The sequence below is a fragment of the Lytechinus variegatus genome, chromosome 16 (assembly GCF_018143015.1).
Source record: "Lytechinus variegatus isolate NC3 chromosome 16, Lvar_3.0, whole genome shotgun sequence".
Taxonomy (NCBI): Eukaryota; Metazoa; Echinodermata; class Echinoidea; order Temnopleuroida; family Toxopneustidae; genus Lytechinus; species Lytechinus variegatus.
Genome location: NC_054755.1, coordinates 12,765,403 through 12,904,084, shown reverse-complemented (window position 1 = coordinate 12,904,084; position 138,682 = coordinate 12,765,403). Strand labels below are relative to the sequence as shown.

At 36.4% G+C, this 138,682-nt stretch overlaps 6 protein-coding genes across 6 annotated transcripts; 3 read left to right on the top strand and 3 right to left on the bottom strand.

Moving 5' to 3' along the window:
• Window positions 1-4,522: 4,522 nt before the first annotated feature.
• LOC121429487 (parkin coregulated gene protein homolog) lies at window positions 4,523-9,296 on the bottom strand. The gene is made up of 3 exons (XM_041626532.1): window positions 8,829-9,296; window positions 7,770-7,967; window positions 4,523-7,334 (listed from the first exon to the last, which is right to left on the bottom strand). The coding sequence occupies exons 1-3, from the start codon at window positions 9,072-9,074 to the stop codon at window positions 7,047-7,049; spliced, it is 732 nt and encodes a 243-aa protein (XP_041482466.1). The 5' UTR covers window positions 9,075-9,296; the 3' UTR covers window positions 4,523-7,046.
• A 6,231-nt stretch (window positions 9,297-15,527) lies between these two features.
• LOC121430234 (guanidinobutyrase-like) lies at window positions 15,528-23,876 on the bottom strand. The gene is made up of 7 exons (XM_041627510.1): window positions 23,371-23,876; window positions 20,732-20,854; window positions 19,686-19,870; window positions 18,352-18,558; window positions 17,383-17,527; window positions 16,772-16,866; window positions 15,528-15,653 (listed from the first exon to the last, which is right to left on the bottom strand). The coding sequence occupies exons 1-7, from the start codon at window positions 23,585-23,587 to the stop codon at window positions 15,528-15,530; spliced, it is 1,098 nt and encodes a 365-aa protein (XP_041483444.1). The 5' UTR covers window positions 23,588-23,876.
• A 2,032-nt stretch (window positions 23,877-25,908) lies between these two features.
• LOC121429754 (chromodomain-helicase-DNA-binding protein 1-like) lies at window positions 25,909-50,435 on the bottom strand. Its single transcript, XM_041626958.1, has 23 exons — window positions 50,287-50,435; window positions 46,936-47,048; window positions 46,246-46,358; window positions 45,138-45,252; window positions 43,635-43,748; window positions 42,586-42,742; window positions 41,608-41,696; window positions 40,860-40,929; window positions 40,248-40,358; window positions 38,515-38,685; window positions 37,504-37,732; window positions 36,278-36,434; window positions 35,599-35,782; window positions 35,119-35,202; window positions 34,053-34,213; window positions 32,837-32,916; window positions 32,113-32,300; window positions 31,723-31,821; window positions 30,953-31,138; window positions 29,705-29,813; window positions 28,958-29,212; window positions 28,332-28,404; window positions 25,909-27,443 (listed from the first exon to the last, which is right to left on the bottom strand). The coding sequence occupies exons 1-23, from the start codon at window positions 50,381-50,383 to the stop codon at window positions 27,330-27,332; spliced, it is 3,069 nt and encodes a 1,022-aa protein (XP_041482892.1). The 5' UTR covers window positions 50,384-50,435; the 3' UTR covers window positions 25,909-27,329.
• Window positions 50,436-56,733: 6,298 nt separating this feature from the next.
• Window positions 56,734-83,948, top strand: LOC121429654 (DNA-directed RNA polymerase II subunit RPB1-like). Its single transcript, XM_041626801.1, has 27 exons — window positions 56,734-57,014; window positions 59,018-59,171; window positions 60,000-60,115; window positions 60,711-60,890; window positions 62,551-62,832; window positions 63,611-63,772; window positions 64,225-64,445; window positions 65,141-65,273; window positions 65,939-66,063; window positions 66,631-66,841; window positions 67,445-67,654; window positions 68,253-68,390; window positions 68,974-69,174; window positions 69,729-69,857; window positions 70,588-70,810; window positions 71,183-71,393; window positions 72,030-72,174; window positions 72,852-72,957; window positions 73,582-73,787; window positions 74,592-74,816; window positions 75,322-75,669; window positions 76,149-76,253; window positions 76,842-77,024; window positions 77,464-77,667; window positions 78,278-78,455; window positions 79,393-79,512; window positions 80,206-83,948. The coding sequence occupies exons 1-27, from the start codon at window positions 56,928-56,930 to the stop codon at window positions 81,366-81,368; spliced, it is 5,766 nt and encodes a 1,921-aa protein (XP_041482735.1). The 5' UTR covers window positions 56,734-56,927; the 3' UTR covers window positions 81,369-83,948.
• A 2,099-nt stretch (window positions 83,949-86,047) lies between these two features.
• On the top strand, window positions 86,048-117,057 carry LOC121429659 (transmembrane and coiled-coil domain-containing protein 3-like). Its single transcript, XM_041626805.1, has 16 exons — window positions 86,048-86,093; window positions 90,539-91,229; window positions 92,776-92,988; window positions 94,184-94,252; window positions 98,118-98,309; window positions 98,700-98,828; window positions 99,204-99,296; window positions 100,049-100,241; window positions 101,351-101,542; window positions 102,350-102,486; window positions 103,131-103,281; window positions 104,247-104,326; window positions 105,356-105,505; window positions 106,416-106,528; window positions 110,766-110,798; window positions 114,729-117,057. Exons 2-16 carry the CDS (start codon window positions 90,804-90,806, stop codon window positions 114,778-114,780), a joined length of 2,223 nt encoding a protein of 740 aa, XP_041482739.1. The 5' UTR covers window positions 86,048-86,093; window positions 90,539-90,803; the 3' UTR covers window positions 114,781-117,057.
• An 11,025-nt stretch (window positions 117,058-128,082) lies between these two features.
• On the top strand, window positions 128,083-131,791 carry LOC121429965. The gene has a single exon (XM_041627235.1). The coding sequence runs from the start codon at window positions 128,443-128,445 to the stop codon at window positions 129,313-129,315; it is 873 nt and encodes a 290-aa protein (XP_041483169.1). The 5' UTR covers window positions 128,083-128,442; the 3' UTR covers window positions 129,316-131,791.
• The last annotated feature ends 6,891 nt before the right edge of the window (window positions 131,792-138,682 follow it).

The window sequence follows — 138,682 nt, the reverse complement described above, 5'->3', positions numbered from 1 at the left end:
AAAAAAAAGAAATAGTGAGTGAGTGAGTGACATCATCGACTCTCTCATTTGAATGTAACTGGCTCGTTCATATAACTATTTTGTTGAAAATAAGCGAAACTTTGAAATGTCATAACTTTTTTATTTTACATCCGATTTTGATGAATATTTCAGCATTGTGCTTGTCTGATTTTTCTCTATTGATTCGAATCAACATTTTTCTGAGGTGGACTTGACCTTTAAATTAGAGGACTTGATATCAGTTTCTATTATAGAGTTTGCCTATAGTGTGAACCTCGTCGGAACTTTACACGACTAGTAATTAATGCACACCATGTCCTGTCAGTGTAAATTTAAATGAATTTGGATGCTTTTCGGTTATAGATTTCAACAAACAACATTATTACTAACTAATGTATTTTACTACTCCTATTACAGTGCTGCCAAGTAGTACGGATTTTCAGTATTTAGTACTGAAAAATGAGAAGAATACTGATGGTTTCACGCAAAATACTGATTTCTCAAGTTTCAGTTATATGTGTTGTCCTATGGTATTTCTTTGAAAATACTGATTTCCTAGCAAAAATACTGATTTTCAGCTTTAAAAATACTGAAATGTTCTTGTTCAGGTTGACAGCTCTGCTATTACTACTGCTATACTACCAATACTACTACTGCTACTATACTCCTTGTCCTACGTTATGTTACTACTACAAGTACGTTACTATAATATACTATTACTATGCCGCTACTTTTACTTTTGCAGTATTAGGGTTAGGATTATACTGTTGCTGTGTTTTTTTATATACCGTTTGTGTATATGTAAAACATATACTGTACAATATAAAATTATATCAGCACTGATGTGTTTGTAGTGCAGATCGTATTGCTACATAATTATTCATTAAGATAATTATCTCATTCAACTTTTAGTTTTAATAATGTACGCACTCCAATACGTGTAAAAATGTCAAGGCCCATTTTACAATCGTAGTTAGTAAACTCGGGAGTAAACTAGCTATACCACTATTCTATTTTAATCAATTACTATTTGTTTTTCATAACAAACACTTCAATAATTTGGTGGATTTTCTCTTAACCTGTCCTTTAATCGTTTTATTGAAATACTATTTACATTCATAAAAAGAATCGAATTGTATTGAATTCTGTAATATTAATTTTATTAGCTTATTTTTCTTTTGCTTTCCGTATATATAAAAAAGAACTTTTACAATACTAACCGGCATGAGCTCCCTCTGCAGTCGTGTCTGCTTCAAACTTTTATTTTCAGTATGAATTTTATAATTATAGGCCTATACGTCATGTAGACCTTTGTGTATCCTCCAATTTGCAGTGGAATGTCAAGAACATTGCTTATTTATTTCTGTTTATTTCCGTTATCGTGATAAGGGAATATTTTTAAAAAGTGTAAATGGATATCTATTTTCTATCATAGAACATGCAGCATGTACAGAACATAATTATGCAGGATTTTGTGTATATGAATAGGAGTTGAGATTCATAGGAGTTGAGATTCTGTTTAATTCCCCATTGAAGTACGTGTTTTTTTAATCATAAGATTGAGAATAAAATGCTAAGTATAAGGCATACTGAAATATAGAAGATAATTTTATTTTATATATGAAGGTAAATAAAGTAAATATTGTATTTCATTAGAATTGCATATGTTTTTTTGTTAAGACATGTTTACTTTAATCAGTATTTCGTATACCAGGGCGTAAAAAATATCCTCACTTGTTATGTAAGGTCCCGTTTACACGAATTGATGATTTTTTTTGTAAATGAACTTGAATTGGTGTTGCGGAGTCCTTCAAATGTGGCCGTAATTCCGGTATGAACAAAATTGTTCTTGACATGTTAACAGTTGCGTAAATACGGAGGGGCACGCCCCCCCCCCCCCCCCTCCCATCGGCTGGCCAAAAAAAGGGGAGGAGAAAAAGAGGGAGAAAGGAAGAGAAACGAAGTGGGAAAGAAGAAAATATTGTACATTAATTACATAGGAATTTTTTCATAACTTTGTGAAACATTTAGGGCCTATGTGTTCATCGTTCCTGGTGCTCGCATTGTCTGTTTAATCCTGTTATACTAAAACACCTTGTTTTAAGTCAAAATACACCAAACATATTTTCTCGCACTTCGAGTTATTATTGTTTTATGTGACATATGCATCTATTTCATGACTACTTAAAGTGATTGCCCCTTTTTAAGGTCTGAATATAAAACATTTCCAGTCCGTGTTTACGTTCGCATTATTGAATTGGTGAGATATGTCCGCTCTTCATGAATTCCTAAGATCAGTCCTTAAAATATGCTTTTTCTGATATATGCCTAAATATCAAAAAATTCAGCGCGCTTCGCGCTCGCATCGTTTGTTAGTGAAATACGTATACGGTCTTCATGGTCTTAGTTAATTCCTTCAAAATAAGCATTCGAATGCCCCTCTTCAGGTCTGAATTTCCTAAACTTTAGGTGCGTATGTTAATCGTAATAAAAATGAAGACAAAAGTGTTTCATAGGTTTAGATGGGAAATAGAAGAGGAAAGCAAGGAAAGTGGGTTTTTGTGGGAGTAGAAAACCTACATGTGACATCATAATTCTTTCTCAGTTGAATGAGTGGGATTATATAAAGTTACATGACTTTGGTTTCCCATTTGTGTACTCTTCTTTCTTGCCTTAACCCCCCCCCCCTCTCTCTCTCTCCCCCTTCCTCCTTTTCCCCTTTTTATCTTGAGCATCATCAGGGGGCGGCCATCGCTCCACCCCTGCCCCTTATGAGGCATCATGCAAGAGCATCGCAAACAACCCCCCCCCCCAATAAAAAAATAAATAAAATAAAAAAGGAAAGAATGTGTCGGTGCTGTGAAATTATAAATAGAAGAGAGGAAAGGGCGGAATAAATATGGAGGAATCGATCAAGAGATTAAGTTAATGGACAGCTGACTGACTGATTGATTGATCGATTTTATTATTGGTGCAGTCACCAAAACATACAACGGATTTTACACATATCAGTGTACGTGGGCTTGAACAGGATAACTCGAAAGTCTATTTCCAGTAAGGAGGTATAATAGATTTAGAATAGGCCATGGAGGATTCTATTGTTAAACTGGGGTGCTCCGACAATACTCAGCACCCCCTCCCCGTAACAATAAGTGATCCTCAATCATGTCAAGGGATATAGGTCCTTGAAGGGGGTGAGCGATAAATGAGAGGAGACAAACAAGATGAGATAATAGAATAAATAAAGGGAGGGATACTATATCAGATGGAGAAGGTTAAGACTTAACTAAAGACATAAATTGTAATTATTGCTGAGCCCTAAACCATTATGGCAAACGTAAAATAGTTATACCTTATTTGTGTGTATGTTAGAATATAACCCTGTTGCAAATTTGTGGAGAAAGAAAAAAGAATTCTTTGCAATTTATGTTTAAAATGGCAATAGCTATTCACGTAACGACGTTGTTCAATTTATATTTTGGAAAATTTGTACAATCAATTTGTTTTGAGTTCAAGAATTTTTATTTTAAAGACGATTTAAATCCAATGTTCATTTAATATGTTCAAAGAGCTTCAGCCCGTCAGAGAAATTTTGTTTCACCTTTATTTCATTTTAGATTAATTAGTTGATGATTACTCTATGTGTATCTACTTGTGTCTCGAAAGAAATTGTTAAATGATAAAGGAATATGAAGAATAAAGACTCTCTGAACGAGAAAAAGAAGAAAATACAAAGTAGACAAATAAAATTGTAATGATAATATAGGTATGCTATTAAAATAAGATCATGATTAAAAAATGATAATAATGGCAAACGTACAATAGTTATCTTTTTTTCGTGAAACGGACCGCGAATGGAGCAGGCCAACGGCATGAGAGAGAAATAGATAGATTTTCTCGTGTAGGCTATAGCCAATCGGTCTAACACCACATAGGATGTCAAAGCGCAAATTTATGAGTACACGAAGTGGACATTAGGCCATCTTTGTATTTGAACAACAGTTAGACCAAGTGATGGTTGACCAAAATGGTTATTAGATCAGGGAAGTTGGAAGTTAGCAATTCCCTATAGACTTAACTTATAGTAACTAACTTAGTTTAGAAACGGAGTTGGGTGACCTGAGAATTATTAGACCATCTGCCAGTAGACCTAAAGTGCACTGCAAAAACTCCGATGTTGATTTAACACCAGCCCGGAATCATTATGTCCACAACAGAGAAGTTTCGTTAAACAACACCAGTTTCGTTTTGGTCTAACACCAGAAAGGCGTTTATACAAAAACAATTAGTATTAAAACAACATCAGTTTGATTCCAAACTGGTGTTGTTTCAATACTTCTCTGGTGTGGACATATATTGATTCCGGGCTGGTGTTAAATCAACACCGGAGTTTTTGCAGTGTACAAATCTACTGGTTGGAAACATTATGAGCTACATTACATAGGCCTACATGCATCTGTCTATCAACATATTGTAATACACACTTGGTTAAATAAATCAAATTGCACATTGGTTATATAATTTTTGACAAACATTTATTTCATACATCATAATATCATCCAACACAGATGTCACAAAAACAACATTGCATATAATTATTGTTCATTTTTCGTTGGTACATGTATTTACAACATTCTTTATTACTACAATAAAATCCAATACATCTTTCAAAATACCTGCTCCATTGAGGTAAAAGTATGCTTAAAGTTGAAAGAAAAATTTTAACTATTAATTTTTCAATAAAGAAAAGAAATTGTTACATGTGTGTTTTGAGGACATCGAAAATGCTACTAATATATTATTTTCATTCATATCTATCCATCTGATTGGCAAATCAGTCAACTCAAAATAAAACTATAATTGGGTTTTCTACTGGACGTCCCAATTTACCTAAAATGAGGTTCCTTGATAAGAAATGAAAGGTCTTGCATCATTGGGGTACCTGTTTGGCGTTCCATAAGGCTGTTCGTAACTTACGGGCAACTTTACGGTTTCTTTTCCTCCAAATGAACACCAATAAAAATCTGGTACATAACATTTACATGTACCAAAAGGAAGGGTCACCATTCGTTTGTAAAGTTGCTTGTAACTTATGAAGAGCTTTTTGAATCACCTAACTGCTGGCAAGACAAGGAAAGCATGCTGGCCTACTACACTAGACTGGCCAGTAAACCCTACTTTGTCTGTATGCAGCAAAATGATACACTTCTTTTCAGCCAAGGTGAAATTTCAGCATCATTTGGCACAAACACAAGTTGAATACCTTCTTGCTATCTTAACATAAGAAAGGGATATCTATGATCGACTATTACTCGACAAATATGTAACTATTCCATTTAAGGCCATGAATGTTTTTGTTGATTTTCTGACTAAAAATTTTCATATATAATTTAAGTCAAGAAAATCTTGATAAAAAAGAAACAAGTTAGATATGGATTTGTGTAAAATATAAAGCACTTTGTTCACTTGACAATGTTCTTAGAGTGGACGGAGTATGGCACATAAAAGATGGAGTACTATAATCATCTTGCATAGCCTTACATGTACTAAACAGACTATACATCTTTGATATTACATTTATATAGATATATATAATTATATTGACAAAATCAATTTATTTGCTCATTTGAATTGAACATAAGGCAAAAATTGTTCGATGTTTGTTTGTTTATATGGAAGAAATTTTGCTACCCATAATAGAAATACTGCGAGTAAACATGAAAATGATGTATACAATACATGCAAATTTTACTGCTTCCTACATTATGTACTACCTGATATGACAAAAATAAGGCAATTCTAAAACTGAGAAAGCATTTGACTTACCCTGTCTGGCTGCAAGACATTATTATTTGTGTACATGCAATATGAAATCAAAATGCTGGCAGACAAATTCCAATATCCTCAAGTCAAAATACTTTCACCAACCACAGCCAAAGTTTGAATGCATATACAATGCTTATGACACCAATTGCAAATGAGATTCAAATATTGTTCAAGATCTCTCAAAGTATTTTTGTCGATATCAGTTTGGATCAAAAACAAAAATTAAAATTGATTACTATACTAAGCCATATAAACACCTTGCATTTTAGCATTCTAAATTGTCACAAAAAATATACTCAAACAATGAAGAAAAATCTTGAAGGTAATGCAAGATGAAAAACATAGGCCTATAATCAAAGTATCATAATCCTTACAATACATTCAGGTACACGTATATCATACAATTTGTACAAATAAAGACAGAGGGCAATTTGCATAATACCTTCTCTTTTGGGTGACTTTGCAATACATTAAGGAGAAATGTCGACAACATGTATTGTGGAAATCACAATTTAGGACTGTCTATCATTAAATTGTAGTTGGGGAGTAAATTGACAAGTTAATTAAAAGGAAAATAGAAACTGAGAGGTATCTTACATGTATCATAATAATGTAAAAGATCAGATTCAAATGACGTACTACATGTATTGTACATTTAAAAGCATTTGTCCCATATTTGAACAACCTAAAGTATCTAGTTTCATAAAAGACTGAGATCTCTAACAGTTGCGCAATTCTACAATGTAATAAATCTTGGTGAATTGTCAGATATTCAGAGTTTTAGTCTGTAAGATAGTAAATTGGTTGGACGGAAGCCTGATGTATCTGCATTTATATATTCAAATAATTTACCATAACCCACTTTTGAAACAAAATATAAAGACATGTTTCTTTTTTATAAACCATGTTACGAACTACCCTTGTACCAGAAGACTTTGAGCAAAGTTTTAATTCTAATAAATATACCTCAAGATTTGTGCTTATGCTTATAAAAATATAGACCTCTTGAAAAAGACAGGGGAACAATATGTTGGAACATATCGATCTGAGAACATGAAGTGAAAATAAGATAGATGGAGGCATAGGCGATGTAATGTACACTGGGCGATGAACAAAATATAAATATCTAATCAATATACAATTTTACAGAGTTCCTCTTCAAGACATCCAAGTCCATAAGAGCATCACAGTTCTTTTGATTATGAGTTTATATCAGGGTATTAGTTGAGTACAGATGACTCATAGGTCGGAACCATATACTTGATATTGATAAATGCATCCGAGCCACCCTCCATCTCAAAATATTCGAGAACTTCTTGGATGAGATCGCCAATGTTTTCTCTTCTCTGCTGTCCGTAATCGATGCTGTCTCCGGAGTTGAGGTTACAGTTCTTGAAGATATTGAGGACGGGGAGGATTTGACGGTAGTACGGAACCAGGGCTTCCCCGACCGTCTGATCACCGCACCTGACGAGATGCTGTAGAACCTTTAATGTTGTGCAGAGGATCTGTTGAGACAAACGAGAGGCAAAATCATGAATTGAAATAACGATTGGTCTTGGAAGGGATTGTCATCATTGCTATTTCCTACAATACATGTTTCAAAAAGATTTTAAATGTACCTTCTAGAATTTGGATCATATTCATTTGCATCTAGTCATAAAAAATATCTCAACAATATCATAAGTGACACAAAATACATTACTTAAAACAAATTTTAAAACATGTTTTAATACATGTATGTACAAAAATTGTTAGTGTGCCAACCCTAGTTGTAATAAAGAACCAGAGTGTAGGCAAATGAGCCATTTTCATTCTGAAATTTCTCTTCCTATGACTTCAAAATTATGATTATAAAGAGCTCTAGTCCACTGCAATCCATTTGGTCAATACAAATCATCACAGCAACCCACATTTCCTGTAAACAAGTCGAGAGTACCCACCATTTTGTTTTTCAGATTCAAAGCATTCTTGATGGGGATGATAAGCTGGGGAACAACTGGAAGAATCTTGCTGCCGCCATGCTCCAACATGTCATGAACTCCTTGCCTTGCGAAGAACTCGTACGGATGTGCTGTTTCACAGAGACCATCAAAGAACATTGGCAGGTAGTGATGATAGTCAAGTTTTTCAATTTCCACCTGTGATGCATAAAGGGAAAGAATAAAACAAGATGTTATAACACATTAAGACATACCAGATCTAATGGAAAATTGGAGAGTATTAATGTGGATCCAAAATTAAATCAAGACTAGACTGTAGGGTCTAATTTGTTAGGAATCTATAGGGTGTATGGATCATTTGTTTGTTGATTACAGTTGAAGATTATTGGAGTGAAGGGGGGAGGTGCATGACCAACATCAGAAAGCATTAATTCTGGGAAGTACTACATGTATACGCAGATGGCGACATAATGTGAGCAATGTCTATCAGAGCATCAATCAATTTAGACCAAAAGCTTCAGTCTCTGTATTTTGGTTGTTCCGCTGAACTGGTGAATGGGGATAGGCCTAGATTATAGTAAAATGTCAGAAATTGTGGAATAAATCCCCAGACACGACAGTTATTCCTGTCTACAATCAAGTGACAAATGATCAAATCAGTTTTCTATAAAAAGTACAAAAGTAGACTCTGTAACAAATGGTGAAACAAAGCATTTAAAAATGTCAAGATTCAATTCATCGAAATTTTATTCCTAACCCCACCCAATGATCCTGGATTCTAAACCGGGATTCTAAATGTAACTCAACGTTTTAGATTAATGAACGTTAGGGTCCTAGATTAATGACGTTCGTTAGAACATTAACATTAACTGATCAAGACATTCACATTGATCAAGAGTGTTGCATTTTCCAGTCCACAAAGAAGAAAACTTAATAAGCCTTAGTAAAGTTAGGCCCTATATTTTAGAGTCTGACTTAACTTGTCTTGTCTTGTCGACTTTACTTTTTTAAGTTTTATGAATGGATTCTAACTTCCTAGGCCTAAAGCGGACAACTCACCTTCCACGCAATTTTATTTCCCTTTGTGTCGTGCTCTAACGCTATAGGCAAGTCTCCTCTTTCGTAGAATTTCCTGAAACTTGTTCCTTTATCTGCAAGTGGTCTTTCGAGAAATGCTCCAGCTGCTGGAGGTGCTTTCACAACGGCATTTTTCATTCTTGATTTTGTAGAGAATCCTTCTGCCGATGACTTCTTTTCGCTTTCTTTCTTTGGCTTTGCCTTGATCATCTTTGAACTTGATTGCATTATTACGTTAATATAAAATCAAATTGTCAGAAAATTAAAAAATTCAGGAAGAAGTAATGATGTTTTGATGATTCGTTCACGATCTAATTTTCGCTCCACCCGTCCTGAACCAGAGAAACACTGTGCGTATATAAACTCTACGTGGCGTGGGTATGGCACGATTCTTGAACTCGCAATGCAAAATAATAATAACACCGGTATCTAACGACGTTTTACACCGAGCTCACCCGCGCACACAAACAATAGGTGGATGGTGTTTGTTGACCAACGGGTGCGTGTTGCATAGCGACACAACCTCGTTCATATGCTGTAAGTTATTCATGCAAATTATTTATGCAAATAGAAATTTACTGTTTTACCTTTCAGGTTTAATGGTTTTTAAATAATTTGAAGCTACTCAAATAATTTTTTTAATCAAAATTGCAATTCATAGCTCAAAATATTATAATATTAACAACTTTTTGACTAATACTAACTTATTTTATCCACCCGTATGACGTAGATCTATCCGTGTTTTACAGCGCTAGCTACCACCATCATCAAAGCTGGATATTCATCTCTGCACGTACCGTATGTGGATGGATAATAATACAGATCAGTGATTTTACATCGCGATATCTTTGGTATTTTGTTTCTATATAGTTCAGCCATTGATATGGTGATATCATACTAGGTGTCGATCCCGGGGGGTGGGGATTTATCACAAAATATAATTTCATTATCATTATCATGATGATGATGATTGTTTATCTATTTTTGGTATGCACATACAATGACCAGCATCAAAGCTTGATGGGTCAATTTACAATGTCAATACCCCGGGGTCAATACGAAGTATAACAAACAAACTAGCAAGTATGCAGTAAAAATAATGTTTGGCTTAAAGGGATAGTCCGGGCTGAAAACATTTATATCTTAGTGAATTCACTGAGCAAAATCCCGAAAATCTCATCAAAATCGGTTAACAATCAATAAAGTTATTGAAGTTTAAAGTTTAGCAATATTTTGTGAAAACAGTCGTCATGAATATTCATTAGGTGGGCTGATGATGTCACATCCCCGACTTTCCGTTTTATTGTATTTTTTCATTATTTCTGTTGATAGCTCTATGATTATTCCATAGGGCCTACTAGTGTGAATAATATGTCTCCCTTAATTAAGAATAAGTTGCAGCAATATGCACTAAATCAGTTGTCAATCCAATTTTTCAAGTTCTTGGAGGAAAAAAACTTTGAATAAACCTAATTTTATGTAATAAAATACAAAAGAACAAGTGCGAATGTGACATCATCAGCCCACCTAATGAATATACGACTGATTTTACAAAATATTGCTAAACTTTAAAATTGAATAACTTTTTGTTATTTGTTATTGCGAGTATGATGGAAATTTTCGGCATATAGTTGCTCATCATAAATTCTACTTTATGTATTAAAGGAGAATGAAACCATTGGAACAAGATAGCTTGTGTGAAAACAGAAAAATAAAAAAAACAAATCAACGAAGGTTTGAGAAAAATCGGACAAATAATGAGAAAGTTATGAGCATTTGAATATTGCGATCACTAATGCTATGGAGATAGCAAATTGGCAATGCGACAAAGATGTGTGATGTCACTTGTGAACAACTCTCCCCATTACTTTAGTATATATTTCACTTAAATTGCCTCTTTTATCACATCTACCCATTACTCATGTGTTCTTTCTACATGAGGGCATGTAATACATATTTTTTAAGAATATATCATGGATAAAGAGTTTGCATCATCATAAGAAAAAGCAAAAAGAGACATTTTGAGGGTATTTTACAGTCCACCAAAGGGAAAGTTGTTCATCAGTGACATCACACATCCTTGTCGCATTGCCAATGTGAGGATCTCCATAGCATTAGTGATTGCAATATTCAAATGCTCATAACTTTCTCACTATTTATCTGATTTTTCTCAAACTTTCTTTATTCTTATCCTTTATTTTTTCTGTTTCTACACAAGCCTATTTCTTCCAAAGGTTTCATTCCCCTTTAAGCTATAAATACTTTCAACCCGGACCATCCCTTGAATGACTGAATGGCATCAATAATGGAAATCAATTTGCTTGGAGATCTATGTATATCATGAATGCAAAAAGATGGATAAGACAAAGAAAAGTGAGGGAGCAGAAGTAGAAATGTATTGCAGAATGAGAAACTTGACAAGGGGAATGTGAGATCACAGAGACTAGAAGAGACAAAACCAAGTACATTATACAAATATATTTTATAATGAATTTAAACACATCATAAGTGAACATTCTATACATTCTGTTGTAAAAAAAATACTGGTGTTATATACAAGTTGAGGTCAGTTTTCCCTAAAGTTATTTTATTTATATCATATTCCTCATCAATTGTTCCTTACTTAAACTACGGTGTGCTTACCTGGGGCAACTCACTTAAAATGCAATTGCAAAAATTATTCATTGTTCAGAAGAGAGCTTTAAGTATAATTTATGTAACGTCAGTTATCGTGCCCATACAAATGTTTTATTTCATGAGAATCACTTATTGAAAGTGGAAGATATTTACTTTAAACTATAGGACCTCTTATGTATGATTTTGATTCAGGAAGTCTCCATTCAGCCCTGGCACTGATATTTAAGAAAAATAGTCAAGTACACAATTGCAATACTAGACAATCTTCCACTCTCCATATATCTCGTGCAAGAACAAAGTTCACTTTGGGCACTCTAGTTTGCACTGGACCCAGGTTTTGGAATGCACTTGACCCTGACATTATGCTGTCAGTTCTACAGTGTTTAAACGAAAATTGAAATCTTATTTACTGAGTAACTATGGAAGTGATTCGTAAAGCCTATTTTTGTGTGTGTTATTTATTAGTTAATGCTAATTTATCAATACGTTTCATCCCCCCTTTCCCGGGCCTGTCCCCTTTTTTTGTCCCTTAAATGTGTCCCTCTTCTCTCCCTGCATCTCTCTTTAGTTATCATATTATATTATATTGCCATTTCTGTGTTGTTTATCTATAATGTTCTTTTAATTCGTAATGAGGAACCTTAATTTACAAGCATTGCTTCACTTAGGTCTCCTCGTCTTCCTTAAAATTATTTATTTTCTGTCTTAAGCTGTATAATGTATTTAAAAAACAATGTTTTGCATACTCTGTTTTCATGTATACCTGTATGTTTTATGATGGACTCTGCTTATTTCATACATGTACACACTTGTATGTTTGAAACGTATTCAAACTCAAAGTTGGAAGACAAATAAAATGAACTTATGAACTTATTCTCATATCTAGCTACATTTCATGGCAAATATGGAAGTATACAAAGAAGATGATGATGATGATGTTGATGGTGATCAGTGATAATGATGGTGATGATGATGGTGATGATGATGAGTATGATGAGGGGGTGATGATGATGATAATGCCCGGGTGATAATGATGATGATGGTGATGATGATGAGTATGATGATGACAGTGATGATAATGATGACGATGATGACGATGATGATGGTAATGATGGTGATGATAATGATGATGATAAAGGTGATGATGATGATGATGATGAGTATGATGAGGAGGATGATGATGTTAACTTTATCGATGATGATGATGATGATGAAAGGATGATGATGATGATGATGATGAAGATGATGAGGATGATGATGAGGATGATAAGTATGATGAGGACGATGACCATGATGATAATAGGCCTAATAATCATCATCATCACCAACATAATTTTGATTATAATTACAATAAATTTAGATTTATTTATTTCCGTTCAACAAAATTTTCAAAATAAAATCAAAGTAACAATACATATTCAATGCAGATCAATGACATATTCGCATCAAATATTAAACACCTCCACGAAAAGTAATTCAAGAGTGACTGCACTAATTAATGCACAAAATGTACTGTTTTCTCAGATAACGATCAATTTTCATTTTAATTCAATTCAATTCGATTAAAAACAGGTTTTTATTGATGATCAAGCATGTTTATTGTCGAGCACATGAAAAAAAAACACAGCCGCAGCTGGAACTTGCATGTTTTATGCATTATGCATTCACAAAAAAGCTAATATGGATCATGAAAAACAATGAATGAATATAACGTGATAAGAATGGCACATTAAAAACAGCCGATTTCAAGAAGAGGTTATAGCACTTTGTGCATAATTTTAAAATGATGAGACAATTAAGTGACTGTATGGGGTGCCATTGTCCAAATGTCTTTCTTATTTAGTGGAACACTCAACTAAAAGAACAATAAGACCATGCATGGTTAGATTACGTCAAATGTTGATGGCTGAACTATATAATAGGGCCCTTGTGTCATGAGTGACTGCTCGAAGTGTGCACAAAATGACTTATCCATGTGGAAAGATTTGGGCATTAGAGTGTATAAATGAGTTCATCCATAATCGATTTTGAAGTACAATAGCTAGACCATGGTTCATCAATAACAATGGCCAATCCCGGGGCCAATCTGCCCCCAAAACAAAGTGATTCGAATAAGAACATCGAACAAACGTAACACTCAAAACCTCATTAAAAAATCATCGTATTTCACATGATGAAATTTTAATAATAAGATAATGCGCAAACATATCCACCCTATTAGGGGTGCTCAAGGCGCTTACAATATAAACTTAACTCACTACTGGTACAACTTACAATTTGGCCATTAGATAAGTTTTTAAACTGATGATGATGATGATGATGATGGTGATGGTTATGATAATGATGATGATAAAGGTGATGATGATGAGTATGATGAGGATGATGTTGATGATGATGATGATGAAAGGATGATGATCATGATGATCATGATTTTGACGAAAGTAAGACTCACAAAATGTATGCTTAAGTTCATATAACAGACGCACATCAATTTGAGTGGTGTTTGCAAAATGAAGAAGTCATTGATGTCACATACTAGTTCTTTGTATTTTATTCATTATGAAATATAAGTTTTTTTAATTATTTCTTCAGGTATATGAGGTTATATTGGAGCTCTTGATTGATTATGTAATAGCTATAACACTATCGATTTAAAATTTCAATTATTTTATGAAAGTAAAAAAAAAGTTTTACTTAACAGGGAGTAAAGATGAAATTATTGATACTTTGTAGAATGAACCCCCCCCCAAAAAAAAAAAATGTGTTTTACATCATTGGCTCCGTCATTTCATCAGCCCGTAACGTGCGTATGTTTTGTGAAATTAAGCGAAACTCTAAAATGTGATATTTTTCGTATTTATCATTATCATGGAGTCTTATACTCTCGTTCAATTTTGTTCTTTTTGTTCAAATTAAGTTGTACTCAGATGTAACGTTTGTTTATTTTTGTCTCCTTTTTTAATTTAAAAGCAAGGCATCGATCAGCCAGTCTGAGGGTCTTATTTAGCCATACAGGCCAATAGCATATTTTCTAAGTTGACTACACTCTAAAAAAATATTGGGTAAAAGTGCTCCAAGAGGGTAATTATGTGTCCAACCAACATTGGGCTTTTCTTTTGGACATTTTTATGTATCCAGTTTGATGAAAATTTTGCCCATTCTAAAGTAATTGCTGCTTATTTTTTTTTACTTTAGTGGACAATATGCTTCCCGCATTGGGTAAAATATGGACCCAAATTGGTTGGACACATAATTACCCTCGTGCTGGTTGAAATTTTGCCCAATATATTTTTTACAGTGTACATACACTGTATCCTTTTTGGATAAATTCTAACCATTCATTTTTTTGTTGTTACAACTCCACTTTAGCTTCATTCAAGAGCTTATATAGCATATGGATTCAGAAAGATTGTGATCGAAAATTTCCTCCTTCGCTATCGTACACAGTTCAGCTCAATATTTCTGTTTCTGTTGTGGTAACTCCCGTAGGAACTCAGCAGGACAGCATTTCTTGCTGGTAAACGCCAAGCTGGTATATAACCAATTACCTTGGAAATATTTTACGTCTAGGTTAATCAGCCATAGTGGCTGACATAATAGACGACAGATATCACTCTTGGGCCTTTTTTTATCAAAGTGGAGACAATGGCAGAGTTGGGATTCGAACTCACAACCTTCCGATTATGAATCCAATGCTCAAACCACTGGACCACACGACCCGTATGAAATTGAACTCTTGAATGTGCCGAAAATTTTGAGAAATATCCCATCTAGTAGGTCACTTCTGGTTGGCTTTGCTGAAAATATGCACCTATGCGAAAGGGGGTTCGCTTAGATTGTGACCGTTCTATATGCTTGTCCCGTATTTGGAACCTTTAAATGTTCCCTAAAATGTTCCAACACTAACAGCCACATTGAACATTAAGGTTCTACTATATCTTTAGACCGTAGATATTAATAGGACCCCTTTTTTCTCGAGGGCTCCAAATTCGCACCTTTTTTTTCTCAAAGAGTGGATGTTTCCAAATAACATTGATGTGCTTATTATATTAACTCTTCGATGTCATCGTGGTCATAGTATTTAACACCGGGAAGTACACATAGCATTTCAAAGAGAAGATTGGCTCCAATCAGGGCGGTCGTCCCGGCTGCATCGTAAGCAGGCGATACCTGTCCAAAAAATAAAATATCAAAATATACAAAAATATGAGTGATAGTCCTAAAATAGTTTCAGCGGAATGTTTCAGGAAACATATTGTCAATGCTTTTAAACTGACTATTTTGTTCTGAACCAATCGGATGCGATGATTTAGCTTATAACAAATACTAAGTAAAGATTACATCATGAGGTGTCACGTGCGTAAAACATTCCCCATAGACTTGTGTGTTAAAATGGCACTTTTGAAAAATTCATAAAAAATAAATGTGAAATTAGAAAGTGGAATGTTTACTACCATTGAATAGGAAATATATCTGACATTCCATATCTGACCAGGAAAGGGTACCGTGACCAGCTCATTTTAAAAACAAATCGCCATTTATGAAGATAACTATGAATGGATCAAATTCATCAAGTGAAACAGTAAAATAGCCCTAATTAGTCCGCCAGTCAAAAAATAGTTCCAAGTCACTTATTTATCTTTCCACTTTGGGCGAAGGAAGTTCAGTAGATACTATTTCTAGAATCAGTGTTAGATTTTGAATCATATTCATACATTTATTTTTTGTCACTCAGCAATATCAAATTGAAAATAATTCGAATGGGTTGGGTCGAACGAATATCTTTAGCCCTCCTGATGTAATTAGGCTCGTGGCACCATGAAATGATGTCCAGATGAAATGGTGATGGTGTCTATATCAATCTGCGGGGGGGGGGGAAAAAATATGCTTATTTTTCACAAGTATTGCCGCAAAAATAAGCAACATAAGTATAAAGATATGAATATAATTGCCTATGTATAATCTAAAAAAAATACAAAATTTCTGCATAAATATTTGCTTATGTTAATGGTGGGTATGTATCATCATTAGAGGTGATGCCAGGATACTTTGATAGGGGCGAAATAAGTTATAAGAGTATTCTATACTGTAAGTTACATACCCCAAATGCATCTCTTTTTTTATACACTTCATTTTTCTTTTCTCCTACTTTTTTTTCACTTTTTCATTACCTGAAAAATCATACGAGGTGGTTCCCCCAATAATAGCTCTACCCCTAATCGACACCTGAGCTCATTTCCCCGTGCCCTCCTTTAAGAACGTTGTTGAGAAAAAAAAATTGAAATTACCTCTACCAGGTCTGCTCCAACCAAATTTATGCCCTTGCACCCTCTTACGATCTCCAATGCCTGGATCGTTGTCAGACCAGCTATTTCTGGAGTACCTGTATAAATGAAGATGGTGAGTTAATTCTATATATAAAGAATACTCTTAAAGCTTGAATAAAATCATTTTTTATTCACTGAATGACGACTGTATCCTGCACTTCGCCAGTGGCGTAATGGAGGCTTGGGGTGCATGCCCACCCCCAGGGTAAAATTACGGGCAAGAGAAAAAAAAGAGAAAAGAAAAGAGGGAGATGGGAAAGGGTTTCTATCTTCTGAATATTATATCAGAATCTATCGCAAAATCAGATTTCGTAATAAAAATGTCGTAAAATTTTGCCCGATAAGCCTTATCTGGCCCCCTCAAAGTTTTAGGGTCATTACGCCACTGCACTGCACCCCTTACAATGACCGGGAACCATGCAGGTGGCAGTCCCTGGATTGTAAACTGACTCTTGGTCTACACCAACTTGGTCTCATTTGGTCTAGGGGAAACCATACCTTATCCCCTATACTTTACCTCTAAAATTAACAACATCATCTTTTCAATATTCACAGGATTGGTATATACTTGCCAGTTCCTGGTGCTAGTCCTGGATCTATGGAATCAATATCGAATGAGAGATAGACTGGACCAGCTCCCATCATAGACCGTACTTTCTCCATTAATGGATCCATGGATTTGTGCCAGCACCGATGCGCGGGAACAACTTTCCACCCCTGCAGAATACAAGAAGAATTATATTCTATTCATACTGATATATGTTTGATACTGTGTTTCAAGTATGCATTATTGGCTTCATCTGTTTCATCATTTTCATATGCTTTATCATGTTCATATGCTTTATCATTTTCATATACTTTATCATTTTCATATGCTACATCATTTTCGTATGTTTCATGATTTTCACATGCTTTATCATTTTCATATATACTTCATCATTTTCAAATACATGTTCGTATGCTTCATAATTTTTATATTCTTTATCATTTTCACAGGCTTCTTCATTTTCAAATGCTTCATCATTTTCATATGCTTCATGATTTTCATATGCTTCATGATTTTCATATGCTTCGTCATTTTCATATGCATTACCATTTTTATATATATTTCATTATTTTCATATGCTTAATCATTTCATACATTTTCTAATTTTCATATACTTTATCATTATTATAATCGTTTTCATATGCTTATCTATCCTTTTTTATTGTTGAAAACTCCTAAAGCGTAGCAGCAACTCCCATCTTTAACTTCTTTGGGTCTGACGAGGCCGGACGAGGCCGGAGTTTGAATTCCCGACCTCCCGGTTGTGAGACGGACGCTCTATCAACTGAGCCAACAACCTGGTTCAAAACGAGAATCTTGTCAATATCTATCACAAAAGTACTTTATATTTCAATTCTTAAAAGGTCAAAAATTTATTTTGCTCGCTTTGCTCGCTCGAAACTTTAAGAAACTTTGCCAAAACGCCCTGTACTGCCCCCCCCACTCGGGCTCATATACGCCACTGAATTTGATAAGATAAAATCTGTTCCATTACCATCTCTTCTTGAAACTGATAGAGCTTGTTTGGGGGGCTATAGTTTGACCCCCTTAATCCAATCTGAATGACCCTCTTCGGATCTAAGCACCCCTCTTCTGCTGCCCGACGGAAGGGAGTACCATGAGCAATCTTCTCCCCAAACATCAAGTCAGCGACGTCATCGTGGGCATCGATGTGAACTAGGCCTACTGGACCATACTTATCCTGAAAATGATTTAAAGATCATAATAAAAATATGATTTTCCTGAATTCGCATTCAGCACACACCAATCAATACTTTTTTTCATCATAAAATATGGAAAATATAAGTATAAATCAAGCCCAATATACGTGTAAATCGCATACATTCGTTATTCCGAAGGTTCGTATTTCCGAAGCCGTTCGTAATTACGAAGGTTCGTTAGTCCGAAAACGAAATGAGGTTCGTAATTCCGACGGTTCGTTAGTCCGAAAACGAAATGAGGTTAGTCCGAAAATAAATTATTAACGAACCTTATTTCGTTTTCAGACTAACGGACCTTCGGAACAACGAACCTTATTTCGTTTTCGGATTAACGGACCTTCGGAACAACGAACCTTATTTCGTTTTCGGATTAACGAACCTTCGGAACATCGAACCTCATTTTGTTTTCGGAATAACGAACCTTTGAAATAACGCCACAAAAGTTCGGATTAACGAACCCTTTTACGTTTTCGGATTAACGAACATCGAAGTATATTACGTGTTTCGGAATTACATACCTTCGGAATAAAGAACCTTCGGAATTACGAAGTGTAACCCGTGTAAAATATACTTTGGGTATAGTGAGTAACAACAGAACAGGAAAAGGAATGAAACGCATAAAAGAAGTTTTATTTGGAATAATAAACGAAAAGAGCCTCATTAAAACTTGACCCATAACATAAACGACGAATGAAAATACGTGTCAAAATAATACACAAGGATAGGGAAATAAAAATGAAAACAAACAAAATAAGATAGGCTTATAAACAAAATAAACGACGTAAATGAAACGAAAATTGATTAAGGACGTATAATTAAGGCAATGTGGTACAAATCGAGGTGAAATAAATGAGTGGCAAGCTCCGATGTCATTAAAGTGGGGGGGGGGGTTCAAACATAAAATTATCAGAAGGGAAAAAAGTTGCAATGTGCAAATGAACGAAAAATACCAATTTAAAGATGTCGGGTGCAATTTCACAGAGTTCATATAATAAATGTTGCTTCTTCATGGAATCCACTTCACTTAACATTGTTATACATGCATTGTCTCGTTTCTCTCTCTTGTAATTTGTGTCCCTCCCCCTTCGATTATTGAAGATAATTATACCTTAATTGCTTGAAGGATGGGATATGTCAGGGTGTGGTCCCCTCCAAGAGTCAACGGAATGCATCCGTTGGCAATGATGGTGGCATACTGCTCTCGTATCATCTCACAAGATTTCTTGAGGTCGTACAGGTTAAGAGTGACGTCCCCGATGTCGGCGACCTGGAGAGACTCAAACGGGGCTGCGCCTGGATGTTGCAGTGTATGTTTGAAGAAAAAAAAACATAAGGTCGGAATGCTATCTCGGGTGGATAATGATAATAATAGGCATTTATATAGCGCCATCTATCTAGAAATATTCTATTCCGAGGCGCGTTGTTATTATTATTATTACCCCGGCTTTAGCTCGAGCTGCCTTTCAGCGCTCATGCATTCAAGGAATTAATCCTACCGGGTACCCATTCACCTCACCTGGGTCGAGTGCAGCACAATGTGGATGAATTTCTTGCTGAAGGAAATTACGCCATGGCTGGGATTCGAACCCACGACCCTCTGTTTCAAAGTCAGAAGACTTATCCACTGGGCCACAACGCTCCTCCTTGGATCCTCCCCAAGGAGTGAAGGGTGTGCATAATGTGTAGTTTAGCAGGTGCACTTAATGTACGACTGTATCCCTTTACTGGTGGCGGCGTAAAAAGTGGGAAAGCAAAGGAGGGGGGGTAAGAGAAAGAATTAAAATGATGGGGAATGCAGAATAAAAAGGGGCAGGCGCATAGGGGCACAGGGGACACACACCCCTTTTTTAGAAGAAAAAATAAAGTTTGTAATGTAAAAAATGCCCTCTTTTTTGCTAATCATTTTTTTTTTGGTATGAAATATCCTTAATTTGTGGTTGAAAACTTTTTGGCTTATCAAAATTTTCCTCCGAAAAAAATTGCCCCGACCCTTTGGAAAATACTGGATCCCCCCTGAAAAGGGGTAAGGAGAATAAAAGGGATGAGAGAAGGAAAACAATAAGAAGGAGGAAGAGTCGTGATCAAGGGAGAGCGAAAGGGTAGCAAATTGTAGAAGTATATTAGTACATCACAATAAAAATTCTGATCGCCTACCTGTGTAGTTGCAAGGACCAAGAACAAATGACTCGTAGCGGATCTGTCGAGGACCAAGTCTGGTTCCAGACCTGTACGATGTCCCGATATCCAACGGAACTCCAACATAACAGGCATCTAAACCTACATGTCAAGATTCAAATCAAGTCATATCTTTCAAACAATTCCAAGAATCATTTATTAAAGAACAATTTTGTCTTTAATTCTAATCAATAATCATTTATAGAGGCGGTGTTGCCGATCGCGGGGGAAGGACCCCTTTGATTTTCAAGTTGGATTCCTTCCTTCAAACTTTTTACTTTTCGTCCAAGATGGGGGGGTATGAAAACCCCCTCTTTTAATTCATTATACAAATTTAGCACAGGGGGCACCATGGGTAAGGGGTGAGGCAAAAGGGCGACCGCGCCTCCGATAATTTTTCAAGTTGCGAAATTAAGAGAAACTAAGACTAAAAAGAAGGGAGAAAATTAAAGTAAGAGTATAATTATAAAAGAGGAAAGATCTAAGCCGTGTATTAATATCTATATTATAATAATAACAACAACAACAATAATAATAATATAGGTATATTTACCCAGGGTAGCCACTTCAGTTTTAAAAACTGTTCTACCAGCGGGCCCTGCTATTATTATCACCCCAGCTTTAGCTGAGCTGCGTAGGCGCTCAAGCATTCAAGGAATTTCTTCCTATCGGGTGCCATTCACCTCACCTGGGTTGAGGGAAGCACAATGTGGATGAGTTTCTTGCTGAAGGAAATTACGATATTCAAGTGAAAAATAGTATGATGTCAATCGATCTCGTAATAGGTCGTCTTTCAAATTGTATAAAAACTTTGCTTACATAAAATAACTTGTGCAAACATCTGCAAAGACTTTGGAATCGGCGTCATTCCATATTCACCTTCCAATATTGTAGGCAGATCAATGAGCTGCGTCATTGCTCCGATCTGTCGATGCCCCCCCCCCTAAAAAATCTCGTTCCAGATTGTCTTGCAAAAATGTAGTAATTTCTGTAGTTATCAATTTTTTAATGACTTAATTAATTTCCCCCATGCAAATTTCCCACACAGTAGATATAGTATATTATATATATATATATATATATTCTTTTTAATCATCCCCATTTTTGTTCGCCTCACTGTGCCACTGGTAGGCCTACAACATGCTGTAAATTGTCGAGAGTGTATTATGTCTATAGAGGCAGACAGTATGGTATATACGATATACTGACCTGGCTGACAACAATAATATGCCTCTAAGCAGTGGCGTAACTACGGGGGGCATGGGAGGCACGTGCCCCCCCCCCCATCGGCTGACCAAAAAAAAACGGGAAAAGGAAAAAAAGAGGGAGAAAGGAAGAGAAACGTTGTGGGAAAGAAGACATTATTGTTCATTATAATGTTACATTATATCATAACTTAATGAAACATAATTTGCTCAGGGCTATGTCTCCATTGCTCCTGGTGCTCGCATTGTCTGTTTAACGAGATATATAATCCTGTTATACCAAAACCTCCCGTTTTCAAGTCATATACACCAAACTGCCAAATATATTTCCTCGCACTTCGAGTTATTATTGTTTTATGTACAATAGTATGCTTCTTTTTCATTACTGCTTAAAGTGATTGCCCTATTTTAAGGTCTTAATATAAAACATTTCCTGTCCGTGATTACGTTCGCAGTAGTGGATTGGTGAAATATGTCTGCTCTCCAAGAATTCCTAGAATCAGTCCTTAAAATTTCCCTTTTCTGATCTGAATATCAAAAATTTTCAGCTCGCGCTTCGCGCTCGCATCATTTGGTTAGTGAACTACGTATGGTCTTCATGAATTTTTACAAACAAGCCTTAAATTGCCCCTCTTCAGGTCTGAATTTCCTAAATTTTCAGCTGGCGCTTCGCGCTCGCAAGATTTGATTAGTGAGATGGGCATGTTAATCACGATTACAAGTGCTTTATGTGCATGTTTAGATATAATTCTAACAAAATCAGCAAGTGCTTATTGGCAATCGCATTGAATGACTATGGTGAGATGTGTATACTCTTATTGGATTCCTAAAGTAATTATGCTGCATATATTGTAGAGCTCTTACAGACTTCTGACAAAGTAAGTATTAAGCGCTATATAAGCAAGTATAATTAAAATATAGTCCTTAAAATCTTCCTGTTTGGGGGTCAATATTTACAAAAATTTCAGCTCGCGCTTCGTGCTCGCATTATTTAGCGAGACAGGTACGTATCATGGTTACAAAAGATTGATTATAATGCCCCTTTTTAGGTCTGAATATCAAAAATTTTAAGCTCGAGCTTCGCGCTCGCATTATTTGGCGAGTGAGATAAATATCCGTTTAATGGCACTGTCCTTAAAATGTCTCTATTAGGTCAGTATACCTGGCAACTGGGCGCGCTTCGCACGCTCACTATAAAGTGACTCAAAATTTTTGCTGGTGCCCCCCCCCCCCATGCCGTGACCCACGGTACGCCACTGCCTGTAAGAACTATGCAGCGGATCACTGCACTAATAACGTGCATCGATTATGTTAATACTTGTAGTTGCAGATAGATAAGAGTTAAATATTGATTGAACTGTTTCCGTACGTGTGTGTATTATCATGGATCCTACGATCCATGGTATTATTCACCTGTAGTATCTGTTTGATATGGTAATCTCATCATGGTGCTAATCCCTCCAACACGCGGGAAAGTTATTCCACTGAGGGGCTCGTTCAGCTGTCGTCTGCTACTGCTGCGTTCGTCATCACATAAACTTCTCAGACTTGGCCTTGGATCTGCGAGGCGAACTTGACGGACTTGCGGCCAGCACCTCAACACTTCCTTCAATTTCACAGCTTTGAACATTTTGGCTGCTATTCCAGTGCTCCTTTCCAGCCGAACAATCAATGAATGCAATAAGTATGTTATGATTTCGTGTCAACTCCGGAAATAATTTAGGTTAACAGCTCCGTCTATCAATTCCGTGCATCATTATCAGACAGAGTTGAATATCATAGTCTGGTTAAACTTGACGATAGCTGGGGTACTTGTGATGAAGGTTTACCCATGGACTACTAAACGGATGGTTCGGCTGCATGATGGTGTAGATCATATGGCAATGAACATAATGCCCGCATAATGGAGGGTAGACTCCATATATGTAAATAAATCATCGGTGGCCATTAAAACGCTGAACGCAGTTGCATGAGTAAACAATACAAATGATGACTTTGACTCATTCATGGAGCAACGCAAATGGGATCATGACCTTGCATGTTCTACCACTAAGTTTTAAATACCCCCCCCCCACTCAAGTTTAAGGGATGATCAGGGGTGGCGCCATTATGGGAGCAGGAGTGACCCCCCCCCCCATGACTTTTCAAGTAGAGAAAAAAGACGAAGGGAAGAAAGTAAGAGAATCAAAAGGAAGAGAGGTCTTGCTTAACTTTTAAAAGTAATAACCCTAATTGAGAAAAAAGTGATTTCACCTCCCACCCCCCCCCTCATATAAAAATATACCGATGCCACCCCTGGGGATGATATTTTTCTTGTTTTTGTTACTCAACTCCTTCAAACGAAAATATTTTAAAAATTGTATAAACTTGTGAATTCTTACGTTCTTGCATGATTACCATCAATATAATAAATTGTAAGTTGTGTGTTACAAAAATTAATTTTTTTCTATCCCAATTTCTCCATTTTATTAGAAAATGCATTGTGTTTTGAAATTTGTCCAGGTTACCTATTATTAGTGCAAGCTTTCATATATCTGATTATGTTCCACAGGGGTGAAAGAAACATCTCAAACTTGTTTAAAATCCTAAAACTGTTAACAAATAGTAAGAGACAAATCAATAGACAAACCATTGCATGTATATCTATCTAATATATATTTTGTTATTATTTAAAACCACAGTATCATACATTCTCTTATAGTTTCAAAAACTTTATGTCTGACATCTTGCCCCTGGGCATCTTGCATTCTTTTGTAAAAAATTAAATCTGCACTCAATTTCACTCTCCAGGATAGAAAATTTATCTCAATGAAATAAATCTTTAAAGAAATAGAAGCGTGTATATGATTACCCTGTATATCACTTTTTCAACATGCTCCTTATGTGACGTCATAAGCCATAAATAGCTTCATGTAAACAGAATGCCTATTTACGGGTCATGTGACCCTTCATGGAAAATATGCTCATTTGCATACAACATGACACTTGTGGGAATGTCATTCAATCACATGATGCGCTATGAGCCAATCAAATTGCAAAGATTATTTTAGTGAGGGGATAAAACTCCATATATTTAATACAGAGGGAAATATTCAGGTCCAAATTGTTGACCTTTAACCTTGTGAACCTGAACATATAATGTGTACATATTTTCCATAGATCCACTTTGATTTGTATTATATTCACATAATCCTAAATATATAGCTAGAATTTGCATTCTAAAAGTGGTACAAACATAACAGAATTCAAATATTTCAACAAAACAAATAGGCAGAGTCAGACTTCAATGTAATAATGTCAACTATGGCATCATACAAAACAACAGCAAGGAATGGCCAAAAACATACAGTACATATTATCTAACATCACTTTGCATACATCAAAACTCTTCACACATTTAAGACTCAAAGCCCTTAATTCCATAATACACATTGGAATCTCATAGAGTCATGTCGCATTGCACAAATTTATAAATGATTTGTTTGACAAATATACTTTCTACCAGTTGTATCATCCTGGATGACAGCCTACATCTATATCAACACTAAAAAAATTTTCATAGCATTTTGCAAAATTTTATTCATTTATTTGTTTATATAGATTTAATATCTACATGTATTTACAACTGTTATCTTAACCCCAATGCCCTTGGTCGCATTTGAATTTCAGCCTTTATTTGGGCTTAAGCCTGACTAACTTTTTTAAGCTTGAAAGAAGGTAGTACATCCTCTTTCTCCCTCTTTTCAAACATAACCTCATAAATTGTTCATTATATTATTACTACTTTTGTTATTTCTCAATTCATAACATAAATAGACAAATGTTTAAAATCATACCCCCCCCAAAAAAAGGAAAAAACCAAATTGTGTACATGTACATTTTGTCAATATAAACTAGTAATTTCTACTTGGATGAATTGTTTTCTTTCTTTATTTTACACTCTTTATTCATTCATTCATTCATATACATATCTTTCATTTATAGTTAAAAATTACTCTAACAAACATATTGATATGGTGATACACAAGAAATAGACATAATTTATGAAGCGAGGAGACAACTTAGAAGGTAGAAAAGCCGTATTAAAATAAAAACAGGCACATCCTTAATTGTATTTCAGAATTTATATTACATACACTTCACACAAATAGAGAAATATAGAGCACACCCTACTCGCTAATATAGGAAATACTTTCTTCATAAGGCAATATCTCTGAAAGACAAGTATCAAGATATGAACATTTCCATTTCCATAATCTCAACATATGGCTGTTCCTAAAATTATAATTTCTAAAAAAGCTATTACTTACATATACAATCACAATGTTTGATTAAATGTAATGCGAGTTATTCTGATATGTTAACATACTCTAAAAGAATATAAATCCTATGGAATGCTACAATTCTATGTTTCTTATTCAAAGTTAATGGAAGAGATAAAATACCAAAGAATGGGAATTTATTTGTTTACAGCAGGCAAAAAAAGGTGGAAAGAAAGACTAGCAGGTAGCATGAATAATCCCTGGATTAATGAAAGTCAAGTAATTTATAATTTCTGTAAATAACAATTTAAATATGAAAAAAAAATCACTGATTATATTAATTTTCGCTTTGAGTTGAGCTATGTATTCAATATAATAGACCCCTCCCCCTCATATTCATAAAACCTGGTAGTTATAGACAACAATACACAATAAGGCGATTACTAGTAACTGTATTAGAGTTTTATCGATATGGGCCCTCTTTACTAAAATACATATAGGTAAACTTTATAAACAAAAGTATTTTTTTGAGTTTTGACAACCTGAAAACTTGCCCAGACCCTTGCCAGACATAGCAACAACCAATATATGGCAAATACATGAAGATTCCAAGAATTACAGCTTATTTACATCCAGGAATTCGAATGACAGTTCACACACACATTGAAAAATTGGGGGAAGTTGTAAGGAAGAAACACTCAAACTTGTATGACCGGAGATTGTCCAATTTCAAAAGATCGACACATGTACTTGTACAGGTAGGTTTACAAATTTTATGAGCTGCGAACTGTAGGATATAACAAAACACATTCAATGCCAGAGGAATTCAAACATAATGCTCAGCAAATCATAGCGATTATTCTGAAAATCTCTGCAAATTGAATCACAGTCACAATCGCGAACTTTCTTTATATTTTTCTGTCTGCACATGCAAAAAAAAAACTTTTTTACACCGATTTGCCAATTTCATTTTTTCTGTGTGTGAAAGCCGCTAATTTCTCTGTCTCCCTCAATGTAGGAATGTCTCTCAAATGCATATGATGGTCGATAACATTGATGATATGACGAAGTTTCTTCCGTGACGAAGGAACACATTCTACGATGCAATGTTCAGTTGATTATATAATCACGTTCAGGTTGTTTCCGTTGCTTAGCAACACTGTCCCACAGCCAATCAGCTGTTACCACTTGCAGAGATGAGAATTTGTTCAAATCACTTATATCCTAAAAAGAACAAGAATAACACACAAACAAAAATCACTCAAATCAATTCCAATCTTTCTCAGATTTTTCAAAACATTTTGAAGATTTCATACAGAGATACATGTAGATAGAAAAATCAAATCTGATTTTATTATTTATGAGAAAAATGGATGCAATTATCATGCTAGAGTTTCCCACATTTGTCTTAGACTGAAAGATATACCTTTTACCAGCTTCAAATGCATAGAGGTAGAAAATTTTGTACGGTACCATTTTTTTCTTATTTCCAGTTACAGTATAACCATTTTGTCCAATATCCACAGTTTCACTGTTTATGAAACAAATTTTTATTAGACAAAGTAAAACAAAAGATGAAGTAAAAATAACACCAAATGGGCATTAGATTAACTGAGGGTGAGACTAAGTGGTTGTTAGACAAGAGTAGTGTAGACCATATGTCCGTTATACCACATTGATAGTAGACCAAATGGATCTAGCCCATGTGGTACTGGACTATTTGGCCCGTATTCTGAAGTCGGGTTTAAGTTAAACTCAGGTTTAAAGTTGTGGTTTAAGTATGGGAAGCCAAACGTATCAATTTTTTATTAAGTTGTATGTTTCTTATGTTTACTGTGCTCTTTCCTGATTCATCGATGGTGAAGCCAATAATTTTTTTAGACTTCCTAGACAATTATGAATGATTTAAGAGCCAAATGAGCTGAAGTATGATGTCTCTACTGTTAGTGATTTATGTGACAATTGGCTCGCCATACTTAAACCACAACTTTAAACCCGAGTCTAAGTTAAACCCGACTTCAGAATACGGGCCTCTGAGTTTTTTATATGCTTGTAGGCCAAGTAAATATACACCCTTTTCAGAACTCCATCATATGAGAAAAGATTGCTTACCTCGTGAAAGCCTTCAGGAATAATAAGATGCGTCGTCTTGTCAGAACATTCTTCATCTACATCACCGTTATGAGTATGGTGGAGTCAAGGAGAAAATAAATAATGATAATTTGGGATTCATGATATGACTGAAATATCAAATTATTGTTACTTTGACCCTTCAGTTTGAATAGATGATATATTGTTTATCATGACATTATGAACAATTGAGATCTTAATACTTTTCAGACAAGAAATATGCCTTCAAATAATTTAAAATCAAGGTATGATTTTCATCAGTCCATTCCCACTCACTACAACCCTAAGGAAAAGAGTCATCCAAACGTAATCATGTTTAATTAAAGAGAACTAAAAAATATCCTTTCTCTGTTCTAATTTTTATCATTTCTGGGTAATTACTAATGATGAGAGTGTTAAATGAGTAGATAAATTTAGTCATAATTTTCACAAATTTGTATCTCAATTGGCTATCCACAGTTAAAACACAACTTAAGACCACAGTTCAGAGAATAGGAGATGGACAATGCTCTGGAAAACTATGTGACCCTAGATCTAGCCCTAAACATTTGATGAAATTAGGTAGAAAGCAATTGTAACCAAAAGCCATCAAGTAATGTAAAGGATATGCTACGATGTATCTACGAAGTTTCTTCCTTTCCTTTTCTCCTTCAACACCTTGATGGATGCAGACGGAAACACCTGACAGAAAATCGGCGAGACCGCTCCTCTCTTTCTCATTCTCCTCTCCACTATCATCTTGGTTGCTATGACGATGGCTTCTATGAGAGGATGAAGTCGATGGCTTGCTGTCATCATCATTATCATCGTCATCCTGTGGAGCGGGTCTTCTTGGTTTATTACCTTTCCTTGGATAATAATAACTGATTGGTTTTATGGTTAAGGAAAAAACTTTATGGTCAAGAAAAAAATAAAGTGTTTGGAAAGAGACAGAAACAAAATAAATTCTGAGAATTCTTTGTTTGTTAAGTTGGGTTTTGTGAGAATTACCAATGACTGAATAGTATTCTATAGAGACTCATGTAATTTAAATCTGAATACACAATTACTTCATTTAGTGCTAACAGGATAAATAATTTGATATCATTGACCTGATATTAGCTCACAAACAATGCAAGATGACCAATTACATGTAAGTCATCTGGGTCAAGTGCAGCACAATGTGGTTGAACTTTTTCTAAAGGAAATTAATTTGGTGGAGAGGCTTCAAACCTGCATTTAAAGGTCGTTGCCCAGAATAAGTAAAAAACATTTAAACTGAACATTTTCTTTGACTACAAGATTGACTCAATAAAATGGGTTTGATATAGGGGTCACCAAAGCACTTGATATTAGGGTGAACTAATAAAGGATACATAGAGGTCTGAATGCCTCTCGATGCAAGGTGTTTCCGGATCAGCCTCTCGGTGCCATACCAATTAAACGCAGGTGTAGAATGACCGATACGAGGTAGATGGACAGTTGCTATTCAGACGGACAGATGAGAAACATAGATTTAGACAGAGAAATAGTATACAGGTTTGCAACTAATATCAACAGAGTATTTCAATATTTTTTTAAATTAAAAGTAGGTGTCAAATGACCAATCTGAGAGAGATGGACGGTCGGTGCTCAAAATGAAAGATAAATAGACATGCATATAGACAGACATATCGAGCGTTAGAGACAGAGAATAACTTGAGTATGGTGTTTAAATAGGCTTTGCTTATCGTGTTGATCTGTTAAATCAATAACTTCTGATCCATTTCTCTTATCTTGTGTAATGAAATGATTCTCCCATTCCCTCTCTCTTTGTTTTGTTCCCTCTATCCTTCTCCTTCTCTTTCTCTCTTCTTCAGTGTTTACATTCATTTATAGATACATATACTATTTAATAGTATACATAGTATAATTCAAATTATATTATATGATTGTTGGATGTCCTTTTTACAAGAAAAATATCTACAGTTGATGTCATAAGCACATTTTTTTTAATTCTCTTAAAATTGTTTATTTCTTAACATGATTCATGTTTTAAAAAGTAAAACATGGTTTGATTCCTGTAATGTAAAAGATAATCACAGGGAAGTAACTTATTTCTCAGAAAAAGAGATTATATACAGTGCGAGTCAGCAAAAATGTTACACTTTTTAGATTAAGCATTTTTAAAGAAAATGTGGGAGTCAGAGAGAAATTCTATCATCTATGGATAGAGTAAATATTACTTTGTCAATTGGTAAAATTTGTTTCAGTGTTGTTGTTATGGTTGACTTGGCGCAAATGGGTTTTGACACTTTTTCAAACAATGACTGTTGTGCACTCAACCATAACAACACTGAGACAAATTTACCAAGTGACAAAGGAATATTTACTCTTTCCATACATGCTAGACATTCTCTCTGAATCCCACATTTTCTTTTAGAAATACTTTAAAAAGTGTAACATTTTTTCTGACTAGCACTGTATAATCAAAACAACAGAAGAAAAATTGAGCTTGTGACAAAATAGTTTACAGGTACTACATTGCATACATATCATATCAAGTGTTTATGACTAAGAAATTGTGCAGTCTCTATTCCCTCACCCCTTCTAAATTAAAACATGATAAAGGTCATTCATATTACCGTTGTGTTTCTTAGCTGCCTTGTAGAGTCTCTGCAGGCCTTTGTCAAGTGCCGTCAGCTTAATGCCACTCAGATAGTTGTTCTTGTCCCGGTGCTGCGCTACAATCAGGGCAACCCAATCGTTACCAGCATCCCTGCTCTCAATGTCATCGATCGGAATGAGATGGGCATCTCCTAAATTCAGATCTTTAACATGAAGCATAAGGAGCAAAAAATAATTATAAGCTCACTTCATACATAAGCCGTCTAGTGGATTGGACATGTGAAACAAATAATTCTCAAGGTGATGGCTCAAGAATTAAACGGAGAACTGTACATATTTATCATAACATGTGGCATACACAAACGTGGCAGATAAGAACATGGTGGCTACCATACTGATACAGTTGAATACAATTTATTTCAGAGACTGAAATATAATGTTTCTCCTTCCCCCCCCCCCCCCCCCTTTGTTTCTTCCTCCTCTCCTTCTCAACCTCATCCTCATGTTTTCATGTTTTCATGTTCTTCTTTTTCTTCCTCTTCTGTTCTTCTTTGTCTTCTTTTTCTACTCTCTTCCTGATGTTTTTCTCCTTCTATTAATTCTCCTTCCTTTTATCCTCCTCCTACTACTCATTTACCTTCTCCTCCATTCCTTCCTCCTCCCCCTCTGTCCTCATCCTTCCTATCTCCTACTCCTCCTCTTTCCTCTTCCCTTTCTTTCATCTTCTTGTCCTCCACATATTCCACCCCTCCCCTTTATAAGAAACATTAAGAGATACAATACTAACCTCTCATTTTGCCAGCAAGTTCATAAAGGCGTTCAGGTTGTGGTGATCGACGGGCAAGGGCAGTGAACAAACCTCCACGCCCCCAACTCCCACTGTCGTCTGCAAGAAGAGGAGATCATCAAAATGCTGTTTCACATTTTTCTCAAAAAGAAATGTTTTTTTATCAATTTTCATACACATGCATTTCACAATTTATCTATGAAAGTTCTCTGGTGTTATCTCTGCATGTATTCTTATTCTTAGGTGACAGCTATAGACATTATAAACACAAACTGTAGCCATGGAAATTTTTTTTAGTGGTCATGATAGACAGGTGGCTGCGATAGACAGGTGGCCAATAACACAGGTTTCACATTAATATTTAAAATGACCGTATTGAAGTGAACCTACCAACACAATGGACCACAATAGCATTCTGATCATTGGTATTCACTGGGTGAGTCACATCCCCCCTGACGTATCTAAGGGCCACACCCTCCTCTTCATCATCTCCCTCCTCCGACCCTTCATCATCATCATCATCTGTTTCCATGGCGATGTTTGAACTCTCGTAGCCTCTGGCTTCCCACATCTCTTTCCTGGAAGAAAATGAATAATGACAATTCAAATTTGTTATCTAAACAGAGTTGGAATGAAGAGAGTAAATCCTGAATAAGCCATTATTGTCACACATACATTTCATATTTTAATGCTAATGAACAGGTGATTTTTCCTCAATATAAACAAGGGTAATAGGGGTTTACAGGATTTGATCATCCCTTTCTAATTTTTTCTTTCTTTCTCCACTTTTTTCTCCCCCTTATTTTAATAGGTTTAATACAACAAGGTTATACCTTATGCTCACAGAGGAATCAGATTTAGATAAGGATATGTTGAAATATTCCATAAAATAAAATATGAAAGAAATAGTGAGTGAATGACAACTTCAGATACAATATTTTCATACCATTTCTGGTGTGTGTAAACTATTTGGTGATATCAAGCATAATTTTGAGATGTCTTAGCTCTCATACTTTCAGATCCGATTTTGATAATATTTTCAGTGTGAAGCTTCTCAGATTTTACTCTATTTGTTCAAATCAACTCAATGATAGGATGAACTTTAAGATCTTACATTCTTCGTCTTCTCTCTTCTGCTCTCTGTATCTCTGCTTCCTCCATCATCTTGGCTTTCTTAGCAGCATTCTCTTCTCTCTAAAAAGTAAACAACAAAATCAAATTCCTTTAGAAATTTTATGCAAAGATTTTGCTTTGTAAAATTCATTCAAACAATACTTTTTATCTTATCTCACACATGTTTTAATAACTTAACATTTCATTCTTATAAATCTTTTCCACAATTAAGAAGTAAAGTAGAGTAAAACCAACATCCAACAGTAGTGAGTGCACCCTTTGTGGATATGCTGATTAATAACTTTGAATTAAACTTCCTTGGGAATAAATGCTTCGAGATCATAACAAACAAGGGTATCCTGTCATTTCTTCTCTATTCTTTATTATTGTTTGATTAAAAAAAAAATCTTTTGACAAAAAAAAATGCATTCACTATTGAAATTTGTCTAATCCATTCACACTAAAAGAAATGTAATCAATGCATGAAATCTGAGTAAATCACAATTTCAGACCACTGATTCAAAACCAACTTGGTGAATAAGCCAGTTTGTATTTCCTTTCTGCGCATGATCAAAAGATTCTGCGCATGATCAGAAGAAGGTCATTTGTACTAAAGTGACATGGCGCTTTAAAATCTAATGAGATAAGCACCAACTTTGATGTCTTGATTATTCATATATTCTTTTGAATTGTCGTTTTCATTTACATCCACAAAAAACAACAATACTTCCACAAACGACTGGTATTTCACAGTTTGCAAAGTACATTGTGCAACATGCTAAGATATGCATTCAAAGAAGGGATGCAACAAATGCCTTCATTAAGTGTTCATTTGTGTGCTATTCTAGTCACCTGGTCTATTCAATTTCTTCATCCTGCTATGTAAGGCAAGCTTACGTAATATCTTGCTTTGAAATCTGCCTATCATGATGAAAGAAATGAAAGGTCATTTGACCAAAATTGTCCATGAAGTAACTACGAACTGGTCTATTCCGGCAAAAAGCATGAAGTCTTGCTTATGTTTACTTTCAATATTATCAAGGTGATCCTTATTATGATATCGTGTTTTTCTATGGTTTGTACTGAATATAATCGTGGGGTTTTTTTTTTCACTTTGTTTCTATTTTATAAAACAGACTTGCTGATAAGTAGCCTTGCAACAACAAAGTCACTTGCCTGCATCTAGTTCCACTCAGAAACAATACAACTTTCCATACCTTTTTCTTTCGTTCTGCCTTCTCTTCCTCCGTCAGCTGTTTTCTCTTTCTGGCTACCATAGGTAACACTGACATCATCTCTAATGTATCTCCCCTTTGGCCTCGATTCTTTCTCATTGCTCTTGATCCACTCGCCTCTTCCTGGATCAAAGCTATTTGAGCTACAGAAAGAAAGACAAACATCAACCGACATTTATTAAGCACCGTAATTGGACAAATACTTTATTACATTAAACAAGGCAAAAGCGATTTTGTGTCTTGCCAATTCTGAAATAAACCAGAAATATCGTGATTTGCGAGGGCACGCAACAGAATTGTATCGAAACATCATTGTGAAATGACTGGGATGGAATAACACTTGTAATAAAAGCCTTGCACGTAAACTTTAATGTTGACCTGAAGATGACCTTTGACCTTACCATGTGACCTCCGACTGCAGCATATCATGCAGGTCCCCCAAGTCCATCTACCATCCAAGTTTGGTTGAAAAGTGACTTATGGTTGCGGACTTAAGTGTCATAAGAGAGTCTTGCATGTAAACTTTAATGTTGACCTGAAAATGACCTTTGACCTTACCATGTGACCTCCGACTGCAGCATAACATGCAGGTCCCCCAAGTCCATCTACCATCCAAGTTTGGTTGAAAAGCGACTTACAGTTGTGGAGTTATGTGTCATTAGATTTGTGACGGACGGACGACATTTGGATCCCTAAGTCTTGCCTTCACCTCTGGTGGGCGAGACAAAAAGACATAAACTAAACAAAAAACTTTTCTATTTCAAGTGATTAAACAACTAGACGATGATTAAAAAAGGAAAGTAATATAAGTCACTGAAAAGTAAAATACAGCCTACAGTTATATCAGAGTTGTCTGGGAAGAAATTTTCAAATGCTTGAGCACCAAGACAGCCCAGCTTAAGTCGGGATGATAATAATAGCAGGGCCCGCTGGGAGAACAGTTTTTGGAACTGAAGTGGCTATCCTGGGTAAATATACTATTATTATTATTATTAGATGTATAACACACCAAACTTCTGGATGAGAGTGATTCGTCTCGGACACTTACCTGACATCATTTCATCAAATGCTTTCTTGTCTGCTGCGCTCGTTTCTTTAGAATAGTCCTTCCCTTCAAACATGTACATATGATCTAGGGATAGAAAGTATAATCATTAAACAGTTGTGTGGCAATTGCAAAATTGATTTTTGACATTTTGTACCAGCATAATTTGGCACATATTTTTTAATCACACATATAAATACTTTGGGGTCATTTCATGGATTCTGTTCGAACTCATTTTCAGATCATTACAATATCTGGAATTTATATTTAAAGGTTAAAGTTGAGAATACCAGAGCAAAACCTGTAGAATATTAACGAGAGACAATAAGGTGGTCTTTGTGGAAAAGGTGCTCCAATTTGAAATGCCATTCAAGGGAAACCACATAGTTCATTATTTATTGTAAAAATAACAGTCGGACAGATGTACAGAGGCATTAAAAAGCGAGATTCTCATACAGTAAATGAAAGTATCACAAACACTACCTTTTTCTTCGTCTGATCCCTCCTCCTCCTCCTCCATCTTCTCTTCCTCCTCATCATTTCTTTCATCCGGCATCCATTCTCCTCCAGCGCTACCTCCAAGGATCTCCTGGAGCTGAAGGTCCTTGACTGAACTCTCATCGGACTGTAGAAGCTTCTCAAGGCCAAACTTCAACATGTCTGAAAGCTGGACAGGGGAGCATATATCATGAAACATTTTGTTAGTGATTTTCACAGACATATGTTATAAGCTACTACAAATCCTTGCATCTGATTGGCTAAGAGCAAAGTAGTGTGAGAAAAATCACTGACAAAACTTTTCATGAAAAGCTCTCCAGACTAAAAGTAAAATAATTTCAAATGTTAACGAGCACATTCAATTCACATGAACATAAGCAGTTAATTTCAGCAATATTCATGGCAATGACAAAATCGAAATTTCTTTTCAGATTGGTGTGTACACAGTTCTTTTTACAGAGTTATTAAATATTTTGAAAGTCTTTCAGGAGCAGCAATTACTGTAAAAAGATGGCATGAAAAAAGCCATGAGAGACAAGGAGGAAACACATTTCACCGGCCAATAAAGACTAAACAAAAACCTCAAGTTACAGACACAAATCATGCAAGCAGGAACATAATTTGGCTAGCCTAGACAAAAAAAAAATCTTTTCTTTTTTAATACCTGGGTAGCATTTTCAGCTAGGCCACTATTGGCTGTTCCAAGGGAAAATTTGCCCCCCTCTATGACATCGTTGGTCAGTTTCAACTTCTCATCTGCTCTTCGGAGGATGAGCTCCTCGACAGAGTCTCTCCCAATCAGTCGAATGATCTTCACAGGCCTGGGAAAACAACAGATCATTCTTGTAATAGATGACATGAATCAAATTCATCACAAAGCCCAGCATGCTCCAACTCTGACCCAATATTTTTCAAACTGCATTTTGCATCAAATATGAAATTAAAAAAAAGGAGAATCATTTTTATTCAAAGTCCAGAATAATGCTAGGTATGTTAAAATGAAATTTCTCCTTCACTGCGAGTCCTGTAGTCGAAAAAAATTCCATTTGGCTTCAAATTGCAGCCAATAAAAAGATGACATCCCTACAATTTGGTAATGAATATGCTTATATTCCTTCAGGGAGGCTTGCAAAAGTCTGGAAGTTCAATTTTGAAATTCACACCACTATTCATAACTTTGATCATTCTTTTTTTTTACGTTCCAGTGTTCATATTCAATATCAATTATTTTCAGTCAAACTTAAAGGTCAAGTCCACCTCAGAAAAATGTTGATTTGAATCAATTGAGAAAAATCAGACAAGCACAATGCTGAAAATTTCATCAAAATCGGATGTAAAATAAGAAAGTTATGACATTTAAAACTTTCGCTTATTTTCAACAAAATAATTATATGAACAAGCCAGTTACATCCAAATGAGAGAGTCGATGATGTCATTCACTCACTATTTCTTTTGTTTTTTATTGTTTGAATTATACAATAATTCAATTTTTTACGAATTTGACGATTGTGACCTCCTTGCCTAAAGAACAAAATGTTAGAATAATGGAATTCCATGTGTTCAGGGAGGAATGAAACTTCATTTCACATGCCAATGATGAGAAAATAAAAATATTTCATATTTCATATAATGAAATACAAAAGAAATAGTGAGTGAGTGATGTCATCAACTCTCTCATTTGGATGTAACTGGCTCGTTCATATAACTATTTTGTTGAAAATAAGCGAAAATTGAAAATGCCATAACTTTCTTATTTTACATCCGATTTTGATGAAATTTTCAGTGTTATGCTTGTTAAATTTTTCTCTTTTTATTCAAATCAAGTTTTTGTTGGGGTGGACTTGTCCTTTAGATATTTGTGAAACACACCCTTAGAATTGATTTTCTCACCTTGTTTGACCAATCCTATGGGCCCTTGCAGCCGCCTGAAGGTCATTCTGAGGATTGTAATCACTATCTACAAAGATGACTGTGTCTGCTCCGACCAGGTTCAACCCTTGACCTCCGGCCTTTGTGCTGAGAAGGAACGCAAAGGTATCGTCTCGCTGGTTGAAGTTCTTCACCGCCAGATAGCGTTCTTCCCCACGGACCGAGCCATCCAGGCGCTCATACTCATAACCTATTTAAGAAAATCACTGGTTTATGACTGTACAAGCTTAATACTTGATTTCTATTTTTCCTCCTCAGGTACGGATCCAGAGTCAAAACTTTTACAGGATGTGAATTTGACAAGCAAAAAAAATGGCTGCCTTACCAAAATGAAGGTATTCTACTCATATAGGCTATTCTTTAATTCATATAATGAAATATAAAATAAACAATGAGTACATGACAACAACAGTTTTCTCATTAGCCTGTTTTATTGCTGTAAAAACAGGTGAAACTGTAAAATGATTTTTATGTATTAAGCTTAAATTTTGGGGGGTGAACTTGACATTTAATCATATACACTCATTTATTTTACTCACTACCAAAGTAAATAAAAGAATCCTGTAAAAATTTTCCTACATAATTTTCTAATTCATTATTTAAAACCAGATTTTGATGAAATTTTCAGCATTATGCTCAGTGAATTTTACTCTATCATCAATATTCAGATATAATCATTTTAAGCCTGGGACCCATCTTATAGAGTTGCAATTGATCAGATCAATCGCAACTATAGAAAGCCAGCAAACATGAAATGCATGTTTGTTCATAAAAAATTCTAGATATGGATGTATATCCATAAATTCATTTATTTCTTGACAATTTGGGTTTCTCATTTGTATACAAAGGACATTTTACAAATTTCCTGTATAAAAAATTGTGACACTGATGGATTTCCATAGACTTGCGTTTGATTGGATCAATCGTAACTCTTTGTAAGACAGGGCCCTGGAGTGACCCCTTGAACCATACCTCTGAAAGCCAGGTAATCTTGCAGAATGTCCAGCATTCGGGTCATCTGGGAGAAGAGAAGTACCTTGTGACCCTGTTGCCATAGAAACATCAACAGTTTGTCAAGAAGGTGAAGCTTGCCTGAGCATTCAACCAGATGCTCTCCTAGTTCAAATGGCTCGGGTTCCACACCTAGATATTATACAGGTCAAATAAAGCTGTGTGTCAAAAGCTTTAAAGGGATTGTTTAACTTTGTGAGCAGCTGATTTAAAAAATATCAAACCAAGATGAAACGTGTACAAGTGCATGTATTAGACCTAATAAACCCTGAAAACAATCTTTATTGAGAATGAAAAGCTAAAACTACAAGGCAAACCCCGATTTTGTAAATAGGCGTCTTATAGACACCTTAATAGTACACATAAGTGTATGGGATGAAATTAAGATGGTGTTTCTGGTCACTTTATATTTCAATTTTTGAAGCACTAAATAATTATTTTTGAACGCAATTTTTTCTGGGCTTCATTTTTGTAACATATCACTGACACACGTGACAAGTGTGATCTTCTAGCTCAGATTTTTTAAAAGTCAAATCAATGTTAATCAATCACTTTAAGCTAACTATATGTAGTTTCACAAAACAATGATTTAAAGAGAAATATTTTGTGACCCTGCAACCAAACAGCAGCTTGTCAAGAAGGTGAAGTTTGCCAGAGCATTCAACCAGCTGCTCTACAGGTGGGTGTTTCATAAAGCTGTTCTTAAGTTAAGAGTGACTTTAAGAACAACTGGTGATCCTTTCTTGTGGTAAATGGTATATTGAATTGGCAATGGTTTAGCGCATAAGAAGGGTTCACCAGTCGTTCTTAAAGTTGCTCTTAACTTACGAACAGCTTTATGAAATGGCCCCCAGGTTCTACACCTAGATGTTGAACAGGTCAAATAAAATCTGCATCAATAAAGTTTAAGCTAAACTTGTCTAGTTGAGGTGTTGTGGCACAGAAAATAAGTCTTTGAACTTAGAACTACTATTTCCTGGGTTGAAAATCCCACCACAGCGCTCTCGTCCTTTGAAAAGGCATTTATCTACATTTGCCACTCTCCATCCTGGTGGAGTAATCGGTTACCCATTTGGAAGACTTCCTTGAATGCTTGAGCACCTGGGGCCCGTAACACAAAGCTTAGCAATGATCGTAGAACATTTTTCTGTGATCGATTACAATGTACAATCGATCATGAAAATCAAGTGTACCTTTGTGTTATGGGGCCTTGATCAGAGTAGCCATTCTAAAACCAGAGTAATAATATGCAGTGCTTAATAACATTGTATTAAGCATTATATAAATTTTGGATATTACAATTTGCAGCAAACATTAATTTCATGAGAAAGTCTGTAAATCAAGGTTTATCGGCATCAGATCATAGTAGATCTAGATCTGGTAGAAATATATTTTATAAAACTAACTTAGTAATATCATGAAATCTGAGCAGAATGGCAATGTTACTATATTTATAGGTCTTTATGAAAAAGCCTTCAGAACACTCGTTTAGCTACCATTCAAAAGTCTATGGGTATTTCACAACACCGACTTCACAGGCTTATAGTTTACCTGAAAAGGACTGTTGGATGGATGGGTAGAGGGTAAAGATGAAAATTAAAGGGTGTGGAAGAGAAAGATGAGAAAGGGAGATCCACTCTGTATCATTTTATAAACTTTTCATTTCAAATAAATCGTAAAACAACTCAACTTACCATCAAAGATATATGGATGATTGACACACTTGCGAAGCTGCATAAGGGTATTCATCAAACTTGTCTTGGTGCGAGGGACTCCAACAACATCAATCTGTTGCTCGAAAGCAGCTGCAATATAAATATAATATTGACCCATGTTTGTTTTGATATTGACACTTTTGCAGAAAAATTACAGAAGAAAAGAAGACCTATTAGATCATTTCTATTACTCTCTGGAGTATATATAAAATCTTGATTTTCAAGAGCAGACAAGATTCAGAATAAAATAGAAACGGGAAAAGTATCATGCTTCATGGCTTTGAATGAAGTGTAATTGAGATAAGGTAGAAAAAATGCCCTTAAAGAAATAAATCAATAAATGTATGATTTACCTACTTAGAAAATGTATTTTTGTTTAAACATGATGTTTGAGACCAAGTGGATATTGGAAAAATGGGTGTAGTTTTATAACTTCAAATGATACAAAACAGTAACTAGGCTAAATCACAAATAGACTAAATGGTTAGTAGATGAACTGATTGTACTTGAAATAGGGCAAAACCATGTGGGAAAAAAACCAAACAGAATGTATAATAAGCAGGTGTTTACAGAATAAATGGAAAGTCTTACCATGATCCTTTGTGAGGATAGCTTTGTATAATTTCTTCTGGAGTCCAGTCAATCCATGGAAAAGAATCACCTGTACAATAGGAAACCACCTTTAAATCATAGGCACTTTGACATACATGAAACACCTTGGCCCATATTCTGAGGTCAGGTTTAACTTAGACCATGGTCTAACTTTGTGCTAAAATTATGGGAAGCAAATAGTGTCAAAATTTTTAGTAAGTTGTATGTTTCTTATGTTTACTGTGCTCTTTCCTGATTCATTGATGGTGAGGACAATCATCTTTTTATACTTTCTAGACAATTCTGAATGATTTGAGAGCCAAATGAGCTGAAATATATGATATAAATATGTTAGTGATTTATGTAACAATTGGCTATCCAAACTTAAACCACAACTTTAAACCTGACTTAAACCCGAGTTACACCTGACTTCAGAATATGGGCCCTTGACAGCCATGAAACATTAAACACGTCTCACGGCTAAAACATTTCTGAAGCTACATATCAATCAAATTGTATCAATTTATAGAATCATTTGTCTATCACTCTTTAGTCACCTGATTGGTCAAAAGTGGGGATGTGTCTTTAATCATACCTGCAGAACAAAGAACTTGGGTCATTACCAGGGGCAACAGTAATAGTTATTGAAGGATGCCCTTTGCACCCTAGTAGTCCCCGGCAAACGGTCAGTTATATTTTGTTGTGATCTCTATTATATTTGCAAGTACAATATTAGTGATATTTTTACCTCTGATTTCTTTGGCAGGTCAAGGACTACTTCTGACTTAGTTCGTCTCAGCAGAAAAGGTAGGAGCATAGAGTGAAGCTCATCTTTCACTGCAGAAAAAAAATGTACAAACTAATAAGGACATGAAACAGATTACCAAGGAAGCTGATTCCATGACATTTGCTCCCGCGATAATTGCTCCATTATAAATTCCACACACACTGGATAGAACACTATACCCTACACTAAACATGACCCAAAACATAACGTAAACCCAACTGCAATCCTAACCCTACATCTCAGACAAATAAAGCCTGGGGCCCGTTGCAGAAAGAGTTGCAATCGATCGCAACTCTAAACCTCATGCGCAACTTGATTTTCAACCAATCAACAGCGCGCATTTGGGACTTGCGTTTGATTTTTTGACTTTCGTTTAAACGCAACTCTAAAAATCATGCGCAACTTGATTTTCAACCAATCAACAGCGCGCATTTGGGACTTGCGTTTGATTTTTTGACTTGCGTTTAAATGCAACTCTTTCTGCAACAGGCCCCTGGAAGAGTTGTCGCAGGAAAAAATGACATGTCACTAGGCACCCAACTACTTTCCAAAAGGCTGCACTCCTAATCATCAGCATGGTACAGCCTCCTGTTGGGTCCAACATGCTATAGATGTATGTTTTTACTTGCACCCATGCATGCTTATTTATGTCAGCGACTCAAGTCTTGCTCCTTGTCATCTCCGTTGGCACAGAACATGACACAAATCCCAGCACAGAACTTGTGCATTGACGTCATCGTGCCTCCACCTTAGAGGCTGAATTCATTGCCCTGCGTGCGTTGGTGATCTGCAACTGGTGCACCTCTGACAACTCCTTTTACACATATTACTATATCCTCTGAAAGAAGGCGCTGTGAGATTATGTCATCATATGAATACGGAATATAACTTCCAAGTAGCTTATTTTGGGGAATTACTGCAACTAGTATTACATCTTACCTTCATCATCACTGATATCTTCATAGGTCTCCACAAACTTGTCGGCTAAACTTGGCCTGAAGACCCGAGGGGCCACGAAGGAAAGAAGGGCGTAGAGTTCCCGCAGGTTGTTCTGAATCGGTGTTCCCGTCAACAGGACTATGTGCCTGACATCAAGCTGAATCATGGGATGTTGAAGTAAAGGAATGAAGGGTGCATCAAAATAGAAACAAAAAGGACAACAATTGTTTTACCAAAGAACAACACAATATTTACTTGAACTCGAAGACAAAAATAATGATAAGACCATAATACATGTATTTTAACAAACAGAACATGTTTCAAGGTAACCATACCTCATCCTCAAAAATTGTTTATTTCAAGGGATAATGGGGGAGGGGCTTTGGGCTGTGATTGAACCAGTTGGATCTATTCTCCTCTTAGTTATTAGTGGAAACAACCCATCCATCAGAACAAATTGTGTGGCATCACAATCTTACATTCAAACTTGCCATGCTGCTAAGTTGGCTAAAACATAAAAATTGCCCGGGTACAATTGTGAAATGATTGATGACGCAGAGTGGACTATCTTGCTCATGTGCAGTAGGGCCAATTTCCCAAAACAAAAGATTCTATGTCATGAATGAAAAAGCCAAAGCTTCCTGATAATTCATGTATGGAAGGTGTATTGAAATAAGTGGGAAGGGCACACGACAGCATTGGGTAGGTATGCATTAAGATATCATCATTTGGGGTTGTGTACAAAACATATGGGGGAAATGAGAGAGGGGCGAATTAGGGGGCAAGTTTGAAATAGCAACATGTTCATTTCCCTGAAAAATGCAAACAAAATTGGAAATAAACATATCCCCGAGATTTTTGCGAAAGGAGACGTGGAATTGTGCCTTTGTGTGGCCCCTGTGCCCCCTCCCTCTAGCATTTTCCCAAAACCATGTGCGGGTATAATAAAGTTTGCCTACCCATGAACGAAATTTGCATTTCAAAAATTCACAGAAGTGCCCAGTCTTAACCTTGAAGTGTATTTGATCACACTGATTTATTAATTTTACCTCTTTAAGAGACTGATGAAGAAGAGAATTCTGGTTCTTCAGACGATGAGCCTCATCCACGATCAGCGCTGACCAAGAAAACTTCTGGAAAAATGATTCATCCTTCAGGCAAATCTGGGAGGGTGGTGGAAATGGAAACAATAATAAATGATAATATACAAATAGCAAATACGCATGAGTGCGATGGTGCAAGATTTCGCATGAGGTGAAAGAAAGATGAATAGAGCGTCTATTTCTTTCACCGAATGTGAAATCTCGCACATAAGAATATTCGCTATTTGTATTGTACAACGCCTCGGAATTTAGCGAAAATATGAAAAAAAACAAGAGTTTATCCCTGTAGTAATCTATGAAAAGGGAGCAAAAATACTGAAAGCGGAAAGCAAAATGCCACAAGCGCCCATGACCTTGGGCAGCATTGCGCATTTAACCAGCAGGCTTATAAGCGTATTGCACCTTCATTTTTACTGAGCGCAATGAATTCAATCGTATTGTGACGTCACCTCCTGAAGCCACGCTACGGTACGTTTTGGATGGTACGTCTTTTGTGCAACAGTACAAATGTTTGACATTCAGCCTCCCATTTGCTCGCGTACAACAAGATAAGTAGGCGTTGTACAATAGTGAATAATGACTGCTTCTTTTTAAATATTTAATTGTCCCAGTAGCACTTAGTCTTCGGGCACAGACCCTGATTGAAACTTTGATCAACAAATGGGTCTTCACACACAAGACTAGCACAATTACACAAGAGGGCCTTCACTACACATGTAATTGTAGGCTGTACATTCAGAACCCTGAACTCGAGCGAAAGTCTAGTGACACTTTTACTGATTATCTTGAGTCATTGGAATGTGGTTTGCCCACATATGCTATGCGCACATTCTCCACTCCCTGTGGAGCAATACACCAAGAGCTACCATGTACAAATTGCCATGTAAGCAGTCAAATCATATATCCTACAGAATGATTAGTCTAGACACAGGTCAAAAATGCTCACGTCATAAGAAAATGTAGTCAAAACATTTGTCATGAAGGAAATATAGGCAGAGCATACATCATAATGAAAGCATACGTCACATACCGGAGAGGGTTAAATATCATGGCCAAATAATAATTGCTCACAAAATACAACAGAGAAAATAAGTAATAAATGTTTATGTCATATTGATTGTTGAATTGTGATGTGTAATACTGACATCCAATGACAAAAGAAAGTTACTCTTGAGTTTCTTTAAGTGAGGAAATGTGCAATTGTTTTATGTGTGAATAATAAATATAGTTACTTGCTTTTGAAACATTTATATTTCATAAATTGGTGGTTTTATGACTCCAAATCCTTGAACATCATGAAATACAGTACCTCAAATAAAGCAAATAAGAAAATTTTTTGGGGAAAAAATCAGATTTTTAAATTTTTTTTATGGGACGACAGAATACTTTTTAGAGCATCATAGAACATGATGCCATTCATACACGTAAAGTTAGGAGAAGTCCCCATACCTCATAAGTTGTCAAAATGACATTGACATTTTCCATGGAGCGAAGCTCATGGCGGAGTTCACCTCGATATGTCTTCTCTCCTGTGTAAGATACTACTTTCAAATGAGGAGCAAACCTGAACAAAAGAAAAAAGTTGATTTGATATCACAGTCAAGCCCTCCTGCTGTAAAACCAAATGTGCCGAGGACAGTGACAATGACAGGGGTAATTACGATAATGGTGATGATGATGGTGATGATGGTGGTAATGATGATGATGATGATGATGATGGTGGTGGTGGTGGTGGTAATGATGATGATGATGATGATGATAATGATGATGCTGATGATGGTGGTGGTAGTAATGATGATGATGATGGTGGTGGTGGTGGTGGTAATGATAATGATGATGATAATGATGATGCTGATGATGGTGGTGTGGTAATGATGATTAAGATGATGATGACGATGATGATGATGACGGTGGTGGTGGTAATGATGGTGAGGATGATGATTATGATGATGATGATGACGGTGGTGGTGGTGGTAATGATGGTGATGATGATGATTATGATGATGAAGATGAAGATGATGATGGTGATGATGATGATGACGATGGTGGTGGTGGTAATGATGATGATGATGATGATGGTGGTAATGATGATTATGATGATGATGATGGTGGTGGTGGTGGTGGTAATGATGATGATGATGATGATAATGATGATGCTGATGATGGTGGTGGTGGTAATGATGATGATGATGATGGAGGTGGTGGTAATAATGATGATGATGATAATGATGATGCTGATGATGGTGGTGGTGGTAATGATGACGATGATGATGATGATGATGATGGTGATGATGATGATGGTGGTGGTAATGATGATGATGATGGTGGTGATGTTGATGATGCTGATGTTGAAGAGGATGATTGTGATGATGATGATGACGATAATGATGATGATGATAATGGTGAGGAACCTGATGGTGATGACAATGATAATGATGACTGGTGATAATAATGACTGATGTTAATGATGTTGGACATAATGACACTGATGGTTACGATGTGCATGCCAACAATGCTGATGATGGTGGTGACGATGATAGAGATCATCACAACATACCTTTTCAATTCATCTTGCCAGTTTCCCATCACAGAAAGGGGACTTACAACTAAAGCTGGATCCTCACTACACTCCAGCTCAGATCCAAGGATGTATACAAGCAGAGAGATGGTCTAAGTGTTAGAAAAGACAGGAGGAAAATACATTTTACATAGTAACCTGAACATCACAACCTTAAATTCAAATTTAATATAAAAGAACTTTTAAACTTTCTAATTCAGTCCATTACAAAATGAGTAGGATCTTTTTTCTTCTCTTTCTCTCTACTCTTCCGTCTTTTCTAAAATAATTCAAATTTAACCTTTAGTCAATGGTCATGCAAAAACTTGGCTTAATTTTTCATAAAACCTGTGACAAAAGTGACCATAATTTATTGCGATATGAAAGGTATCCTCCCAAATGTACAAAAATTGAAATATTTAAATATAACTTAAAGAGTAAATATGAGACGTCACCATATCTCTCATATAGCCAAGATCAAGATGTGCACATAAATCTTTTGCAGAAATAAAGGCTCAAAAGTTCAAAAATATCATAACTTTCTTATTTTACAATCCAATTTTTATAAAATTCTCAGAGGAAGACATGTCTGTTTCCATTTCTTCTTCATATCAACTTGTTTTGGAGATGAAATACCTTCACCAACCCATATAAGGTAATTATATGATGATATATTTAGGGTTATCTTACCTGGCATGTTTTCCCAAGTCCCATCTCATCTCCCAGAATGCAACCATGTTTCCTGTGAAAACGCTGAATCATCCAGTTTGCTCCTTCCAACTGATACGGGCGAAGAGTGATGTCTGCAAAATAAAAACAACAAGTGGAATGCCTCTGGCCGTCTCACCTGCATCACGCGGTTCAATATAGCAGCAGTGCTGACTTTGAATACTACTCTAACTCGCACAAGATGTTCAGTGATACATGGTTACTCTTATGTCCACTTTTTATGAACTAGACCAATACACTTACAGAGATATGATGGTTATTCACCAAAAAACCCCAACATGGCCAAAGTTCATTGACCTTACATGACCTTTGACCATGATCATGTGACCTGAAACTCAAACAGGATATTCAGTGATACTTGATTACTCTTATGTACAAGTTTCATGAATCAGATCCATAAACTTTCAAAGTTATGATGGTAATTCAACAGATACACCCAATTCGGCCAAAGTTGATTGACCTTTGACCTTGGTCATGTGACCTGAAATGTGCACATGATGTTCAGTGATACTTGATTACTCTAATGTCCAAGTTTAATGAACTAGCCCAATAAACTTCCAAAGTTATGATGGTAATTCAACAGATACCCCCGATTCGGCCAAAGTTCATTGACCCTAATGACCTTTGACCTTAATCATGAGACCTGAAACTTGCACAAAATTTTCAGTGATGCTTGATTACTATTATGTCCAAGTTTCATGAATCAGATCCATAAACTTTCAAAGTTATGATGGGAATTCAACAGATATCTCCAATTCGGCCAAAGTTCATTGACCCTAAATGACCTTTGACCTTGGTCATGTGACGTGAAACTCATGCAGGATGTTCAGTGATACTTGATTAACCTTATGTCCAAGTTTCATGAACTAGGTCCATATATTTTCTAAGTTATGATGACATTTCAAAAACTTAACCACAGGTTAAGATTTCGATGTTGATTCCTCCAACATGGTCTAAGTTCATTGACCCTAAATGACCTTTGACCTTGGTCATGTGACATGAAACTCTAATAGGATGTTCAGTAATACTTGATTAACCTTATGGCCAAGTTTCATGAACTAGGTCCATATACTTTCTAAGTTATGATGTCATTTCAAAAACTTAACCTCAGGTTAAGATTTGATGTTGACGCCGCCGCCGCCGCCGCCGTCGGAAAAGCGGCGCCTATAGTCTCACTTTGCTTCGCAGGTGAGACAAAAATGACAATTCTTTACTGGACAATGAATAAATTACTTCACCCTGGCCAAAAAGGGGAACTTCAGGCTGAACTTTATGTCGAAATAAATGGAGTGAATTTCATTGAGCAAAACACTGAAATTTCATCAAAATCTGATAACAAATGTTCTATGTTATGCTTATTCAGGAAACTGAATTATATTGCCAATCCCCAAAATGGAGAAGTATATATCAAATCAAAGCAGAAAATAAAAACATGTGGTATACTTTATTTATCATGGAACCCAACGAAAGTCAGTTGATTGATAGTTTTAGAATTCTCTCTCTGAATGCTTCGAACACCGAAATACAGGCTGCGAAACTGGTGATTTTTTGTAAGTAAGCTCTCAATTTAATTTTCAGGTACTGCCCTGTGTTGGAATTGACAATGCATGCAGTGCAGTAGGCAGTGAAATTTCTCACCAAATTTTGATGACAAACAGATCAGCCAGGTTGTTTTTCGAAAGCTTGATCGCTATCAGTGCAACTCAACTACAGCTGAGCCTACGAACGTGCCAGCCAATCCACTGGCGCGTCCGTACGCTCAGCTGTAGTTGACGGCGATCGAAGAAGAACCAGGTTGATCTTGACCTGTTTGTCATCAAAATTCGCTTTTTTTCTAGCATATTTTTCAGAAAGATGGTAAGCTGATTGTACTTGATATAAATTTATCTTTATTATTTCTTCCATTTTCCCCCATCAAAAAGCAAAATTTAAGAATAATGGAGGTGGGTGCAAAAGCGTACCCACTTCCATAGAAGCTGTAATTAAGCGGCTGTTGTTTGCCCCACCACGAGCTCAATGGCCGTCATCCGTCTGTGTTGGAGGAGGACAAAAACTAGCACATCAATGATGTGTAGCTCATCCAGCATCTTGCAACAAAATTGAACACAATTTTAATTTCAGCCCAGTTGACACAGTAGTGTATTACATTGGTGACATAAAATGAGGATATAGAATTGAAATTGATGAAGAAATGACATAGAAGCATTTTTTTGTGATCTATGAATAAATTTCATATAAATTAAGCATAAACAATTTTCTAGTCAAAATTTCTAAACTGTGTAGAACCTTGGTAAATCTCATGTAGCTCTCAGATGGAACAAAAATAATCAAAATTAATCAACAAATAAATAAGTATTTTTGTGAGTTTTGAAAGTATATAAATAAATTAGATTATTTAATGACTTTCAAAATTCTGTGTTGAATTTTTTTATCTCCAACTCGAGCTATCATATAAAGCAAATAAAATATTACATAAATAAAGAAGAATTTTTTTGTGATTTACAGTCATGACAGTGTGCTGAGCGCATAAATAAATAACTTGCGCATATTATATAAGTGCGCTAAAAGCAAAAGATAAAAACAGAATGTAGATAAGTGGTATTATGAAAATGTTCTTATCTTTTGTCTTTCTTATCTTTCACAATTTATTCAACAATATATTTGACAATTGTTCGAGGGTATAATGTCACATCTCATGTCCTGTCCGAGTCATGATGGCTGTGTTCTTTCTTGCTCAAAATCGAACGGCCACTGGTAGTAACGAGCATGATTCCTTCCATCCTTTATTTTGTCATCTTTTTTTCTTCATTCCTTTATTTTTCTTTCTTTCCTTCTTAACTTTGTTTTTAACTCCTTTCTTTTGTCTGTGTATCTTCCTTTCTTTCATTCTTCATAAGTAATTGTTTTATTCTTTTCATTTCTTCCTCATTTTTATTTTTGCTTTCTTTTGTTTATTCTTCATCTTTCTTCCATTTTTTTTTATTTTGCTTTCTTTCCACCTTTCAAATTTTCTTTCTTTAGTCAAGTCAATATTTTTGCCTTTTTCTTTCACCTTTTCTCTCTTCTTCTTCTCAAGTTCTTTCTTTCTTTGTTTCTTATCTTTCTAGATAAGACCGTTTTTAGAATACCACCCCTGGACTGTCTTTAGAATACGGGCCAGGGCCCCAAAGCTTCGCCACAACAAATGTCCATGACTATTCTATTGAGTATGTCCGAATTTATTCAGCGTCGGATCCCTATTGGCATCGTACACGTATTTCAAATAAAATCTACACACTGTCATGGCATTTGAAAATAAATTCAAGTTTTTACCTTTCAATCCCAAATCGGAGAACTTTTCTGCTGAAATGCGGTCAGAAGTCGTTCCCCGGTCATCTATACTTGAAATCTTTGCCTTTATTCTCTCCATTGATGATGATATCTCGAAACTTCAGCTCACAAATAAATCCTCAACACAGATACGGTACGTACCGGTATAATAGCAACGCGAAAAAGGCGAATCTTCGCATTCGACTCACACAGGCATAGTACAAGTCTTCTCATGTTCACTGTTGGGCAATGACGTCAGTCTAAAAATAGAAATGTCCTCGTGAATGGGAGATCCCCAGATAAAAAAAATTGTGGAGGGAGCGCGTGCTGCGGGGGGGGGGGCAAGGAAAAGGTTGACTGTTTATCTTTTATCTTTACGTGAAGATTGGGTGGAAGATAGAGGGGAAGACAAAGAGGCGAGGGGGAGAGAGAAGAAAACCTCAGAAGGAAAGGGAGAGGGCTCCGGGGAGAGCTAGAATATTATCATCAGTGATCGCGTCGAGAGATATCATCACCAGCAATAGAGAGATCGTGGGGAGGGGGATGCACGGAAGTACATATGTAAGTTAGATCGAGAGGTTACAGAAGAGTAGCTATTTAGGGATAAAACGCAGGATAAAATAATGATGTTTTTTCAGAATATATCATACGTCAAAATCTATCACAAACAGTGGCCGCGGAACGGTTTTCAAAGTGGGGGAAGGAGGCTGACCATGCAAAAAAATCACAATCCTATGGTCCTTTTGGTCACATGATCACAATCCTATGGTCATTTTTCGTAATCAGGCCGCTTCCGCGGCCCCTGACATGCAATTTATGAAAAGGTGAACATTTTTCCTTGCTTCACTCGCTCGACCGGGACTCTCACTATACTGCCGTATATAAAGCTTCGAGCTATAACACTCGCACTCAATCATTTAAAAAAAACCGGTTTCAGAACAAAACATGTTTCCTCACAATAAAAGAGCACATTTCATTTAGAAAAAAAGAGATTCCTGCCACTGCAGAAAACGTCATCAAAATCTTATGTAAGATAATTATAATCAGTTATGATATAAAGTTTCGCTTATTTTTTTTTTAAAAAAGAGTTATGCATGTACAACTTAGTGATATGCAAATGCATGACAGTATATGACATGCTTTTTGACATGACACGCATGACAGTGTTAATGACATGTGGAGCGTTGTGGCCCAGTAGTCTTCGGACTTTGATACAGAGGGCCAGTCGTGGGTTCGAATCCCAGCCATGGCGTAATTTCCTTCAGCAAGAAACTGATCCACAATGTGCTGCACTCAACCCAGGTGAGGTAAATGGGTACCGGTAAGAAGTAATTCCTTAACAAGTAACTGTTGTGTGCGCTATGAACGCCTATTAGCCGGGTAATATAGGAGCGCCTTGAGCACCTAACAAGGTGGATATGTGCGCAATAAATACTCCATATTATTTTTTAAATTATTTTTCTTTATTGATTTAAATCAGCTTTTTATGAGGTCACATTTAAGTACATGCATAGGCGGACATGGCGGAGGGAGGTTGAAAAAATATTTGATATTGTGATCTGAAACTGGATAATGATTTAAATAGAGAACAAGTTGAGTATCTGAATAAACATGCGCGCGCGGCGTGTTTCTCATTTAGTCCTAGAATAGGCATTCTAAATACATATTCTTATATCATGAAAATCAAATTGAGCGCGAAGCGCGAGCTTAAACTATTTTATATTCCGATCTGATAAAAAGAGTCCGCTCTATATTTCAAGCCCTTTGTAGGAAAATTGTGAGGTAGATGTGGATCACACTTAATAAAGAGCTGATATTTTTGAGTTTTGACATGCATAGGTCCCGGTGGGTGGCATAAAGCTGTTCGTAAGTTAAGAGCGACTTTAAGAACGACTGGTGATCCTTTCTTGTAGTGAATGGTTTACACCAAATGTTCATTGACGATGGTTTAGCGCGTAAGAAAGGATCACCAGTCTTTCGTAAAGTCGCTCTTAACTTACGAACAGCTTTATGAAACGGGCACCGGGGCTATTGAGACGTGTCATCGTATGAAATCTTCTTATTCCTCTTGCTAAGCGCGAGATGAAACAAAATTTACCTTTTACGTATTGACATGATAGTTTATTTTTATCTTCCAAGTCTTCCCCTCATCTTATTTTATTCACTCGTCTTCCTCCTCTTCTTATTCTTCTTGCTTTCCCCTCATATTTTTTTTCTTTCTTTCCTTTTTCCCGATTTTTTGCTCCGCCAATTGGGGGCGGACCCCTCGCCCCCCCCCCTGGATCCGCCTATGATAGATGCAGGCTATTTTATAGTGGAAAACACTCCATCCCTTGGATATGACGTTAAATGGAGGCCCCGTGTAGAAGAGAGCCTTGGTTTGCTTTTGCACGTAAACTATAGGGGCGCTCCCCAAATTATATCGGGAGGAGAGACCTATAGTGATTCAGTTCGCTTTTCGCCTCCCAGGCTCCCAGGCACAGACGCCAAACGGCCTTAATATAGAAAATAATGATAACAAATGTTTTCACTATTACATCTTTGCCTTATAGCAGGGGCGGATCCAGCTTTCGGCAATAGGGGGGGCCGAAAAAATATTTTCATCAACATTTTTCTCGATTGACCGCTATAATCTGATTTTTTTGTTGGTTTTTCAGGGGGTAGTCCTAGCTAAAGACTGAAGTTTTAAGTATATGTTAGTTTTAATTGCTATAAACAAGATAAGGTATCTCATGTGGTCTTAATATCTAATGCGAGCGCGAAGCGCGAGCTAAAATTCTTTGTTTTTTATGTCCTTGTAACTGAAGATTATGAGCAGTTTTTATAATCATGAACAAAGATAAGTATCCAACTAAACAATGCGAGCGCGAGTCGAAACTTTATTATAGCAATGTGAAAAGGGACTCAATTAGGACTGTTTTTAGTTATTAATGAAGAGGATACAAGTATCACCAATTAAGTAATTAGAGTTCGAAGCGCCACGAGCTCAAAAATTTTTATATTCCGACCTGAAAACTGGACAGTCTAAGCTCGTTTTTATTTGAATAAAGAATAAGCTGTGTGTCTCAAACATATAGAGTTAAATAACTCTATGGTCTCAAACAATTAAATGCGAGCGCGAAGCACGAGCTTATTTTTTTGATATACTGACATGATAAAGGAGCATTTTGACAAATTTTGGAAAGAATTTTCAAAGAGGATAGGTATCTCACAAATCAAACAATGCAAGCGCGCAGCGCGAGCTGAAAATTTTGATATAACAATTTGTGTAAATCAAACAAAATAATGAAATTTTGATGTGCGAGCTAAAATATTGTGTGCTAATTGATTTCAGAACTGGATATATGAAGTGTCATTTAATCCTCTGTTGAATGGCTTTCATTACACAGGCAATGCGCGAGCGAAAATTTTTATATAAAGTCTATTTTCCAATTTTCCCCTCATCTTTTACTTGTTTCCTTCAAGTTGGGGTCGGGCCGGCCGTAACGAGACTGTAAATTACGCATCATGGGTATGATACATGTATCTCTTTCTTACTGTTCTTTCTGTTTTTCGTAGTTTCTATCAAGATTAACAGTACAATTTTTTTCTGCAGGTTGTCAAAAAATAGGGGGGCCGGGGCCGGCTCGGCCCCCTCCTGGATCCGCGCCTGTATAGTATATATAAGAACATACTAGGCCTATTTATTTCGTGGTATGTAACTTGAGCAAACCCCCTTTATTTGAAAGGGTAAATCCAAATATGGTTTTGCAAGATCGTGGTTTTGAAAAATGTGTTTATTCTTAAGACGTAAAACTTGATTTGTGATCTATCCTGCTGTAATTATAATTATGAATTTTAACTAGCGTGTTAAAATGTGTTTATTTTTAAGACGTAAAACCTGATTTGTGATCTCTTCTGCAGGCTGTAATTATAATTGTGAATTTTAACTAGCCAGTGGCGTAGCTACGGGGGGGGCCTGGGGGGCACGTACCCCCCCTGAGATTTGGTGTGCCCCCCCTGGTGCCCCCCCAGAAAAAAATTGGCAGAGCAAAAAAAAAGAAAAGAAAAAGGGAGAAAGAAGAAAGAAAAAGGAAAAGAAGAAGAAAGACAGAAGAAAAAAAGAAGAGGAAAATAAGAGGAGGAAGACGAGTGAATGAAATAATGTGAGGGGATGACTTACAATAAAAAAAATATTTGCCAAGTTCATATTGTCTATGTGTATTCCATAATGTTCCATTAAACAAATGTATTCAGAATGCCCAGATTTTAGGTCTAAATTCAAAACATGCGCGATGGCGTGCATGTTCTTTATTTAAAATGTATTTAAATTATCCAGTTTTACATCAGAATATTTATTGTCTGCTCACGCTTCACGATCGCATTATTAATGATACCCAATTGACTATATCCTATTTATGACTTACAAAATACGAATAGAGTGTCCCGCTTTTAGGTCTAAAATCTCAATTTTCTTCCTCTTGCGCTTCGCGCTCGCATCAATTGTTTAGTTACATACCTATCCCATTAATATACAAAAAGTGCTTAGAATGACCATTTTTTTTAGGTCGGAATGCAAAAAAATTTGCTCGCGCTTCGCGCTCGCATTATTGAAATATATACCGTCTTCATGGGTATCTGTAAGCAGTCCTTAACAGGACCCTCTTCGATAATGCTAGAACAGTTGATAAAAATTTCTGTTCGCGCTTGGGGGTACATACGAATCTTGTTCAGGATCACACATAACATTGCCCAGAAAATTAAATTTCAGGAAAAAATACATTTAAGTAAAAAAAAATCGCTCGCGCTTCGCGCTCGCACTTTTTATTAGGCTTATGAGATTATTTTATGTTTATGTTGTTTTATAAGAATAAAACTAACAAGTGACTGATATAGGTGAAGATAATTTTGGGCCCCGTCCCCTATTGGCGAAAGTCGGATCCGCCCTCGTGGACACATAAACACACACACACCGGAAAAATGTCCGGTGCCCCCCCTGAAAAAGCAAGGACCCCCCAGTGCCCCCCCCCGGGAAAAAAATCCTAGCTACGCCACTGTAACTAGCGTGCGCGGGAGCGTGCGGTGATAGAAAATACATATACTACCCTTTCAAATTATTTAGAAAGTATTAAACATACGAATCATACACTTTTATAGACTGAAGAGAACATAACCATGGGGCCTAGTTGCAGAGGGGCCTTTTTTGACTTTCCAGTGACCGTGTACAAAAACGTAAAGATGACCATCTGATTATGATTTTTTGCATGTCAGCCCCCCACTCGATCCCACCCCCGACTTTCAGCTCAGCCCCCCCCCCCCCCACTTTCAGAAAGCCGTTCCGCGGCCCCTGCTAGACATACCATTATCGTTGATATATGAATTCTTCCGACTTTATGCATCCCGCCATGCTCCTCCAGGGGAGAAGAAAAAAAAAGAAAATGCATGAATGATACAAAAATAATTCCCATTTTGAAATGCAGTAAAAGAGAACCAACTTTAGGCCCTATTACAAACACCACATTTCATTTCAAAAAAAAAATCCAATAGATATTTTTTGGCGGAGTGCTGCCCTGCAGAGAAAGGGGAAAAAACACGCTAGGTTTGCAATTACAATATATTAACACCAGATTGAAAATTTTGATCAAACTCAGGCCCCTGATCAGTGGCGTACCTATGATTTTCCACGGGGGGGGGGGCAAAACCGGTCGAAAAATCTGAGAAGCAAAAAAAAAGGTCTTCAATCGTACAAAAAAAAATTGGACAAGCAAAAAAAAAATAATAAAAGAATAAGGTCTTCAAGCTCGTCAGGGGGGGGGGAATAGTTATTCAAGCTCGTCGGGGGGGGGGGACATAGCTTTCAAGCTCGTCAGGGGAGGGGCAGGGATATGTCATTTGCATGGGTTGTGACTCGTCAGGGGGGGCAGACTGCCCCCTCTGCCCCCCCCCGTAGGTACGTTAGTGGCCCTAACTAGGAACATTTTTTTATGGGGGCTGCAAGAAAAAATTAAAGGGATTTTTAACAAAATGAAGGTCATTTTGGTTCAGAGAAATTTGTCAGCAAAAAAGGGGGTTGAATACAAAATGAAGATCAATTTGATCCCGATGTTTTCGATAATCCATATCATGGTACTGAAAAAAAAATGATAAAACGAAGTGATTGCAACATACACGTAACATGGTCGCAGCAGCTTGTTAGTCTGCATAAACAAACCTTGTTTGAAACTTGAATAAATAAGTCGTTCTTTAAAAAAGTGTAGTGTAGTTGACAAAAATCTGTGATTTGTATTCGCTTTACGATATAAAACTTTTTAAAATTAATTCAAGCCCATGATAAACTTAAATCTAAACCACTTGTTCTAACCATTTTGTTTTACAAGTGGAGTCTGTGCCCACAACTACGAGCTAGCAGCGCAGCAAGCTGGTAAACCCGTCACATGGCAAAATTGTATAAATAGGACTGCGAAACCGTGTAAATCCTAAGTTGCGCTGGAAAGCGCTTCGGCCGATTACACTCAGCCATGCCAGAATGCCACTGATTCTCTCCCAATTGTTTACATATTTCATATAACCAATGTGTTGATTTTCTGTACAGTATTAACAGGTGGATTTACGGACATCATCAGGAATTCTAACTTAGTGTTTGATATAAATCCATCGCAGGAAAAATGGCGACTCTACTGTATCACGATTCCAAAGCGCCGATGCGAAATGTCAGACGTGTGCAGTTTGGTGTTCTCAGCCCAGACGAAGTGGTAATTATACGGAATAGGCTCAACACGTTAACTTAACATAACCAGTAATCAGTATGGGGACATTGACTAGTACTCGCCTAAGGCTAAGTGTCCTAATTCCACATAAATTTCAGTTAATTACTTACTGTGTTAGCTAACGTTAGGTGTTGTTATTGAGAAGTAACATTAACCTTTTTCTTTATCATGTTTATCTTCACAAAATCTAGACAGGAATAACCGTCGTTTCTGGGGATTTATTCAACAATTTCTGACATTTTACTGTAATCCCCATTTACCGACGGCAATGTGTCAGTACGAGCCTTCATGTGTAATCTGGTCCGACAATTCGGCGGACGGGTTTTGTCCAGATTTTTTACTTCTTTTAGATTCTAAATGACATTATATTATTATCTTGGACGAAGGTCCACTATTTTCGTTAGATTCTAATCTTTCTATTGATACTATATACATTATTCATTATTTCGAAAATATACGTTACCGATGAGTTATTCCCCGGGTTATTCCTTATTTTTTGACTTTCTGCCGGAGAGGAAAATATGGCAGCCGTCAACGAGTTGTGCTTGTATCAAGGCTTTCCGATTAAATTTTCGATATCTTGGCCAATCAATGCGAGCGACAAGTTCCGAACGCACGCACATCAATATGTCCAAGCGCAAAGCAGCGGCACAAATCGCGATAGGTAGCGACTGGTAAATACGTCTGTAATGATGATGACGTCATCCAAGATGGCAACTTACGTTAACCAACGAAAGGATCGAAGATGACGATGTTTCGATCATCATTTCAAGAGAATTAGCGGTAACTGAGGTCTAAGGTACGATATTTCTGAATTTTAAACATTTTTTCGTAAATATGGACGTGATTTATTTTTCATAATATGACATTTTATGTACAAAAAAACGATCGGAAAATCGGGTTTCCGCTGTTAGATCTAACGTTACTGCTAAAATACGTTGTCTGTACGTACGGGCCTCCAAGCTTTTCAGTCTATGTATTGGTGAGTAGCCAACGCAGTTCAGCGGAACAACCAAAATACAGAGACTGAAGCTTTTGGTCTACACAAAATCATGAAAATGAATCAAATGCTTTGTTTTATTGACTGCTGTGCCTGGGCTGTGGTCAGGAAAAATGGCCATCAATAACTTCACAAAGTGAAGAAAAACCAGTTGAGGTGGACGGCCAATATGGGAGACTTTAAATCTTAATTTGAAAACTTAGACGGCTGGCAGCCGTCTGTTTCGAGGATTTTTAAAATTAATTTTTTTTTCTCCTCGTAGTCGTACACAGACGGCTCGCTATCATGCAGCCACCATGGCATTAGGGGACTTAAAATCCAAAATCCCCCCTTTGGGGCTCTTCAAATTGACTTTATTGAATCAAACTTTTGAATATTAACGCTACCAAAATGCAAATTAATATTCCCTCTTTACTTGGGGAAATGGGGAAAAAATCAAGCTAAAAGAAACAAAAACAGTGACTTACCTCGGCTGTCACGCAACTTCACTTTCATGTTTTATACAAACTTAGTACATAAACATATGGCCAATAAGTCCCCTGTACAGATCGCACTAGAACTTCGGTCTCTGTATTTGGTGAGTGAAGAAAACAGTGTTCAGCTAACATAACAGAGACCGAAGCTTTTGGTCTATTGAAAACGGAGACAGTCCCTTAACTGGGACAATCCTTTCTTTTTTGTTCTTCCTCCGCTTTTATCAGATATCAGCACCAAAATGCAGTAGGCCTATGGTGTAATCCATCCATCCAGATCCCAATTTTCCAACTATTGGGGAAGGTACCGGTATCTTGCTGGCTAACCATAAATGCCCGTAACTTAGAAAAGCAGCGATCATTTTACAAAATAAATGTAAGGTTCAGTTCTGGCCTACTGTATGCACATTTACCACTTGAGCAGGACGTTCTGCCAATCACAATGCTTGCAAACATTCCATAAATTCCAGATCTGCCTGCCACTTTATCTTCCTCTTCATTTTTATGAATTTCAGAGGCGGATGTCTGTGACGGAAGGTGGTATCCGCTACTCTGAGGTAATGGAAGCTGGCAAGCCCAAGCTCGGTGGATTGATGGATCCGAGACAAGGAGCCATCGATAGAACCTCAAGATGTCAAACTTGTGCATGTAACCAAACAGATTGCCCAGGTATGTAGTTACTGTGGACATCCTTTAATCTGCTCTAGATGATCATGTAACTTGTAAAGCTGTTTGTTTTACTTTTTCACCCAAGGTTTGAATTTCACATTTCTTATATGTCTAGATGACCTGATGATTTTTTTTGTCTCCTTATGAATAAAACCTTATTTGAGAGTTAACAGATTCATGCCAAAAGTGAATCAGGTTTGTAGAAGTAAATTTCACAAAGTACAAAATGTGAAATTCTTGCAAAATTTTGACAATATCAAAATGTTCAATGCAAAACGACCAATAACTTAACCTTTGTTCTGATCAATTTGTTTAAGTCAAAAGAAGCACAAATATGAAAATTGCATCAATATGAATTTTCAGAAGTTAGTCTTTCAGAGCTAAGAAAGAAAGGAATATTTCTCTTTTTACTGTTATTTTACAAACAAATACAAGGAATATGTACAGAAGAGAGGCAGTTTCATTGATGGAAAGATTCAAATCGTGAATTTTCTGCAAGTTTGTCAAAAACCTTATGTGACCCGTCCTGGGCTCCATAAGACAAAGGTTTGCGATGGATTGCAAATATGAAAGAACCGCACTGATTGGTCCCTGGTCGGGATTTTAAACCAAATGCGCGTGTAACATTGATATTGATTGGTCAGTTCATTTAGCGATTGGTCGCTTTTCTTTGTGTTAGGGAGCCCAGGTCAGGATATTTTTATACCTGATCTGTCCTGGAACATTAAACCAACAGGATTTGATCCCGGACAAGGTAGACTAGCAACACCACATGCACAGTAAATAGTTAATAATTCCCCACCACACTTTATTTTATTGGAATTTCAGGTCACTTTGGTCATATGGAGCTTGCCAAACCTGTCTTTCATATTGGATTCTTAACCAAAACCATCAAGGTTCTGAGATGTGTCTGCTTTTTCTGCTCTAAGCTCTTGGTGGATTCGGTAAGTTATTACACTAATGCAGCTTTAAAACAAAAATAAGTGATTTGGGGCTCATTCGTGAATATGTAGAGGGAGGCGCTGTACATTGTTATGTTTGAAAGCAGAACATGGAGGGAATATACCATGTATGTATGTATTTTTAGAGGATATTGGGGTAGAAAACTGCATATGCCATTTTGAAGAGAACCACATTGACCTGAATTCGGTAAGCAATTAAGCCATTTGTACCATTATTTACCAAGAGTAAAAAATATTTTCACAGACTCTTGAAAACCCCAAATCCTTGATTGAATAAACTGATATTATTTTTTAAGACACCTCACTCCTCTAATCTTATTCTAACTCAAAATTTCATAGATTGCGATGGGCAACAGAAGTGAAAATGAAGGTTTGGGAAAGTTTGAATGATTATGATTTTTCTGATATTTCAATATATATGCAAAAAAAGGTAAATTTACTGGATGCAAACCAAATCCAAACTAAAGCCCCTGGCAAGTTTTATGTTCCATAGTCGAGGGCATTTTTAAATTGAAATTCAAGTCTCAATTCTCCATCTCATCACTGTTATATATTTTTTATTTCTACATTTCTGTAGAACCATCCGAAGATCAAGGAGATCATCAACAAGACAAAGGGTCAACCCAGGAAGCGCCTGTTGCATGTCTACAATGAATGTAGGAAGAAGAAGATGTGCGAAGGCGGGGAGGAGATGGACCAGACCTTTGATGCTAACCTCACCCAGAGGGAAGGGGAAGAGGTCCCAGAAAAGAAAGTGGTCAGTAATCAAGTTCCCTTCTCAGATCGTAATATAAATGCATACCCTGTATGCTGGCAAGCCAAAATCCAATGGCCAGGGATGTACTGAAATGTCTGTAAAGCTTTTAGATATGTTTGTCCCTGTGTGATAAGTAGGGGACTTAATAAAAGGAAATTTACATTAATTATCAAACAAAACTTGCTGTTTTTAACTTCATGTTTTAGAAAGTAACAGGGGTCACATATAAATTTTGATGTTGTTGACATTTAAAAGTTATTTGTCATTGTCTTCTCTCATTATTTTGTGGAACTTGTGTAATTGTTTTCATAATTGTGCACATACCACATACTGTTCATGTAGATTTGAATTTTTGGACCAAGCATGATTGCAGTGTTATGAAATCCATTTTGCTCCTGTGATGTCCGTATAAGTTTACTTCATTTCCCATCGGCAGAGGCGATTCATGATAGAGGCGGGTGATTCCACCCTAGTGACAGCCAAAATTTGCATGAATTAGGCCCGTTTCGGGTACACGTGTACACGCACGGTCAAGTCAGTGCACGTGTACTAAATTCCATCACCGTGTACACGGTAGCATCTGCATAAACAAGCTCACAGCCTCACATTAAATCTTAGTTCTCAGACACTGCACATGTTTTAATTACTAATATGTCAACATATTTCAATTAATCCAGAGTGAGTTCACTTCCAAAATCGCCAATTTAATCCACATTCTTTCTGGAGACTCACGTTTTTGTACCACGAAATGGGTCTGCTCCGGTCTCAAAAGCTCGAAAGCGTTGCTCAATCACACTCAGAGTCAATTTGAGAATCACCAATTGCGATAGCGATCATCGCTACAACTTACGTGTTATACGCTCGCACACAAGCCTACAAACAAACGCTCTTCAAATTGGCAACATAATAATGAAAATTAATCGATAACTTCAGTTACACTTATTCTGCAGCGATCTGTGCATGCATGTACGGTACAGTATACAAAATGCGCATCCACCGAGCGTCGGCGATAGCTAGGGCCCTGCTCTGATTTTCTTTTGCATTCTTTATTAATTTAATGCGCTGCTAAGCCGAGTAAACTTTTAATTTGCACCAATTTTTGTGGATTGATACTTCAAACTTCTCAGGTAAGCTTTAAAACCGTGACTTAGGCCATATAGACCCCTTTTTATGACATATTGATGCGGGTCCGTGTCGACATGAAAACAGAACTCGCTCTCACAGTGTTTACAACGTGTACACGACCGAAAAACACGCCGTGTACACGTGCATCAAAAATGGACTTTCAAAACGGGCCTACCATGAATATTTGCAAAATGGAATGCTTTGGGGTGACCATCTTTTCTGTAGTTGCCCAAGATCTGCCACAAACAATATTTAAGAATATGTAGAAAGTCAATTTTCTACATACAACAGAATAATGAGGTATGTTTTTAAAGTATGATTGCACGTTAAGCAAAAAAGTAGCCCTTGAAATTAAAGATATAGCTCCCCAAATTTTTCAATCGCCTCAACGTAACAACCAAAATTATCTGTTTTGAAATAAAATAATGAGTTCCACCCTGTTTCTCATGCACTCTATAATTGTATTTGGTGTGTTATCTTTATATTTCCATAATAGACAAATGTCTAAATATTTTCTTCATTTTCCAATGGTTAGAGTCATGGAGGTTGTGGTCGCTACCAGCCTCAGATCCGCCGCAGCGGTCTAGACCTGACAGCAGAATGGAAGCATGTCAACGAAGATTCCCAAGAAAAGAAGATCGCCCTGACTGCCGAGCGGGTGCATGAGATCTTCAAGCGTATCTCCGATGAGGAGTCCATAGCCCTTGGAATGGACCCCAAGTACACCCGTCCTGATTGGATGATCATTACTGTGCTTCCTGTCCCTCCGCTCTGCGTTAGACCTGCCGTTGTCATGTTTGGATCAACAAGGAATCAGGTATGTCTTTGCTTCAGTCTCGAATGCCCAATTAGCCAGATCATTGATAAAATCTGAGCATGTGCAATTGAGGTTTGTTGGATTTAGCAACAATCCTTGGGGCTCATTCATTTTGAAAGGCAGGTTAATGACATATGTAATCTCTAGGTACTGATTGTGAGCAAAAGTTCGGATCATTACCAAGCCATTGTAAAGGTATTGTTCACTCATGGTCTTTCATAGTACCTTAGTTTAAATTTGATTAAAAAGGGAAATAAAAGCCATACATGAGACATCTCTTTCTCTTAAGAACAGATTATATAGGTGCATGCAAATGTATTTGAGTACTTTTCCATATTTCATAATATCTGAGGACATTGCAGATATGAGTAAGTTTAAACTGCTGTATACATCATGAATTTATCATCTTGGTCGGTTGCTGATTTAGAATATTGTCTTTACTATTCATCCTTTTCAGAAGTGTGTTTAAAAACTTGTTCCTTCGTTGATATCTCTTTTTCCTTTAATAATCTGTCTCCACATTTTTCTATTTTTTTCAGTTACATTGTCAAATACGCAAGAAAATATTGATACAAGACCATTCAACCATTTTGAATCAGGAGGAAATTATAAGAATTTTTACCATTCTGACCTCTTGTTTCAATTATTTTATTTTTCTTGATAAGTTAACTGCAAATATTATTTTTCCCCTGTTTTTGAGCAAAATCATCCCTGTCTGCATTTATGATGTCTTTTCTGTCTCTTTAAGTAACCTTCTTATCTGACTTCTCTTTGACAGGATGATCTGACCCACAAGTTGGCCGATATCATGAAGATTAACAACCAGCTGAAACGAAACGAACAGAATGGAGCTGCGGCACACATCATTGCTGAAGACACAAGGATGTTACAGTTTCATGTTGCCACAATCATTGACAATGAACTTCCAGGGTTGCCAAGGGTATGTTGTCAGTGTTGTTGCAACTAACCTACATGATGATGATAGCTGTAATTCACATTCTCCATACATATGTTTATTTTGGACTTTTGCATGTAATTATTACTTTACATGCTAGTAATGATAATTAATTTACATTGAGGTAATGATAATTACTTTACAGCGAAGTAATGATAGTTAATTTACATCAAAATGCTTGTAATTACTTCATATCAAAGAGCAATTGATCATTATGGGGACTCTTGTTCTCTCCCGTTCAAAATCCATCATAACATATTACTTGTTTCCCTTAATATCTTATCCCATCCCTTAATCCCTTAATATCTTATCTCATCGGCTACAACGTAAACCTATTTTTCCCCCGTTATTCTCCCTAACGTGATTCCCTTACATCTTTTTATAGACAGTTAATGATAATGATGATAATAGTGCATTAAAATATTTGTGTATTTTAGGCCATGCAAAAGTCAGGCAGACCTCTAAAATCCATCAAGCAGCGTTTAAAGGCCAAGGAAGGTCGTATCCGTGGTAACCTGATGGGTAAGCGTGTCGACTTCTCTGCCCGTGCTGTGATCACTCCTGATCCCAACTTGATGATTGATCAGGTTGGTGTACCCAGGACCATTGCCACCAACCTCACGTATCCAGAGATCGTTACGCCATTCAACATTGCCAAGTGAGTATTCAATCCAACTGTTTGCTTTTTGAGGAAGGGTCAAGAGACAAAATTTGACAGTGAAACATGAAATGGATCATTCCATTTTTCACTTCATGAAGTATTCTATCCATTGCACTCATAAACCATTATTTGTGCATTGTACAACGCCTACTTTACTTGTACGTGAGCAAATGGGAGGCTCAATGTCACACATTCGCACCGTTGCACACAAGACGTATCTTCCAAAATGTACCGTCCAAAATGTACCATTGCACGGCTTTAGTATGTGACGTCACAGTGCGATTTCATTGAATAACGTGACAATGCGCGTACAGCCCGCTGGCTAAATGCGCAATGCTGTCGAAGATCATGTGGGCCTGGCTTGTGGGATTTTGCGTTTCGCTTTCAATATTTTTGCTCCCTTTTCATAGATTACTGCAGGGAAATCTCTTGTTTTTTCATATTTTCGCTAGATTCCGAGGCGTTGTACAACACAAATAGTGAATATTCTTATTCGTGCAATGGTGCGAGATTTCGCATTCGATGAAAGAAAAAACACTCTATTCAACGAGGCGTTAGCCGAGTTGAATAGAGCATCTTACTTTCACCTCATGCGAAATTTCGCACCATCGTACTCATGCCTATTCGCTATTTGTACAGGGCCCTGGATATGACCCAACCCCTAATTCTCTTTCATCAATGTTTCTCTGCAGATTACAAGAGCTGGTGGCGAGAGGTCACAACCAGTACCCGGGAGCCAAGTATATCATCAGAGACAATGGAGAAAGGGTAGACCTTCGCTTTCATCCTAAACCAAGTGATCTACATCTTCAGTGTGGATACAAGGTATACATGGATATCTCGGTCTTTAAACACCTCTACACACCTTAGGATTGGTCTGGGACCCGATTTTGGAATAAAGCGCCGTAACATTTGTGCGGAATCTCGAGATTTGAAATAACTCACTCTGCAAATTTCTAGATAATCATAAAGTACACGTTTGTTCAGATCCATGACATAGTACCATTCTTAGTAGAATAAAAGTTAATTTGATATCTAATCACAATGAAGTCACCTTTAATCCAGACTAACGGCTTGTATTCTAAAAGTAATTTCAATCTCATATAAAAAAATCTAATAAAGCACATTTCATTTATGTATCCTTGATATTTGTATCTGTCTGAGGGTATACTGCTTCATATAATGTACTAATGAATTAGAATAGTTAACTTTTGGGGGCATCTGAAAGGAAAAATGAAACAAACTACGAGGGGAGGGAGATGAAATCCTCAATGCGAGGTGCATTTCAGTGAAATATTTTTTAAACAAAGCAAATCCGTGCAAAATCAATGTCTAGGTCAAATAAAAATGCCTCAGACTTGATCCTGACTGAGGTTTATTTATATGTTTCCTGGCAGTGCATGCTATTATTATATAATGAAAATTTAGTATGATAAAACTCTCAGTGATTGTAATAATGATGATGCTACGTTGAATCATGTTTGATATAGGTCGAGAGGCATTTGCGTGATGATGACGTGGTTATCTTCAACCGTCAACCCACACTTCATAAAATGTCTATGATGGGTCACAGAGTCAAGGTCTTGACATGGTCAACCTTCCGTCTCAATCTCAGGTGAGTATCTCATCAAATATTTGGTTAAGTATTGTCAAATGAATTGCCAAGTTACTGGTTATTGCTCGCTTTTGTTGATATCAGCATGTGTTTCTGAAGCAATTGGTTTCTGAATTAGGTGTAATTTTTGGTTGAATTGTCATATTTCAAAAGGGACATATGTGAATTGCGTCAATGTATGCATATAGGACGGACAATGTATTGTTGGTTTAAGAACAATCAATGTCACAGAGGTCACTAAATTAACGAAACAATCTAATACCTAAATGACTGATTGACAGATCAGCTATAAAGTTTTCTTGTGTGTCAGTGATCTGTTGGTTCCCAAGGTCAAAGTATCATACAAAGGTATACACCCAGGGAGATTTTATGCAATGTAACTCTATATGGTGTGAAACTGAAATGTTAATAATTGGTCATAATTATTGTCATTTATAATGTGTACATAGAGCATATCGCAAAAATATGTCTTGAAGCATGTAGAGACATTTAGAGATGATTAGAAAAATGTGTGTTCTCATAAAACAGTGTCTCTAAAACCTAATTCCTTTATCGTTTATCCGACAGTGTAACCACGCCCTACAACGCCGACTTTGACGGAGACGAGATGAACCTTCACGTTCCTCAGTCCATGGAGACGAGAGCGGAGGTGACGGAGATCATCATGGTACCTCGTAACATGATCACACCCCAGTCCAACAGGCCCGTCATGGGTATCGTACAGGACTCCTTGTGTGCCATCAGGAAGTTTACCAAGAGGGATGTCTTCATCGACAAGGTCTGTCCAGCAGAATATTTTCCATCATTATTCATTACAGAGTATTCCTGAAGTGCAAGGAAATGTAGATGATAGCGTGCTTAGTTTTCTATGAAAAATTCACAGATTGGTAGTTAAATATTAAAGCCAGTATGCCATGGCTGCTTTGACCAGAACAACTTTTAGAATTAATTGATGATGTTCAAATGCAGTTGCCTACTAGAAATGTCTTTTGCTTCTATCTTTCACTTGTAATATCCCTCTTCAATTCAACTGGTGTTTCATTTTCTCATTTGACTTTCCCCTCTTTTCATCATTGCTGTTATCTGTCTTTTCTCCTTTTTTTTCTTATTAAATCTTTTCCTTTCTTTCATTTTCCTTATGTTTATTGCACTTGTTATATGTTTGGGTTTTGTTTATGATATATCCTTTGACTAAGTTTGTATGTGATTAAAATGTGAATTCCACCTAGTTTAGCGTTTTGGCTTCCATTTTTTTTTTGTTTTTTTTTTATGAAAACCTTTTCAAATTATATTAGATACGTAGTTGCTAGACATGTGGCTTTGTACAAAATGATTGTTTATATTCATTTGATTAATAACTGTTCTTTTTTTTTCTGACCAGCCCAATGTGATGAACCTTCTGCTCTTCCTGCCTAACTGGGACGGTAAGATCCCCAAGCCAGCCATCCTGAAGCCCAAACCACTATGGACAGGCAAGCAGCTTCTTACACTGGTCATCCCAGACAATGTCAATTGTATAAGATTCCACAGCGCTCATCCCGACGGAGAGAATGGAGGTCCATACCAGTGGCTGTCTCCAGGAGACACAAAGGTCAGCTTCTTCATCTAGTTTAAACCCTATGTTCACCCGGCTATTTCAGACCAGGTTTTTTCTGGGTGGGGGGAATCACTTATTGTCGTCCCACTTACAGACTTTCATGTTGTTGACTTGAGTGTAACATGAAATGATCTTTCAGACTCAAGAAAGAAGTGAATAATCTTCATTTTCTTGATAGTTTCCAATTAAATCAACACAATTTCAAGGAAATATGGAAAATATTCCCCATACGTGATGGATGTAAAGATGCAAAATGTGAAATTTCAGCAACTTCGGGGGATTTTTGTTTCTGTTTTTGCTTTTTTTACCACCTGTTAAACACCTGTTTACTTATAATGTTTAAACTTATTGACTCGGGCCTTGTTCTAATTTACATTTACACTATCACTTTGAGACGGTTCCTTTCATAGATAGCCTAATTTACTTTGAACTTCAACTTTGAAGACCTGAAATCGTTCTAATGTCTAACCAGTGCCCTTTGACAAAAAAAATAAAATGAATCTTTCAGCTCAGCACTACTATAAGCCTATGTCACTCATCTAAATTACAATCAATCCTAAGCATCAATAAAATTTCTTGATGTCACCCCCAGGTGTACATTGTCAATGGAGAGCTGATCAGTGGCATTGTGTGCAAGAAAACTGTTGGTGCATCAGGAGGATCACTTGGACATATCATCTTTATGGAGAGGGGTCATGAGGTTGCAAAGGAGTTCTACAGTGTTGTTCAGGTGAGAGGCATTACTAATTCCTTTCAATTTTTTTTCTTCTTTTTTTCAGTTGTAGTTCTGTTTAAAATTAAGTTTTGATAGGTAAATTCCATAGATTATTACATCCAGCCCCCTTTTGGGAGATATCAAGTTTTGGCTGTGTAGATTACAGCATTCTGACTGACTCCTGTTCATACAAAACTCTGTTAAAATAACGGGTAAAAATCCTTAAAAGGGTTTTTAGAAAGTACAAGTAAACTTGCACAAGTCGAACTTAAAGTCTATTCACCTTAGTCAAAGGAAATTCTAATTTCTCCTCAGACCAACAGATTTCTGTGGTCCTAAAGATTTGACTTGGGCATGGTTACCTGTGATCACCAATAAGCTTTGCTAATATTATAATAGTGTAGACCTTGCGCATTGATGTCATCGTGCCACCGTCCTAGAGGACGAAGCCATCACCTTGCATGACCTGGTGATCTGCAACTGGTGCATCTCTGACAACTTCACTTATTCTTTTATCCTCTGAGGGAGGGCGCTATGAGATTATGACGTCACATGATAACAAACTTGTCTCCATTCCAATTCATTCCCCCATTGCTAGGTTCTCGTGAACAACTGGCTGCTCCTAGAAGGTCACTCTATCGGTATTGGTGATTGTATTGCCGACGCCACCACCTACGAGGACATCCAGAACACCATCCGCAAAGCAAAGCAGGATGTGATTGAGGTCATTGAGAAGGCTCATAATGATGAACTCACCCCCACACCAGGAAACACACTCAGACAGACCTTTGAAAACCAGGTATGTAAGAAAAAAAATGGTAACCAGAGGGGTGTTTCATTAAGAGTTAGATCTGGCCAAAATTATCGTTTATTTTTATTTTCCATTTGTTGTCATTTTTGTTCATGTTTTGTCTGTAAAGCACATCAAGAGTCCTTACAGGTCTGAAATGCATTATGTACAAATGTTATTATCCTTAAGTACAAATATGTTGGTCTTTGAGTGGAGATGCGCATGATAGATAACGTGCTATGTACTCCATTGCCCCGAATTGTGGCAATATATGAGGCAAGATCTTTTGAAGGGAATTGCTTCCTTAGCTTTTGACCAATGCTGCTACATGTGTTAAAATTAGAGTCCCAAGTATCAAAAATTGAACAATGATTTTTCAGTCATAGACATATTGAAAGTGTCTGCTTAAATTTGATGTTTATTTCTTCCTGGATTTTTTTTTATCCATATGAACAATCTTAAATATAACAGCATCAATGTTCATGAATTTTAAAATGAGACTTTTGTCAATGTTTAAAAAAAATATTTCATGGGAATTAACCTGTTGATATTTTGTGCTACAGGTGAACAGGCTGCTGAATGAAGCTCGTGACAAGACTGGAGGCAGTGCCCAGAAGAGTTTGTCAGAGTTCAACAACTTCAAGACTATGGTGGTGGCTGGTTCTAAGGGTTCTAAGATCAATATCTCACAGGTATATTCAATCATTCACAATTCTCACGATTGACAATAACCAAAAGCTTTGTGCATTGAACTAGAAATTCTAGTTCTACTTGTACTTCTAGTGACCCAATAACTTCTGTGTTCCATAACACAAAGGTTAGCTTGACTTTTACGGTGGATTGTACATTGTAGTCAATGGAATCAATCGTAGAAAAATGTTCTACGATCAATCGCTAACCTTTGTGTTATGGGACCCTGGTCTACTCATACCAGAGCTAGCACTAATCTAGTGTCTAGTCATATCTGCTTTAGTGCTGTATCAATATCTTTTTACATTTCGAGGAGGAATCATCCTAAAATTTGCTACTTGTATTATCCTATTTGCTCTGTACTAAACTTCAAGCTACAGGAAATTACTGGGTCACAAGTAAATGGCATGAGCTACATCTGGGAACTTTGGGTTATTGTTGATATCAAGAATTAGGTTTGAATAAAGTGCATGGTACTGCAATGTTGGATGATAGTATTGAAAACAGACAGACTGAAATATGTTCTCATCAGAGTATAATCATGGAAAGTCGTCCTGAGTGGAGAAGACTACACAATTAAAATGAAAATATAAAGATTGGGGATGAAGATGATGAAGAAAGAAAGAATGGGAAAAGGAGAACTGGAAACTGATCGACACAGCTAATTTCATTTCAATTGCTTGATCAAATTTGAATCCAAGATTTCTTTTGTTGGCATCCATTCCCTTATAGGTTATCGCCTGTGTGGGTCAGCAGAACGTGGAAGGTAAGCGAATCCCCTTTGGTTTCCGCCATCGCACCTTGCCTCATTTCATCAAAGATGACTACGGTCCAGAGAGTAGAGGATTTGTGGAGAACTCTTACCTTGCCGGACTCACGCCGTCTGAGATGTTCTTCCACGCCATGGGAGGACGTGAGGGTCTCATTGATACTGCTGTCAAGACTGCTGAAACTGGTAGGTCTTGATAATATTTAAAGATTAAAGGGGCTATACGGGGAGGGGGATAGATGAAGTTTAAAGGTCACAGGTCCTTACATACTTGAAAGTTTATAGTTCTCAAATAATAAGAGAAACATCTGAGGTATCAAGAAAATTTTACTGTGTACAGTCAAGAATCCATCTAGTTTTAAATTCAGTTTGGGGGCCTCAAAAACTATTTTGTGAAAATCTGGATTCTCTGTTCTGAAATCGGTGACATTTTCCCATCATCTAATTCGCGGAAAACTGGGAACTTCGTCTAATACTCTTTCATATTTCTAGTTGAATTTGATAGTGTTTCTCATTGAAATGGTAACCATCATGAAACTGTTTCATTAAACTCGATAGGTTACATCCAGCGTCGTCTGATCAAAGCTATGGAGAGTGTAATGGTACGCTACGATGGTACGTGTAGAAACAGCAACGATCATCTTGTTCAGCTGAGGTATGGTGAAGATGGTCTGGATGGTACATCCGTAGAGTTCCAGAACCTGGCTTCACTCAAACCCTCCCACAAGGCATTTGAGAAGAGGTTCAAATTCGATTACAACAATGAAAGGTAAATACTACTCGATACTAACAGATATTTCTTCTTTTCTGCATGATTCACAATAATAGTATTCTGTTTTTATATGTGCTTAAGACATATATCGTCTGTATCTAAGCGTATGCAGACTTATTTAGTATCTTGGTCATGTGATTCAATCAGTCATTCCTGCACACAACGTGCTTAAGACATATATCGTCTGTATCTAAGCGTATGCAGACTTATTTAGTATCTTGGTCATGTGATTCAATCAGTCATTCCTGCACACAACGTAAGCACACCCTCCACTCCCTGAGGAGTATTCATGAGTTTTCTTTGTATCATTACTCAAGAGCCAATGTTTTATTTGTATTCTGTCATAGCCCCATATTTTGATTTAATTTTCATGAATGCTGAGATTAATTGTATCAATGAATATGATAATCCTGGCAACGGTTGACAGAACTCATTAATAATTTCAGAGTAAAAATCGAGGTGATTTTTTTTTTTACTCACACCCAGCTCATTTCCAAAGTATCTGGATCAGCAGCACAAAAGTGGCCTGTACTATCTCAGTAGAAGACAAAGAAGACATAGACCTACTATATATCTCATTAAAATGTTAAATTGTGATTTATCGTTTCATCTTTTTTCCTCCCCTTCTTGTAGGATGCTGAGACGATGTTTCAATGAGAAGATTGTAAAGGATGTGGTTGCCAATGCCCATGTCCATCTAGAGCTTGAGAAGGAGTACGAGCAGCTGAAGGAGGACAGAGAAATCCTTAGAAAGATCTTCCCCAAGGGAGAAAGCAAGGTCAGTTTCATTGATTTACCCATTCAGTGAATTATGACAAAACCACCAATTTCGGCTTGTACTTGTAAATAAAATGCATGCTCTTGATATATATTGGGCCCATAGATATACAATCTCATTGGCCTGTATTTTCAAAGATGTTTCAATGGTGCCACAGTTCAGGACTGCAGATTTCTCATATTATTCCTCTTCAAACAGGCACCCTTTGCCAAAAACATGACACAATTGGACTTTTTTTAAGTGTATGCGTTAATATTAGCGTAATTATGTAGACAAAATCTGAATAGTCCTTGGTTTTGTACATGGTATTTTGTTTCATATGGTCCATTTGGTATGAAATGCTAACAACAGGGTTTTAAATGCTCCACCTAGAAACATTTGTGTAAAGTCCATAGGTATCTTTAGGACATCTCGACCGTGGAGTTTGATCATAATATTAGAAAATGATGTAATCTTTGGGATCTAGTTGTTAAAGTTCACAATTTCTCTTAATTTCATTGTATATTGTCAATTCGGTATGTAATGCTAAAGCACCTTATTGGCAGTCATGCTAAGGACAGGATAATAATATGCACCACTGAAATATTTTTATAAAGCCTTATGAATATTGCATGTTTTTATTATTATTGTTCATATCCATTCAGTTCTGATATGTTTTTCATTTTGTTTGTTTATAGGTGGCTCTTCCATGCAACTTGGATCGTATGATCTGGAATGCACAACAGATCTTCCATATCAACACAAGATTGCCATCTGAGCTTCATCCAATTCATGTCATAGAGGGTAAATAACATACCACTTCCTTTCTCCTGTAATAACAAAGTTTTATATCTACTCCAACTTATGTAGGGATAGTTTCATAGAGTTAAGAATGGCTGGTGATCCTTGTTGTAAATGACATTCACCATTAATGTTCATTGGTGATTTTTTTAGCAAGAAAGAAAGGTTCACAAGTCATTCTTAAAAGTCACTCTTACGAACAGCTTTATGAAACACCCACCAGGGCTATTTTGCGAGTTTAGATTCCTCGGGGCAGTAAGGCACCCCCGATCCCGACCATGGATGGTCCACTCAACATAGGCTAATCAAATTTGGTCTAGACCTTGTTTGATATTCACTTACTCTAATGCCCAGTTTGACTATTATCCAGTTCATCATCATTTTAAATTTGTCCAAGAAAGGTTGATTCATTAACAGTAGATCTAACTATAGTGGTATAATACATTTGGATATTCGACAAAAATGGGTAAAGACAATACGCGAAATGGCAATTAGACTAAAATGTTAGTACGCATCTTGTAGAGAAACTAGGATTAGACAATGTGGGATGCGACCAAATGGAAAGTTGGACATAAGCGGGTGCAATCTGGCATTCACATTGACTGTGGACATCCACTTTCTTGCCAGGTATACGGGAGCTCAAGAAGAAGCTGATGGTCGTGAAGGGTGAAGATCGCATCAGTAGGCAGGCCCAGGAGAATGCCACCTTCCTCATCAATTCTCTCATCCGCTCAACGCTCTGCTCTACGAGAGTGGCCCAGGAGTACAAGCTCTCTCCGGAGTCCTTTGAATGGCTCCTGGGAGAAATAGAGACCAGGTTCAACCAATCTTTGGTGAGTCAAAGAAGGGGGCCTATGTTTGCACAACTAGAATTGGACTGAAGTTTTACCTGATTATGTTTGATTTCTTTGATAATCCACTAAAGCTTCTTTTTATTGGTTTTGCTACTTATATTCTCCTAAAATGTAGTTCACAAAAAAACCTCTTCATCAAAATAAGAGCCAGAGTAATGAAATATTTATGGAAAAGCATCAGCCTTTTGTTATTTTGTTTCAGATTGGAAAAAAAAATTGCATGTCTGCACATCAATTTAGGGTTTTGTGATTAAGAAGACTTCAAAATCAGCCAAAATTTTATCATTCGAATTGAAACTGATATTGTATAATTCATTCAGTCAATCGGAATATCCTCAATACCAAAGAGAAACGTCCCATTACAGGGTTCCCAGCCCAACAGGGAAATTTTTTTTTTTTTCCAGTCAGGGAAATATCAGGGAATTTGATTTTTAAAAATACCTCAAATGAGGGAAAAATCAGGGAAATTTGATCAACCCAAAAGTCGAAAGCACGGTAGTCAGTCAGACTCTCTTATATTTTGTTACATATCAAAACAACATTCATTGAATGACTGGTTATAGTGGTACTAATTAGTTTCACATGATTGTGTTTATACTGAAAATGCATGTAATTCACTGCAACAACTTAGAAAAAATGCAAAATTTGGAATGGGTTTGAATAATTATCAGGGAATTTTTAAACTTCATCAGGGAAAAGTCAGGGAATTTTGTTATATTGAAAAGCTGAGAACCCTGGCATTGAAATATTTAATTCCTATCCTGCTTTGTTGCTAATATCCAGGCCATGCCAGGTGAGATGGTAGGAGCCCTTGCTGCCCAATCTCTGGGAGAACCTGCCACTCAGATGACCCTCAACACTTTCCATTTTGCTGGTGTGTCTGCCAAAAACGTAACCCTCGGTGTGCCACGTCTGAAAGAAATCATCAACATCTCCAAGAAGCCAAAGACTCCATCCCTGACCTGTTTCTTGCTGGGCAAGGCAGCTAGGGATGCAGAGAGGGCCAAGGTCAGTATCAATCCTCTGTTTGGGTTATCATTTATAGCCTGTTTAAAGCTTTGGTTAAGTGCCAAAAATGTGATTAATACTCGGGGGTATCTTTTTATATTCCGGACTTTCAAAACGTGTAGTGGCCATTGAATTTTTTACAACCGTTTTTCTTCATGAAAATTTAAACTAATCTGTGATCTAGCACCCTCTCTTGGTAATGATTATATATTTGGGTGTTTATATAAATGGCCCTTTTGAGCATTTATCTGACAAAGATAGTGATTGGATATCAGAAAGCTATGAAATAAGATTATATTCTGAAATTAATACCGTTCCAGGCTTGAGAAGTGGTTTTATATAAAAAAGAATTACAAATCACCCAGATGTTACATGTGATCAGGCATTCAATCAAATTAATCTTCCTGTAAATAAAATTAAAAAATTCTAAAATAATAAAAGGTATGTTTATTTCATAACCTTCATGTTAATGGTGATATTTTGGTCTAAATCTTCATTACTACAGGACATCCTATGTCGTCTGGAGCACACAACCCTTCGGAAGGTGACGGCCAATACAGCCATCTACTACGACCCAGAGCCTCAGAGCACAGTAATCGCTGAGGACCAAGATTGGGTGAATCTCTACTACATGATGCCTGACTTTGACACGACACGCATCTCGCCCTGGTTGTTGAGGGTGGAGCTGGATCGCAAGAGGATGACAGATCGCAAACTTAGCATGGAACAGATTGCTGAGAAGATCAACGCCGGTTTCGGTGACGATCTGAACTGCATCTTCAACGACGACAATGCAGAGAAGCTGGTGCTCAGGATACGTATCATGAATAGCGATGAAAACAAGTTCCAAGATGTAAGTATCCTTTGCTGAAGCAAGCTATGTATAAACAAAGTGATTTTTAGAATTCAGTGATTATCAAACTTGATTACTTGCTACTTTTGGTGATGTGAATAGGATTTTATGCTTCATCCCATAAAATATAAAGAATGCTCTATGCTCCATTCTACCTTTACCCATTGAACTCAATGATTTCAGTACAACACATATTCTAGAGAACATAGTCCGACTTGTCTTAAGCATAGAACTCTGATAATAATAGTAATAGCTGAATTTATAAAGCACTTTCTTCCTATAGGGTACCCATTCACCTCACCTTGGTTGGGTGCAGCACAATGTGGGTAAATTTCTTGTTGAAGGAAAACACGTCACGGCTGGGAATTGAACCCACATCCCTCAGATTGAAAGACAAAGACCACTAAGCCACGACGCCCCCTCAAGGGTTAATCACATGAACAGTTGTAACATTGTTTCTTTGTTTTGTTTTTATGTAGGAGGAGGAACAGGTTGACAAGATGGAGGATGATGTGTTTTTGAGGTGCATTGAATCAAACATGTTGACTGACATGACACTGCAGGGAATTGAACAGATCGCAAAGGTAAATATTCCATGTTCTGATCAATTCAATCGGCTATATGATTGATTGCATTGACTACATTGTACACTTAAAATCATATGATTAATCTCTAACCTTTGTGCTACGGGACCCTGTATTCATTTTCGTTTTCTTCAATTTGCGACACATTGCCTCCACTGGACACTGCAAACCTTAATTACGTAATGGCTTCCAGGAGTTCCAGCACCTACTTTCCCCAATGCCTGTTTGCTAAAATTAAGCCAGCAGTTGTCTTCCAAGGCACCTCGTCCTAATTGACGTCCCCATTCACATTTTCAAGTAATCCACACTGCAAATTTCAGGTCTTCTAACCATGATCTTTCTTTTTTTTATCCCATGTACACAGTAAAGAAAAACAACATGGCTTGTAATTGTATTAATCCAATTCCACAGTCTTGGATGCCTTATTGATCTGTCTTGGATATTTTTTGTGCGCTTTTAATTTTTCCCATTTGTTCTGTGTAATATGAATGTGCCCTGAAGATAAGTGGCCTTGCCCCCCCCAAAAAAAAAATAGAATTGAACTTAAGGCCTCAATAATAAGACCAATGATGGTTTTCTGTATTCCAGGTATACATGCATCTGCCTCAGGTTGCTAATAAGAAGCGCATCATCATAACGGAGGAAGGTGAGTTCAAACACATAGCAGAATGGATCTTAGAAACGGATGGTACGGCTATGATGAAGGTGCTCAGTGACCCAGAAGTCGACCCTGTCAGGACATTCTCCAATGATATCTGTGAAATATTTCAGGTAATATTGCAAATCTTTGCTTTATTTCTCTTTTATTCAATTTGATAATAATGATAATCATACTTGCTCATATAGCACTAATGAAAATGATGTTAACCATTTCGTTCTTTTTATTTACTCCATTTTCTTTGTAATTCACTCCAAGGATTATAAATAACAGTAAAAAAAAAATTACCATTTCATATAACTTTCCCATTAATATTCAGACACTTATGTGTTAGATGTGTTGTTTAACCTCAATCAATCAGTCGTATAGTATTTATCACTTTGTTCAAAGTCTCTTGCTCTACAGTAATGCAGAATAATCCCCCCCCCCCCCCCGTGACCCTAGTAAGGATTAAAGACATTCTCATTAAACCATTGTTTGCTGCTGCTTTGTTAGTTTCAATAGCTTGAAATTGTTATTGCCTATGATTTTGTCATTTTACCTTGCCATCAGGTATTGGGCATCGAAGCTGTGCGTAAGTCGGTCGAGACTGAGATGAACCATGTCATCTCATTCGACGGTTCCTATGTGAACTATCGTCATTTGGCTCTGCTTTGTGATGTCATGACGGCTAGAGGTCATCTCATGGCTATCACTCGTCATGGAATCAACAGACAGGATGTTGGGGCCCTCATGAGATGTTCCTTTGAAGAGACGGTAAGTTATCAACTGTGTGCAAAAAAGAATGTATACAAATCAACATACTAGGGCTGCATGAAAATCGATAATAACGTATCATGACATAGAGTGTAAGATGGTTGGTATTTTATCACTACCTATGATATTATTGTTTACAATAGAGCTTTAAGTTATGTTTCAGACAAGAAATCTGCCATTTAATTGCTCATCTGTATCTTTTCATGGAGGCAAATAGGTAAATGAGTTGGTCTAGCCCAAGATGATATGTAGTGAAAGCTACGTTGTATAACCGATCTTGGCTGAAATATATTGTGTAGTACAACTTTCTTTGGAATGCTCAATGGCATTAAATTTTCCTTTGTGACTAAAAGGTAACCCCTCAAGAAAATATGATTCTGACTGTCCAGAGAATGTTATGCATTCTTATCAGTCTATACACATACCATATATGAGCAATGTAGCTTGTGCCGACAGACCTGGGGAGTATATCATGGAACAAATAGTGATTTTCTCTTACTGATTTGGTCTGAGCCAATAAAATGCAAGGATTTCAGTAGCTTATAACTGTCAATGAAAAATACTCGCCATGTAGGTGCATGCTCACTGCCAATAATTCTCTGTTATACAGGTGGACATCCTGAACGACGCCGCTGCTCACGGTGAGACGGATTACCTGAAGGGCGTGAGTGAGAATATCATGCTTGGCAAGCTAGCCGGGCTTGGTACTGGTTCGTTTGATCTGCTGCTTGATGCAGAGAAGTGTAAACATGGCATGGAGATCCCCATGGGAATGGGTGCAGGACTAGGTAAGACACTTCTCTTCAAAATGTTCTCTGAATTTAAATAATTCCACTCTTTTCTGTAGTTAAACTAATGGCTGTTAAAGAACTGGTAGGGAATTTTAAATATGAGGGCAAAAAACAAATTTGCAGATGAGGTACTTAATCTGGGTCAGCTTTCAAAGTCCCATGATCTGAACTCGGGTTTGAATCGAACTCTGGTCTAAAGTTGTATAAATCTGCATAGCCAGCTGTGACAGGTACAAGTTCAATATCCCACCACAGCACTCGTGTCATTTGGCAAGACGTTTATTTACATTTTCCACTCTCCACCCAGGTAGTAAATGGGTACCCGGTAGGAAGAATTTCCTTGAATGCTCGAGCATTCGATCAGGGTAACCCTGCTAAAGCTGAGGTTATAGAATATAAATGTTGCCTATTATTATTAATATATCAGCTCAATTGACTTTAAAGACTAGGACTGCGATTGGAATCCTCATATGGTGTCTCCAAGCTGTCCAATCCTTCATTACACCTATTAAAGCTATTGTTCAACTTTGTGAGCAGCCAATTTAAAAAATTCTCAAACCAAGATGAAACATGTGTACAAGTGCATGTATTAGAACTAATAAACCCTGAAAACAACCATTATTGAGAATGAAAAGCTAAAACTACAAGGCAAACCCCGATTTTGTAAATAGGCGTCTTATAGACGCCTAAATAGTACACATAAGTGTATGGGACGAAATTAAGATGGTGTTTCTGGTCACTTTATATATTTCAATTTTTGAAGCACTAAATAATTATTTTCAAATGCAATTTTTCTGGGCTTCATTTTTGTAACATATCACAGACACGTGTGACCTTCTAGCTCAGATTTTTTTAAAAAGTCAAACCAATCTTAACCAATCACTTTAAGTCGACGATTTTATCAATTCTCTGATATATGTTTGTTGTTCTCTAGTTGGTATGCCTGGTATGCTGTTCGGTGCTATGGGTTCCCCGTCACAGAGTATGTCACCACAGATGACACCGTGGAACCAAGGATCTACCCCAGCCTATGGTGCAAGCTGGTCACCAATGGGTACGTACAATAGTATACAACTAATACACATCTTTGAGGGCATTAGTATAAATTACATGCACTAGATGCCCATGGAATATTACTAACACTGTTTCAGAGGTAACAAGTGTTTTTAATTCTAATGCCAGAGTAAATGATGTGCATTATATGTTTTATAACATAGTGATGTGGATCTTTGAGAACTATCCCCATCTCAACACGATGAACTTCAATAGAACAAGTCATTAGTACGGGTCATTAGTAAATTTTACTGTGAGAAAATTATGAATGACTGGTAGGCAATCATAAAAACCAGAAAACCTCTGTTTTTTCCTTAAGTTGTGATTTTGTATCACTATTACCCTGTCTTATACTACCATCTAACGATACCATCTTGAGAAAGAAATGTGTATTTATGGACATTATAAATTTATTCCTCAACCGGTTTATTTTTTAGCAGATAACACTCGTCTTGTTAAATTTCAGACATGTGAAAGATTAATTTTTTCACCATAAAATTGAAATTACATTTACATGCTGGCAGATGTTATTGCTATTGAATGTTATTACGTAGCAGGTCCATTTATGGAAACCGCTTTTATTATCCATTTTAAAAGAATTTTTTAAGAAATAGTAATCAACATCGAGTTCCTGAACTTGAAGTAGATTGAATATTTGATGAGTAATGTTTGATGCATTTTGTTTGTTCATCAGGGAGTGGTATGACACCAGGAGGACCAGGATTTAGTCCTGCCAGTTCAGACGTCACTGGGTTCAGTCCGGCTTACAGTCCAGCTTGGTCACCGCAACCTCAATCCCCAGGCTCTCCAGCAGCCAGTCCTTACATTCCATCTCCAGCTGGACCTATGTCACCAAGCTACTCCCCAGCGTCGCCATCTTACCTTCCAGCATCACCGGCAACACCGCAGAGTCCTGGGTATTCCCCTACATCTCCATCATACTCACCAACTAGTCCCGGTTACTCACCAGCTAGTCCAAGCTACTCGCCGACGAGTCCAAGTTATTCTCCGACTTCGCCAAGTTACTCCCCAACCTCGCCGAGCTATAGCCCGACTAGTCCAAGCTATAGTCCAACGAGTCCAAGCTATTCGCCAACCTCCCCTAGCTACTCGCCAACGAGCCCAAGCTACAGCCCGACATCTCCAAGTTACTCTCCAACAAGTCCAAGCTATAGTCCGACAAGTCCTAGCTACTCGCCGACGAGTCCTTCGTACTCGCCCACATCACCAAGTTACAGTCCAACGTCGCCTAGCTATTCTCCAACCAGCCCGTCATACTCCCCAACATCTCCAAGTTACAGTCCTACATCACCTAGCTATTCGCCAACAAGCCCCAGCTATTCGCCAACTAGTCCCAGCTACTCCCCGAGTTCTCCCAAGTACTCTCCGACTAGCCCTTCATACAGCCCAACCTCTCCTAGCTATTCGCCCCAGTCACCCAGCTATAGTCCCGGATCACCAAGCTACTCCCCATCTAGTCCCAAGTACTCGCCTACCAGTCCCTCGTACAGTCCCACCTCGCCCAGTTACAGCCCGACGTCACCCAACTACAGCCCCACCAGCCCGACATACTCCCCAGCAAGCCCAAGCTACTCTCCCACGAGTCCCAAGTACTCGCCCTCCAGCCCCAAGTACTCTCCCACCAGCCCAACCTATTCACCGACATCCCCAAAATACAGCCCAGCATCGCCCACGTACTCCCCTACCAGTCCCAAGTACAGTCCTAGTTCCCCTACCTACTCCCCTACAAGCCCCAAGGGTTCTACCTACTCTCCTACTTCACCCAGCTACTCCCCTACTTCTCCCTCTTATAGTCCTACTAGCCCAGCTATGGATGACGACGATGATGAAGATTAGACTCTACTTAAATAGGATGGTCCAACATCTGCTATTCATGTTGCCTTTCGATGTCATAGCCTGTGCTTGAAAATGGACAATGCCAATAGGCTTTTGATGAATAGTCTTGTTACAGCTGTCAAACTATTATATTCTCTGATTGTTTTATATGCTTAATAGCAAGGGATAAAACTTTGCTGTTTTGTAATTCTTGTTAAAAATTTCTGCTGTTACATAAGATAATACTGAGAAGAATTAGTTGATTTCTTTAGATGTGTGCTTTTAGGTATTTTATGATCTTGAGAAATGTTTTTGAATCAGAATGATTATTGTGTATTTGATGGTATGCATATCATATTATAATGATCATGATTTTTTAAAGAAAAAATAAAGTATTATGCATAAAATACAGAGAAAATACCAATGCCTGTGTTGTCAACTTGATCTTTAAAAAAAAAACACCTAAAATGCCTGTGTTAATTGAACTTACATTAAAAAAAAATTTTTAACTAGTAAAATAATCATATGTTGCCGGTACTCCATAACTCTTAGCCAATGATTTACTGTGTAAAATAGGTATGTCTTACTGTATATTTATTCTGTTTGTACATTTCAGTCTCTGACTGCAAGTTTATATCCTTAGGAAAAAACAAGTTATATCCCCGGCTCACCATGAATTGTTTGCATCTATCATTTAAGGATGCTTGAATATAAAAAGAGAACATTGAAATCTATTTTATCCGACAAGTACCAGTTTACACGACAGTTTCCATAGGAACAGTGCCTCTCAGCCAATCAGAATCAAGGAAAGATGTCAGATCTGACAACTTGTCGGATGAAAATATTGATGAAACGCTCAGGTTTGATTCAAGTGTTCAAAGCACTTGATGATGACGACTTACAAAAGAACTTGATTATGAAAAGACAAGAAAAGGATTTATGAAAACGGAAGAAACGTAAGATGTACTGTTCGCCTTGCATATTTGATATAGTTTTTGCTACGCATTTGTATTTTGTGGGTTCATTCATAGGTGAAATTAAGTTGACAAAATTTAGAAGGTTAATTCACACTTTGTAGGGAATGCTTTTCCTTGCTGTCAAGCAAAATCCCTATTCAGTGAGAGGTATGACAGGTGTGCATGCTATAGAAACCCAGGTTTCAAAGCTATAAATCGAGCCTTCATTGCGTGGCTACTGCAGTAAATGGCAATTCAAAATTTGTAGATATGATTAATTGATTGATTGATTGCCCAGTAATTATTGGATCAAAGCTAATTTGTTGAAAATTTGTAATTTGTGAAATGACTACTTTATAAAGTGAAAATGGCTGGGTGTTGAAATTGTCCTTGGCCATTCTCTATCAAACCCGATGTCAGTTTAACGATTACATGTCATTATGTCTCAAAGTGGAATTACCATGGTCTTATATTGTAAGATATACGAGAGTGATGCAAGGGTGGTTTATAAAACTGCTATGTCAGATTCATAAGGACATATTGTTTAGTGTAAGAAAGGGTCATGAGTGCCATGTGAAGTTGTGTGTGAAGTAATGCGTAAAATTACAAACAGCTTAAAGAAGAAGCCACCTGAATCTATGACTTACAATATGTTCATTAAAGATGCCTACCTTTGTATGTAGCCATTTTGGGAACAATTGTTCCATTGTCATAATATATGAGGTATCCTGCCATGTCTTGTTCTGTTTTAAATACCATATTATTATACACAACTATACATTTATGTGCAGCTTTGAAAAGAAGAATACAAGAATCTTCTTTGCATGCACTACTAGCCAATTATTTTGCCAAAGATCTACCGGTACTCAAATGAAGCCCACATTTTATGCTCGCAAATTTGGCTGATTCTAAGGTAAATACTCTGAAGTAAGCCGTGTAAATGCACTGAACTGACACAGTTGTATTTTGCAGCTTATTAGCTTTCCACTTTGGCATAATTCATCAATTGATTTTAATGCTGATAAGGTCATTAATTATTGTTCAAGTAGAAGAATATATTTTGGTGAAAGCTACAAGTTATTGTGTGGGTGTATAGCACTTAAGGCTGACCAATTCAGTTTTATTTTAAAACTTGTGTATTACATAGAATGTTTGAGTTTCTAGTATTGAGAAACAACATTGATACAATATTCACTTTTTTATTGACCGTTTTTTGGTGACCAATATTTTAACAAATCAGTTTCATTTTTAGCAATTAGCATGAGTTTTGATAATTTGAATTATTCAACATATTTTTTGCCCGTTTTCCATCCTTTGTTATTGAGAGATATTTAATTGAACAGAGCTCTCAACTTTCAATAAGTGGGAAACTCTTCATTTAAATGCACATTTAAACACTACTTGGCATCATGATACTAAAAGCACACACTTAATTCCATCTTTCTGCTTTATTTTTTTAGTATTTCTTGTAACAGAATATGAAAGAAATTATATAAATGTCTGTGTACATACTTTATTTCTATGATAAATGTTCCAGTACAGGAATAACAATTTTCATAAAGAATTGTACAGAAGCAGCAAGCTATGGTCAGTTGCATTATTTTCATGTAATGAATAAACTAAAGGTAATTTGTAAATCTTGAAATATTTGTTTATTGGCTCATTATTGAAGAGTGTGTTGAGAATTTGCTTGAATTTGTTTGCTGATTTGTGTTGATGTTGTACTACTGTGGCAGGGATGGAGTGGAGGCCGCATTTTGCCGGCCTTGGCCTCAACTCGAGTCCGGTGTACAGAGTCTATGGGATAAGATTTATCCAGCGCTGAGCGGCCTCGTGATTCAGAACTCCCTGCCTTTGGACTGTGATGTATATTGAATTGGTTAAGATTAAAGGTCAAGTCCACCCCAGGAAAATGCTGACTTGAATAAATAGAGAAAAATAGTGCTGAAAATTTAATCAAAATCGGATGTAAAATAAGAAAGTTGACATTTTAAAATTTCGCTTATTTTTCACAAACAGTATTATGCACAACTAGGTGAGTCGGTTGATTATGTCTATCACTATTTCTTTTGTTTTTTATTGTTTGAATTATACAATATTTCATTTTTTATAGATTTGACAATAAGGACCAACTTGACTGAAACATAGTATTAACAACGCTAATTCCACATCTTCAGGGAGGAATTAATCGTATCACTTGACAATGAGGAAAAAATTAGAATATTTCATATAATAAAATACAAAAGAAATAGTGAGTGGATGACGTCATCAGTCTCCTCATTTGAATACCAGCCAGGATGTGCATATAACTGTTTTGTGAAATTAAGGGAACTTTAAAATGTCATAACTTATTTTACATCCGATTTTGATGAAATTTTCAGTGTTATGCTTGTTGGATTTTTCTCTTTTTATTCAAATCAACTTTTTGTAAGGGTGGACTTGTCCTATAAGAACTTATGATTGAGTAAGTGTAGAATGAATTACGAATGTGTTAATATTAAATCACCAGTGTATATGTGGTGCACTTGAATTGGTTATGATGATAGTGTTATTGTTACCAGAATTTGTTATGATTGTGTCAATTTTGATCCACTGCAGTGTATTATACATGACACACATCTTCTACGGCATTCGTTAGTAAGAATTACAGAGTTCTAATGCACCCAAGGCATATATATATATAGCTGATGGCAGTAGCGTACCTAGGATTTTCCACAGGGGGGGGGGGCAAAACCGTCCACCGAAAATTTTGACCAAAAAAAAGGTCCAAGTTCAATCAATAAAGGATTTCGTACCAGGAAAAAAAAGTCCTCAAGATCGTCAGGGGGCAAAATAGGTATTCAAGCTCGTCAGGGGGGGGGCAAAATAGTTATTCAAGCTCGTCAGCTCATCAGGAAGGGGGCAAAAAAGGTTTTCAAGCTCGTCAGGGGGGGCAGGGGTACGTCCTTTGCATGGGTTGTGACTAGCTCGTCAGGGGGGGCAGACTGCCCCCCCATAGGTACGCTAGGGGCTGAGGGCGATTAAATTTTTTGAAGGCAACAATAGGTATGCGTAAATTATTCTATGCCCAAGTAAACTTATGTGTATGCTTTGTAATTAAGATAGTGATATGGATCCTTGTTATTTGATAAACCATCATCCACGGCCTGCACCACAACCAGCATGATTATTAGCTCATTCTCATGCTTGTTACAATAAAATTTGACTGGTCATGTGATAGATTTTCAGCCAATCATTTGATTAGGATTCACATCACCATTTTAAAAGTTACTTGAATTGTGTGTGATTGTGTTTTGTTCATATAGTGTTGTAAAAGTCATTTATGTGAGTGTTATACAATGTTCATTATGTTACATGACCTAAATACACTTCTTTTTCAGTCAATTGAATGATTGGAGAAGTAGAGAATTATCCACCCACATATCACCTCTGTTATTTTTTATACTTTTTTTCAGGGGCCGTGGAACCATGGGGGCGGGGGGCTTCAGCCCCTCCCCACTTTTTTCCAAAACCATGTACAAAAACGCCGCGCCAGGGGAGCTGGTCACCCTGCCCCTCCTCCCATAGCAACATCCATGTTAATGTTGTATCTCAAAAGAAGAAGAAAATGTATTTATTCTGATTATTTTCCATCATCCTCCCCCAACGAGCAATAAAGTAAATCTAGCTAGCCAAGCAGTGCTCGTGTGACTTTATTGCATGCGCTATGCATTTACGGTATACGGTACGGGACCGTAATTGCAAGTGAACGAGATCCTGAAAATCTTGCCGTTCTTTCTAACGAGCAGTGGTAAGTTGTTACAGTTGTATTTCATTATGTTAATACTACAGTCATGTTGGCCTGTTACTAGTAAACTTGGTGCACTTTACCGTAGTATTTTTTTAAAGAAAACGTTAGAATATAGAATGAATCTCAATAGTCACATTCACAAGAGTCTCGCCGCCCATTACGAGTCGAGTCACTCACCGAACGCCTACCGTTCGGTTCTGGCGCTGTGCTGTCCGCGGGGCGTGGCGGCTTCCCGAGTCAACAAACCGCTTCGAATTTCTGGAGTTCATTCAAAAATGCAATAAATGGTCGTCAAATCCAGTAATATTATGGTAGTGTATCCTATTGCATGGGCCTTATTGTCATCCAAGTCACTGGGGACAAACTGGAGACACACCTCAAATATCGGCAATCCCTCTATGGAATCCACAGTTGGAAGAGTTTTAAAAGAAATTTATACCGCAATTCTAAACGGTGCGAAGCTTAATTACTGAACGGGGACTTCCTTCCACCACACGTTTTCCTATTGACACATTAACAACTGACTTGGACACTTTTTCAAACAACAAAAATAGTCATCTTTTTTCTTTTCTCTCCTGTAATATTCTTCCAAGTTGATGACACAATGATGAAAAACACTAGATAAAACAAAATTAATCACACTAAAAACACCATTTAACTGTCTAATTACTTCTCGTGATCCGAGTCTTCTTTCATGTCTTTCCGTGTTGAGATTGTCAATTTTCCATAGGAGGGGACTCGGATCACGAGGAATATGCTATTACTCATTCGCCGAGTCCCCTCTATGGGGAAATTGGCAGTCTCAACACGAGAAGGGGACTCGGATCATGAGGAGTAATCAGACAGTTAAATAGTGTTTTTAATGTGAATTTTTTATTGATTTTAATGATTCTTATCGAAAATATTCATTTATAATCTATAGGAAACTGTCTAAAAGTGGCAGAATGGTTTTGAAGAGGAGGGAAATGAGGAGTAGATGCATATCAATGTGTTAATTGTTTTGTATTTTTAGGGGAGGGGACTTGGATCGCAAGTACCGGTAATAACTCCTCATTATCCAAGTTCCCTCCTATGGGAAATTGGACAGTCTTAACATAAATGTAGGAAGGGGACTTTGATCACAAGGAGTAATTAGACGGTTAAATAGTAATTAGTATTTTCAATGTGATTTTTATTGATTTTAATCTTATTATCGAGAATATTTATTTATCATCTCTGATCACGAGTAATAGTACTCGTTATCCAAGTCCCCTCCTATGAGAAATTGGACAGTCTTAACACAGGAAGGGGACTCTGATCACGAGGAGTAATCATGGTAATTCGACAGTTAAAAAGTGTTTTTAATGATTCTTGTATTCATTTATCATCTCTTGGAACTGTCTAAAAGTGAGAGAGTGGTTTTGAATAGGAGGGAAATGAGGGGTAGATGAATATCAACAGGTTAATTGCTGTTTTGTTTTAGAGGGGGGGACTTAGATCACGAGGAGTAATTAGACAGTTTTATTTTGGTTTTAATGCAATTTTATTGATTGTAATAATTCATATTATAAGGCTCCACATTAACTTTTTTTGGTGGTGGCCCGTTCAAGCCACCAAAGCCTTCAAATAATTTTTTTTGGTGGCCCGAAAAATGTAGTAAAGAAAAACATCAAAAATTAATAACACAAACTTCTAACATATTAATTCTGCAACCATTACCACAAAAATAGTTACTTTCACTTTGTATATCTTGTATGTAAACGTTGTTTGTTATTTTACTTTGCTAATTGATTTGTGGTGAAATATATATTTTGTTCTATGATTAGATGTTGTTTGAAGGTTTGCATGGTGGCATGTACAATCGATGTGGTTTACGATACACCATGTGGAGTGTTATAGAAACAGTGGATAGAAGAAGAAAAAGGAATGGATAGGTGAGAAAGTGGAGATTTGAGAGTAGGGTATTCTTTCTTGAAAGTAGTCCTGAAAAGGACTGTAAACCAGAAGAGATTAAAGAGTTGAAAACAGCTTGAGTAGTAGGGCGGATGAGGAGATGCTGGCTTGAGTCGGCGAGTAGAGATGATGAGTAGTAGCAGTAGAGAGACTCTCAACGTTTTGGGCAGGAGTGTTATGGTTGGTGTTAAAATCATGTAAAAATTGACCTAACACCAGCACCAAAAGATCAACACTGAACTTGAAATCACCCGTTGTGAATGTGTATTCACAGTATTATGTGTGAAGATTACTAATACCGGGTAGTGGTTTTGCAAGTTTCAAGATTTTGTTTCAACTTGCCAGACCTCTGTGTGTTATATCAATGAGCAATTTTTTGTGTTCAATGAATTTTTTTCTTCTGAAAATAATCATGTACATGTATCTCTGTATTCTCATGTAGATGTAGGCCCATGTGAATGAACCCAAATGAAACGATAAATAAATTAATATGATTGGATGATTAATTACTTTGCAGTAATACAGTAAAATAGATTTCCCATTTTGAATTCTTAAACATGTGAAACATAATCTTCATACATTAGATTTCAAATTGAACAATTCATGGGTTGGGGGGGGGTCAAGTTTTATCACAAATTCTTTAGTTTAGAAATAACAAACACTTTAGTGAAAAAATACTTTTTACAATCTGAATTTAATCATAACATTCATAAGATTGATTTCCAAAGTGACTTGTGAAACAACCCTTGGATGATTCAGATCATATTTCAACTAAGCTCTCCTAATATTTTTGTCTGTAGCATTTCATGAAACAAATCTGCGATTTTCACTGACAATGACAACATTATAAAATGCTCCCCTGGCTGTTATAGTACAGACCTTCATTTTTAAGGAGCGCGATCCCGCTGGCGCTCCTACCGCGTTCCTAAAAAAATGAGAGCAAAAATCGCGCTCATAAAAAAAAAATGAAAAAAAAATTGCTAAAATTTCACAATTTACATCTTTAAATCAATGAAATGGCCTTCTTTTTTCCATAATTCCTTGAAATTACTTTGATTTAGTTGAAAACTATCAGAAAAATGAAGAATAATCATCTCTTTTCCGACTGATTTTAATTTAAGCTCGGTAAATATTGCAGTCCCATGTAGTCCCATATGTAGATTTTCATGGCAACACCATGGAAGTCTACATGTGGGACTACAATATTTACCAAGGTAAGTTCAAATCAGAGTCGGGAAAGAGGTGAATATTCTTCATTTTTCTGATAGTTTTCAACTAAATCAAAGTAATTTCAAGGAATTATGGAAAAAAGAAGGCCATTTCATGGATTTAAAGATGTAAAATGTGAAGTTTTAGCAATTTTTTTTTCAATTTTTTTTTTTTTTTTTAGCAGGAGCGCTTACGACATCTTGTAAACGTATTGACGTGACCCAGGCCTAGTTTCACCACGGATTAATTAATAGCTAACAAAGCTATTGCATATATACAATGTTAAGAAAAATCTATCATACATGTATTGTAATGAATTGATTTGAGCTCCTCACGGAGAGCGATTCTGAGGAGCTCAAAAAAATAAGGAGAGCGATTTATTGAGCTCCACAAAATTATAAATATGAAGGACTGATAGCATAGATATATGGATTGCTTTGAGAGGCATGGTTCTTTCTAGAGGCTCAAGGGGACCGCAATGCAACTATGCCCTAACTTAGCCTTGCCCCCGACGTTAGGTCTCAAAGTCAAATATCAAAGCAGTCCATACCAATTAACGTTAGATCTACTAGATTTTAGGAACAAAATTAGGGTCTGAAATCTAACTTTAGAAAGTGCAATGACCGTCTTATCTTTTCACCCAACTCACCTTTTGCGAGCATGCATTTGAACGAACAACTGCAACAAGACTTGATGATTGATACATTCGTTATGTCCTTTATATTAAAGTTAGTCTTCTTTTCAGTAATGCCATATATTTTAACAGGAATTAACAAGCAAAAGTCAAAGATTGGCATCGTTCCATCGATATGTCATATCTGTTGCGCGCACTTGCGCAATAAGCGCATACATGTAAATGCGCGAATTGTCTGAAACTTTCGATCAAAACGCGCGGATAGTTATGGTATCCGTAATAACTGCAGAAAGCAATATTTTGCATGCAATCAAATGGGGATCTCAGCCAAAATTTTCTATGCCCGTTGTTAAGGGGCAGGTCAGGGGGCAACGGGCAGAGATCTTGTTAACTATGCCCGTTGCCATTGGTTACCACCTTAGTTTGTTGTTTTGCAGGCATGGTGGATTCCATGACCCCACTTTTGACCAATCAGAAGAACGGATTATCTAACATTCTTAAAGAGAGGCTTATCATTTTTAATAGTTCTTTCATGTCGAAAATTTCATTTGGAATACATGTACAGTGTATGCACTATGCACTATTAAAGTAGATATACTGCAACCATGCTTTGCTTTTTCTCCTAGTGAAAAAAGCAGGTTTTCAATTCCACTTTGTTTCTTCTGTACAGAGTCGCATTTGACGATTAACGGAGCGGGCTTCATTTCAAGGGCTGTCTGCTTTGTGAAGCAAAACAGACTATATCAACAGAACACACATTCCAAAACCACTACTGCTCATCTGTAGCCTTTGGCAAATAATGGAAAAAATCAGAGATAGCCCCACACAGAGACCAGACAGCACTTAGAATGCCTCTCACTCTCTAAAAGTCAACAAGACCTGGTTCTATTCTAGGGATATTTATCTGCATTCGTGTACTTGCGGTACAGATTACAATGGCGAAAGGTTTGAGAATGTTCCAAATTATTTCATCATGTCTTATCCTATCTGCTGCACTGGCAGCCATGCTGGCCACGTCCACAAATGCAGCGAACCCCAAAGCTTACAAGGAAGCGCTCAAAGCCAAGGAAAAGGAATCCCAAGGGGAGAGTGTCGTCGGAGGGGCGCTGCTTGGGAAGCGATCCCAACGAGAGGGCTACTGGCTGGCGAACTCCTGTGGGAAGCTGGCGGGTCTGATGCAGACAAAGAAGAGGGTGATCCAAAAGTTGAACCAAACCATTTACGATGTGGATTCGAATTTTAAACTTCCCAGGGAAGAGAGGGCGTTTCAGATCCACACCTTTCAGATCTTTCAGAAGGAGATTAATGAGAGTGAGAACGAGATCTTCATGGCCATTAATGGACTACAGAGGGCACTTCAGGTATGTTGCATTTCTTTTTAACTTTAAGAAGAAGAATCAGATTGTGAAAACCAACCCAAATCCCTGGTAAACGCACTGTAAAGTAAATTCACCTTTTGTGGAACTTGGGCAACATTATGGCTAGAATAGTACAGGTAGTGCATGTATTTTTTTTTTATAGAATAAAGATAATTATTATTCAAATATTTCTTGAAAAACTATAAACACTAAAGACCTATTGAATAGTTACATGTATTATTAAAATGTAGCTCAAGGTCTCAGCATTCATATGCTCATTACATCTTGATTCTCAAACTTTCATTGATTTGTTTCTTGATTTTTCTGTTTTCGTACAAGCTAAACTTGTCCCCAGGTTTCATTCTCCAATCAGTGACCCCCAGAAATTTCTGTTAGCTGCCTACCAATATACATGTAGATTTTTGTTTTTAGATGCAGTATGTGTATTAGTGTAAAAATATGTGTATAAAGTATCTGATAATTCCTGAATATTGGAAAAATGATAAATGTGCATCTACGTCATATCTGCATACAGATACTTATTATTCTGTGTCAAATGTGTGACTGTTAAGGGTTTAATTTAATGTTATCTACAATACATGTACCATGTTTTTGGTACTCTTGATCAATAAATTAGTATATACCGGTAATTCAATATTTATTGATTCAATCATTTAAAAGTCAGTATACATGTATGGTTAGTTGATTTTCCATAATCACAGAAGTGAAAAATGCAAACATAAATTGTGTGATCACCTACATGTAGGCAGTATTTCAAGATCATTTTTGGTAAGTAATGTACATTGATAGTACATGTAGATCAGATTCCATGTTTATTTTGTTAAATGTGCAGGGCTCGAATTAATCCAAGGCCATCCAAGGCCATGGCCTTAGATGCCCTCAGAAATGGCCTTGATGCCCTTTCAAATATCTGTAGACTTAAGGCCAAAATAACTGCCCTTTTTGGCTGTGGCCTTGGTGCCCTGCGGTAATCCAGTACATGTGCCCCATTAAAAAAGTGCATTTATTATTGATGCCCTTTTTTTTTGGTGGCCTTGGATGTCCCATAAAGTGAAAACTGCCTGCCCTTTCCCTTAAGTGCCCTTTTAAAAAATAGCCTTGCCCCTTTAAATTCTTAATTCAAGCCCTTAATGTGTGTTAATACATGTAGACCTACATGTACATGTATCTCGTTATAAGTTATAAAAACACCCAGTGTAGTAAAATAAAGGTTCTGTGTGAAAATTATTCATTCCTAGTGATTGCAATTTATGAATCATCATGTGCTCATTATCTATTATTATTTATTTATTTATGAACAACCCAATGTAATTCAACACATAATTAGATAGTTTTTGGTAATGTATTAATTGGGTTTAATTGAATGAATTCACTTCATGTGTATTAAAGGCAATTGCAAGGACATTGTCAACAATAAAGAGAGCAGCCGTCTTCATTTTGGTGCCTTAAATGCATGATTGCGAATATAATGTTTAACACTGATATTTAAAACCAGGGTTAAATTTAAATGAATTCTTTTTGTGTGTAGGGCAATTACAAGGACATTATCAACATGAAAGAGAGCAGCCGCCTTCGTCTGGATGCCTTGCGAGAGGCGACCTTGATGGAGGAGCAGGAGTACAATGACCTTGTGGCAGCAGAGAAGAAACAGATAGCGGCCAAGGTGCACCTTCAACATCTCAATTTTGGCAACTCTTCAAACCATACCAAGGTTGAGACTATCCTAGATGAAATATTTCAGGTTTGTCATGATGTTGAATTTTCATTGAGAATGTATTGATAATAATAGTAAGAGGCATTTAATGTTAATAGGGCAATCTATTGAAAGGCACTCAAGGATGAGTGTCATCTAGTCGAGAACTGATAATGTTCGAGAAAAAGACTTCATTTTGAATTTGAAAGTCTTGAATGACGTTATATTTTTTAAATTTGAGGATGTGCAACGAATGTTCCTTGCTCTGACAAATAGAGTGTTGTGTGTTATACCACATGCGATATGAAATTTATGTGTCTTTTTTAGTCTGATTAATCTCTGCATACAGAGAAAGTTGATTAACCCCCCCCCCCCCCCCCGCCAATCTGGGTCCCCTGACACAAAGGTTGGCGATTGATCTTCCGGTTAATTTTAAAGATTGATTGTACTGTGTAGTCATTGCGATCAATCATAGAAATTTGTTCTACGATCATTGCTAAGTTTTTGTGTTACGGGCCACTAATTGGTATTAATGTTGTTAAAATCCAAAACACTGACATTCTGGTAATTCTTAAAGTCTTGATGTTATTTCATGTATAATAGCCCGTAGGCTGAATTGTATGTGTTTTACCTTCGGCGTGTATCTACAGAAAATCGTTAAAACGGTTTATCTTTACCGGTATCGAGAAAACCGTATCTCCCTTAAACCAACCTGTATCTACAGAGCGAATGCTCTGATTAACTCACATTTCATGCCGCAAATACCTTGGAAAACAGGAAATTCAACCTATGACCTCGTAATGCATTTTGGTATGTCCAAAATGGCACCTCGTATGAAAAATTTTACAATTTATGGTAGATCTCACTTAACGTAGCAGGTGTATATGTACGTGTTGCACGATCAGCTGGCGAGATCGAAAAGGCAAGAACATGCAACTATACCACAAAATTGCACTTCCAAGTTCACACACGTCCGCCAGACATGATACGCTTTTTTGCTGTATGTTTCTACACAAAAGTTAAACAGATAAACACGGCAATAACCTCCTCTCAGAGGTGGTTATGAGAAAATGTATTTTGCATGATGCGGTTTATCAATAAACCCTATCACGTCTGTTTCTACTTCCATTGAACGATACTCTGTAGAAACACACTGACTGTAGATGTACATATTAATGTACACATTCTGTACAGTTCTTGACAAAAATGCAAAAGCCATATTTTGTATTTCTTGTCTTTACAGGAGGTAGCTGAAGCCGCAGATAAACTGGAGGTTGATATCGAGGAACATGCTTTTGATAAGAGTAAGATGGTGAGTATGGATGAAGGGCTACATGATATGATAGTATTAGTATAATGCATTATGAAAAAATTATGTTATTGGAACCTCATTGAATAGAACATATTGGATACTGTCACTGCTTACAATATTGTAATAATTTGAGTTTTCATGTGTTTTACATAAGAAATATGTCTGTATTGAAATGCTATTTCAGGATTATTAATTTATGCATGTACATGTGCATAAATAGTAACTTCTCGATGATCCTTCCACTATTCTTGTAAATATTCTCACATATATGTATTACATGTAATAGTTTTGAAATATTCCTTATTTCTTGATTCGTATGTTTTGTTAATGTTTTCATGAAATTGGTAAATAAGGTTTCAATTTGTACATGTACTATCCATTTCTTCAGCACACCTTACCAGGTTCCTGTGGAAAGGTTAATGAAAGTGTCACACCTAATACCTACACGTATAGTTTATTCTCCTATCTCCACATCTGTTAGTCTCTGGTTGAGTGGTAAATGAACATAACCACACAATACAAATAATCCTTTTGGGACGATGTATTAACCCTATCTAGGCCGGGGTATTTTGGGAGTTCATATGACCGGGGGGGGGGGCTCCCAGTCCCCCCCCTAAGATCTCGACCGCGCGATCGCGCCGAAAATTGGCACGCGGTTTACCTGGGACATAATCTACAAGATTGTATAGCAATTTATTTCATGCGAATCGCTATTAAGTGATTATGCTAATTTATGCGTAATTAGTATGCGAAATCATACTTTTTCCTCTAACTCCCTAAATAAAGCTCCAAATGTACTAATTTTTGGTATAGAAACTCTGTGTAGTGTTCTTAGCAAGTGTACATGAAAAAAATTGCGATATCAAATCATTTTCTTATGTATTATATTGTTTTTTGCAATTTCTTATGTATTTCATTGTTTTTTGACCTATTGTTTGTCATTGTTTTTTCAATGAAATTTGTTGGGGACTCTTCTGTGATCATAAAAAGCATGAAATAAATACATTTAGACCAGCAAAACTAAAAATATTCATACAAATATGAATTTTGGTTGAAAACAAAATTTGCATAGACTTTGTACACAAAATCATGTTTTTGAGCAATTTTCGGTCTGACATGCACTTACATAATGTTGCGTAATTTCGGAACCACGTACCCGGGTGACGCAAAGTTGGTCTCAAAAGTTGCGCAAGACTTGAAAGTAAAAAGTCAGCGAGCGGTGCGTCAAAAAAATTTGCGCGGCGAAAATATTGCGTGATTCTTCGACGGGGGGGGGCCTCCAAGGCCCCCTCCAGCCTAGATAGGGTTAATCCTTTCATGTATTTTTACATCTGGTGATAATTGAATATTCAACTGTTCAATATTAAATGTCATGCATGTATGTACCTATTGTAGTGATAGGGATTCTAATTTCATTTGAATCAATAGCATGCAAGAACAATATATAAGAAGTAAAAGAGAATGATGTGATTACAAATAATACAAGAATAGATGAATTTATTATTAAAGGCTTGCTCTTATTCTGTTTTCTTCTTCCTATTGTGTGTATGGATGGTTCTAAGACCATGCATTCTCCTTACGAAGCTTGCAATGCCTCACAAAATATTAGCTTTAGTTTGCTTTAGTGGGTAGTGGATGACTGCAAGCTAAAAATATATAATGGCTGGTAGAGAATGATAGAGCATTGATCAACTCTTTAGAGCTGGGCCCCGTTGTATAAAAGTTACCATTATGGTGATTTTACCATGGTAACGCTGATCAACATCCAATCATAATCAAGGATTCCATGATAGTTACCATTGGATGGCAAAGTTACCATAATGCTAATGCTAACTTTTATGCAATGGGACCTTGGTCTGTTTCACTAATTTTGATGATTCCATTGAAGTCTGTCATGGTGTACAATGTACCTCATGGATCTACTGTTTATAGTTGCACTGTAATATCAAGGAGCTTTTTAATACTGTGCATCAGTGTCATTTAGGGCAGTGACAAGTGATGCATGTCCAAAGCCACTTCACTGAGCTATTGACCCGGAGGGGCCACTTACATTGACGAGTGGATACCATGCGCGACCAAAAAAACACGTAAAAAGGATGTCTTTTTCACGATAGGGCACGTTACATACGTAACGTGATAAGGGTATCAAAAACACAAAAATAATGAAAAAAGGGTATCTATCTCGCAAGGAAAATTACGTGTTTAGGGTCGAATTTGCGGGGATTATAAAACAAAATTAAAATGTTTTATAAAGGATGTCCTTTTTGCCCCAACACTTCGTGTTTAGAGTCTGATTTGCGCGAGGTGTAGAAGGTGGGGTCGTACTAAACCAAATAAGGTAAAGCCGACGACCGAAGGACCCGTAACAATAAAACATTCCTGTACTTGTTTAGGGATTCATTTCAGAAATATTTGCCAAGAGTATCGTTTTGTTCCCAATGCTTGTTAAGGGTAGGGTTTCACACGCCAATACTTGTTAAGGGGTGCATTTTCAGAATATGGAAATTACGTGTTTGGGGTGCTTTTCGAGACCCCATGGTCGCGCATGGTATCCACTCGTGAATGGAAGTGCCCCCCCCCCCCCCCCGGGGCTATTGAGCAAACAATGGATACAATTCCAGAAGTAATGGCAGTGCAGCATTAGTTAAGGTTTAAAGGGAATTGGGTAAACAATGTCAGTTATACATGTGTTTTGACCCCATGTAAGCCTTTGTATTAATGTATGCAGAGATGAAGCCCTATCTGGCTGTATACCGTAGAAGGTACATTATAATGAAAGGGGGGTATACTGCATGTAATCATTATAGAGCATGATTGTTAATGCTCTTGCCCACTGACCAAGTTCACTTTCAGTAATTGGGTTTTATTGCAGTCATGAAACTCTGTGCATTTTTTATAATAATAACAATAATAGTAATAAATATGTCCATTTATATATCACAGTTGCTATGTGCATATACTCAACTGCGCTTTGATACATGGTATCACGTCATTACCCCGGCTCCAGCTGAGCAGCCATATTAATAGGCACTAAAGCGTCCAAGGAATAAATCCTACCAGGTACCCATTCACCTCACCTGGGTCGAGTGCAGCACAGAAGGAAATTACGCCATGGCTGTGATTGGAACCCACAACCCTCTGTTTCAAAGTCTGGAGACTATTCCACTGGGCCATATCGAAAGAATTAAAGAATAATAGTAGAAGGGGTATTGGGGAGGGCATTATGGACCTTCCAAAGCCATTAATCATGTGGATTATCCTATTTTCTCCTTTTAATATTCTATTAGTGGAAAAGTTGAAAAGAAAAGATATATATTATGAAATTCATAATTTTTCTCAAATCATAATGCTATGGTACCATGGACATCCAGATGAATAAGAGTGAAATAGGAAATTATTTTTTGAATATTATGTCAAAATGTATCACAACCTTGGATTTTTTAATAAAAAGATCGAAATTTTTATTTCTCATTTATTTTACGTGATACGCCATATCAAGCCCCCTCAAAATTTTTAGCTCATCACACCACTGTCTGGTGCTGAAATTTGGGAATGAAATTGGGGGCTCGACTGTGGCATGCATGCGTACAGGTTGGCATCATTTATACTGAGTGCCCCGCCCACTGATCAAACTAGCTGCATCTAAAGATAGAAAGCATTCAGACAGTTTTTGAAAAGTGTGAGGTTCAGTGGTAAATTGCAATTCATATCTAGGTGAAGACATTTTGAAAGCAAGATTTAAATATTCATCCCCTTCTGACAAGTGTGATGTTGGTTAACTGCAATTTTTATTTCTACGAAGATGGTGAGAATGCAATATTTGCTTTTTATCCCTTTAAACTTATTTTTATTTTTTACCCTTCAGGCAAAAGGATCACAAATCGAGGCCGTGGTTCGTATTGATGAGATCCTTACCAATTATAACAACTCAAACTCTGTCAAGAAAAGAGCAGTTCAGCCTGGGATGAGTGTACTCATAGATACCAGTAACAATCAGTATGTGCTCACGAAGCCCAAGGATACAACAGTTCCACTTGAAGACCATCATTTTATCAAGGTATCAACCATGTCACATACATACCAATAAAAAAGGGGCAATGTGTATTTGAATAACAGTTACCAAATTTGCATGAATTGCTTAACCCTCTTGAACATGCCACAAGGCCGATTCGATGTATGTGATTATGACAATGAATTTTGAAGAACTTGTTTCCTTTTCAGCTAGATGTGGGTCCCCCCAAAAAAAAAATATATATAATGAAATAATAAATGAAGGAAGGAAGGAATATAAATAAATAAGTTATAAGTTTATCAAAGCTAGATATTTTAGAAGAGGGTTGGGAGTATCACATTATGTGTTGCTGATGGGGTTTTACATACATGTAAATGGAAGTGATTAAGTATATTTTTAGTTGTTTTGACTATTTTGTTTGATTCTTTTAAACAGGATATAATCTTAATGGTGGTTTTGGCCGCTATCCTCGGCTGGGCAAGCAGTGCCATGGGTTTTCCTGCAATGTTCGGATACATTATGACTGGTGTTATACTAGGATCAGATGGTTGTAATATCATCAAGGTAATAGTGATGATGGTGGTGGTTGTGGTGATGGTGGATGGTGATAATGATGATGATGGTAGTGCTGGTGGTGGTGGTGGTGATGATGATGATGATGATAGTGGTGGTGTTGATGATGATTATGAGGAGGAGGAGGATGATGATGATGGTGGTGATGATGATGATGATGATGATGATGACAGCGTTGAACATGGTGGTGTTGGTGATGATCAATGTGATAATGTATGATAGAGATGGTATTGTAATTATGACCATCGTTATGAAATCATCACCGCCATTATTTGAAGGAGATGATAATGGTGAGGTTGATGACATTCAGATTGTCATGATGATAATGCTGTGTTATTTTACTTTTACATCCTCTTCAACAATTAGGCAGTAGTACAAGTTGAAAGCCTTGCTGAATTTGGTTCTTTCTTCATACTTTTCTCTGTCGGCTTAGAATTTTCTCCTGAAAAGATTAAAAAGGTAAGTGCAAATGACATCACATTCTTTTATTTTTGGGAGGTGGCATATCGACACATTTAATTATAATTCATTGTCGGGAAACACCTATTAAAGAGGAAAATTCTTCTTTATTGACAAAACTGTAGACAAAATTTTGTCAAAAGAAAGAGATTGAAACAATTGACACGATTAGTAATCAGGTAGAAAGTGCAGCATTCTCTAAATTTTTTGGGGAAGAGGAATACTCATTTCTAATGATTGAATTTATTATGAGATCATTTGAAGGATTGTGTAGAACAAAAAAAGATATTGTTTTAAGCTACCTAAATTCTTACATCTGGGAAAATCAGAATTGAGGTGCTGTTGTGTCACTTGACTCTTAAACCAAGGGTTGAGGGTTCAAATCCCACTCGGCTCTAATGTCCTATGGCAAGGCTTTTATCCATGTTTGTCACTCTCCACCCAGGTTGAGTACCCAGTAAGATGTGAACATCGGTGTGATTGGCACGTGTGTACTGTTAAACAGTCGCCTGGTCAGGATACTCCCCAGGGAGTGGAAATGGTGCGCTTTATGTGTAGAAAAGTGATGGATCCCATGACCGGGGTGATAATAATTACAGTGTAAAGCACTTAGAAACATATGTATGAAGTGCTATATAAATGTAACTATTATTATTATTATGAAATCAGAGAAAATTTGTCATGAAATTCTTTGACATACATGTAACTCTTCATGAAACACTTGCCCCATGTCTTCTTCCTCTCCATGATAGGTATGGAAGGTAGCTCTCATAGGCAGTGTAGCAATGAGCGTTCTGATGATCATCTACGGAATCCTCTTTGGGTTTGCCTTACATATCATCCCGAGACAGAGTGCTTTCATTGCAGCATGCTTGTCTCTTTCAAGTACTCCATTGGTCGTCAAGTTTCTCAGTTCTAACTCTGCACGCAGAGAAAAAGAAGAAGGTTAGATACATTATTCATGTTTTATTTCTGCAATGACTTAATTACAATTCTCTGTTTAATAATGTAAAAGAAACACCTGCAATTTTTGACATTGTTTGTATGCTCAGTATGGAAAAGTCGTCAATACAAATCTTGTAATTGCAAACTTGAAGTTGCTTTAAGTACGTGAAGTCTTACCTGTATTGATGTCTCAACAAACCAACTTTTGATAGTTTTAAATCTATAGAAAGTCTCTGAATGTAAATTATTTGTTTTCTTTGTAAACATTTTATTTTTAGTATTTAAACTTTTGTATTGTATTTGCCTTAGATCTAATAAACCAAATTTGAATTGAATTTCAAAATCTGTGTCCAATTCAATTCTACTGTTTTATTATCCACAGTGTGAAAATTTGTTTTGCATAAGCATTCCATCACATTACATAAACATTCATCAACAGCAATGTTACATGAATAACATTGTTATTCCACAAATATGTTTCCCTTATTTTGACATCAGTCATTCATGTTATTCTTAAGAGATTGGTTGACTGCAGTGTACTCAACATCCAGCATTAGTCACCAAGGCCCGAATTCACAGAGGTGGTTTTGAAAACCTACGGTTGAGTCCATGATTTATGCAGATTTCCTGCTTAATGCTTAATTTAGAGCGCATCGAGCGCGTGTATAAAAAATGTCCAATGCTGATGCGCGCTTTTGTCACAGTGCGCCAGATTGATGCCTGTTGCCATGGTTATCCACGCTATTTTATTCGTGAGTCCACTGTTTGGAATAATGAGTCAACTCTTCAAACAGTGGACTCATGAATAAAATAGCGTATCTTACCATGGTAACAGGTGTCAATTTGGCGCACTGTGACAAAAGCGCGCATCAGCACTGGAAATGTTTTATACATGCGCCAGATATGCGTCAAAATAAGCGTAATTTATACAGGAAATCTGCATAAACCATGGACTCAACCGTGGGTTTTCAAAACCACCTTTGTGAATTCGGACCCAAGTGTCTCTCCAGGGGTCTTACTGCTAGTTTGTCCAATATATCCAATCCGGCTAGATCTGTCACCGATGTTATCATCAAATGCTTTCATTTTCTTTCCCCTATCTCTGATAGATGTTGGGGATCATGATTATAGTCACACACTTCTCGGGATCCTAGTAATGCAGGATGTCCAACTTGGTCTTTTAGTAGCTATCATGCCCACACTAGCTGGAGCTGACAATTCATTGCCAAACGCCCAACAGCAATTATCTCTACTAGCCAGCATTGTGGCGACCTTCAGACTTATTCTTTGGCTCGCATTAGGTAAATAGAGGTCTTTCTCTTATTTTTCCCCCATCTCTTTTTCATAATGCACCTTAAGCATATTTACCAAAGTAAGATATAGTGCAAAGCTAGCATGCATTATTATTAGTGTTCTTCTTGTGGGTGATGTTTTTAATTAGATATTAGATATTAATAGTTTTCAGATTATATTCCTGTTTTTGCACAGAAAATTATCTTGAAGACTGAGGAATAAGAAGTACTGCATATCAAATGGTTTATTAGGAAATGCACTTTGATGATATATGGAATATGAATATAAATAAATAAACAAACTAATAAATAAATAAATAGATAGATAGATAGATAAATAAATAAATAATTGGTCTCATCTCAAAATTACTATTTTTAGTCACTTGATTACTTAATTATACTGGTTAAGGTTGGCAGCTCTGTTATTGTCTTTAACTGATCAATAGATTTAGTAAATGCTCAACTTTTCACCTTTGTGATTTTTAGCTCGTCATCGGACATGCTTCCCCTTCTTCCTCTCTATCGTTAGTCAATGATGTGTTGAAAGCCAAAAGAAATTTATACTTGTATAAGTATTTTATAGCACTTGAAAAATGAGAGGGATGACTCTTTTCAGACTAAAATCTAAATTCAGACTTTATAAACTTTTTTTCAGCGATTGAAAACGCCTTTTTCATGTAGAAAAGGGGCCCCTCTTTTTAATATTCAGACTTGTTTTTATCATTTCTAAGTGGCATTTATGAATTAACAACTGTAGAGATAATATCATCATTTACAAAACAACTGATCAATATTTTTTATTTTTTTGCCTTCTAGCAATGGGAAGCATTCTTCTACTAACCTACTCATTCAGCAAACTAGTTGTACCTTTCATCTTTCATCGGTTAAAACAAGAAGGCAATAAGGAAATTCTATTACTTGCTACAATATCATCTGTTTTCATTATGCTCATGGTAAGTTATGTTCTTTCTCTTTTGAATATTCACAACCTCATATTAGCATGCTCACTCATATTTTCAAAACTAAATACATGAAAATGAAATGAAGAATCTAGATGAGGCAATGGACCACTTGTTGAAATGTATGATTTTTTTTTAGTGATAAAGAGAACCAAAATGGAACATCAATTTTCATGACCATATTTCAGTTGAGCATGATGAAAAAATCTCCTTGCACCATATGCACATGAGTTGTTTCTCAGTGGTCCATTGTATGGCCAAATGAATACCAAATAAGGCCCTCAGTGATAGCAGTTTGTCAACTGAAGAAGGTACCCTGTTGAAATAAAACTCGAAATAAAATAAATAAATAGGCTGACAACAGTTTTAATGAGCCTGGGTCATAATTCCTTGGAATCAGGCCACTTTTGACTGATTTCAGTGGGGCTATTCAAACGTTCATGTCTTCGGGTCCTCATGGACTGATTCCCACCAAATTTTGTGTGTGGATGTTTTTTTTTTCTCATGCTCCTCATCCTCTGCTGAGATATGGTATCAAAGATGCTGGAATGCAGAAAAGATGTTTTGTGTGTGACATTGCTTTGGTACTCTGCATTTAATGATATTGCATTTACCAATTTTTTTTTTCTTTCTTGAAGATCACAGATTCCTTAGGGTTATCAATGGAGCTTGGTTGTTTTCTGGCTGGTGCTATGTTAAGTACACTCGGACATACATTCATAGAAGAATTGAATGTAATGGTAGAACCCGTCAGAGATGTCTTTGCTTGCCTCTTCTTCGCATCTATTGGTAAGTTAAAGAAGCTTTTAAGTGCCATCAAGGTGGTGAGCTACGTTATCTCGCCAAGTCGTCTTACGAAGAAATGTACATCAACACAGAGTGCGCACACATTGATGTTAATCTGAAGCCAGTCATCCTGGCTGGATTCCTTTGCCACTTGGTGTAGTTCTTGCATGTTGTGGAGAAAAGAAATCAATCACATCATTTACTTTTCATAAGTCTACTTGGCAAAACAATGCATCTTGCTTTGGTGACATACAACTTATATGTTGACAAGTTGATGGCACTTAAAGTTTCCATAGTATAAAGTTATGGCTCATTTGTTCTTCGGTCTATCAATAAAATCCTTGCCATCTAATATGTTAAGTATTTCAAAATCCAAACAATTTGAGGGCAGCTCTGGAAAAGCTTTAGTTTGGAATGATTGCAATGATGGCAACCTGATATTGTCTGAAAACATTCTTCTATAGAGAGTCCTTTCTTGTATTAAAAGCAAAAGAAGGTTTCTCTTATGTTGTTATTCTAAATAGTAAATTTTGGTACATTGTCCTGACAATTTTTTTTTTGAGATACATGGTTTTACTTGGCAACAGATGATATGTAGCTTTGATTTGTAATTTTGCTCTTGTTTTACTTTAACCATTATTCTTGTTGGGTATTTTTTGCCAGATAAGATGTCATTGGTATATTGTGCATGATTTAAATTGAATTAGTATTTTTTTTTTTTTTGGTGGATGGAATAAATATATTGAATATATTGTTCTATCTTGTTTCCTGTTTTGATCTGATAATTTTTTTTTTCTTGGTATTAGTTGTGGTTAAAAGAAGACAGCCGTTTCAAAATGTAGGTAATATTTGATTGGCAAGTTGTACTAATACCATGTCAACCGTAAACCACTTATCACTATAAAGGAAAGGAGTTATCACTTTTAGCATCATCAGGGATTGATTAATACCATTCCTTACTCTTTCAGGTCTTCATATATTCCCAACCTTTGTAGCCTATGAGCTGACTATTCTCCTAAGTCTTACTTTTACTGTGGTTATCCTAAAGGTAAGCTATTACACCTGGGATCTGTTTCATAGAACTTGTTACAATAACAAATTTACAATTACTGGTAAAAGCTTCTGAAATCCTTTAATTTAATTGGCTGATAGTAAAATTGTTATAGAAATTGAGCATTTGTTATTTAAAAAAGTCTTAATGAAATGGGACCCTGGTCTACACTCACTCTTTGTACTTTGGTGGTGTTGCAAGAAAATATTTGACATCAATGGCAAATATCCATTTACTATTCTGCCCAAATTTGGCAAAAGGAAGCAAGTGACGTATTGTTGTTTCTGAAACACCCTTTGTATTTTGCACGTTCAGGCAAAATTTGGGGAAGAAATGATTGTTCTATGGAAAGATATTAAAGAAAGTATGCTGTTAAATTGCGTTGACACCTATGTAAACGATGAACATACATTGCTCATTTACAACAAATACTTTTTTGTAACTTGCTTCCTTTTGCCAAAGAATGGCAGTATTGATTGTTACAATTGATCAATCGATTTTAGCTGTAGCAAATCAGATTACACTCCTCATAAGTTTAAGGAGCAGATAAGCAATTTATGATTAATTGAAAGACATATGATGATTTAAGGACAAAAATAGACTTGCAGTTGATCACAAGTTTCTTTCAACACTCCATTAGTCTAATCCTAGTGTGTCTACAACCATTTGCGACCATCTATGAATCATTAACCTTTTTGTCTGATTTCCAGTTGGCAAAATCCAATGCATCTAGTCTCCACTTGGTCTGACACCAATATTCTGTATGATGGTATTACCACTTATCAACCAAATTTTTATTTGACAAGCCCTGATTGATTTATAGGCTAATGAGGTTAAAGGTCGCATGTTAGCGTGTTCTTGTAATAACCTAAACACTTGACTGATCAGTATATATATGGATCATGTAAGAGTGAGGTACTCATTTTCACTCACAAGAGTAGCTGATTTTATTAATCATATGATAATTGTTTTATGAAAAAATAACTAATTAATTTTGATTGATATTCTTCTCTTTTTCTTGTTTAGTTTTTGACCGGGGTGTTCGTTCTCGGTATCCTACTGCCATTGAGTAATAGGCACATTAAATGGGTCGTAGCGTCGGGCTTAGCTCAGGTCAGTGAATTCTCATTTGTTCTTGGAAGCAGAGCGAGAAGATTGGGAATTCTATCAAGAGAGGTAAGATTCTTTTCTGTTCATTTTAATTTTATTGGAATAGATTAATGGATTCGACTACAAATATTATACAATTAGCAAAAAAATAATGACAAAATAGAATAACATTAAAAGGAAAATAGTTTAGGACACCTTCATAATCATCTATTATGAAATGAATATGGATCCTAATCAAATAATTTACTGTGAGCCTGTCATGTGTCCTGAGTTATTTTCACGTTTTATTTCAAATTACAACGGGGAGAAAATTGAAGTAATTTGCATTTCATATAATAAAATACAAAAGAAATAGTGAGTTGGTGATGTCATTACTTCTCTCATTTGCATACTGACCAGGATGTGAACATACATGTAACTATTTTGTAAAATTGAAATATCTAACTCTCATATGTTACATCCAATGTTGGTTAAATTTTTAGCATTATGCTTTATTTTTACTTTTCTCTAGTTAAAATTGGCTTATATTTGGTGAATTTGACCTTAAAAAGGGCAATTTTAATCATTCTTTCATGTTTGTTTTTAAGCAATAAAAATCCTTGATAAAAGAAAATGTAAGAATGAGACTTCTTTTTTTTTTAAAGCAATGTTTCAAAGTGTTGTATTGTGATGTAGCAGTTCAAAAGAAAACATGTCAGACATAGTTTAGTGATCATTTATCGATGTGAATTAATAATATAAAGGTTTTGAAAGCTGTCATTCAATGACCAATATCATGAACATCATGGTTTGATTTGTCAAGAAGCTCTGTTACTATGGTTACTTTCATTGATTATATTATTTTTTATATCTTCTTTCTTGTCCTTTACGCTGTTGCCCTGTCATTTTTTTCCCATTTTCTCTCTCTCTCTCTTTATTTCTTATCTTGCCATTCCCTCCCCCTCCACCCTCTCTCTCTCCCACTCTCATCATGTAGGTTTACCTATTAATATTAAGTGTTACAACTCTGAGTCTCTTGCTGGCACCTATTCTGTGGAGGATATCTGTGTGGCGATGTAGAAGGCATGTTCACAGACCGGTCTTGACCAGGTGAGTAGTATGGTGTTTGGGCTATGACAATATTTCTTTTTTTTTATTTCTTGAAAATATCAGCGAGCATTTTCACAAAATAATTCATTTAATTGATTGCCCAAGCCAAGATAAGTTTAGAGCATTACACTTTTGAACTATTTCACGAGGGTCCCACATCTATGGGTCTAGTGTTGATACTTAGCAGAGATGCCAACCCTCCCGATTTTATCGGGAGGCTCCCGAAAATTCATCCCAACTCCCGCCCTTACGATTACCATCCTTATCCTCCCGAAATTACAATTTTTTTGCATTGAACAAATTGGATAGGAAGAACATGTATCGTCTGCTAACTTTAGCATGTAGTAACTCCATTACGTTCGCTGCTACTAAATTCTGTGTGAAAAGTAGACAAATAGGAGCAGCGAAAAGCTGGTGCATGTGATATGCCCAACGGGAATCTACTGTGCACCAGGCCGGTAGGCCCGGCTAGCTTTGCGAGGCGTGTGCGCTCGCGGCCACTGGATTTGTCGAGTCGTGCGGTGGAATGTCAGTGTGTGATTTCGGCGTATTGAGGGGTTGATATTGACACGAAATGGTGGAAAATCAACAAAAGAAGACCAAGAAATGGTCTCAGAAGTATAAGACTGAATACAGTCTCCAGTACCTGTGTGTTCGGAAGTCGGAAAGAGGAATTTACCATGCATTTTGCGCAATTTGCAGCGTGGACAATTTTCAGTTTAGCAGGGAGGTCGTGAAACAGCATAGGCCTACGGACATTGCGATGACAAGATCTTCGAGCTCCACTAGTACCCTGTTGTCTTTATTTCACCAAGCAAGGGACCAGCGCTGAGCTTTTCTTTACTGGATTTATAATGGAACATAACCTGCCTATAGCCGATAGTGATAATTCATCCTTATTATTATTGTTGTTGAACAGGTACTTCTTTTGTCCCCTCATTTTTTATTTACATGTGAAAATGCATATTTGATATTTTTAATGTTAAAAAAGTGGGATTAATGTTTATTTCAAAACATGTGAAATGCCCCAAAATAAGGGTCAGATTGCACCAGAGAGCATCTAGAAACCCAGAGCTTCCAGGGCCCTAAGGCGGGCCCTGGACCCCGGCCGCAAGGGTCGAGCGCCACCAAACCCCCACCAAATTATGTGCACATAATTTGGTGGCGGTTGCAAATCCTCCCTAATTCTGATTTCCAAAAGTTGGCATCTCTGACTTAGGCCCACTTTCGGAACGCGGGTTTTAATTAAACTCTGGTTTAAATTCATGGTTTAACTATGGATAACCAATTGTGGTACAGACCTCCATCAATAGGCCTACTATATATGTTCAATTTATCAAATCATTTGACACACGACTCATTCATAAATGTCTTGGAAGGATAAATGAAGTATTTTCTTCATTATTAAAGCAAGGAGAAACAAATAGTCAACATTAGAAATATATGATATAAACAGAAGTTCTGATTTTTTTTTTTGCTTTCCATGATTTTAGCACAGACCAAGGTCTAAGTTAAACTGGACTGAATAATGTAAGAAGCTTACAATTGATTAAACTTGTTCAAAAATTACCATTCAATTTTTAGTTCCTCTAGAATTTTAGTAAGTCAAAATGTCTTTCAGGTTTATTGAGCGGGGAGGGCCAGTGTCGTACGTGCACCACCCCCTCGCCTCCTTGTTCTTCCATACTTATTGGGCTTGCAGTACTATCAGGCTCAGCTCACTATGCTCAGCTATATTAAAGAGAAATGCCAGTAGTTGCAGTAAACACTGATTTCATGAGAAAGTCTGTAAAACCAGGCTTAATTATCACAATATCATCGAGGATCTAGATCTGGTACAGTTACATAAACTGAACTTTGTGAAATCTTGAAATCTACGCTTAAAAATGTTCACACTGAAGATCACCAACACAGATAGGCACACGTGGGACAGTGCATTATTATTGCTGGAATAAAGACCCGACGGAAGTGACCGAATCCACGCTTATTTTGCGTATTTCTCAGCAATTACACAATTTCTTCCAGAATCCTTTGGCACATATTTTTTATTCATACAAACAGACACTTGGGTGGTCATTATATTAGATTCTGTAAAAAGTCATTTTGAGATCGTTACCAATACTGGAATTTATCTTTAAAGCAGATTTTCAATTTTTTTTTTTAATTATACAAAGTGAATTTGACTTCAAAATATTTGTAGGTCTATATCCATATTGGCATGAGAAAAAAATTAATCATGGACACAAAACTGGATGATCTCATTTTGAAAAAAAAAAATTCAGTGCTGAATTACATTTGCTTGCGCAGGCATGTCTTTGAATACAGGGACATGTACTGCCATCCCAAAGACTTTTGTAATATCATAGCACTTTCCCATGTATTCCTCCTTATGTTTGAAGTGCACTTTATTTCAAATACATGTTGCATCTCAAACTTCTAGTTCTTTAATTCTCAATCTGCAGAGCAGTATCTCTACATACTGTAATTTATTCATTAGTCGTCAAAACTCATTCCAATAAATATGTTTTAATCATTGTAATGTCATTCATTTCAGGATAGTATAAGCCAAGATGTTTGTGCTACGAAATGCGTGATGTTTTCATTTTGATAATAGATACAAGCTAGTATGATGGGTTCCATATTTGCATTCAAAACATTCCTTTCTTGTTGAATGTGTGAATTTCATGCCAATCAATATTATGTATCATTTATACCCTCATGAATAACGCCACAGCCCAAAATCTGTAATCTGAATGTTTGTTAGTCAGTAGAAAGATTAAAAAATAGTAAACAGTCCAGCCCTATGATCTGTAAAAGTTCTCTTTGCATTTTTTTATTTTTCCTTTGAATACAGACAAATGCTTTGTGATTATGAGGAAGGGTAATGAAAATGTTAATATGATGTTGCTTATGAAAATAAGATTTTAAAATTTTACTAAATTTTATATCTTTCTTCTATGGCTTGAGCTCTGAGGGTCAAGTCTTTGGTTAATATTCACTTGGTATATGTACATGGGCTAAAATCATTTGGTCTACTGTCAATCCGGTCTAGTTGCTACTCTGTCTACACAGCACATAGTCTTGTACGCACTTTATTTCTCATTCAGTCTAATGCCTAGTTGGTCCATTTTCCATGGCCCCATCTTACAAAGAGTTGCGATTGATCCAATCAATCGTAACTCTATGTCATACTTTTTTTACCAGAAATTTGCATTACGTCCTTTGTAAACAAAGAGAAGCACAGTGAATTTACAAGAAAACAATGAATGCATGAATATACATCCTAGTTGGAAAATATCTTGAACAAACATGAATAATAGATGTTGACGTTGCTGGCCGTCCATAGTTGTGATTGATCAGATCAATTGCAACTCTTTGTAAGACGGGGCCCATGTATACTAATCATTTTCTACTTTGTTATAAATAAAAACATGTGTCATAAATAGAGCATATAACCATATTAGTGGTGTTAAGCCAAGTGGATATCTATTTAATATTGACTGGTTTTGAGGTAGATACCATATATATTTCCCAAAAGTAGTCTCATATTGCCCGAGTTTTGAATCTGGCAATTTAAAGGTCTATCGCTAATCAAAACCGCAATGCATTATGGGATCGCAAAGGGGGCAATCCAGCTATCTCCGCACACGTGCACTCTGGACAGTGCGCAGAGCTAGCCAACGGCCCCCTGTTTCGATCAGACCAATCAGGCAAGTAAATTTTTGAATAGTTGGAATATGCTTGCCCAAAAATCTATTTCACTTGCCCGAAAAAATCCTTGAAAATAGTTTTACTTCTTCAACAAAAGAAAGTTTTACAGTTTTATAAACCATTTACCTTTTCTCTCTTTTGACATAAACTGATCTACGGTACCATGTTCTTGCACTTCTTTTCCAAAGTGATTTTATCTTGCCTGCCATGACCAAAATTAGGGTCAATATCACATCGACCCTAATTTGGGTCATTTTACTGTGAGAATTTTGCTTTCTACTGTGTGAATTTTGCTTGCCCAAATAGGGCAAGTAGTTTTGGCCTTTACTTCAAAACACTTGCCCAACTCTTACTTTTACTTGCCCCGGGCAATCGAGCAAGTGCTTATGTAGTAGCACCCTGCCTAATGGAAAGAAGACAAAGCGGGTGTATACTGATCAGCAATTTTCCAATTCTTCTAATGAATTTAGGTTTTATACACACATGTACTTTCACTTCTCATTTGCTTATTACCATACCACTTTAGACTTTATCTATCACTGTGGAGAAGATTCAACTTGTGAGTACCTTAATCGATGTTCATCTTGGAATAATAAAAACCAAACGGTGATAAATTGCTTCAAGGTTTAATCCTCCTCACAAGCTTGACATGCCACATGGTTGATTTAAAGGTCAAGTCCACCTCAGAAAAATGTTGATTTGAATCAATAGAAAAAAATCAGACAAGCACAATGCTGAAGATTGCATCAAAATCGGATGTAAAATAAGAAAGTTAAGGCATTTCAAAGTTTTGCTTATTTTTAAAAAAATAGTTATATGAACGAGCCAGTTACATCCAAATGAGAGAGTCGATGATGTCACTCACTCACTATTTCTTTTGTTTTTTATTGTTTGAATTATACAATATTTCAATTTTTATGAATTTCATGATTAGGACCTCCTTGCCTGAAGCACAAAATGTTAAAATAATGGAATTCCACGTGTTCAGGGAGGAATGAAACTTCATTTCACATGACAATGACAAGAAAATCAAAATATTTCATATAATAAAATACAAAAGAAATAGTGAGTGACTGATGTCATCAACTCTCTCATTTGGATGTAACTGGCTCGTTCATATAACAATTTTGTTGAAAATAAGCGAAACTTTAAAATGCTATAACTTTCTTATTTTACATCCGATTTTGATGAAATTTTCAGTGTTATGCTTGTTGAATTTTTCTCTTTTTATTCAAATCAAGTTTTTGTTGGGGTGGACTTGTCCTTTAATAGGGAATAGCCTTTTCACAGTTGTAACTGCACATGAGCATTCAAATGTAATTCGAGATAAACCATCAAGGTGGTTTTCAAATTCACTGACATCAAAGCACTTGTGATTTGATGATTATGCGTGATTCCTTCAAAATATTTGTTTCATCACATCCAAGCTGAAGAATAACTTAGTGTTCATAAACATTGATATTCAACAGGAGCCCAAACAATAGTCAATGTGTGAAAAGTGGCCAATACGCCGAACGATTTTCAAACGTGATCATTGATGTACTTTTCTAGTCACCTGGTGGGTGTTTCATAAAGCTGTTCGTAAGTTAAAGGGGAAGTTCACCCTGAAGAAAACTTTATAGTAAAAATAGCAGAAAAAATAGTAAAAAATATTGGTGAAGGTTTGAGGAAAATCTGTTAAAGAGTAAGAAAGTTATTAGAGTTCAAAATTTTGGATTTGTGACGTCATAAACGAGCAGCTGCCCCATGTGTTATGTAATATAAAATGTATGAATTTCAAATTTTGTATGGTTCCTGATGACTTAATTTTGTTTTCTATTCATGATCGGGTGTGAAACGATTTGTCTGTTGATATACAAAAGTTACAGTGAAAACCATTTTCAATTTTCTGAGAAAATGACATTTCATTGATTTTTTTACCATTCGCTAGTAGGAATGCTGCTCGCATATGACGTCACAAATCAAATACTTGAAATTCTAATAACTTTTTAATTATTTGATGAATTATTCGGCAATATTTTTTATTATTTTTTCTGCTATTTTTACAATAAACTTTTTATCAGGGTGAACTTCCCCTTTAAGAGCAACTTTAAGAACGACTAGTGATCCTATCTTGTGGTAAATGGTAAATTATTTGGCGATGGTTCAGCCTGTAAGAAGGGTTCACCAGTCGTTCTTGAAGTCGCTCTTAGCTTATGAGCAGCTTTATGAAACGGCCCCCGGGTCTATGCCATGCCTTTCTTTCTTCAAATTTGAATGCTTTGCCGGGAAAGCTTACGTAACATCTTCATTTCGAAGTGTTTTGCTTATCTGTATGAAAAATGGGAAAGGTTATTTGAAAAAATTTTATCTTAAGCTAGCTGTGAATTGGCTTAACTAAAAGGTGATGTCAGTGTAGTGATCGTTGTTTTGGTTGCGGGTTCCAAATAATCATCTCATTTCATTTGTTATTTCTATCTCCATTTCAAACAATATGGTACATGTAGTATTATTTGAAGAAGTAATAATAAATAACATATGAATAATGCAGTGTTCTTGAGATTCTAAGTATCAGTTTGATATAGACTAGACTGCTGAATAGCGGGGTTTCTAGATTGTAGCCCCCTTGTAATAGAATATTAAAATGAATATACTTTAAAAATTATTTTTAAAAAGACCAAAAACAAACACATGCACACACTAATACAACATAATTTGACAAAGAAGTTTAAGAGCTTTGGTCATAGCAAACCTATGTTATACATCATAAGGATTTCATAGTTATTTCTTTTTTCATGTTTTGTTTTGAAGATAAGACAGAAATCAGGAGGTTTTATTCATTCATTTTGTTAATGGGTTGTACGGGTCAGTTTCAGCATGTACATGTGTATACAGTGTCTGCTTATCAATAATAAAAATAATGCTCACAAAAGCAACAGCAAAGAGCTTAGATATTAGACTAAGCAAATGGCCTCTGTTCACTGCTCACCGCATTGCTTTAGAGTTGCATTTAAGGTTTGTCAAAGGCTCCTCAGACAAATTTGTATTTTTTATGCAGCAATTAGAAAAAACGGCTGATGATGACTACATATTTGCCAGCTGTCTGGAGAGCCTTTAATTTAAATCTTGTCCAGGGGACGCGGAAGCGGGGAGGGGGGGTCAAAACCATGTACAAAAAAGTAAAAATGACCATATGATTGTGATTTTTTGCATGGTCAGCCCCCCCCCCACCACTTTGAAAACCGCTCCACGGCCCCTGTTGTCGGCTGCCGGCAGGGTAACTGCATGTATATTCATTGCTTATATGGAGCACAAAATCATGTATCTCTACTAATAAAATCTTAGCGACCAGAGTTCAGAATAGTGGTCGGACTACGGAAATCTAAATTCAGTCTAGTTCGAGCATCCTTGTAGGAATAAAAGCGAATTCAAATCAAAATCTTTGGCTGCAACTTGAGCCGATTTTGACTCTACTCCGATCAGAGGGCTTCTTGCAAAAGCAAAAGTCTGATTTTATTATTCGTAACATTAAGCCGAACTTCAATGAAATTTTACTTCTTGGACTTTCCACATTTAATGCAAAATGCGATTTAGTAAAATGTAGTGTCGCATTTGATCTCATATTGCGCTGGGATTTACTCTTAATTGACCAATCAAAACAATGGTCTTTCCGTCCACATTGTCTATTGCTGATATGTGTGAGTTAAGCCTTCATCTCAGACTTCTCTTGAATGACTTCTATCATATTGGTAGCAGATTCAAAACTAGATTGTACCTTTAATGCTTAATAACTCATAAGTGTAGTCTTTCCTCATCAGACCCTATCAACAGCAGACCTTATGTTGAAAATATTTCATAGTTATTTTTTTAGTTTGGTTTTGGGTAAATTCATTACGGTAAGGACTACAGAATAATTAGCTGGGTGAATTACCGGTATATGCCTAATCTACAATTTACTTGTTTTAATTTTTGTTTCTATTCCATTTATTTTGTCTATGAAATATGTATGATTCATTAATTTTCTTCCATTTACCCTTTAACATTTCCAATCATTAAAAAATCATCCTTTGTTATTCATTTTCAAATTTCTAAAATGCATGCTGTTGGTGGGCTGTTAACAATTCAAATCATGTCACTTGGAATTCTGATTTTTAATCTGACTTCATTCTTTGTGAATAAGAATAGATAATGATAGGCATTTATATAGTGTAATCTATCTAGGATTATTCTGTTCCTAAGGTACACAAGAAAATGGAGATAATAAGAGACTTTGGATTAGTGCTATAGTGTCAAAAACTGATGTGAAAAAATAACTTCTGTTAAGATTTGAAAGTCTGTACCGACAAATCAGATGATATATTTACAGTATGACAGCGTATAATATTTACACAGTAAAAATCGTTTTTGTCTGACTACCCATAATTTGACATCAGATCATTTTCAAATGTAAAATCTTTTCAAATTATGCTCTTATGTCTATGTGCTTTTTTTGTGTTTTATTTTCATACAGGCTCAAATCTACAAGTGAGAGTGAAAAAGAGATTGGGACCAAGATAGTTTGAGAGTAGATCCAGGTCTACCCAATCGAGGTCCAGGACTATGAGATGACACTGCCATATGAACTTAAGACATCACTGCCCGAGACCCTAACATGGAATTGACCTCCCTGCGTCATTGTGATTGGAATATTTAATGATAATGATGATAATGATAATAGCTGGATTTATAAGGCGCTTTTTGCCTGAGAATACAAAGCGCTGCTATTATTACCCGGGCCTCAGCTCGAGCTACCATCACCGGCGCACAATGCATGCAAGGAATTAATCCTGCCGGGTACCCATTCACCTCACCAGGGTCGAGTGCAGCACTGTTTAGATACATTTCTGGATTTATATAATATAGCACTGTTGCCAGAGAATATCAAGCACAATTATTATTGTGGTAATAACATGCTCAGTGCATTGAATCCAACTCAGCACACCTGGGTTGAGGACAGCACGATGTGGCTAAATGTCTTTGTGAAGGAAATTGTGCTGTGGCCGGGATTTGAACCCACGACCCTCTATTAGAAAGATGACAGTCAGAAACACCAGACCACATCTACCCACACAATATAGACCGGGACTATATTTGAAGTACGCTCAAAGCTGAAATCGTTTCTGTGAGTTACAGTTTGGAACTGTGTTCCTTGAGTTTGAAGCTTTTGACCAATTCTACTTTATATTCAGTTGTATTTCTAGTCTGTTTGAAATCTGTTTGATGAATCTGTAAGACTGTGTTGATATGTTGAATATATTAATATTTAAGACTTGTTGCACCTAGTTAGACAAGGATATCAAAGATATAAAATGAGCAATGAATTGATTAGCAGTTGACAAATAAACCATGTTTTATATATTTGAATACTGATTGGCCTTAAGGGCTGTAATGTTGTTCAACATGGTAAAATAATGTGAGAGAAAATGAAAATAAGATGTGTTCCCCAAGGTTCAGTCTTAGGACCATTTTTGTTTAACGATCAGATAAGTTTGATATATATGTACACAGCTATGAAATGCTGAACATTGGAAGAATAGAAAATAGATTGATTGATATTTCAAAAAAATTAGCATTCAGGAATGTATCAGCTAGTATTAGATTGCTTGAAGAAAAGGGAGGGTATCTGTGCTATGAACAGTCACTACATGTATAAGTATAGTCCGTATCAGACATTTGGAGCAAAATAAAGGAATTTTTACATTGTTATACTGCAATTTGACTGTTAAAACTGATAAGTCTGTAATGTAAATGTTGTAACCTTTCGTACAGAAATAGGCATTTTACTTCCTCATATTCGTAAGTTACAATTTTTTCTGGTCTACTATTCTAGTGTAGTTTTCAGTTTTCCTTTTTTTCTGCTACAAAATAATGGAAACATTGTCTCCGTTTATTGTGTAAAGTCATCATTATTGTAACTTATTTTGTAACAAGGGATACATTTTTGGTGCACAAGTATGAACAAAAAAATGTATACTTTAAGATTAAACAAATATGACAATTAACTTGACTGACATGATGTAAAAGTTCAAGATACTGTAACTTTGTTGTTATTTAATCAGATTTTAATATTTTTAGTGTTTAAATTGCTTGAATTTTCACAATTCAATAGTTTTATTGATTTTAAGTCTGCCCATAAACATGACTCATTCCACGATCCTTCGTATTTTCATTGGACTTTACAAGTTGAATTTCGTGTCGAAAAGTGTTATTTGTAGCATCAGGCTCTTTGTGCTTTCAGTGGAAAAGGAATATTTTTTTATTTTAATAAGTTATATTTTCACCTTGCATAATTTATTTTCATTTGTTTTTGTACTCATTGTGTAAAGATTGATTCATATTTTTATAGTGCAGATCTAAATTTGTGTATTTGCTGATGTGTGTGTTCTACTTATTATCTGTTTGGCCTTTGTAGTCCAGATTGTAATATTTATTTCCAATGATTTCAGAAGTTTATCAAAAAATTCTTCTTTTTCATGACAGTGATGAAATTCCAACCAGCTCAAATCCTTATCATTGATTTCTGTTAACCCAGACATGAAGATACTTGAGAGTTGAAAATGCCAACTTGTAACGGTTAATTTACTGTGAGAAATTCAAGTAAGAACAGATTTTGTAGCACTGCACACTTGGAATGTGCTGATAAACAATGCTGTTAATACACAGTAGACTGTATACCAGTGTTCAAATCCAAAGCAAAACTAATGAAAATTCCACAGAAGTTAATATAGCTCAGTCGGTAGAGCGTGGGATTCGTATTCCGGTGACCCGGGTTCGATTCCCATTTGGTGCGCTAGTGCCCTTTGGTAAGGCATTAATCCTCAGTACCAGGTCCTTTGGAGATGACCTTAAGCCGTCGGTCCTCTGGTTGCTTGCTTACAAGCATTCATGCTTTCTTAGCAATCAGGTAAAAAATCACCACCAACCTATTGATCAATTTGCCTTCCTGAATCTTGACACAAAATTTGGAAAGATATTTGATTTTTAGGTTAACTGGGACTTTGTCTATTGCCAACTCGTCCACTCATCACGTGGTCTACCTTCTACCCGGTAATGCCACTCCGTCCATCAACATTTGGTCCAATAATCACTTCGTCTAATCACCAGTTCATCTATGACCATTTCGTCGCATAACCAGTTGATCAAATACCCATTTTCTTTTAATTCATTTCGCCCAATTAACACGTCGTCCAATTAGACCAAATGATGTATGAACTCATGGCTATTGGATCAACTGGCTATTAGACGAAATGGTGAGTGGACGAAATGACAATTAGACCATGTGGATAGCGGACGGACTGATGGTAAACCAATGATAGTAGATGAGTTTACATTAGACCATGTTGATAGGGGACGGACTGATGGTAAACCAATGGTAGTAGACGAGTTGGCATTAGACCAAATTGAATTAAACCAATTTTTAGATTACTTTTAGTACTTGATTCACTGGAGTCTAAAAAAGAGACATTTTTATTGATACCTGCTTTACATGAGACTATTTCACTGTCTGAGACATTGTGATAATGTACATGTAAGCTGGTTGGACCTTCCCCCTCGAGAACTGATTTATATTTGTTTTGTAAATCATATAGGTCACAAAGCATGAAATTCATGCCATTATTGTATGTGCTGTTTACAATCCTGAGGTTGATAGGTCTTGTGTTTGTTCTGTAAAATTGAATTCATTTTAGGAGGTGCTGTTCCTATCGAGATTAAAGCTTATATAATGGATGCATACATTTTTATTATGTTTAATTTATATTGTGCGTTGTGTAATAGATTTGCTTAGGCAAAATGTTTAAAGGAATTTTGTAATGACGTCTTACAAGAATTGAATTATTATTTTTTATCTAATCTCATTGTCATACATTTATTTGTAAGAATTGTAACTTGTCACAGACTATTTGCCAATTAGAAGTATACTTTGAAGGTACTGCATTAGAGTTCACATTAATTAATTTTTACAGATGCTTTATTCATGTTTTAATCCTTTGAACCGCGAAGTATTTAGGACGGTCGTTATCCCCCCCCCCCCCCCCCCCCCCCGCTGAATTATTTGCACCTTGCTATTACCCGGCCTGGTCCAGCTAATGTTGTGTAGCTTCTTGTACGGATGAATGTCTCATTTTTGTCTGTTTTATCCTCAAAATCATTGTTTTGACTGAAGTAAGATTTGGCAATGATTCAAAGTGTATCACATTTATCTCACAAGCATCTTCTATGGAGTAGTATCTTTTTATTTTGGCCATTTTAATGCTAAACTAAACCTTTCGCAAATCAAAGCCTTAATGGCTAACAAAAAAGATAGCAAGATCTTGTCATTTTTAAAAGATCATGGACATTAAGAATCCATGATTTCCAAGTCACATGTTATATTGGAGTGTGCTATCATTGCAGATAATAACACTTATTGTGAAGATTCTTGGTGAAAGAAACGAAAGAAGTTCGTAAATGTAACTTCCTATTGTATACTTCCTGTAAAAATATTGATTAAATATTGGTACATTGGAACCCAGAATGAAAATGTGTAAGGGGTAGACCAAAAACAACATGGAGGAGATCTGTCGAGAAATACCTACAGCTTGGAAGAGTTGGATTGAGGCCAGGGGTTGTGCTAGAGGCCGCCAAAAACGGAAAGAAAGCGTGGAGGCCTTATGTGCCACAGGGCATGAATGAGGATGGTAGTAGTAGATTGGTATATTATTGGAAATGTGAGATCGGTCTTATTATCACATGACAATATCATAGCAGACCAAGTTGGTTTGTCAGTTTGTAAGATCAGCTTGGACTAAGAAAAGTGGCTGAATATTGCCTCTTCAAGGTGCTAATAATGATGTCAGAAATACTTCCAATTTATGTATATAAGGTACTGGTTTATTGATTTCAATGAATTCCTTTTTTTTGTTTAAGTAGAAATAATTCCCCTATTCCGGAGGCTACCTTCTGCATTTACCTCATTCATCGGTATAGTGTCATAAATATGTCTAAACCACTGTAAAGTCCAGTTTTAGGGCCTTTCAGGCTTTTATTGTACAAAACAACTCAGTTTCAACATATTGTGGCTCCTTTTCAGGTCAACTGTGCCAAGCTTAGGGGTGGTGCAATTGTCATGTGATTTTTTATCTCCTGAAAAGAGTGCACAAACATGGGAAAAGGGGAAGATATATACATTTAGAAAAATATGGCACTACATTCAGGTCATGTTGACACCCCCCCCCCACTAAAATTTCCCGGGCCGCCTCTGGCAAAAGTGATTGGTAGCTATGTATGTAATGCGCTATGAGAGTGTAGTATATATATATGTTAGTATGGTGAACTAACTATTTGATGTATCAAAGCTATTTTGGGAATGTTTACTTCAAAATGCTTTTTGTGTTTGGGAATATTTGTTTAAAAATGCTTTAAAGTTGAATATTTTGGTTTAGGAAGTTTTTACTCATGTGACTGTGGAGCTACTTTTGTCATCTGACATCAAGTTTTAGAAATATATTGTATGAATGCTTATGAAATTTAAATCACATTTGAATAGAAATTATCTTTTTTATCATTCAACTTGTGAACAATAGTGTGCTTGACTAATATGTTATGAAAGTGGTTATTGTGCAAGCTTTGGGATGAAATCTCTATTAATTTGATTTGTACTTAACCTGTATTTATTATCTATGAAAAAAAATCCAGTTTGATTTTAACTGAGCAAATCACATTCTATCAAATGAAATATAGTTTAAAAATGCAACCTTTCAATGTGTTTTTATGTTGTTTAATGTAATATTTGTGATGCTTGTTAACCAACAGTGAGATGGTTTTGATGCTGTTGTTGGATGGAAGGGATGGAGAAAGAAAGGCGTTGATGGCCTTTTTTTTTAACATATTCCCAAAAGAAAAAAAAAACAGTTCAACCTATCACTTTCGTGTACTGTCGCAGTCATAACATTGATTTCAAACTTTTTTTCTGTTGGATAGGGAGACAGATCACTTATGGGACGTTGCAAGAAACTTGCGATCAATAGCAATTCTATTTTCATTCCCAAAATCAAGCATATGCCGTGCAATTAATCGCAAATTTGTGATTGATTTGCTTATCTGCTCCATGAAATAAGGAGTGTAATCTGATTTGCTAAAGCTAAAAGTGATAAATAAACTGTAAAATTGGAACAGAATATTTGCGATTGGTTGCAAATATTTTCTTGCAACACCCCCTTAGTGTGATAAGAGAAATGGATATGGGATAATGGAATGATTTGTTGCTGAAATTTAAACGAGAGAGAGAAGTAGCAAAGGGAAAATTATAAGAGATGGATGAAAACGAACGAGGGGGTGGGGGTAGAAAATTGTAAAGAGGGTGAAAAGAGAAATGTACTGGGGGGAAAAAGAACGGGAAAGAAAGAAGGGGAAGGGGTATTGTAGGGGGGGTAGAGTGACCAACAATTATTTGAAAGTATTATGGGTCAACAATATTTCAGCAACAACGAAAATATAAAGAATTTGAACGTTTCCTATAATGTTCCTAGAAAGTTTGAATATTTTGACATGTAAAGCCGGGGGCCGGGGTTGCTTCCCGAAAAAATAATTCATTTCAATGTAATATTTCTTTGTATAATTGCGGAAGAACCTGTAATTCCGGTACTGTTTGAAAATGAAAATATATGTATATTACATATAAATTACAATGCATGAATGTGATTTTTTTTTTATTTAAAGTAAATTACAATACAGTACAATGTATATTCAACAAGAGATAGGCATGCCTAGAAGTTTCACACGACCTACATTTCTTTCTTACTTTCTCTGTTTTTCAAGATTGTTATTTCCTCTCTCGCTATCTTCCTTTTCCTTTTCTGCATTTTTCCATTTTTTCCTTTATTTCACTAAAGGCCCTATTTGAAAAAAAAATTAGGGCGGCTGTTTTCTGCCCCTAACCGCGTAATGAGTCAATTAAATTAAGGTGGCGAGACTTTGCATATGGTGGGGATTTTTCCCCAAAAATGTACTGCAAGCGAGCAAAGCGAGCAAGCTAAATTTTCACATTTTTGATACACAAATCCAAATTTGTGATAGATTTTGACATATTCAGAGAACGATTTAACATTTTCACCTTTTTAAAATTTCCTTCTCATTCTTTTTTTCCATGGTCGTGAGCTTTAGGGAGGGCATGGCCCCCCATACAAGCACCCTTATTTGTACGCCAGTTGTATCCCTCTGATGTCTTTAACTTATAAGCTTATTGAGATCGAAAGCAATAAGAATATGTCATAATTTTACCATAATGAATTGTGTTATTAAGAGGTATGAAATCGAATTATCGTGATTTATCAAACTATTAACGTCTAGATCTATGCGATAAAAAGGCCAATGCAAAACAATCAACAGTCAGCGTATATACAGGCCCCATTTTGCTTTTATTTCCCTGTCAATCTTGTATCAGAATCTTGTCTGTTTCGCCACTTCTTGCGCCTTTTGTCTTGCCATTGCCATGTCGGTTTGTTTTTTGTTTGTATTTTTTGTTTCCTTTTGTTTTATCTTGTCTTGTCTTGATTTGTTTTGGTTTTTTTTGGAGGAGCTTTTTTTGTTTGGTTTTGTATTGTATGGAATGATATGATAATCGTATTGTTTCCAAAGAGGGTGTGTTACATAGTGACGATTGTGTGTACATGTGGTTCATTGTACTTTCATTGTCATAATCACCCGCCTAGGAGACGTGATAAATTAAAACAATAAAAGTTGTTTCCTATCGTCTGCACTGTCTAGAAAATCTGGCTGCAATTTCTATTCTCCATTTGCCTTCGACCTCTTTATTATCTCATCCCATTTTATTCATCGCTATCTCTCTCTTTCTTTATTCAGTCTTTTCAACTCATCCCCCTCTCTATCTCCGTCTCTCTCGCTTTCTGTCTCTCACTAGGCAGATACCCCCCCCCCCTTCTCTCTCTCATTAGGCAGAGGAATAAGGCGAATACGCCTTACCTTCCTCCATCCGACCCTCTATTTCCCTCTCCCTATGCCCCCCTCCCTCCACCGCTCTGCCCCCCCCCCCCCCTCTTTCCCTCTCACCCCCTCTCTACATCCCAGTCATGGAAAATATGATGAAAACTTTTTACCGAGGCACTCGCCCTCTTCGCTCGCTTACATTTTAGAACTTTTAGCACAGGCATGCACTGACTGACAAAATGTCTATTGAAAGATGATAAAATAGACTTAAGACAATTGTCTATACAGTTTGCTTGCTGATCTCATCTCATATCAGCTCACTCATAAAAAAAAATAGAAATAAATTTTCAGAAAGCAACCCCTTGCATTTCTCAGCTTCGAATTATTTGTCAGAATAACTTTCGGACAGCTAGCAGTCTTAAAATTGCAATTGACTGTTTATATTATCATATCATTTGGTCCAATTTCTTTACATAATTATCATGTACTCAGTCTCAGTTTTCTTTTGACAAATATTACATATCTCTTAATTTCGAAAAAAAAAGATAGAAAAACATTTCAGAATGGCAAGCAATAATAAAATATTTCTACCGATATAATGTACAAGTTTTATCTATTATACGTCTTTTGACATAATCATGAAGAGACAATCTGTTTGAAAATATTTAAACTAAAACATATTTTTTTTTTAATGAATCAGGTGAGTTAGTTATACTAATTGTCATTTTTGTTGGGATATGATAATCAGCGTTTATGGAGGCGGATATGTTCATTTTGACATATTCGTATTCTTGAGAGTGAAGTTCTCCCTGGTGACGGTGATTCATTAAATTCAGGAAAAATAGAGATAAACATGGGTGGAGGTTGACTAAAATCGGATAGAGAATAAAAGGGCAATAAATTTTACAGATTATGCATTTGTAACGTCATTTACGCGAGCAGCTGCCCAAACTGTCATTGTCTTGTACAGTGAATTTCATAAATTCCCTTTATTTTCAATGGTTCACAATGAATGAATGTTTCTGGTCATGATATAAATGAATGCAGAACCAAAAGCATTCTAAATTTTCTAGATTTATTGAACTAATGGTGGGAAGATCAAACGTGACTTCACAAAACTAAAATATTCAAAATCAACTATTGTGTTAATCTTTGATGGATTTTGCCAAATATTCGCCAATATCTTTTTTTTTTGTTTTTCTGTTTGTCAAAACCAACTTTATGCCAGTTTCGCTTTTATCTATCAGAATTTTCTTCGTTGATGATGTGCAGGTACTGAAGTAATCAATTTGTGATGCGGAACACAAGTCATGTAATATAATTGGTATATTTTTAAAGGATACGTCATTCAAGCAATGTTAACTTGTGTTCTTGGTAACTCCTTTTATTACAATGCTATAAAACATTGGAATTCCCTTCCCAATGATATAAAGGAAATAGGAAACTTTTTGCATTTTAAGAGGAAATTGAAAGAATATCTTTCACTTGAGAGTCAAAGAGAAAATGTTAATGATATGTTATACGGTTTATTTAGCCTGAATACTGACCACGTTCTTTCCTCTTCTCTACCAGGTATTATTATTTATTTTACATAGTTTGATTGAAGCTTCGATATGTCCTTTCTTCTATTCTTTCTATTTCTTTTATATCTTCCTTCTATTCTCCTCTTCGTGTTGTTATTGATGTCGCCGTTTTTGCTGTTGTTCTTCTCCTTATTATTTTTCTTCCTCATCCTTTTCTTTCGTCTCCTTCTCCTCCTCCCCTTTCTTCTTCTTCGTTATATTCTTGTATATATTATCTGTACATCTTATTCATTGGTAATAGTAAATTCTAATTTTTTTTCTTCATTTTTAATATGTAAATAGTATAATTTTACCATTTTATTATCTTAATTCTGTATGTCGAGGACCCCATGCACTGGAAATAAGCTTTTATTTGAGCTTTCGTGGGTCATCCTGCATGATGTGCAAGCCTGTTGTTTTAATGCTACTGTATATATGTTATGGTGACTTGCCAAATAAAATCAATCTATGTTTATAAATCCTTCCCTTATAGAATAATGATAAAACGTAATTTCGTTGACATGAGAAGACCAGGGCACTGGGAACAATTTTTTGGCTGGGGGTGCTGAAGTAGGCCTAAATTCAGTGGCAGATCGATCCAGCTCTCGCCAATAAGAGGGGGGGGGGGGGGGGGGCGCAAAAAAAATCACCCATATTTTCCCGATCGGCCACTCAAAGATGATTTCTGTTTGTTTCTTCGTAACACTCACTTCTATGCTTTATTTTCATAGAACATAATAATCTCATAAGCCATATTTAAATAGTGCATGCGCGAAGCGCGAGCTAATTGTTTGGAAATTTAATGTATCTTGTCCTGAAATCGAACATTCTTGGCAATGTTTGTGATCCTGAACAAAATGCATATGTAACTGATCGAAAGGGTACTTCTTGAGGACTGTTTGTAGTTAGCCATAAAGTGATACACATTCAACAATTCAATAAAGCAAGCGCGAAGCGCAAGATGAAACATTTTGACATGCTAACCGAAAAAATGGAAATTCTAAGCATATTTTATAATCATGGGCAGGATAGGCACATAACTAAACAATGCGAGTGCGGAGTGCAGTCACTCTATTCATGTTTTGTAAATCATGAAAATAATGGGTAATTGGGCATCCTAAATCAATAATGTGAGCGTGAAGCGCGAGCAGAAAATTTGTGACTGAGACTCGATAATTTCAGAATGTTTTGAATAAAGAACAAGCTGTGTATCTCAATAAACATGCGTGTGTGTGTTTAAGATTTATACCTAGTATCTTGTCATTCTATACAGTGCGTATCAAAAAAAAAAGTTTACACTTTGAAAAACCCCTGGGAATTAAAAAATATACAACATGTGGGTAAATTTTTCACATATAATCTTGGGTTTGGGTCTCATCTATCCAATGAAGGTAAAAGTTTTGTCAGAATGTTACACTTGAGTGAGCACTGTCCATTTCTGTAAAGCTCGCAGAAATGCTTGTTTTCATGCTGTATCAAGGGGAAAGGGCGAAATCAAACTTACCCTACGAAAGATTTATCATACTTTTCCCTTGCACTTTTAGTCAATTGAAATAAAACGGATACATTCAAGCATTTTGTACAATTTTGCCACCCAAATTGAAATTTCAACACATAGTAAGCACAACCTTTACCCTATTTTTGCCAACTGAATCTGAACAAAAGTTTATATCAGACATCTCCAGATTTTTTTCACTAAGTTTTTATCATTGAAAGTGGGTTTACATTTCATTTTTCATTTACTACTTGTTTCTCCACACTTTTCTCAAGCTTAGCAATGATTAACAAACTGAAAATCAAGCTTAAGCCATTTATAAATCACAGCTCAGTGAAAAGCAAATATCGTCACGATGGCCTCGGTGTGTGGGGGAGTGGGGTGGGGCGAAATGCACTCTTCAGAGTGTTTTGGGCAAGGAAACAAGTCAAACAAGGTAGAAGGTATCTTCAAATCAGTTTTACTAGCTAAATTCCATGTGCTCTTCATGATTAAGGTCTACTTTTATTCGCATAACTATTTCAAAAATCTGCGCAAATCATTTTTCACTAACTTTTTAAAACTAAGTGGTGCTCACTCAAGCGGAAATATTTTTCGACAGTTATATCGTCATTTGCATTAATGGATCTGTACCAATGTTAAAATGTGGAAAAATCTTCAGGATATTACAAATGTATAATTTCACAGGATTTTTTCAAAGTGTAAACTTTTTTTTGATACGCACTGTATATACTTTTTATCATGAAAATCAATAATGTGATCGGTTTGACAATCAAACACGAAAAGAGATATTTTGAGAACTTTGTAGAATACCAGAAGAGAATAGGTACCTGACAAATCAAATAACGCGAGCGCGCAGTTCGAGCTGAAAATGTTGATACTGAGACAATAAAAAAGACATTTTACAGAGCACTTTTGAAAATCAATTTATAAATCAAACAAAATAATGAAAGCTCGACATGCTTGATGTCGGAGCTGTTTTGTATATTGACTTCAAAACTTTAAATTTTAAGCATGATATCAGCCTATTGAGTAAGAATCTCATGTAGGCCTATCTTATTTTATTCATTCTTCTTCATCTTATTTTCTCCTCTCTTCTCCCTTCTTTTTTTCTTTCTTATTTTTTAAATGTCCCCCTTTTTTGTTTCGCCAATAGGGAGTCCCGGGCCCCTTGGGCCCCCTGGATCCCCCTATGTAAATTTGACGAGCAAAAAAAGATTTCACTACAAAATGAAGGTCGTTTTGGTGCCAAGAAATTTGATAAGCCAAAAATCACAAGATGTTGGTCATTTTCCAAACATTGCTCTACGGTGACACACCAACCAGAATTCCAGGGGGTGTTGCCTATGGAAAATAATACACGCAGCACCCCCTGGGAAAATCTTGTGGGTGCTTCAGCACCCCCAGCACCCCCGCTTCCTAGGTCCATGGAGAAGACCAGTCGAGATGTTGCTTAACTCACTTACGTTCTTCAGCGTTTTACCATTCATCATACCATAATACCTGCAAAGAATCATCAGTGGGGAGGGGGGGGGGGGCAGGTGGACGCCCCCACATTATTTTGGCACTTTATTTTTTTAAAATATACAAAATTCACCCAAAGTGTGTACAAAGCCCGAAAATTTTGTTTTAGAAAATGCAAAAGCTCCCCGTTACATGCTTGATCTCTTTGCTCCCTCGCTTTTGATTTTTTTAAATGTGTACATGGCGAGCCCCTACCTTCCTGCGATACGATTTAGAAAGAAATCGCATATTTCCTGTGATCTAAACGAATATATTCCTAACATCCTAAAATCAAATCAGTCCAAAATGACTAGTTATTATCAGTTTCACCCGTAAACTGACTTTTACTTTGGTCAATTTGACCAATTTGTTTTAAGAGTGTAATTGGAGGATTGAATTGAAGAATAAACCTTGATTTTTATAGTTAATGTAGTCAAGCATTACTTAGAATAAAGATCAAATTGGTTTTAACTCATAGTCGACCTTACGATTGCTTACAATATATAGGCCTATGATTGATTACTAGAGGGTATGAAACTTTTTTATACTAGCAGTATAATACTTCAGGGGCCCGTTTCATTAAGAGTTACAACTGTTCTAACTTTGCCATTACCATGGAAACGGGGCTCAGCAGTCAATCAAAATATGGTAGTTGCCTAGTAATGGCAAAGTTACAACAGTTGTAACTCTTTATAAAATGGGCCCCCGAGAACTCGGGCACAATAAGATTTAAATCCCCTCAAGAAAAATATATAAATAGTGTCACAGATTAATTGTCAGATGTAGGATGGTCATTAAAGAGACAATTCGAGCGCGAAGCGCAAGCCAATTTTTAATTTTGATAGTGACATGAAAGTGTGACCCTTCCTCCCCTATTTTCGCCTCTTCTTCCATTCTTCCTGTCTTTTTCCTCTTTCCGCCTTTTCTTCCCCGTTCTTCTTCTGTTTCTCTGGCCCTCCTTTTAGTTGCGCCAATTGGGGACGAGTTTGAAGATAGTATTTCGTCTCCCCCCCCCCCCCCCCCTCCCCGCTGGATCCGCCTACGTTGATCATGTTTATGATATACATTTTATTTTTTAATCATTTTATTTTCTTCAAAGAGGAAGTTAAGTCTGTTCTTTGCTCACATGTCACAAGAATTTGTGTTTTGAATGAACAGATCGACAGTGACAGAGCTGAATTGTGTCGATGATAATATCCCCAAAACAACAAAATTAGTTTTTTTATCAATGACTTCGCGTTAAGGACTAGTCTTTTTTAATCACCTTTTCTTGATATTGTCGTAAATCATGAGCTGAAATCTACACAAAACATATGTTTTCGGACTGGAACCTAAACTAGCGCCACATGATCGTTTCTCGCCATTTTGTGTGTGCTGTGTGTGGAGCAATGGTAGAAAGCTGCCAGTAGATCGGCTAATTTGAGTGAAGCGAAATCATCAGCTGTCTGACAATTTCAAGCTGTTTTAGAGAATTCTGTTGATTCCAGGATGTTATCTTCGACATGGAGAAATTGGGAGACATTATCTGGAATTCATGCTGGATTTTTGAGGCGTTAGTGGTAAGGTGAAATACGAATTTAATAGGTAAAACAGTGATCGACCGCAGACGCTTGTTTCACCGGCCGATAGATAGGCGTGTGTTGTGTGCATGCACTGTAGCAAGTCTATAGAAGTAGGAGTGTTGCTGTGCGTAGAGCGCAATGGCGAATCCAGAAGTAGGTGGTGTTAATAGAACTATAGAAGACGGCAGTGCAGTCGTAAATTCTGGGTCAGGGGCTAATAAACAAGATCCAGACCCTACATCAGACACAGAACAATATGTTGGTGTGGATATGGCAAACCAGAGAGCAGGAAGTAAAAAGAAAGCATGTTTTCAAATTACGAGTGTGAGCAAGCGAAACGCTGCAGAACACGACCAAGAATATGGAAACATGGATGACCCGGATAGTAATGATGAACTAGACGAGAGTCGTGCAGATGAATTCTCGTCGTCAGAACTTGTAGATTCTTTCAATATATCCAGAAATAGTATACAGGATTTAGACCCATCGGTTGACGATGTTAACGCTAACATTAACAGTGCTACTACCGTGCCCGCATCAGCGAGCACTGAGGAACAGTTGTCCAATTCAAATAATGTCACATCTAATGCAAACCAGGCCAACGGTAATGGGCCCCATCGGTTCAAAGTGGTTAAGGTAGCTACTGAACCGATTAGGAAAGGGAGATGGACGTGCAGGGACTTTCCAAGTGAAACGGCCAAAAGTCAAACAACTCCTGAAGGCCTACGAAATCAAGACTCAAGCAAAGAAACAGTAGTGCATTCGGGCAATTCAAGTGCTGCAAGTTCCGTTCATTATATCCATGGCCAAGACAATTCCGAGAATCCCCTCTCGCAAGTTGACGAGATCGGAAAGCCTGCCGAATTGGGTAGGAAAGTCAGCACTAATAGTTTAAAAGACACAAGTGATGCTTGTATAGATGACCAAAAAGATGATAGACTTGGTTTAGATCAATTGAAAGATGGATTACTGGAGCATACATCAGAGTCTACAGAAGGAGATGATGGGTAAGAAAAATTAAGAATAATACTAACCTCAAAAACTTTAACAAATCAAATCAGTCACAGTAATACAAATATTTTGAATTTCTGTTCAATACTTGATGTCTGTATGGATTTCTAAAAGTTTTCTTTTCCAGCCATCACACTAAGTTTTTGAAGGTGAGAAAAATTGTATACTCTACAAGCTCTTTTAGGGAGAGTGATGAAAAGTTTATTGTTAAAAAAACAACAGAAAAATTATTAAAAATATTGGTTTGAGGAAAATCCATTGAAGATTATATCAAAGTCATAAATTTAGTTTTTGATTTGTGACACCATTAAGGAGCAGCTGCCCTGTACATGAATTACAATTTTTTCGTGATGTCTCGAAAAAATTATTTCAGGGGCAGATGTGAAATGATTTGACTGTTGATATACTGAAGGTACAATAAGAAACATTTTCAATTTTATAGAAAATGTCATTTCCTTGATTTTTTTTGTAATTTACAATACTTGGTAAGCTACAGTACTCACATGTGAAGTTATGAATAAAATATTAAAATTATGATAACTTTTTAAATCTATGATGGATATACAAACTTATCAATATTGTTAATTATTTTTTCTGCTTTTTTTACAGTAAACTTTTTGTCAGGGTGAACTTCCCATTTATCTTTATTTTAACTTAATCTTGATATACTCTATACTACATGTATGCATTTGCATGGAGTCCTGTCAAATTAGATTTCATTTTTACTTTCAGGGGACAATGTATTAAAATTGAAAATATATCCCTGTCTCAACACATTATTGTGCCCTGCACTAAGAGCATCGGAAAGGTGTGTTTTCAGCCCCTCAGCAGTGACAATGTTTTCCTTTGAAATTGTTTTGAGCTTCAATGCTAAGGGTACAAAATACTGATAAGGGTATGTTTTTCAATAAATGCTTTACATGTATGATGCAAATACTATTTCATGTAAATGCAGCATAATCGTGTGGTGGACACTGCATGGGTTGCACAATATGTGGTGAGTGACACCCCCCTGGTAAAAAATAGACATGAATTATACCCCTTCCCCCCCGGAAAAAATAGATTTCCTATTGTTGACGTATATTCTGCAGATTGTTTAAGTTTTATGACAATTATTTTTTTTATATATCAGTTGTGAAGTATTGCCAATCTTCTACACTGGTTAAGTATTTATCTTTTTTCTAGTTTCTTTAGTATGTTTGTGTTCATGTACAGTCTCTATCTTTCATTATTGAACTTAATGTTTTCTTACCATATTCTTGTGAATACTGTGACATCAACATGTGTTTCTTTAAAGTTGTAGATCATCAGCATCAGACAAACATTTAATAGAGATAGCAGAAATGGATTTGTGGTGATAATTTGAAGAGATAAACAGTTGGTACAGAAGAGGGTGTGTGTGTGTGTTCTTCCAAAATAGAACATGTCTACTCTGTTTCTTCCTTTTTATTGTGATGTGAGGAAATAGCTGTGATAGCGTTACCCTGGAGCGGAAGTAAAGGACGTTTTCATTCAGACGTTTTTTGTTCTATCTAGTCTCCTCTCCAAGTTGTGTCATTGGAAATTTCTGGTGAAGATTTCGTGGCTACAATGTATTTTCATTGATGGATTTGTGAATGTGGCAGTGGAAAAAAAAACATTTATTTAATCGTAACTCTTGGTGGTTGAGAGTGAATCAACGTCCAGTCCTCCGTGATTAGCTTCATATTTGCTCTCTCTGTTTTGATTGATGGCGATAATTCTGTTCTTTAAATTGTAGCGAGTCGCTACATGTAGCATTGTCTTTTTATTTGCGAATTATTTTTCATGTGTGAAATATGTTTGTATAAAGTTAAAACCAGTGTGTGGAAATCAAACACCTTGTATTGAACCAAAACATATCAAATTCATCTTTTTGAAAGAAAATCTTTATTTTTGTCATAGTAGCATACATCAGGCAAGAAATTAATTATTAAGTAACAATCAGACATTTTTATCTGAAGTTAAGGGTGGGATAGTAGGCAATGTTTAATAGATTGTTATGGTCAGGCCAAACAAAAATTATTTTTGTAAATTTCTTATTTTGGGGGTTATGTTTCACAACTACTTCCTGCCTGAACCTGCAACATTGGATAAACTTTAACATTGCAATGAATTAGGATTTCCAGGGCTGTTTTGGGGGCTGGGGGCCAAATTGCCCTCAGCCCCCATGCAACTTTATCCCTGGTCGTGGTTGAAGTAATTATTACATTTTCTTTTGTCACGTTTTAATTTTAGAATTTAGTGTCCTTCCCTTCATTAAGATTATGTAAGATGTGTCTCAAAAGCAAATTAAGAATGAAGGTGGTCAGAAGAAGTAAAAGGTGAGAAGTAATGTTGTAGAAAAGGCTGTCAGTGTCACCAATATTTAGATTTCACTGGTCATTGGGTGAGTGTACAAGTTAATACTGTAGAATGAATGAGAGTACATGTATGTGTGTACATGTTAAGCCAATATCAGGGCATGTTTTTAACAGTAAAAATTAAAAAAGAGGCCCCCACTGTATTTAAGGCAAATGAGAGGGACATTAGTTGAGCCAAATCATAATCATCAGGGGTCTCCAGTAGTCTGCTGGGCAAACCCTTCACTCAAAATAAGGGTCTGAATGTGCAGCCTACTCATGCCTTGTGTACTGAAGGCTCTCTCGCTATTGGAACAGCAAGTTTTGTATGTGCTAGTCTTTGGGTGGAGGCACACTTGTTGATCAAAGTTCCAATGAGGGCCTGTGCCTGCAGACTAGGTCATCAGGGCATCAATGGCTACATGTATGGCCTTGGATTAGTCTGTTTTACATGTATGTATAACTCTGTCTTTCGAACAGAGGGTCATGACTGCATGTTAAAATCCCACCCATGGCAAACACTGACGATCTCTACCCAGGTGAGGTGAATTCATAGTATACTATATGTACATGTACATCACCTGTTAATTGTAGAATTAATTCTACAATTCTAAATTTAATTAATGTATAGTGAAAATCCGGAACAAGGTGTGTAAACAGAGAAAAAATCTAAGAAACAATACAAATCATTGAAATTTTGAGAAAAGTTGAAGAAAGTTGTAATGCTTATGAGCATTCAAGTCTTGAGAAGTTGAGATCACCATGGACATAGAGTATATATGTACTTGTAGGCCCATATTATAGTCCTCCCATTGACAATGCAGTCCAAGATGTGTGATGTCACACTTGTGCAGCTCCCCCATTACTTCTCAATTACATCTTCCTTCAATTGTTATATTTAAAGGGGAAGTTCACCCTGACAAAAAGTTTATCGTAAAAATAGCAGAAAAAATAATGAAAAATATTGCCGAAGGTTTGAGAAAAATTCATCGAATAATTAAAAAGTTATTAGAATTTCAATTATTTGATTTGTGACGTCATATGCGAGCAGCATTCCTACATAGCGAATGGTAAAAAATCAATGAATTGTCATTTTCTCAGAAATTGAAAATGGTTTTTACTGTACCTTTTGTATTATCAATAGACAAATCATTTCACACCTGATCATGAATAGAAAACAAAATCAAGTCATCAGGAACCATATAAAATTTGAAATTCATGCGTTTTATATTACATAACAGATGGGTCAGCTGCTCGTTTATGACGTCACAAATCCAAAACTTTGAACTCTAATAACTTTCTTACTTATTAATGGATTTTCTCAAAGCTTCAATATTTTTTACTATTTTTTCTGCTATGTTTACAACAAATTCTTCTTCAGGGTGAACTTCCCCTTTAAGTTTATAACAGGTGTTTTTTATGGAGGACATGTTCTACAGGTTTCAAGAATTTGTACTATCATTAGATTTGAGTGAATATACATGTAGAGAGTTTGGGTATATTTCCGGTACAAAGTGGAGAGTTGTAATTCTGTGACATGATCTGACATCACAGATCTTCGTTGCATTGTCAATGGGAAGATCTCCATAGCATTGTTCTCAAACTTTCAATGTCTTTATTGCTTGATTTTTCTGTTTTCAACTTTTCATACAAGCTAAACTTGTTCCAAGGGTTTTATTCTCCTTTAAATGTAGTGAGTAGAGAAGTATTGTTTTGCTTTAACAATACAATGTATCATTTGGCTTTTCTTTGTTGCCGAAAACTAAAAGTATACATGTACCTCTGCAGAGTCAATTTATGAGTAAAGTACATGACATACTTGTATTGTAGATGATATGATCCACTTTTCTACTTCACCCCAAATATTTCTACTAAAAATACAGAAATGAGTTAGTAAGACAAGTGTCTGTTTCCGTTTCATTTTTACAAAATATAGAGAACTTATTATTCATATTCAATTTTTTTAAAGAAAAATTTAGATAAAAACATAATTGAAAACTTTGAATTCTTTTTTAATAGTTAAATTTTAATCTGAAAAGCAACCTATTTTGAACAGTACATGATCTAAAAGATAACCTGAATTATTTTCCCATTTGTAGGCTTGTCGTGGTCTAGTGATTGTAATATGGTTTGATATGTCATAACTTTCAAATTTTATGGATCTGATTCATAAAACTTGGACATAAGAGTAATCAAGTACATGTATCACTGAATATCCTGTGCGTTTTTCAAGTCACATGATCAAGGTCAAAGGTCATTTAAGGTCAATAAACTTTGGCCAAGTTGGGGGTACAGTGCATTTGTTGAATTTCCATCATAATGTGGACATACAACGTACATTGTAGGGGTAATCAAGTACTGTATCACTGACAAGTTTTAGGTCACATGATCAAGGTCAAATATCATTTAGGGTCATTGAACGTACATGTAGTATTGTATAATTATATATGAATGGTGTTTTGTGAATAATTATTTATACTTTATAGTAGCTTTCAAAGTCAGCACTTCTGCTACATGTATATTGAATCACATGATGCAGCTGAGACTGCCAGAGGCGCTCCACTTGGTTTGTCCTGGCTTTAACTGCAAGTTCTAGTAATGATCTCAGTTGTTGTTGAGTTGACAATGTCAATCTTATATTGGATAACGCTGAAATTCACTTCCGAATACCATTTTTGATAAACCGACAAGATGAAAAGAAGTAAATGAAATGGGGTATAATTGACTGAATTGTGAGGTATTACATTGTATAATAGGTACATGTATGAGGTATAATAGACTGGACGCAAAAGATTGATTTTTCGAGAGCCGAAACATGCGAAACAGTTGACGTGTACTTCCTGGGTCAAACTGCGCACTGGACCGGCCTGAATCCGAGGAGAAACAGCGTTAGAATGAAGGTCGTCTAAACGCTGATTCTGTGATAATGTGATTTATGTTTCTGTTTCTGAATCATGATTCTAATCATGATTCTGGCTTGAGGTCGCATAAATACAGCCTTCCATGTAGTTACTGACTACTAGTATTTTGATAGTTCTGTATACATAAATGCACCTATTAATAGCTTGATGTAGATACATGTACATTGTATATGTGTACCTGTATAATGTTTGTACACAGATACTTGTACAATATGCTGTACAAGATACACTGTAGGCTTTCTGTGAATCAAACAATCTGTATCGGTACATGTACATATCTGTATGTAACCGTCAAAACTTTACAAAGGATCGGTATTAACCATGTCATAAACTGTTTTTTACATTGCATGTCTTGCATTCTTGTATTCTAGTTGCTTACCGCTTTCTACATTCTTGATAGGTAATTGATAAACATTTGAATACAGATTCCTTTTTAAATATTTATTTTGAGTCTGATTTAATCATTTAAATATGATGCACAGATCATTATCTTTTTCCTTCATGTCATTAAATGTAGATTGTAATGTGTATTTATCCAATGACCAAAATGTAGTTTATATCCTGTCCAAGCATCCAGCATGAAGGAAGTCTGTACATGATTGCAATCAATCCTCTTAAAGGTATATGTACATGTATTTATCGACATTGACAACATGAACATTTTGACAGAATACACTGAAAATCAAAATGATTTTTCCTTCCTACATGATGTACACTGAATATTATGCACATAAGAGTAAAATCTTGCAATACTGTATCTGATTCAGTTTTTTGTACAGTATTTAGCATACATGTGTTTAACAAGCTTATTCCAGTTCATGGAAACCTGTACACATACATGTATGTATGTCAGGGAAGCTGACTATTCTGAAAAAGATTCTCTATTTACAATTGTTTTATCATATGTTTTGTACATTTTCCTGCAGGACATGAAATTTAATGTTTATAACACTAAAGAACACAGGATTTGTATTTTTAGAAAAATAACAGTTGGTTTTGTTTGTTTGTAAAATACATGTACATGTATATACATGTACGTACACTGAATTTGTGCTAGATGTGAAGGAAAGGGTTCACATGTAGGGCCTACTTTTACAGTACATGTACATGTCATGACAGGGTTATTTTGGGTACATTCAGATGAGACAGGTTTAGCAGACCTTCATTTTTGAGGAGCGCGATCGCGCCGGCGCTCCTACTGCGCTACTAAAAAAAAATCGCGCTCCTAAAAAATATAAAATTTCACATTTTACATCTTTACATCCATGAAGTGGCCATCTATTTTCCATAATTCCTTGAAATTTTGATTTAGTTGAAAACTATCAGAAGAATGAAAAATATTCACCTCTTTCCCCACTCTGATTTGAATTTAAACTTGGTAAATATCGTAGTCCCATACATGTATGTAGATTTTCATGGCAATACCATGGAAGTCTACATTTGGGACTACATTATTTACCGAGTGTAAGTTTACATCAGAGTCAGGAAAGAGGTTTAGTATTTTTTAATTTTCTGATAGTTTTCAACTACATTGCAAATCAAAATAATTTCATGAATTATGGAAAAAAGGATGGCCATTTCATGGATTTAAAGATGTAAAATATGGAATTTTAGCAAATTTTTTTTTTTTTGAGCAGGAGCACGATATTTTGTAAACGTATTGACCCAGGCCTAGTTTTACCACAGATTAATACTATAGCTCCACAGCTATTGCATACACGATGTTCAGAAAAATCTACAATTTATCATACATTGTATATGTATTGAATTGATTTGAGCTCCTCAAGGAGAGCAATTCTGAGGAGCTCAATTGAGCTCAAAAAAATAAGGAGAGCGATTTATTGAGCTCCACAAAATTATAAATGTGAAGGACTGGTTTGTTTTTTGTTGGGTACAATGGCGACTAGTCATGTTTGACTATTACCGCGAACTCGTTTTCTTCTTTCTTTTTTTTCACTTTTTTTCATCCTTTCCTATCTTTCCCTTTCTTTTCCTCAATCTTTATTCTCCTATTAGGTTTTTGATGTCTTCTTTCATAGTTGTGCAGATTAGATGACATTGATTCAACTTCTGCTGGTGTGAATGGGGGTTGTATTTTCTGATGGTGCGAATAGGGGTCGTATCAGGGTCCTTCAGGGATGAATTACATGTATGTCCCTTCCAGGAAACAATATTGTACATGCTGTCATATACACGTCAAAAGAAACGTGAGAAAGTGGAAGAGGTTTGAAATGGTAGCTTCTGCAAGGGTTGTCACCTCATCGTTACAGAAGACTTGACAATCTATCCCCAGATGCTGGTATTGAAAAGAAAAGGGTGAGAACAGGCTTTTTTTTTTGGGGGGGGGGGCAAGTGTATTTACAGTGCACATCACTATTAAAAAAAAACTTAGGTACAGTTATGATTAAATTGGTTTTCTAATTTAATTGCGTCCCAACACATCTTTCTTGAATGAAAGAAGTTTTGAAGTACAACATTTGTAGTGAAAGAGTAGTGAGTGATACATGATGTCACTCGTATGTGAGGAGAGTAATCCCGCGGTATGAGTGGTATGCATGATAGATTGGTAATGGATGAGTGATTACATACAAATGTCGGGCTAATGTACAATTGTAATCAGAGTACTTCAAGTAGGGTAGTTCAGTCTTTGGCCCTGTTCTTACCATGGACCTACGTCAGAGTAGAAGGTCCACCAAGGTAGGGTCACATTAGGTGGTTTCAGACCGCCTCGAAGTTCGCCAGTTCCAGGTATTCTCTGATCGGGAAATTTACCCGATCAGAAAATACCAGGTATTTTGGTAATGTGAAAGCAAACTACGCGTAATCTCCCCGAAAGAAAATACCCGCTAAATAGTAGGTACTTGGCGAAATTACGAGAACTTTCGTGGGGATTTTTCCAAGGTCGCAGGTATTTTGGCAATGTGAAAGCAAATTACGGGAACTTTTATCCCAGCGTGTCGTTGGGCGCGGCGGCGTGGGTGGCTGCTGGGCTAGTGATTTTGAATCTCCCGCCTTGCCTGCTTATCAGACCACACTGCGCATGCTCGTAACTTCGGGAACTTATCCCGAAGGATGTGTTTCGGGGCGGTGTGAATGCATAATTAACGGGTTTTTTTAGCCTTAAAAAGTTCTCGTAATTTAACAGGGATTCTTGTGATCGAGGCGGTTTGAAACCGCCTATTGTGTTGGGTCCTCTCTCAAGCCTTGTTCTGATGACCAAGGGTTGCAGTGTCTTGAAGTACATGTACATGTAGTACACACTTGGGCCTCATTCTTATTCCGGAGGGATGCTGTGTGTAGGAGTTCGGACTTGGGCTCTGTTCAGACTACATGTAGGCCTACGTATATGTTGGGTCTCAAAGTGCTCGGCCTCCTCTCGGACCTTGTTCTACAGAGGGTTGCAATGTTTGACTCTGTTTTTATAGGCAATACAGACTTGGGCCTCATTCTCGTTCAGAATTCTGGCGGGATGCATTGTGTTGGAATACATGTAGCTCAGGCTTGGTCCTCATTTTGTATTACTAAGGTCCCGATGCCACAGAGGGGAGACCTTTGAAAGACCAAAAATTGGCAAGGTCTTACAGCAGTCTCCAAGGTCACTGAAATTTGTTGTCTCTGTGGAATGGCTCATAAATACTCCTCAAAGAACTGTGAAAGACTGATTAATATTTCCTGTTTATTGGACTTAGACTAGTCCTAGATATCTTTCACTGGTCTTTCAGAGATCTTGAGAGACTGTCGAGAGATCATGGAAAGACTAATAAGAACTTTTAGAGTTCATAGAAAGATTGCTGAAAGATCACCAAAAGACCAATTTTTTGAAAGACCACTGAAAGACTGTTTTGAACAGTTTCAAATAGTTTTGGGACTCACAGGGACCACAAAGACCACTGAAAGATCCATCAGATCAGGAATTCTGAAAGACATCAGAGACCTTTGAAAGTTGATTGAAAGAACAGAGAAGTGTCTATTGGGGCTTTAGACTTAGTTTTGCTAAAACCCAAGAGCTCCTCCTATTGCAATGAAGTTTGTGCCATGGAGTTAATACACCACATAGGATTTCTGCTACTTGTATCTCTACTTTCG

Excerpts from the sequence above, each read along its gene's own strand:
- LOC121429965 (XM_041627235.1), top strand. The coding sequence starts at position 128,443 with ATGGCGAATCCAGAAGTAGGTGGTGTTAATAGAACTATAGAAGACGGC.
- LOC121429487 (XM_041626532.1), bottom strand. The coding sequence starts at position 9,074 with ATGCAATCAAGTTCAAAGATGATCAAGGCAAAGCCAAAGAAAGAAAGC. Across the intron at positions 7,968-8,828 it reads GAAATAAAATTGCGTGGAAG|GTGGAAATTGAAAAACTTGA; the intron begins GTGAGTTGTCCG and ends TATGCATCACAG. Across the intron at positions 7,335-7,769 it reads TGAATCTGAAAAACAAAATG|ATCCTCTGCACAACATTAAA; the intron begins GTGGGTACTCTC and ends TTGTCTCAACAG.
- LOC121429654 (XM_041626801.1), top strand. The coding sequence starts at position 56,928 with ATGGCGACTCTACTGTATCACGATTCCAAAGCGCCGATGCGAAATGTC. Across the intron at positions 71,394-72,029 it reads TTCGATTACAACAATGAAAG|GATGCTGAGACGATGTTTCA; the intron begins GTAAATACTACT and ends CCCTTCTTGTAG. Across the intron at positions 75,670-76,148 it reads ATGAAAACAAGTTCCAAGAT|GAGGAGGAACAGGTTGACAA; the intron begins GTAAGTATCCTT and ends GTTTTTATGTAG.
- LOC121429659 (XM_041626805.1), top strand. The coding sequence starts at position 90,804 with ATGGCGAAAGGTTTGAGAATGTTCCAAATTATTTCATCATGTCTTATC. Across the intron at positions 101,543-102,349 it reads TATTCTTTGGCTCGCATTAG|CAATGGGAAGCATTCTTCTA; the intron begins GTAAATAGAGGT and ends TTTGCCTTCTAG. Across the intron at positions 106,529-110,765 it reads CACAGACCGGTCTTGACCAG|ACTTTATCTATCACTGTGGA; the intron begins GTGAGTAGTATG and ends ATACCACTTTAG.
- LOC121429754 (XM_041626958.1), bottom strand. The coding sequence starts at position 50,383 with ATGGAGAGAATAAAGGCAAAGATTTCAAGTATAGATGACCGGGGAACG. Across the intron at positions 37,733-38,514 it reads AGATTACCTGGCTTTCAGAG|GTTATGAGTATGAGCGCCTG; the intron begins GTATGGTTCAAG and ends TTTCTTAAATAG. Across the intron at positions 34,214-35,118 it reads ATTTGATGAAATGATGTCAG|CTCAAATAGCTTTGATCCAG; the intron begins GTAAGTGTCCGA and ends TTCTTTCTGTAG.
- LOC121430234 (XM_041627510.1), bottom strand. The coding sequence starts at position 23,587 with ATGTTCAAAGCTGTGAAATTGAAGGAAGTGTTGAGGTGCTGGCCGCAA. Across the intron at positions 18,559-19,685 it reads CCATCCTTCAAGCAATTAAG|GATAAGTATGGTCCAGTAGG; the intron begins GTATAATTATCT and ends AATCATTTTCAG. Across the intron at positions 17,528-18,351 it reads ATCAGTTTCAAGAAGAGATG|GGGTGGAAAGTTGTTCCCGC; the intron begins GTAATGGAACAG and ends TGTATTCTGCAG.